This window comes from Jaculus jaculus, chromosome 5 (assembly GCF_020740685.1).
Source record: "Jaculus jaculus isolate mJacJac1 chromosome 5, mJacJac1.mat.Y.cur, whole genome shotgun sequence".
NCBI lineage: Eukaryota > Metazoa > Chordata > Mammalia > Rodentia > Dipodidae > Jaculus > Jaculus jaculus.
Genome location: NC_059106.1, coordinates 118,477,157 through 118,621,335, shown reverse-complemented (window position 1 = coordinate 118,621,335; position 144,179 = coordinate 118,477,157). Strand labels below are relative to the sequence as shown.

At 42.5% G+C, this 144,179-nt stretch overlaps 1 protein-coding gene across 6 annotated transcripts; it reads right to left on the bottom strand.

Moving 5' to 3' along the window:
- Positions 1–27,461: 27,461 nt before the first annotated feature.
- On the bottom strand, positions 27,462–138,941 carry Cyria (CYFIP related Rac1 interactor A). Of its 6 annotated transcripts, none has more exons than XM_045149844.1 (13): positions 138,850–138,941; positions 104,284–104,402; positions 94,488–94,629; positions 54,519–54,598; positions 43,112–43,233; positions 41,408–41,513; positions 39,480–39,616; positions 38,952–39,029; positions 38,658–38,774; positions 38,487–38,566; positions 36,695–36,821; positions 32,166–32,236; positions 27,462–30,089 (listed from the first exon to the last, which is right to left on the bottom strand). In XM_045149844.1, exons 4-13 carry the CDS (start codon positions 54,586–54,588, stop codon positions 30,026–30,028), a joined length of 972 nt encoding a protein of 323 aa, XP_045005779.1. In that variant the 5' UTR covers positions 54,589–54,598; positions 94,488–94,629; positions 104,284–104,402; positions 138,850–138,941; the 3' UTR covers positions 27,462–30,025. The 6 variants fall into 6 exon arrangements, with proteins under 6 accessions (XP_045005779.1, XP_045005780.1, XP_045005776.1 ...); XM_045149845.1 differs by having other exon boundaries at positions 104,284–104,399; positions 138,850–138,908; XM_045149841.1 differs by lacking the exons at positions 94,488–94,629; positions 138,850–138,941 and adding exons at positions 106,947–107,084; positions 126,200–126,216.
- Positions 138,942–144,179: the final 5,238 nt, after the last annotated feature.

Here is a 144,179-nt window from a genome sequence, read left to right as displayed (position 1 = left end):
TTGAGTTTTCCTATTGTCTCCTCTTTGCTTCTGACTTTCATTTACTCTCGAATATATTTCCATATATTACACAATATAGGTATGACATAATACAGGACCTTCCACATTACAGAATATAAATATGGACTGCAATTTACATACAGCTCAAATACTACCTCCTCTATGAAACTTTCTCTGATCCACCAGTCTGGATCCCTTTCTCTAAGTCACTTAAGATTCCTGTTTGTAGAAACAATGTAGCTGGAGGGGAAGCTTTATAGAAAACAGGTTTTGGCTTAAAATTTGATTAAGCTACCAGACAGTCATGTGCTCTTAAGGGAGCTAACATCTCAAGCCTCGGTATTTTAAAAACTTCTTTATTTACTTGTTTAGTTATGTGTGTGTGTGTGTGTGTGTGTGTGTGTGTGTGTGTGTGTGCGCGCGCGCGTGCGCATGCATGTGCCATGACACCTGTGTGGAAGTGAGAGACCAACCTCAAGGTATCTATTCTCTCCTTCCACCTTCTTTGAGTTCCTTGAGACAGGGTCTCTCTTGTATGGCAGACTAGCTGGCCTACAGGCTTTGGGATTCTCCTGCTCTTTCTTACATTGTGGTAGGCATGTTGGGATCACAGACATGGCATTACTTTGAATATGGCTTTAAGAGGGTGATGAAGGGGAATTGAACTCAGGTCAGCAGGCTTGCAAGCAAGCACCTTTAACCATGGAGCTCTTCAGCTCTTGAGCCTTAGTATTCTCTCTGTGAAATGGAGCATGATCACACTGCCTAAGTTTGCTCTGAAGATCAGAGATAATATGTGAGAAACTATTACACCGCACCATACACATACTAGATGCTTTGCATAGCGTTAGGATGGTTGTCATTAATAAATGTGCTAATTTATCATGACTATCTTTAAGTTGGTCGGGTATCAGCCAATGCTTCTGTCCTCTGAGACCTGAGTTTTCCTCACAGAGTGGTTGTCCAGAGCCGCCCCCTGGAGCTGATGGGTAGGCTGAATGTCCTGCCTATGGTGGTGGAGCACTTCTCTGGGAAAGCTATAGGCACAGAGCAGGACAGAGAACAGAGGCTCAAGGCCACCATCATCAAAGGCCTGCATCCACGCATGGATCAGCCCCATCCATTAAAACAAAGGAAGGGTTTCCTTGAAAACCATAGTCTTACCCCACCCCCATTTCCCTCAGGCTGCTTTTATGGGCACACATGTTTCCGATGAATCCACATTCGAATGAATTTCGACCGACAAATAACTCGATACAGCTCTTTGGTGGGAGAGAATTCCATCAGAATGAAGTCATGGTTTGGCTGGAGGAAAAGTAAAAAATAACCCAGAACCCCCCACCGCCCAGGCTGGCATCAAACCAGGGTCGTGCATTTGGGAACCATTATCGGGTTTATCGGGGTAACATATCGCAGAAAACCTGCTTCTGTTTATAGACCATTTTATTATTCCGTTTTGACATTTCCCTTTTTTCTTCAACCCGCCCCGCCCCCCTCCCCGCCTCCCCCGAGCAAATATCTATTAGACTAAGTTGAAATGTGATCCAACCGAATGTACTCTTTTTCAACTTCAGGCTAAAGCAGGTCTGACTAGAAGCAGAAATGCTTAAGTGAAAAGTTATGATTTACTTGCTTTCTAAAGGGAAACAGTGTCAGAAGGAGAATTTTATGTGACAAGGGAACTTATGCACGGGGCAGAGGCAGGCAGCTAACACAGCTTCCCTGGGAAATCTCTGGGCCTTGTGAAGCTGGGCCAGGGTGTGGAGCGCCCCCTATGGCCGACTAAGAACAATGCACCAGCAGGAGCAGAGCTCTGCCTTGATTGTTAAATTGGGAAGAGAATGTAGAGACACCTCATTATCTTACTGTCCGGCAACGTGAGCCGACACGGGTTGCAGTGACTTGTCCAATGTAACTGTACAAGAATATAGTGTACAAACAAGAGGGCACATTCTGGAGCTTAGAAGAGTCCAAAACTAGGAATCGACTGGCCAAAGAAAGCGACTTTATCTTATGGTGCCTTGAGGTATTGCCTACGAAATGGGAAAACAAATTTACCTAGGAACCCAATGAGGAAGCGGAGGACAAGGCACTTTCTCTGTAGAGTCTATGTGCTATCCACAGATCTAAGCCTCACCCCAGTCATCTGCTGCTTACAACAATCCTGCTAGTTAGGCAGGACATAGCACCCATGGTGAGGACAAGGATGCTGGGTAAGGGTCAGAGAAGCTGGGTGTCATGTCAGAAGCTATATATAGTAAGAGTAAACTAGGTCAAGTGAAGGGTTGATGTGAATCTGGGATGTCCCAGAGTTTGTGAGTTGTCTGGTCTCTGTAACTAATTAAAAAATAACCCAGATGCAAGGTAAAAGGTGAGATCCAGGACTGAGGTAGAGCGCAGACCCGTCTTCCCACGATGCTTCCGGGTCCTTTTCCAGGGTCCTAGTCTCTTCGAACTTTTGTGAAGGTTAGTGGGGGTGGGCCTGTCAGGTAGTCCTGCCTTTTCTGTCAGGCTTGAGGCCACAGATTATATTATGAAATGGAAAGATGGTTTAAATTCTCTTTGAATGCATCAAAGACCAGACCTGAAAGGAGTATATGTTGAAGAGGGGTTATACGCCTGAGAGGAAGTCCCTCGCCGGCAGGGTGACACACTTAACAGCATTTCACGCAGGCACGGCTGGAGGTGGGGCAGTCCATACCACTGGTCAGGCTTCAGTCTTTCATTTGTTCCCCTCCTTTTTCCCTCCTCCACTTTAACTTCTGATTGTTCCCAGGCATGGCTTCTTGTAGGCTGGCCTCTTTCCCAGAGCCTGAATGGACTGCCCCATCTCTTGTTCTTCAACAGCATGTATCCCCAGGACCCTCCAAGCTGCAGCTTCCCTGATGAGTGTATGTGCTACTGCCTCCTCCTGGAATGCATCACACAATTGCCTCCAGGTCGACTGCCTCTGCACAGAGCACTCCATCCATCACACTGTCCAGCTAACGCTTCACCCTTCAGGGCTTGGTATAAATGCCCTTCCTCTGACAGACTCTCAGATCCTCCATCTTAATTCATCTCTCTCTCCTGCATTTTGGTATGTGCCTTTTGTATGCTTTGTCCATATATATATTTGTCTATATCTATATCTATATCTATAACTATAGCTATATCTATCTATCATTATGTTTTTTCATGCCTACCTTTTTATCTAGGATAGGAGTCAACACACTATTGCTTCAATAAGCTGTGTATTATTGTCCATGCTGTCTAGAGTTAAAAATGGTGTCTACATTTGGAATCATAACATTTCACATACTTATATAAGCTCCTATAACAGCCTCAGGATGGAGACAACTCAGTTGGCAAAGCATTTGCCATGCGAATAGAAGGACTTGAGTTTGCATTCCTAGCAGCCATATAAAAGCTACATGTGGTACAGTGTGTGCCTAGAAACCCAGTGCGGGGGAGCTGAGACAGGCAGATCTCTGGGGCATGCTGGCTAGTTAATCTAGCCAAATCAGTGAGTGCCACATTCAATAAGACTCTGTCTCAGGGAAATAAGGAGGAAGAACAATAGAGTAGAACCACTGATGTTCTCTTCCAGCCTCCTCATGCATGCACATCTGTGCACACTTCTCACACATCTATGTATACCACATGTACATGTGCACGTACACACACACACACACACACACACACACACACACACACTACGTTTCCATGTGATTGAGGAAGATAACCAGTGTCAACCCTCTGTCCTCCACTGGCCCATGCACTCACACACATATGAATATGTGCATGCACACACACACACTCCCTCTCTCTCTCTCTCTCTCTCTCTCTCTCTCTCTCTCTCAGATGAATAGCCTCAATTTTGCTTCTTAGCTATGTGAAAACTAAAATATTAATATTTGACTTCCAAGATAAATTACTGACCATGCTGTAGTCAGTGCATAAGCTCTGTGAGAACAGATTCTGTGTCTCTCTTATTTATTCTCCTATCCAGGCTATTCTGTTTGTCAAGGTAAGCAGGATCTTGGTCAATGGATTCAACCATCCAAATATTTGGAAAAGTATTACATCCATACAAAAAATGCCCAGATATTTTTCCTTATTATTTTTACAAAATAATATTTACAATTCCTAAAGTGACTTAATGTATATAGGAAGATATGCATAAGTTATATGCAAATAAATGAGCCATTTTACATGACTTGATTGCCTGGGTTTTGAATGTTTAGTTTATGCAAAGAGTTCAGAAGAGACAAAGGACAAGATACCTGGCACAGTGCCTATCACATAGTGGTTAAAAAATGTCTTCTTAAATAATCAATGAATTCTCCATTTTTTTCTAGCCAGCCCCACTCCCTGAGAAAGGCAGTATGTTCATTATGGAGAATTCATGTTACACTAAAAATCTCATGTGAAATGTTCTACTATCTGTGAGAAGCTGAATAAGTCAACTTCCTCATACCTCAGTATTTTTATCTTTTAAATGAGGTTAATAGTTGGAGGAATAAATAAGTATACAGGGGACTGAACCAAAGTAAAGCTCAAATGAAATTATAATAAAATTTGATAGTATTGTTCATATGTGAATTTATTTCCCCTTAGCATGCAGTCCATTTTTTTTTTATTCATTCTGTGATAATGGGGCAGAAATTAGTCCCTTATAAGTAGGTTGCTGTGCCAGCTTTTGTAATGTTTAGCTGTTCCAGTAGAGGGCGTGGGTGGAAAGAGAAAGGGCTTCCCTTCTGGCTTCTAGTGAGCTGCTTTTTGCTCCAGGTGCTAAATTAGCATAACATTTATTCACTAGTTCTCACACCAGTCGAATTTAGTAACTTCCATGTGGACAATTTCATATTGATTTTCAGCAGTAACCTTTAACCTAGTGGCAAATTCCCAGTGGTTTCACAGGTATCTTAGGCATCTTACAGCCTTGCCTAAACCATAGTAGGTCTCCAGCTTGCCAAACATGCCTGGTTTTCTCTTCCTTCAAGCTTGGGCCCACAGGCACCTCAGAGGGCAGATTGCTGCTTGTAAGTCTGGGTCTGGCCCTTCTCCACCTGTCTTGGTCTACCTGTGCCTGTGCTATTTCCTACTTGCCATTTTCAACCACAGTTCCTTGCCCACCAGCCTCAGCTTGGAGTCTGTAGAACAGTTGTGACCTGGGAAAATCCAGTGGAAATCCCTACTATTCACTGGAGAGTTAGGAACACTTTTTCCAATAACATAAACCTATCTATCTAGAGTACCTTCTGCCTGTGAGCTTTATTCATCATTAGATGCTCCTCACTGGTCTTAGAAGATCCCCTAGATGATATTTACTCTTAGAAGAGTAACTAGAACTATTGTAAGACTTAATAATTCTTCATGTTTAATTTCCCTGTTCAAATAACTGTGTAGTTTCAGTCTCCTGATAGATGCTACATGCTTCTTAAGATGGTCTAGGGAGATGGAGACATAAAGATGCAATTTAAATATTAGCTTGGTTATTTTTTATTTTACCTTGGAAGTAGTGCTATGTTGTTCTCCAATACAAAGTGAGTACAGAAAATGAGATGCATGTAACCATGGCACACAATTGCATCATGATGAAATGAACTATTGCTGAGGTTGGATGAAATGAAATACCAGCTGAAGATGTGCCCTGGGAGCTTCTTGTCCACTGAATATGACCACTCAGATAGTGGTAGTGATTAGATGGCCTGAAGTGTGGGATAAATCCTTTTGTGTGCACTTGAGCAGTTACTGGAAGAAAATGTAAAGTTGTAGTTCTTCATGAGCTAAACTCACAAGTTAGGAAGCAAAGACATTCTAAGATAGCCCTAAAATAAAGTTATTTCTTACAGCTACAGGGCTAAAAATCAACAAATGTTTTTGTGTGTATATTGCTGAATTGTAATGACAATAACGTTAGAGTCTTCCAAATCTATCATGTAAAGTTAAGACATTTAATAAGAAAGACTAGGGTACTGAAAAATTGGGAGGAGAACATGTGGTTGGAGTTGATGAAACTGCCAACCTTGAACTTCCGTATCATTCCCCTACCATTGACACTAGATTGCCCTGAAGTATCTGAGATGACTAGTCTTCATTTACCTGAAGCCCTCATTCCAACCTTACCTGTTGTAGATGACTTAATAATGAATGGTCAATCTCTTCAAATCTCGTGACAAAAACTCTTGTTCTCACTAGAACCATTGTCATGGCCATACTTCAATATGCTCTGGGGATATAGCTACTAAGCATGAAATCCCAGGCAGAAATAGTTGCTACAAAATGATTGGATATATGCTAATATATGAACAGAAACTTGGGGGAAAAAATGAGTGACAAGGGTTTTCATGAGTATTTGATTCAGAAGGGTAGAATACAACAGGAACCTGGGTCCTTATTGGCGCTCCTATGTATTCCAGACTATGTTAGCCCATGTACCTAGAGGTGGACCTAACAGCTTACTTCATTGACTTGCTAAAATGGTATCTTAATAGTTGCCTACATTAGAAGTTGACAGGTTTGACTCTGTGGGACATCTGCCGGCTTCGTAAATTAAGATTTTATTTATTTATTTGAAAGAGTCAGACAGTGAAAGAGGCTGATAGAAAGAGAGAGAGAATGGGTGCACCAGGGCTTCCAGCCACTATAAACAAACTCCAGACATATGCACCCCCTTGTGCATCTGGCTAACGTGGGTCCTGGGGAATTGAGCCTTGAACTCGGGTCCTTAGGCTTCATTGGCAAGTGCTTAACCACTAAGCAATCTCTCTAGCCCATGTAGATTAACTTTTATTAGAACACAACCACACTTCATCATCTAAATGTGGCCTATATCTGTTTTCATGCAAGAGTAGAGTAGTTGTGACAGAGACCATATGTTCTGCAACCTGAAACATTTACTATGTGACTCTTAAGAAAAAGCTTGTTGACTTCTGGATTACATTGAAGGAGATGTCACAGTTTCCCTTCATGCTCATAAGATGATGTGTTGAACCTAATTCATCATGGGCATCTCACATACATATTTCCAATTATGTTTCATGATGAGATCCCAAATTCAATGCCTCTGTGAAGACACTGACAAATGCACTACTAATGGGAGCACTTCCATCTGCTTTTATGAGACAGAGAGAGAAAGAAAGAGAGAGGGAGAGGAAAGAATTGGCATGCCAGGGCCTCCAGCCACTGCAATCAACATGTGGCCACCTTGTGCAAATGCATGACATTGCACACGTGTTACCTCATGCACTGGACTTATGTGGGTTCTGGGGAGTTGAACATGGATCCTTAGGCTTTGTAGGCAAGCACCTTAACCATTAAGCCATCACTTCAACCCAGCACCCCATCGTTAAAAATTGTGGTTATTGTCATTTGTGGGACAGCTATGAGTGAAGTGGATTCAACCACTGAAGTGGACATGGTATAAAACTACCAACATAGGGCTGGGGATATGGCTCAGTGGAGAAAGCATCACAGCCTGATTAGGGGTGTCCCTCCTAGACTGTATTGAAGGAAATCTTCATAGTTGTCCAGCTGAGAGCAATGTACATGATTGCCCACTATATCAGCCCTGAGAATAACAGGCATTTATACACAGCTGTCAATGGTTTGGATGGAAGGGATAGGATTTAGAGTGGTGACAGGAAAGCCAGAGAGTAAGGTCTTTGTATGATCTTCTCTTTTCCAATACAGATTGTGAAGTTATGGTTTTCACATGAATGCCCAAGAAAGTCATCCACTGTAGAATAGCTTTTCATAATATGGCAGAAGTGAACAGCATATTGAAGGAAAAGTAATTGGTTCCCAGCTTTCAGAGAGTTCACTGACTGCTCTAGATGATCAAGAGGACCTTAAGAAGTCCTAGAAGGCATGTACCAGAGACAAAAATTTTGTAGATTATTTTATCCACTTCTGAATTTGAGTGGGCTAATGTTTACCATTCCAGTAGATACATTTGCATTATCAAGTACCTGCCTTGTACAGGGTCTCAGCCTGGGCACTGTGATCCGGATTGTAGTGCTGCTGGAGAGGAAACCTCTCAGATTCCTGTGCATAGCTAACCTAAAGTCCCTGAAGAAGGCAGTCAGCTTGGAGCCAGTGGAAAATCAGCAGTCAAAGTAGCTGTGGTGCTCAGAGGAGGGGAATGCTAAGGGCTGGAGGACTGAGGAGATGGTGAAGTTGACACATGCCCCAAAGAGGCCACAACCTTACATGGCACTGGCTTCCAATGTGTCAGACATGACCGCATCATTCCCAATGCTCTCTACACTACCTCTTTGCACTTTGCTTCCAAGTGTGAACACATCTGGATGTTTTCTCACATTGTTATTTAGAGTCAAGAAAATGAACATTCAAAAGACAAAAGCAGTTAGTGAAGTGCTTACTTTGCAAGCTTGAGGACTTGTTTAATCCCTAGAATCCATGTAAAATGACAGGTGCCATGGCTTGTGCTTATAATACCAGCACTGGGGAGGGTGGGCAGCCAGTCAAGCCTACTTGGTGAACTGTAGGCCAGTGAGAGACCCTGTCTCAAGAAAAGGTGAATGGCACCTGAGGAATAACACTCCAGGTTGTCCTGTGGCATCCATGTACATGTGCACCCATACCTGTACACACACATGCACCCACACTGATAAATACACACTGTGTGTGCACTCACATACATCCACGCACATAAGGAGGGATTTCCACAGCTGAACACTAAGCTCTTCCTTGTCAAGTCTCATGTCTTGTCTGAGGGCCACTTTTCTTGTGTGAAGAAATGGAAAAGTGGACCCTTTCAAGGGAGGTGCAGCTTTTAGCACAGACATATGATCAGCATACATGACAATAACTTAACGTTACCATGATAGTGTTCTGATAAGATATAATTGAGTTTTGGCTAGGGGTTCTTTTGAGAACATGGCTCAGCTTTAGGCTATCACTTCCCTCAGAAAGCCTTCCTCCGTCCTTTCCTCCCTCCCTTCCTTTTTTTCTTCCTTCTTTCTGGATCATGGACTTATACTGGGCAGCCTGTAATACCTTTAGGTCTAAGAGCTCAAGATTCTAGACCAATGTCCTTCAGAGCCATAAAATGTGTTCTCTGTGAGAAGCAGGGAGTGAGCAAGGACCACTCAGCTCTTCAAGAAAAGCTGACCACGTGTATCAGTTATTTTCTTCTTACTATGAACAAATGTGCGACCAGGAGCAGCTTATGGAAGGAAACAGGTTTAATTCAGCATTCAGTCATAGGGGAAGTTTTATCATGGCTGGGAGGCAGACTGGCAAGCTGGTGTCACATTATAGCACAGCAAACAGGAGAAGAACTTCCCATGGGGCCCATGGCTGTAATGCCTCAAGCCTGTCCCTAGTGATACACTTCCTCCAGGAAGGCTACACTTCCCAAAGGTTCCACAGTCTTTTCTGAAAAGCACCACCAGCTGGGGACTAAGTGTTCATATCCGTGAGCCTGTGTGGTCATTTTGCACTAAAACCACTGCACCATGGGATGGGAAATTGGAGCAAATTAATGTTTCATTGGATGAATGAAAGCATAAGAAAGGCAGATCTAGAATCAAACACATTTAAAGTAAAAGAAAGATGTATTTTGTTTGAATGTAAACATTACGGATCAATGCCAGTTAATTATCCAATGTCTCTTGAGAGAAAGAGTCTCCTGCCAACAAGGTGAGCAGATACCAGAATGATCTTCTAAGACAGTCATTAAAGTCACCTGCAATAATTGCCAAGTTGTCACTGTCTGGGTTTATGCTGACTGAACTCAGCTATATACATGCGTGGAAGCCACATGGGGTCCACTCCCTTTATGAGCCTACCTCTGAATTCCAAGGATATTACAATTCTGCTATATCAGTTCTTCAAGCTGTGTTCTTATGCAAAGTACAGATGGGTGAGAAGAAATAATAGAATACACAGAGAGCCTGGGTGACTGCCACAAGGCTAAATTGAATATGTCATGGGTGATAAAGATGAAATATTCCTTATTATTTGCAGCTTTAAAAAATCTATCAAATATTTAATTATAGCTATAAAAGTTGTCATCAAAATAGGCTACCATAATATGAACATAAAAAGATGAAGAAAACCATGAAGTCTTCATTAGTTAATTAAAGTTTATTTAATGATGTGTCACTCTGATAGATTAAGTAAATAGCATGTCTTATAGTTTACCAAAAAACCCCACAAAATAAAAGTGTTGTTAAAGAACAACATCTTGGGGCTAGGGAGATAGCTCAGCAGATAAAGCACTTGCTGTGCAGTCCTGAGTACCTGAGTTCAGCTCCCCAGAGCCAACACAGAAGCTAGAAACTGCGGGAGGTTTCTGTAATTCCAGTGTGCATATGGTGAGAAGGGAAATGAAGACAGGATAATTCCCCAGAAGTACGTGAATGGAGCAGTGATCAACAATGACAGTCCCTGCCTCAAAAGAAGTGGAAGACAAGGACTGGGCTGAAATTTGTCCTCTGACTCCCCCACACACACACACTGGCAAGTGGGTGCCTATACCACACACATGAACATATACATACACATACAAATTAATTAATTATTCACTTGATTCAACCGTTCACTCAATGCTCTCACTATAGTTCAATATAGCATGCATGTCATGGATAGCCAGAGTTTCAAAGAGCCAGGACAGTGAGTAGAGACTCAATCAACATTTTCGCCTATGTCAATGACTTATACCAATGCCCAGTCATGGCATACCCAGAGGAAGGAATGCTCTGTGCCCAAAGCACTTACATGTTATTAAAGATATGACATACTAGATATTATCTGACACATGTGAATGAATTGGCCTGGGCAGCTACCAATGACTGTGGAAGCTGAGCCTGGGATATAAGAATGAAGATGGTTTGATGCTTGTCTCCCCATCACTGTCATTTCTCATATATTGCGAAGTAAGTTTAGAAACATTAGTTCATCAGTAATGAAAGTCCAGCCTAGCGCTTGCTGTATGTGACTACAGAAATACTGGCTCTTAGGAAAGAGGGCCAACCCAAGAAATTAGCAACAGGCCTTATTTTTGACTTTGGGCAATGTGCCAGTGTATCCAGATATATTTAGCCAAATGTTGTCTTTCCTTTTCAACTGTCCTGAAAAATCTATGAGGCCATGCACTGCATGTGACCTTTTGGTCAACTTAGATTGTGTGTATGGTAGTGATTCACATGACCTAGGTGTATAATAGGCTACCACATGTAAGCTTATATAAGCACTTTCTGTTAGGTTTTTCCCAATGTCAAAATCATTCTATGGTGCATTCTCAGATGCATCCTTCCTCCAGTCATCATGGTCTTACCTCACCCGCTTTTCTGGTTGTATATGTGCTCTGCACATATACTGGATTATCCAAGAGTAGCGATTGACTAAGTCACCCTTTCTCAAGCGTCATTCATAGCTCCTCACCACCTTGGGAAGCTAGCTCCCCCTACTCTATACTGTTTCATAAATAAACCTAACGATCCACATTCAAAGTTACTTAGGGCCACAGCAACTGTCTCAAATTAGCCTGCTGAGAAGAGCAGGAGACAAATGAAGGGATCTTCTGCAGACCAGGAGATCTCATGAGGAGCAGTGGGACTTAATCACTTCTCATCAACTCCCTGATTGTTGTCACTGCAGCCTGCCATACTGCAGGGAATTTAAACTTCTATGCATACTAATTGTTCAGACATCTCTGCTATAAGCACTGCTCCTGGGCTCCATTTGTGGATCCTGGGATTGGAGGAGAGGACTCTGATTATTTCGTCTTCATGTCACTAGTCTTTACACTACTTAGGGGTCAGGACCTCAGAGTGAGTGGCCAGGCATCTTCATGAATCTCTGGAATAGGGGTTTGCACCAGGAGAAGTCTGGAATCTTTGCTCTTGAGTGTTCTGTGGGGGTTACAGTGCAAGTTAGGAACCCAAGCCCATCTTTCTACCACTTTAAATATGTTTTAAAAATATTTTTATTTATTTGCAAGTAGAGAGAGAAGGGAGGAAGAGAGAATGGGCACACCAGGGCCTCCAGCATCTGCAAACGAACTCCAAATGCATGTGCCACTTTGTGTATCTGGCTTTAAGTGGGTACTGGGGAATTGAATTGGATCATCAGCCTTTTCAGGCAAGCACCTTAACCATTAAGCAATCTCTCCAGCCCCAATTTAAATATTTTTATTTATTTATTTTCAAGTGTATATTTATGGAGAGAGAGAAAGAGAGAGAGAGAGAGAGAGAGAGAGAGAGAGAGAGAAGAAACAGAGAGAATGGGCAAGCCAGAGCCTCCAGCTACTGAAAATGAACTCCAGATGCAGACATCACTGTGTGCATCTGGCTCCACCACTTTAACCAATGCCACTTTTGTTTGTTTTGTCTGGTAGCGTTTCAGATACATTTTACTTGAACAAAGGAGTTTCTAGACAAAAACATTTGCTGCCAAAGTCTTAGATCAGCTTTTATAGAACAAATCATGTGAGCGAATATTACAATTACATACTACTTGGTTTCCTCTGAGGAAATTTATATTGGTAGCCCTGGAAAAGGACCTAGACATCTGTCTGGTAGGAAGCAGAAGCAGTTCAGGGGTTTTAACACACACGGTAAGGCCTGGAGTATATATGGCTTCTCTAACAGAGCTCTGTGCTGAGGCAGAAATGTGCTCACTGTTGGCCACTGGAGCAGCCATGCCATGCAGCTCTTGGACATTGAAATGTGGCTGGTGTGACAGAGAAGCTAAATTTAAAGCATAAGGTTTTATTGAGTGTAAATTTAGTCACATGTACATACTGGCTCCCATTCTGGATGGTACAAGATGACATTTTCTCTGGGAAAGAGTCTGTCCTGCAGCTGACATGCATCCTCATGTTCACAGTCCTCTCTGCATGAGCTGGGCCATTTCCCAGTTTAGAAGCATTATATAGTATGTTTATTTCACAGTAATCATATATCTGAGAATATGCTGACACACAATTCAGCATTCCTATCTTCAAAAAGCTCAGGGTCTACTGAGGAAGATTCTAGCTAGTTTAGGAAATGGGCAAGTCAGGTCCCATCAAAGGCAGAAAAGAGACTCTGTTTAAGGAAGACCCACTTTTACTCATTATAGATCCTTTTCTTTCCAGTCTCAACAATGGCCTTCTATGAGAGAAGTTTCTGATGCAGCATTTAGGACTATGGAATCACATCATTCATTTACAAATGGGGAGGACCACAGAATTATTAAACATACAGGTTCTGAGATGGGATAGCAAAAGTCTGAATTCTTGTCTGGCTTTTATTAGTATGTGCTTTCGGGAAATGCATAAAACCTCTCTGTGACTCATTTTCCTCATCTGTAAATGGGTTTAATACTACTGTTTACTGCTGCCAGGGTTCTGACTAGCAAATGAATTAAAGTATATCTAGTGTGTGACACAATCTAGAAATAACAATTGTCCATGACAATTCCTTGCCTTGGCAGAGTGATTGAGAACCCATCCACTAGAGCTATGCCTCCTTTAAAGTTGAAGAACTGTCACTCACAGCTCTGAGACTTTGGAGAATACAAACAACCTCCCCCAGGGTCCACTTCAATGGGACGTAGCAGAAGGGGAGAAAAATGGGGACCAAGTGAGTATATGGCATGAAATGGTGGGATTTTATAGTGAAGGAATAGAATGGGACTCAGATCTACAAAATGGTTTTGGTGATGGACGACCAGGATGAATTCCATGTTGATAATGGTCAGACATCAAAGATGGAGTTCTGCTTAAAGTGAGTTAGTAATATTACTGCTGAAATTGGAGAAAGCAGAGAACAATACAGTCATCCAAATGCAAAGCTTTCATCCGAGCAGAGTTCAGGAGCCTGAGCAGCATTTAATCAAGGGAATATGTCAGCTTTTCAGCCTTCTCTGTGCAAAGGGCATGGATTCTGTGATGGCTAATACTGGTTGTCAGTTTAACAGGATTTAAAATTACCTTGGAACCCCAAATTCTCTAAGCATGTCTGTGAGGAAGTTTTCTAGATTAGATAAATGAAGATGGGAATAGCCGCACTAATGTGGGTGATACTGTTCCATGGGCTGGGAGTTCTGGACTGCATAAAGGGGAAAAAGATAGCTAAGCACCAGCAATCATCTCCCTCTCTCTCTCCCACCCTCTCCTTCCTGATTGCACATGCAATGTGACCAGCTACTTTATTCTCCTGTCACCACAATGGACTGTAACGTGGGACTGTGAGACCAAATCAAACTCGCTTTCCTTAAGATGCTTTTGTCAGGTATTTTCTCACAGTAACAAGGAAAGTGACTTATATGGATCATCTTTTGGAAAAGATCATATATAGAGGCTGATACCTATAATTCCTAATTTTAGCATGTGCTATGAAACTATATTTACCTATGTCCTTATCATTAATTGCTGGATTCCTCTCTTCTACCCACATTTTTCATGCTATGCACTAAACCAGCAGCCAGAATAATCACAGGGAGGCATAAGTTTGATCATGTCACTTATTTGGGCTAAACATCTTTCCACATTCTGCTACCCTCCCCTCCTTTGACCTTTTTGTCCAGCTTCACTTCTCCCCCAGTCCTCATTACTTATTTTTTCCCTCATTCTTGAATAGAACCCAAACTAGATTCTTCAACTTTAGAATTTCCCTGGGAAGAACAGTCATGCTTGCCTGTCTGACAGTAGTCCCTTACCCTCTGTGTTGGCTGTCTTCCTCCAGTCTACACAGCCAGTCTCAACACCCATCACCAGAGCAAGTCCCTTGACTTTTCCCCAACATGACCTAAGGTAGGTTAGATCCTTCCCGTCATATGACTTTGTGTTTATCTCTTTAATAACAAATATCAACTTGATTCATATTTTATGCCTCCTAATGGCATGAAAATATTCTGAGTTTCATAACTTTATAATTGTCAATGCTTACAGAGCTTCACCATAAGCAAAGTGACTTGGTAATTTCACGATGAATGCACAGGTGGCAAAGTTCAAGAGGAGACAGGAAGGATGCCTCACTGGGAACTGAGAGCATCTTCCCTTTGTCATGGGTCAATTATCTTCACTTGTAACCACAGGAATTCAGAAATGTTAATTAGACAATCCTCTGGGAAATGGTACACAGGTAGAGTCTAGCTACCCTGAGGCTAAAAAATGTGTTAATAGCAGGTAGTTTAAGTAAACATGCCACACATGGCTGCTTCTCAAACCACTCACCTCTGTCTAAGGTTAAAGAAGGATATTTATTGAAAACACTGGTGAAGTCTGTCAGAGTGAGACATTTTATATCCATAATATCTACCATCTGTAACATCTTATGTTACATAAAATGCCCAATTACCAGTAGCAGTGTTAATCCATCATCTGTCTTAAATATTTTAGATGGTCCTTATATGCCCTACTTAGCTCCCTTTCTGTTTTTATAAGTACATGTTCTCTACTTGGCACAATCAATCTTATTCTACCTTTATCATGCTATGAAACTGTCCAAAGTTTCTGTGGAATGGATTTTCAGAAGTAGAATTGTATGAACAGCAATTTATATTGAAACCAAATAAAAAACCATGATAAGTCATTTAATTAAACAGTTCTCATTATACATTAAAATAGAACGTTCTTACAGGATTATTTCTACCTAGATATGAAGTTGCTTTGCCAGTTGGAATTGTTTTCAGTACTAATAAAGAAGACAGTATTTCCAGGAAGTTACAAATTTTACTTATTTTAAATATTTTATTTTATTTATTTATTTGAGCAAGAGAGGGAGAGAGAGAGAACCAAGGCCTATAGCCTCTGCAAGTGAACTGCAGATGCATGTACCACCTTGTGCATATGGCTTTACATGGGCCCTGGGGAACTGAACCTGGGTCCTTTGGCTTTATAGGCAAACACCTTATCCACTAGGCCATCTCTCCAGCCCAACTGTTATTTATTTTAGGATGCATCTACCCTACCTAGTCTTATTAATCATTAATGATCTAGTTTTGATACTAAAAAATTATTTGCTCTTCAAGTTCTATACATGAAGAAACTTAGTTAAATAAATAGAGAAACACTTATCATTTGTTAAATAAAATTTCTATGACTTTAGTTCTGATTTTATGAAAAGTAATAGTATTATATCTGCCTAAATATAATTGCCTACCTTGTAATACATTGAGCTTCTCAGTACAGATCAGAAGTAAAGACAAAAAAGTCACAAAGATTCTCAGAAAATAAATTATTATCACCAGCACACTTCAAAGTGGAGGTGATTTTATGTAACATATATATAAGATGGCCTTTGTGCTTCTGATGACATTAGCTGCACTGGCTGGCACTGGGTGGTACTCACTTGCAGTGTCAATGGCCAACTGGTACACACAGAATTGTGTAGCCTCTCAAGTCTGTAATTTGCAGTCTTACCCACCATGCGAGCTACTAGGAGGAGGACTTTTGGAGATGGTGGGGTAATGAGGTTGAAACCCTCAGAAGAATTCAAGCCTCTCTGCCATGTGAAATTAGAATTCAGGCCTCTCTGCCATGTGAAGTTAGAATTCAGGCCTCTCTGCCATGTGAAGTTAGAATTCAGGCCTCTCTGCCATGTGAAGTTAGGATTAGAAGGTGGTGTCAGTGGTAGGTCTTGCTACATACCAAGTATGCTGCTGCCTTCATGTTGCACTATTCAGCTTCTGGACCTTTCAGAAATAATCTGCTACGTATAAATCTCATTATGTTGTTTCAGCCTGAATGGAGTAAGATACCTACTCAGGTGCTAAACAATCACACTCCATTTTTCTGTTTCCTAGCTTTCTCTGAAACCATGGGGGTTGCTCTCTCACCAAGCACAAGGGCCAGTTCAGAATGACTGGGTGGATGTGCACTATAAGGATGAAGAAGGTCAGCTGCAGGGAGGGGGAATAGTGGACCACTTGTGACAGTGGACAAAAATACCTGTGGTTCCTCTTTTCCTGTCTGCCTCTGCTCCCTGTGTTCATCTCCTAAGCTCTCATGTCAGGATCTGCTATTGAAGGAACTCAACCCAGATACCTGGTTACACATAAAAACCTTGGCAATTTTCAAATTGTAACAATAGTGTAGATCATTTGTTCCATTACAATACCATACTACTAACACCAATGACAATGTTAGAACTCAAACTCAGCAAAATCCTTCACTATTGGCATATTTAAGATGAAAAATTAAGATTAAGCATAGAATATATAAATAAAGCAGATGAATAAAATTAATAATGATGTGTAGTCATTGGAGAATGTATACCTGAAAGACATTTCCTTGAACAGAAAAATGCTAATAAGCCCACCTAAAAAGTTATAAAAATAAGAACTAAGAATAAAATAAACAAATAAATAATATATAAATATAATACAAATATATACATACAAATATAATATAGATATAAATAAATAAAATAAAAATGAGAAGGTTTAAAAATAGAGGAAACAATAAAGATAAAAATGACTACAGTAGGCATATTAATGATTATCGATTGGTTTTTATCAGCAAGACTGGTATTGCATTTTTAAAATTTAAATCATTTTACAGATGACTAAACTGAGGCACAAAGCTTCACAAGATTATGCATTTAATCATCAGGAGACCTGTATCTGAACCCAGATTCTCTGGATATAGTGCTGCCTCCTCCTTCTTTTAAACTATAAACTGGAATGTAATAGCTATCCTTACAATACACACACACAGCTATGTGTGTATGCACACTCATACACATGCAAATACAGTCCTGTGTTTATATAATCAAAGTTAAAAACAAGAAACACAAGTTGAAAATAATCTAACCATAGTTATATAGAAAAGAATCTATTATTGCAGATAGAAATACTAAATAAAACTAAGCCAATGAAAAACCAGAAGTATATAGTGCAATGCTACCAAAAATTATGTAGTATGGCTATGTGGCATTCATCTCAGAAGATATGATGGTATGATATTGTTACTACATGATGGGAGACTTTAGACTTAGCAAAAAGATAAGGACTAGGTAGAAACACTCCACATGTCATTAGAGTGACAAGTCAAGAAAAATAAAAAAGTGATTGTGATAGTTAAGGTGTTGTCAACTTGATCTGTTTAGTAATCCACAGGTTGCTTCTAGGAAGGCTCAATTAAAGGAAGAAGTCTTTCCCCCATGATGAGCCCTTCCCCCAGAGTGGGTGGCCCACTCAGAGGGGGACTTAATATAAGGAAGCTCTGGGTAAAAAGAGTTCCTTCCTTCCTTCCTCCCTTCCACTTGGCTGCCGGAGCTGCTTGTTACCTTCCAGCGTGGATTGAAGACCAGTGCAGACTGAAGACCAGCATCAAATGAAGACCCATGTGGATCAAAACCCAGTGGCTCCTCAGGAAGCCACCAGGCTTCCCCACACCATCTGCAGTGCCGGGTCGGGACTGCTGAGGCTTATGGACATGAGGACTGAGCAGTTATCAGGTTCGGTGATTCTCAGGCCTGCAACTGCTATTGGACTACTGTAAGCTTATCCAATAAATCCCCTTTTTAAATAATTCATTCTAGCAGTTCTGTTCCTCTAGAGAACCCTGACTAATACAGTGATACATATTGGATAAAAATTAAAAATGCTATTGTTTACAAGTCTCCTGTGTTGACTATTTCATAAATTACAGAAGATGCAAACAAATAGAGGGCTTTACTAAATTCATGGATTAGGAGACTCAATATTGTTAATATGTGGACTCATTTTAAACTGATACATATTCAAAGCAATAAATGTCTTAGTAGAAATTGACTAGCTGATTTTAAAATTCATGTGAAAGTAGAAAGAATCAAACACAGCTAAAAGTAATTTGAGAAGGGAAAAAAAAGTAGAGAATATATATTACCTCAGTCTAAGATTATTATAATGCTATATTAATCAGTGTGGTGTTAGTTAAAAGTTTAAGAACAGACTTGAGGGATGGCTTAGTGGTTAAGGCATTTGCCTGTGAAGCCAAAGGACCCTGGTTCAATTCCCCAGGACCCACATAAGCCAGATGCACAAGGTGACACTTGTGTCTAGAATTCGTTTAGAGTGACTGAAGGCCCTGGTGTGCCCCTTCATTCTATGTCTCTCTCTCTTTCTCAAATAAATAAAATTAATATAAAAGTTTAAGACACAGATCAAGTGCCTTGAATATTATTTAGAATCAGAACCCCCATATGTGGTTATTGTAGTTACCATCTCATTGTGGGGAAAAGCACCCAGCTAAAAGCAGCTGTGGTAGTTTGGATGTATAACCCCACAGAGTCAGACATTTTACTAAAATTGAGTTTGCAACTTCAGCCCCTTGCAGGTTGATTCCTGCTAGAGGGTGCATAGCCCTGGGGGTAGATCTTGGAGTCCAGCCCTAAGGAGTGTCACTGAGTGGGAGTGGGGGATATGAATTACAGTCCAAAGGTTTGGAGAACAGTTTGAGCTCTGGTGGGTTCTTGCTTACTGTTTGTTGGTGTTTGCTTGCTGCAGTTGTTTTTCTCTGCTTAGATGTATAGAAGTAAGCAGCTTCTTCCAGCATTGATGGAATATCCCCTGTATCTACAAGCTTGAAACAAATCCCTTCCTCCCATAAACTGTGTCTGGTTCAGTATTTGTCTCAGTAACTTGGACTTGACTACAACAGCAGGTGATGGATGGAAAGTTTTCATTTTGGCTTTTGTCTTAGAGTGTCAAGGGGAACTTCATAATGGCAGAGGAAAGCATGGCATGAGCAAAGGCTGGGCATGACATCTGCCACAGCAGTTGGAAAGCAACAGCAAGAGACTGAGCCTGGCTCTAGCAAGACGAAGCTGGCTACAACTCCCTAAGCTTACGCAAACAGCACATTTCTTCCAGCAGGGCTCTACCTCCTAAATCGCCATCAGTTGGGGACCGAACATTCAAAACACATCGAGTTTAATGGGGGACATCTGATTCAAACCACCACAATGGTCACTTTACATTTGATGGAGGTGCAAAAACACTTCAGTGAAGAAAGCCTTCTCTTTAGCAATTATGGAAGAAACATCAGGATCTGTACATAAGTAAGGTAGCTCAAACCATACCCAGCACTAATTCAAACTGGTTAAAAATTGTAAAGCCCAAAGGGGAAAGTGGGGGGGGGTATTACCATGGGATATTTTTTATAATCATAGAAAATGTTAAGAAAAATTGTGAAAAGACAAAATATAAAATTAAATTAAATTAAAAAATAATAAAAATTTGTAAAGCCTAGTGGCTGGAGAGATGGCTCACTGGTTAAAGGATTTTGCTTGTGAAGCTTGATAGCCTTGGGTTAATTTCCTAGTTCCCATAAAAAGTCAGATGCACAAGAGGGCACATTCATCTGGAGTTCATTTTTGCAGTCATAAGAAGCCCTGGTGCATCCATACTCTCGCTACCTCCCTTTTTCTGTCTGCCACTTTCTCTTTGTCTCTCTCATACAAATAAACAAAATAATAAAAAATTACAAAACCTAAAATGTTAAACCTTTAGAAGAATATCAGAGACTATTGCACATAACTCTAAATCAGACAAAATGTCTTAGATATAACACCAGAAGTTCAATCCATAACAGAAAAAGGATTGGTCCACGACTTCACCAATATCAAGTTCTACTTTTCTAAAGCTACTATTGAGAGAATGGAAGAGAATCAGAGACTAGGAGAGGACATTAGAAAATCATAAATTGATAAATTCTCATGTCAATAACAATAAATAGCTCTCAAAACTCAATAAGAAAATGAATCAAGACAATACAGGAAAAGGCATGAACAAATCCTTCACCAAGAAAAGTACATAGCCTGGAAAATAAAAACACATGAAATAATACTCTTAATGATTTTTTTTAAGACAATACATACTGAAACCACAATGAGATTCTTCTGTGATGAGAGTGTTTACATTTGAAAAGACCAATGAACCAGTTGTTGGTAAAGAGTTGCAGGCATATAGAACAGTCACTTCTGTGACAATAGCTGAAACATTCTGGAAAGCAATTTGAGTGTGTCTTAGAAAACTGAAATATAAATTGGGCCAGGGAAATTTCTCAGTGGCTAAAAGTTCCTGCTTGTGTTCATTTCCCCATGCCTACAAAGTGTTACATGTGTCTGGACTTTGTAGTTGCAAGAGGCCCTGCTCTCGTCTCTTCCCTTCCCTTCCCTTCTCTCTCTGCCTCTTTCTCTTTTCTAGTAAATAAGCAAACAAATAAATGAGTAAATATATAAAAATATTTTAGAACAATGTTGAAATGTATGAGCCAATACTGCTCATAGGTCAATGAGTCATGTGACCATGTAAAAATCTGTGAATTTATCTTCATAACAGCTTTAGTTTTGATAGTCATGATATCCAAATGCTTAAAAAATAGATTACCAAACTGGGTTCTATGCCTATGACAGGTTTCTACTCAGTATAAAGGACCAAACTGCTGATACAAGAACAAATAGATGACTTTCAAGGTATTTATGATGAGTAAGCAAAGTCAGACAAAAAGGAATTCACAATGCATGGTTCCATTTATGAAAATTATAGGCAATACAAATGAATTCATAGAGACAGCAAGTAAAAATCCCTGTTGCTGAGGATGGCAGAGGTGAGTGCAGGGGAGGGTAGGATGACAAAAGAACCCAAGGGGATTTAGGGGTCATGAATACTGTTGGTGCATTGATTGTGATGATTGTTTCACAATATATGCATTCATAAGTGTCAAAAGTAACAATTACATAGTTTAAATATGAATAATTATACGGTACTTAGAATATCAACTCTCATATCAACTTCATGTTGCTGGTATGAACCTGCTAACCCAACACAGTTTATAGGAGGAATGGAATTTATTGAAGCTTACAGATCCAGGGGGAAGTTCTCTATTGGAAGAAAAAGCTGGTTCCCTTTCACAAGTCCATGCATAGAGAAATCACACCACCAGCACCATAAGCAAGCACACACCAGAAACTCCAGGCAGAGGTCAATCACTCTGTATATCTTATGCTGGAATTCAGATCCACATCCAGTAATACCTTAGGGCTGGACCCTAGGATCCGCGCACAGTAACACCTCTTCCAGCCAGGCACCTGGAAATCCAATAAGTTACAAGCTTTAATAAACTCTTGAATATATTGGGTGACATATGTTCAAACTGCCACATCAACTAAATCTCAATAATGCTGTTTAGGGAATAAAGTAAAATAATTTGGATTAGTAATATGGAAAGCACCCCAAACTTTATTCATTGTGTGTGTGTGTGTGTGTGTGTGTGTGTGTGTGCATTCTTCTGCATCCATATAATACACAAGCTTGTCCATAAAGATGCTTATTTTCATTTTATATAAAAAAATCAAGTTAAAATTGTTTGTAGTATAATCAAAATCTCCCTATCCCATGGAGCCATAAAATAGTGTATAGAAACATGTCAAAATACAGCAAGTAAAATTTAAAAGGGTATAATGGGAGGAAAAAGTTATTTTCAAAAGATATTTTCCCCATGTCATTTAAATAAAACCTGAAGCTATTTTTTACAGGACAGAGTCTTGAATGTGCCTTTAGTGACAGCTCCCTCTGGTTCTATGGCTGGCCCTCATTAATTTATTTGGTTCTCCACTCATTCATAGTGTTGACTCAAAAACTTTGTAGATGTTTGAGTTTCATATACAATACTGAAACAGTTCTCTAAATAAATGCACTTTCCATAATGAAAACATATGGCCTAAAGACCAGTACATTTACATTTCTCCCCCATTGTAGGAAATACCTTCTTAGGCCACCATTCTAAAAGCTATACTACCTAGTGAGTGTCTCCATGTCATATGATAATGATCACTTTTAACTGGGACCCTGTGATACATTAAAGTCTATCGAGGTGTATCAGTTCCAACCTTCTTAAGGCCTTACTATGGCCCACAGAGCTTTCAGCATTTAATGCTGCTCACAGTTGCTTCCATTTCCCCAATTTAGATTTGGGAAGTACCAAGGAATTCAACGATAAACATTGTGACTAGGCTCCTACTTCTTTTTTGTCCAAGCGTGTCTTCAGATAGTAAGATCTATTTTTACTTGAGCAACTTGGGTAAATGTTTGATCACCAGAGTTCGGAGACCAAGTTGAGAGCACTGATGAAGTTTGTGTGGTTCTAGCACTCCCCACAGGTGCCTGGTGCGCTATCCAAGGTGCTGAATGAATTTCTGTAGTTCCCAAGTCCTTGCTTCTGTTCTTTTGTTGCCCATCAATCTCTTCACTGTCAAACACAGCACTTAGCCAAGTGGCAGCCACATCCCACATCAAGCAAGAAACCATATGATGAGCATGTGGGCTGCCTGCCTACCGGGTCTATTTGGCTGACTTTTGATGAAGAGCAGCCTGGTTTCTCATCTGGACTTGTATCAGCCAAAGCTACAAGCTTTCTGTGCCCACCAAGGTAAAAATTACCCGGACAGGTAAGTAAATAGTTCTTCCAGAAACAAAAGTGACCACCCCATGTAGAAGATAATTTGTTACTGTGGATAGAAATTAATTCTCAAAGTTTCATTTCAGCACACCCAGGTTTTAGTACCCTGAAGGTTCACCTTTGAAGGAAGCCTCTAGTAGCCAATGGACTATATTTAATTCAGTTCTTTGAGAGGCCCATTCTCTCATCTCCAGGAACTGTAAATCTTATGGATAAGGAAAACAAATATTTCCACATACTGTGCATTGGTCTATATTTAGTAGAAAATAAATGAAATGCAGATGGTACACAGAAAACAGGGTTTCACCATGCTTTGTTGAGGATGTGGGGGCTAGTCAGCGAAAGCTCTATGGAGACAATGGAGAAAAATGACCTTGGCCTTGATAATTATACAGGTTTTAAATAGACAGAAAGATGGTGTGCCCATCAATAGCATCATGAATGTGAAATGCCCTTTGAAAATTTGAGAGATAGGAAATACCTGGTTCAGCAGAGGGTTTCCTTGTCTTACTGTGCCTGGTCTATTTCATCTTCATATTTATGTTCACATGTAACCCTTGGACCCTTTCCCACACTGGGTGTAGCACTTTTTTCAAACATTGGAACAATATTTTTACAATTATATTGGTATTTGGAAGAGAATACTTTCATGGCCTCCCATAAATGCTTCTGATATTTTATAAAATAACTTCTTCATAATATAAGGAGACTATTAAGACTTTTAGTTCCCAAACAACAGTACTGACAACTTCAGCTTTTTCTCAAAACATGAACATATGTGTGTGTGTGGCTGTAACATGTGTGTGGAGGCCTGAAGTTGATGCTGTATCTCTTCCTCAGTCAACATTAAGAGACAGGGGTCTGTTGCTGAATCTAGAGCTCACAAATTCAGGTAGACAAGCCAACCAGTGACCCCTGGGTATCCTTCTGTCTCTTTTACTAGTGTTGTGATTATAGGAATATACCACCACACATGGGTTTTATGTGATATTGAGGGCCCACACTTGGGTTCTCATGCTTGCACAGCAATTAGTTCATCACCAAGTCATCTCTATGGCCCACCTTTAGCTCTGAGTAGCACAGGAGTGGTTGATAAAATAAAGCCCCCACCTCCAAACACCAGCTGAAGGACATGGTGCAAACGAGGGACCTTTTTCAAATGGGTGGAAAATGTAGGGAGAGAGAAAGAGAGAGAGATATTGAAACACTCACAAGTGTGAGGTTTGACAGGGAAAACAGGAAGATTTCACAGAGAACATATCCTGAGCATTTACAAGAACTATCTACCTAAAAAGCCCATTTAAAACAGACTTCTCAGATTTCTTTTGACTCCTTATCACATTTTCAAAGGGCAGTCTGTGCAAGCATTTTGCAGAATTTATTTTCAGAATATCTGTTTCCAAGAGCTTCAGGATTTCTAGGCTTTTGTGCAAGAGAGTAGGAAAAACAGTCTCGGGAACTCAATGTGACCAGGAAAGTTTCTCTCTTCTGGGGCTTGGCTTAAGACCTTACTTTTCTTATCATGTATGACTTACTGTGTGGGGTGCTAGAATAGGTTTTTCCTGGAATTCAGTATCACAAAGATTTATGTGTCTAATGAAGATAGTTTAATACATTCTTTAACATTACTTACCATTAATTTCTTTTTGAGGCAAGCCCAATGATTGACTTTTATGCAAGAAAGCGAGAGTGAGAGTGAGAATGAGAGAGGGAGAGAGAGAGAGAGAGGGAGGGAGAATTGGTGTGACAGGGTCTCTAGCCACTGTAATAGAACTCCAGACACATGTGCCACCTGTGTGCATGTGCAACCTTGTGTTACTTTGTGAGTCTGATTTCTGTGGGATCTGAAGAGTTGAACATGGGTCTTTAGGCTTCTCAGGCAAGTGCCTTAACCACTAAGCCATCTCTCCAGCCCATTTCTTACCATTATTAAACAGCCACAAAAGTTATGATGGCTAGGAATAATATAGACCCTTTAAACAGCAAGCACTTAAAAATGCTATCTATTCATGGAAAAGCCAAAGGGTGAAATTCAGTGTCAGGGCTGATAGCCAATATTTACCAGGTTTCTTGGATGTGGCTGCTGAGTTTCACATGGCCTTCCTGCTCAGAGAGTGCTGAATTGGTACAATTGAGCATCTGAATCCCACACCTCTCCAATCCTCACTAACTGTATGGATCTTGACAACCACACATATACTTATTTTTTCATGTCTCTTAGCTCTCAGAGATCAATTAGGGACACACATACATGCAAACTCTAAAGGCCCCTTCCTTTTAGCTTTCTTTATGCATTTATATGTGTCTAGCATGTGTATATGTTATGGGTGCATGTGTGTGTGGGTGTGCATATGTATGCAGATATGCATAGAGGGTAGTTGCTGATGTCAGGTATCTTCTCAGTTGCTTTTTTCCTTATATTCTGAAATAAGATCTGTCCCTGAAACTGGGGTTCACTGATTCAGCTAGATTTGCTAACCAGCAAGCCCCAGGGATCCTCCTTTCTCCACCTCCCCAGCACTAAAGGGGATCACACTCAGAAGTGTAAGGAATAGAAGGGGTACTTTGGGAAAGCATCAGTGTTGAAGAGTAGCGAGAACTGTGTCAGTACTTCTACTCTTGAAAACTGTACTAAGATAGTATCAATTTTTTTCACCAAACTTGCCAAATCCATAAAAGTGCTATTAAGTTCATAAGAAGGAACACAATAGCTTATATATAGTGGGGTTACTTAGCATTCCTGGCCAACCAGCTCTCATGCATCTATAGTTGCAACCAAATCTTTGTTCCTTTTCTATCTGCTTTTTTTGAAATGAAGAGTTATTGTGTTAATGAATATAAGACAGATGGCTCCAAGAGCAGGAAATTTTGGGGATTTGAGGAGACTGCAGTATAAAGAGATGAAGGACAGCTGGTATGACTTCCGCAGAGCAGGCTGAGCAAACCTTTCATGGATGTTGCACATAGCTCACCCTGCACAACATAGAAAATCTAAGTGTGGGGCTGCAGGGATGGCTTAGCGATTGAGGTGCTTGCCTCCAAAGCCAAAGGACCCAGGTTCAATTCTGCAGGACCCACGTTAGCCAGATGCACAAGGGGGCACATGTGTCTGGAGTTTGTTTGCAGTGGCTGGAGACCCTGGTGTGCCTATTCTCTCTCTCTCTCTCTCTCTCTCTCTTTCTCTGTCAAATAAATAAAAATAAAATATTTTTTAAAAAGAAAATCTAACTGTTTCAAGTAGAGATATGTACAAATTTTAATCTTCATTTCACACTCAAAGCTTTGTACAAAAAGGGTCAACAGAGGCAAAAAGTTACAATGTCTTCAGCACACACCATATGGCAAAACAACACCTTTGAGGGTTGGAGAGATGGCTTAATGGTTACGGTGCTTGCCTGCAATGCCTAACAACCTGGGTTCAATGAAAAAAGTGGTATATGTATCTGGAGTTCGTTTGTGGCTAGAGGTTCTGTGCACCCATATTCATTCTCACTCTCCCTCCCTCTCTCCCTGAAAATAAATAAATAAATGAAAATTACAAAAAGATAAAAGCAATATATTTGAGTATGCAATAGCCTGTAACAGTTGAAATGGTACAATTGGGTTCTGAAGTTTGGGGCTGTTGAAGATAAAATTCCAATGTTAATTATTAACATCTAGAAAACTTGGTAGCTGTCTAGGACATAAGATTGAATGAAAAGTCTCTGAACTCTACTTCTGAACTTTATCTTAAGAATAAAATTATTTTTACTTGAGTGTTATGATGTATCAATAGCCCAAGTTTACCATTAATGCTTGAGATAGTAGTAATGACGAAGAGCATATGTCAATGAGGCATGATACTCAGTAAATGTTAAAATAACACTCAAGGCCTTTATTTCTTGCTGTCAACTAATAATTCAGCCCTAATATGTCATCACATCTCAGAGCATCCATCTCCATTTGATTTGTTTGCTACAGATTTCTAGGGGCACATGAAAGGTTTCTGAAAACAGAATTATAATGTCAAATTGGCAATGTATCTGAGAGACATCATTCTCACCTTGTTGCTTACCCAAAAATAAGTAATCTGAGCCATGGAAAACACTGTTTATTTGAAAACTGAGACATCAAATATGAAATATAGTTAACATGGACATTGTTGCTAGAACTTTCCCCTAATCCACCCGTGAATCTTGGACACATGTGCATACAGCACCAAAAAATAAGCAAAAGAAAATTGATTGTTCAAGGACTCCTGGTACCTATTGGGCAGTGTATTAAGAGTACTTGTCTCCCACAACAGCTCTGGACCCAAGGTCCATCTCCTGTTAGTGATCACAGACACTCAGCCTGTCCCTCTGATAACCAGAGGCAGTAATTCAGACCCCAGGCTTCTCAGAATCCACACCTTGTTGAATCCAAGCTTGGAGTCTGGTGGCTAAATTGAAGCAGTCCAGCAGCCCCATACATGTTTGGTCCCATTTGATAAAAAGTTTAATTAAAAATTATAAATGTGCTCAACTATTTATATATATATATATATGTATATATAATTTGACAGATAATCCTTAATGTTTTCATATGTAGCCGACTGAGAGGCAGCTGTGGTGTTGATGCATGGCTTGGGTTCGAGTTCTGTGACTGTGCCTCAAGAAAAGCTCACTGGGGACTGGGCAGCCCGTTCTTTTCTTTATATCTTCATCACCCAAACTGAGGAAGGAGTAAAAGGTTCCATGATAGTCAGACTATTCACATCTCCTAGGCTTGACAGCTGCCCAAGCAGTGTTGGGACTGTCTCATGAAGCCTGCTGAAAGCTGAAAGTTCCACAACGTTGCCTACCATACACTACCACACTTTCTGGCTGCTTCCACCAATTTGAGAATTCCTATATTTGCAAAGGTCTTGGACGCTATCTAGAACAACTCTGTTCTAAAGAGGAAACCTCCATCCAAACAGCTGTACTTGCTCTGCTTGAAAACTCTGGAAAAGGCCTTTCCTCTGTTCACTGATGCTGACATAGACTAAGGAATCTTTCCTGCCATGTAACTGTATTTCTTCTTTATACACAACAAGTATTTAGTTGCTTTTCTCAGATGATTCAAGGGAATGCCTGATGGCCACTAATGAATGGTTTCTCACAACTCCTTCCTTGTAATATTTCAAACAGTACCAACCCTGATGTTCCCACACCCTACTTCCAGAATTACTATTCACTCACTGTCTTGGAAATTGCTTCTAGCAGTGACAGAAAGTAATACAGGGTAGACTGAGGACTTCTCTCAAGGATCCATCTATCCTATCATATATGTTCCCAGGCCACATGGAGAAGAGCAAGAGTCAGGCAGAAAGCATCCAGATATCTAGTCTGACTTGGGAGCCATCCTGAGTATCCACATGCTCTGGGTCTCATTTTTCCATTGGAAGTCAAAATAGGTTCCCAAGAGCCCAGCCTAACATAGCTCTGAGCTACAGCAGAACGACTGCAGGCCTTGTCTTATCAATTATCAAGACAGGTGGGGCAATGTTCAATGGGATCTATGCATGAAGGGAACATGGCAGAGGTAGCCACTGTATGGACTCCTAGCCTTCCAGGGCTCTTGGAGATTGTAACACTATAATAAGCTAGCAGTGGAGAAAGAGAGAGATGACCTTTTAAAGTACCAGGTAATTAGAAAAATGTATATTTCCTCTCTCTAAATTCTGTTAACTAACAAAGTGCCTTAGGTCTCTGTTCTGATATTAATCATCCACATAAATAGAGTCAGAAGATTCCCCTAGCAGGAGGGGTTGGCTGTGTGCCCAGCACTCTGTAGACAACTCCGTAGGAGGTAAGCAAACTTCCCTATGACCTCAAAGCTAGAGCGCCGTTTTCCTATCCCTGCAGGCAGAGGGCAGGCAGAGGGTTCACGCAGAGAGATGACTGCCCTTTTGCCAGCTCTCTCTAAAACTCAAGACAACCACTTTCCTCAGTCCAGCTGTGAGAACTGGCTATCTATCCCCCTGCATGTTTACTAGCTATTAAAATACAAGTGATTTTCCTCTTGCAAAAAGTAAAAGGAATGCTAAAGGGATGCAAATCTAGACAGAAAAGAATGTGCAGATTAATAAAACACGTGCACACAGAAAAGCTGCACGTGGAGTTTGCAGGCGGAGGAAAGAGGGGGCGTGCTGAATTCAGAACACTTGGGCTCCATTCTCCACATGCATTTTTCTTTTCTTGGATTCCTTTATCCCTCTGTCAGGATAACAGTTGTGTTTCTTGTATCTGAGCTGACATAGGAAACCAAATACTTTGTGTTCCTATAAACTATACTTCCCAGAGAGATAATACATCTAGAATTAAAACACTACCACAAACTATTAGGAATTTCTGATTGTTACAGGTGTCATTAAAGGACTCCAGTAGCCAAGATCCACTTCCACATTGGCCTCTGGAGAAAGGAGTTTCATTTTAGACATCCAAGGTAAGGCTCTCAAGTCAATTTATGCTCTGCTGGGTTGAGTCAGTCAGGATACAAATTAAGGTCCACATATTTCAGTGACAAGGAGGAAATGGTTATGTAAATACACAAGTATTAACATCAATCTGCATTAAATTATGTAAACATATACATCTTCTGAGGTCAGCACATAGATCCTCCTCTCTGAGCAGAGCTCTACTGAAGCATTGCTCGAATCTGTTTGGAAGTCGACTCATCATTCAAGTGCTTTGTAGTGAACCTGAGTGGAAAGAGAGTGATAGAGGTCAGTGCACCAAGGGGATCCATAAAAACTCCCATAGTAGGCTACCTGCATGTCCTTACCTTTGGAAACATAATGGAAATTTACAAATCAAACAAAAAGAGTTTCTTGTATCCTAAAACAGATTTTTTTTGAGACAGGTTTCTCTATGTATTCAGGCTGACCTTGACCTCATTATATAGTCCAGGCTGGCCTTGAATTTCCAGTGATCCTTCTGCCTCAGCCTTGTTAATGCCAGAATTACAGGCATGTACCATTATATCAAAATTCTCAGACAGAGTTAATATTTATTCTTCCTTTCAAAAGAATTTTATGTGATGGTCATTAAACTAAGTCATTTTTTTAACCTCATCAAGTAATTACTTAGAGGAGATAATCAGTCTTGTTTCCCAGAGAGATAAAGTTCACAGGACTTAGTACAGAATTGTAACTATGGAGGCTATCCCTGCTGAGTCATAAAATTCAAAATATTGAATATTTAAAATTTAAACATTTTTGTTCTGCTTTTGTAAGGCTGTGCTTATTCACAGCACCACCACCAGGGGGCAGAATGCAGGTGAAGAAACAGAAGGTGTAATCTGTACCATCCACAGTAATCTGATATGTCAGCACAAATTGCCTGTGCAAAGCAAAGCATTGCAAAATACAGTCGACCGAGCTGTAATCAGACCTTGACCATGTGCTAGGCATTCCATGGAAGTTTTTATTTCAGTCACAACTTTTCAAGTGAGGTGACACTGTTCATTTTACAGATGAGAAAACAAGAGTCAGGGAGGTGAAATGACCCACTGCAGACAATAAAGCAGATGGTTGTGATTTATGAGCAGGCTGTGACTTTTGACTCAAGCCAATGTCTGGCTGCTTCAAAAGCCTGTACTCCTTTTACTTTATCATGTATCTCCAAGAGACACAAATTCCTATACTTAGATGGAGCTCGTAGTTTATATCAGCACAGTGCCCTGATCCGAAGGAGGTTTTGCCAGATTGAGAGAAACTGGAAGGCTCAAGAAATTCAGAAGTTAAAGTTTACTTACTGTGACAGAAAGTTAGCCTGGCATAAGATAGGCATCCATGGGGAAGATCTTGGATTGCTCATAGAATTTGGAACACTATGTTCACACTGTACACTTTATGCAAGATGATGACTGCTTATCTGTATCAACCTCAGGCTCTGGACTGTTTATTGCATGTCTCAGTTTCTTCATTTAATAAATGAGACTAATGGGTCACCCTTATGTCTTAGTCAGACTTAGTGAACACTTCTGCATGTACATTATTGCATGGAACTGAGGAATATAAAAGGATTAAGACAGCAGAGATTGGAAGTCTTCCAGACTGTAATCCAGCATTGGGGTAGTTAGACAGTAGTACAGTTTCACAAATTTCCTGTGCATGTGTCACAGCTTCAGATAAGACTCTTCTCCGTAAAGTAGATTAAACACATGTATTCATGGAAAGAGAGGAGATGAATAAGAAGTGGAAACAAGCCACAGCTGACTGAATACTTAGGCATCCAGCACTGTATAGCAGGGTTCTCAATTCTAACAGCTGCATGTGTAAGCCACCCAGGGATCTTAGAACAAGCAAACACAAAGTACAGATATATAAGCCTCTAACCAGAGATTTGATTCAAGTGGTCTGCATCCTCAATGTTATAAGAAACTTGCCCATCATCCTCATATGTGGCTGGGATTGGGCGCCACCAGTGAAGACAGAAGTGAGCACTCAGTCTTCTACTGGAAGCCTCCATTAACTACAGAGTAGCATGACCAAGGGTCAGACCAGTGACCTATATAGGGTCATCAGGCACAGGTCCTAGGTTGACCATAACTATATGACATTTGACTTTTCTAAATATCAATTCCTTCCATCTGTAACAAGGGAATAACAAAAATGATGCTGATGTCAAGTGATTGCTGGGAAGATGAACTGTGTGTTAAAACCAACCAAGAGATAAGCCTGGTGCTTTGACCCTTGGTCCCCTAAAGCATCCATATTTGTTATAGATCTAAGTGGTAGCTGTCATGTGTCAGTGTACCCCACAATGAGGCTTACCTGAGGGCATTAAGTAGCCCCTCCACACTATCTGGGGCTTGTTCCTTCAACACTTTTATGCAGCCTTTCATCTAGGAGAAGAAAGCACAGTTCTTAGTTAATCTTCTATTAATTCTGTCCACAGTCCACAGTAGTATCTGTCATTCTAATGGCTGTTCATAATAACAGTACCTAGAAGTCAAACAGAAATATCAACCTACTTCCCTATCCCCCAGGCTAGCAAATCATTCCTCTGGGACTCTAGAAGGTTCTGTATGTTTGCAATCAATATTGATTTTCATACAAATATAAATTTTACTTAAGTTTAGAGATAAAGACCTGAGATAGTCTTGTCTTGTATTCTACAGCCAAATACAGGGATCAAAATTCTTCTCCTCTGTGCTCAATTGAGATATAATAGATGATTTAAAACCCAATAATTTCATGTCTCCATGTCAACAATGCATTTCCTTCTCTAACTGTTTGACTCTTAAGTCCTGAATAGTCTTTTAAGATCTCAGTTCAAATTCAATTTCAGGAAGCCTCTTTTGACCTCACTTCCCTTACTAAGGAGAGAGTAAATATCACCTATCTGTGTTCCCAATACATCTCTGCATTTATTAGAGAGCTCTCAAGACGGTAGGCCCCAAATCAATTTGTCATTCTCACTAGACCAGGAGCTTCCAGAGTTACAGGTCTGTCCTAACCATCTTTGAGAAGGCTGGTAAAGGGATATTGTTGAGGATGTGAACCTTATGGAGGCAAAATGCCAGGATTTTATCTATGCTTGTTTAGGATGTGCATGAACTTAGACAAGTTTCTTAGCTTTTGGTGCCTTTGGAATAAAAGTTATATCTAATTTTTTCAGCACATGGAAACAAATTTATACATATAATATTATTGTATTCATATCCTACACTTTTTTTTTGCAAAGGAAGGATATTTCTACAAAGAAGGCAATCACTTATTTTAATTTAGGACATTCATGCAGTGCATGTGCAGCTAATGAATTTGTTTAAGCAAAGGCCACTTTCCATAGTGGTAACTTTAAAACATTTTCTATAGGTATCCTTCTATTATGTCAAATGTCTTATCATAAAGGCATGATACAGCCTATCATGTTGGCAGCATTCAGGTCACAGAGGGAAAATCATTTGGAGGTCACAAAGAGGCTCATCAAGAATGAATGTGGTGGTCAATTAGAAATATCTGTCATAGATACTGGACTGGAGAGATGTCAGAACCATGCCAGGTGTGCACCACAACAGACCTGAGATAGCACTAGGCTCATGGATGCACAGATTTGGCTCCTTTTCTATTAAAGCTAACGGTCTAGTGGGAAGAGAGAAACAGGTCACTCATTATCACAGTGTGAAATTGTTCTTGTACATCATCCCAAGGGGTAGTGAGAGCATATGTAAAGAAGGAGGTGGAAGAGCAGTGGGCAGTCCTGAGGAATATCTAGTTATATTTCAGGATGATTAGAACAATGAGTGCAAATAATGGGCTGCTGTCAGAGATTCAGTCGGGACCAGAACCAGTGTGGGATTAGCAACACACTACAAACTACTACCCTTGGCAGGTGTTAGTCATTCTAGAAATGTAGTGATTACAGAAATGGACAATAAAGAAGCAAAGATGGAAAGAGGAGAACCAGAGAGTGACCCTCAGGCTGTAAAGGTGGGGGTAGTCATGGCCTAGAGAATGGGGGTGGTAAAGGGTTAATTGCTGAGAAAAGATGAAGGCAAACAAGAGTGGTTCTCCCAAGGATGACAGTTCTGAGTTTCTGGATTAGATAGACACTAGATGGGAAAGGGGGAAATACCTGAGGCAGGGTTTATGATGATGGAAGGAAGACCTTTGATTTGGCAGTGGAAGTGTTTCACATGTACATAGGGAGGTGGGTCTGGAATTATCAGTATGGCCTGGCTGAGGACAGGAGTTAATGCATGGTTCCCTATGTAGTCACTTCATAAGTTTCTATTGAAATAGGGGTGAGGTGATGGATCAGTGAGTAAAGTGCTTGTTGCACAAGTATAAGAACCTGAGTTTGAATCCCTAATACTCATGTAAAAGCAAGGCATTATGATGCATGCTTGTAACTATACTGTTGGGGAAGTGGAGGCTGGAAGATCCCTAGGTCTTGCTGGCATTCCTCATATCAGCGAGCTCTCTGTTCAGTAAGAAACCTTATATCAAGAAAAATACTAAGAAGCAGAGGAGTTGTGGAAGACACTCAAAATTGATCTCTGACCTCTGCATTCATGCACACATGTACCCCATACCCATGTAACACCCACCCATATACAAACATGCATTCATATACATGCATGCCACACATATTCATATACATTTGAGGAAAGAAAAAGATACTATGGAAATCACTGGAAAATACCATCTCATTTCCTGGTACCCAGTATTAGCAACTGTTCCACAAGTGGCTTATCCCCTCTGTGTCTCTCTGATGATTCTCTCTGTCTAAAGTACTCTTGCTCCCTCTGTCCATCTGGGAAAATCCTGCAGCTTCCTGCAGAACCACCTCAAATATTACCCTCTGCCTCAGTCCTCCACACAGAATGTTTTCTACCCTAGAAATCTAAGTTTCTGGAGCTCTTGACACATTTGTTGTGCAAACCATGTGTTGTCTTTTGTGCTTATACATTTGGCATCTCTTTCAGGGCCTTAAAAATAAAGGCTTGGGTTCACAGTTAATACTGATGTCTTAAGGACTTATTAGTGGACTGTGATGTCTGGAAGAAAAACTCATCTCAGATATGTGCTGTTCTGGTTACACCTGTAGCTTTCTTAGAGGCCCATGTGGAGGTCAATATCTACCCCTTATTAACCTGCATTAACAAATGGTATTCATTAAGACTACCCATAAAGAGTAACAGTGTGACCTTCTTGACACATCAACAGACTCAGGGAATGATATGTAAAGCTAAACTTTTCAAAGGTTAGGGGCATAAGCTGTACCCAGCATATTTTTAATTGTTGACTCTGTGGCAAATTTAAAAAAAAAATGGATATGGTAAATTAGAATGCTTTATGAGTACCAGTTAATATACTCAGTTCATAGTCTCAAAATATTTATAGTTACTCATAGCTATTTATATTCAACCTACAGTACACAAATGGTAAAGTCTCACAAAGAATGCAATCAATCAATTTACTGCTATAAAAATTTACAGAATATACTATTATGCAAATGAAATATATTTTTAAAATATCACCTAAAGTGGGGGTCCTAATTTCCTAAGCATATACACATACCCATGCCTAATATATATGCTGGTATATTAAGAGTAGTCATCTGTTTTTCATAAGGTTAGTATAGATACACTTGATTTTCTATATTTTAATTTCCTATATTTATTTATTTATTTAATTGGCAAACAGACACAGTTATAACAAAAGTCATGAAAATTTAATGAAGAATCATGCCTAGTTATGCTAAGAATACAGAACCTCAGAATGAGGAATCCAAGTTAAAATTTTCATTGACAAATTTCCTTGTGTTCTTCAACTGCATGAGCCCGCTGATCTTTGGGCTTCCTCTTGACAGTGTGAGCACATCGAAGGTGCTGTTCTTTGTAAATAAGTGAATATACAGTGTGCTACCCAGGCTGAGCCATGCTAGAGCTAGGACTTCAAGGTTCTATTCTCACATGAAAGGCTTTGCATTGCTTATGCAATATATTGTTGGGATGACACTGCAGACAAATTCTGACCTAAGAGAAATTATATACCTTGCAATTAACAGACAGCACCTGCACACCCAGATCATGTGTTTCCCAGTGATCTCCACCCATACACTCATTCATTTAATAAAGGCTGTATAGAGTGTCTACTGAGCACCATGCACTACATGTCAGATACTGTGGCTAAGGAGTGGAAGACACATTAGATACATTGATCACTGTTCCCATCCTTGTTAGAAATTTGGAGTCTGTGGGAGTGTCAGAAGATTCAAAGTAGCAAGTGCTCTAAGGACTAAAAGAGAAGAATGGCTCCACCATGCAGGGCTTAGGAAATATGTTCCTGGATAAAGGCGCTGTTTAAAGAGTGTCTGAAAGGGAAGGCAGGGCCCCCAGGGTGGGAGAAGGAAAGCCTTATGCACACTGAAATGACAAGGCCGGGCAAGAGAATTGGTGATGTGGAAGTAGAGCACAGCAGGAGAAGTGGGAAGGTCATTTGTCATGGTGCTTTCTACACAGAATCTCCCAATTCTGTGCACATCTCGACACACAGAAGGTAAAGATGGACCGACAGGGCAGTTGGTGTGAGGCGAGGCAGCAGCAGGGCACCTGCTCCGCTGAGGCCGAGGAGACCAGAGCCCAGCACTCTGGCTGTGCTTCTGAGGCTGGGTGTCTCCTCCTAAGCAAGTGAGAAAGAGTGGACTACTTGCTGTGAGGAAAGTGGCCAGGAGGGAAAATACATCTTGAAGAGGTCAGTCTCAGTGATGAACAAAGGCCAAAGAAGGGAAACAGGTCTACATGATGACATTTTTTGAGTTTAACATGGAAAGAATATTGCAAGGCTGTTCTTACATCAATCTTCGATGTCTTGCAGAAAGCTCCCACAGGGTGCACGTGGTCATAGAGGATGATGACCCCCACCATGACCCTCATGCAGAACATCAGTGTTTCTTCACTTGTAAACCTGCTCCTGTACTCCCTGGAACAGAAGACACACAGCAGTGTCATCTCCTAGTTGTAGTCTGTGCATTTGGGGATGCATAGCTAACCACTTTCCTCATACATTCTGGTGAACACACCCAGGGCCTGCAATGTCTGAGTTAATATGCTCTTGAGCAGTCCCACGATGGTAATTTTCTATGAATCTATCCAACTAGCAATTTAGTGCGAAAATTCGGTAAATTAGAGGGCAGTAACCTCCCTTCTCTGCTGCCCATCAGCGGCCAGCTCATCCTGTACTTCACCACTCTGCCCATCAATCTTGAACATTTTATAGCAGGCCCCTCTGGCTGTCCAAGATTATAGAGAATAATGGCTTCATTACAGAGCAAGAGAATCAGGATCATTTCTACAGAACAGCAACCATGTTTCCAGTCAGAGTAACTTCCTTTGTTAAGATGTAGGCTGTAGATGGAATTGGACTGGCAGATATCTCTCTAGGAAATGATGGACCTGTGAATGATTATTGGATCTTGAATCTTGTTCACTGAGGGTCCTGATGATTCACATAACTGAGTCCAATACTACAAGCTTTTTTTTTTTTAGCATAAATTTCATTATGAGTTGGTTCCACAATGAAGATGAATATTATTTCTGTCTTGAAATAAGTCTTAACTTTGGTATAAGTGAAATGTTTAAAGTTAATACAGTTTATCTTTGAACAGCATATAAAATTTTATCAGGCATTTTGATACCTTTGTATTCCCAATGCTTGGCAAAGTAGATGATACCACAGAAACCTCACTGGAGGAAGAAGCTAAGAAAAGTCCAGTTATCTCATTCACAGGCATGGGAGGGAGCACAGAAATATGCCCCTCAGCTGTGTGTGTGTGTGTGGGGGGGGGTGGTTTCTGTATATGTGGCTGTGGAATGTGCATGTGGAAGCCAGAGGTCAATTGTCAGGTGTCTTCCTCAACTGCTCTCAACCTTATTCTGTGAGACAAGGTCTCCTGCTGAATGTAGAGTTCACTGATTTGACTAGACTAGCAAGCCATTGAGCCCTAGGAAATTCCTGTCTCTGCCTCCTCAGTGGTGTCACTGATCAAGTGTCACCACTCCCCAGCTTTTATGTGGCTGTTGGTAATCTGAATTTAGGTTTTCATGCTTGTGACCCACTGAATCATCTTGCTCACAGGCCTTTGAATCTCACCCATCTTTTAAATCAACCTAGTACCTGGAACTAGTTTAGGCACAAAGAATCTGGAGGATTAGAGGGAGGGAGGGAAGGGGAGAGAGAGAGAGAGAGAGAGAGAGAATCTATTATCACTCTTGTAGCAGACTTACCATCACTCCTCTTACTTCTCTTAGTTTAAATCTCTCAACTCTTTTCTACAATATGTTCATAATAATAATCAACCAACTAACCTATTTTTCTAGCTGGTCCTTACACATCTTCTATAAATTACAGCATCTAATAAGCTATGCAAACTTTGTATATTCAGTCAAAAATCTGGGCTTCACTGGTTTCAGCTATAAAATGAACATGACACAGATCCACTCCCACCCAGCTCCTTATGAAATTAAAGCAGCTAATGTACATGTAAACTTTAATATATGGACTCAAATATATTCCACATTATCACTATCTTAACAGGGCCCCAAAGGGTGAACTCTTAGGTAGGACTACACCTTTAATTTTACTTACGGAGTTTCCAGCATGACTTTACAGACACTTGTCATCGTGCTGAGGCAGTCTGTGGTATTCTCTATTGGCAGGGTTTTGTTCTAAGTGGGAGACACAAACACACATTGGCCTCGCTAGCAGGTTTTATGCATAATGAAGATCAAAGGCACTTTGTTTCTCAATTTCACTTACTTCAGAGACAAAGTGCATTGTGGCATTGCTAAGAGTTTTCAGCATTGGTGTGGCTTCTGCATAGAAGAGGGACATTCGATTGGCCATCTCATTATTAACTTCATTCTCAATGTCTAGCTGATGAAAATAAGATGAAAAGACACAATTATAAAGAGAAAGTCACAACCCCCAAACACTCTCTTCTGGAAATTGAATTATAGACAAAGATGTCTTCTTTTTGTAATCTTTCTAATGTAGAAATCAAAGGAGCCATGGTGGAGAAGGCTTTCTGTCCAGGAACACACAGGGACTCACATGCATGTTGTTGATGCGGTTACGACTTATTGTTCTTCTGTAGTAGCTGAAATCATTCTGAATAGCTGGGTTTCTCATCTGCAATTCAGGAGATAAGAAAAAAGGTCACCTCTCAGCAACAGGAGCCCAGACCCCAGATTTTGTAACTATGACAGGACTTCTTTTTGCCACTGAAGAGTCAAAGCAACTTCTGGTTAAAAATAAGATCCTATAACTTTGTTATCCTAAAATATGCCATGTTTTTACTGTGCGCTGTATTTCAGAGACAGTATATTTGCTCTCAGAGAGTAACAGACACTTGAAAAGGTTTTCTTTTATTTCACTTGGCAGAATTTGGATTTCCACATATAAATCATCATCTTAAATTACTTCTAGCACATGGAATGCAAATACTCACCACATTATATACCTCTCTGGGGAAGGAGTTACATGTTACTCTATCCCCCATCCCACTGCCCTATCTGAAGAGCTGGAAGCTGTGTTACTCAGTATAAGTTTGTGAAACTCTGACAGCAAATTTGGCCTGACCTTCAGCTCATCAAATCGAAGCGTAAAATGTAAAATTTCTGCAAATTCCTTTGCCAGGGCCTGCTCCCGTTCGAGGTGCTGGGTTGGTGTATACGGCGGACAAGTCAGAGATTCCAATAAACTCTGAAGAGCTTTTTCTGAAAGTCAAAGGGACAAAGTGCATGTTCTTCAGGTGATCTGTGGAGGACTTACAAAAGCACAGTGCTCAGCTATCCCTCCAAACATTCCCTAAATTCAGGTCACACAGTTAATAGTCCTCATTCCTGACACTGTTAGAAAACCACAGAGATGTGTATGGAGCTCTCTTGCATGGAACCCATTCATGAGTCAGAAGGAGATGAGGTAGCAGCTTTGAACACGTGGGTTAGATTATCTGCTCCACAGGACAGAAGTCTGGTCCTATTCTAGTTTTTCTCTGCATCTACTCCAGTCTCATCCCAGGGATATTTTTCTACAAAATTATCATCATATTAAATCTCCTTTATTTAAAAAAAATTATTTATTTATTTTAGAGGGAAGGGACACAGAGAGAGAGAATGCATATGGGCACACCAGGGCCTTTGGCCACCACAAATGGACTCCAGGTGCATGCGTTGCCTTGTGGTTTATGTGTCTGGTTTATGTAGGTCCTGGGCAATTAAACCTGGGCTCTTTGGCTTTGCAGGCAAGCACCTTATCTGCTAAACCGTTGCTCCAGCCCAAATCTCCTTTATTCTTACAGCAATCTTTTTCCTCCTACTTGCCTATTGCTAAACATTCTCTGCAATGTTTCCTTCCACATATTTTGACAGCACAGAGTTCCATTAAACCAACCCACTAAAACAAAATTTAATAAACTATGGTCCATAGGCCAAATCCAGCCCACTGCTTGATTTTGAAAATAAAATTTTACTAAAATGCAAGTATGCTTTTCCTGTATTGACTACAGCTCTTTTGGTCCTAGAGTGTAGTCTGAATAGTTTCAGAAAAGAAAGAAACATTACAAGATGCAAGCATTAGCTGTCTGACACTTTGTAGAAAAGTTTGATATAATTGCTTTATGTCATCCTCACATGCCTTCAGCAACTTCCCAAGGGAAGCCTCTAGCTGTTAGGCTCACACTGTCTTCTGAGGCAGCAGGTTTTACCAAGGCTACTCTGATGAGTGGACCCTTCTTCTTCTGTTGAGCTGAAACTGGACTGCTTGGGATTTTAGCTCAGAGGATCTCTGTATGCTTTGAGGACACATAAAATTTGATCTCTGTTCTGTTTGGAAGTTTAAGATGACTTTTTTTATTTCTTTGTGTAATCTGTTTCAAGTACATCATTCAAGTACTCCCTTAGCTGGTTGTAAGAGTTTAGCTTTCTTAGCATTGTGGTTTTCATTTTCCCAGAGTATTTTAAGTTCTTAAAATGTGGCTTTCATTTTATGGCAAAATTAAGGGTATGACAACTATTTTTCTTGTATTCTAGATGTTCTTTCTTAATGAATGAGACTCTGCATCACATTTCTGCTGGGGATTATACCATGTTGCAATCACTTGTCAACCATAGCTGGTTTTACTTCTGCTTCTGCAGAGCCAGCCTGTGCACATCATTATATTTTTTTGTTTTTAAAGTTCCTGGGAAAATGCTATATTTATTGCATTTTGCTAAATTGAATTTATCATATGTGTTCAGCCATTCAAGTTTTTCTTTAGGCTGTGAGGTAAGCTTCATCTTCCAACTTCAGCCTAGAGTAAACCTTTGAGAGCTTCTAATCTGCCAATAACTTCAGGGGAAGTAGTGCTGGAGTAGATTAAACATGAGTAATAAGCTTTGTTTGTGACTGTCTCATACGTCAGTGTGGGTAGTGGAGGCACATTTCCCAAGATGCAAAGCTATCCCCTCTACCTTCTCAATAGCAAAGCAGAACATAACATGTGGGATACAAAAACTACAAGTGCATACCTAGGCGTATGGAAAACTCATAAAATCTCTTTAGCCTCACAACCAGGGGACACACTGCATTCCAAGCCTTTTCTTGAAGTTGAATGTCATTGGGATTTTGAATTGCCTACAGAAAAAAAATGTAGCATTATATGTTTGTAAAGAGTAATAATCTTACATCAAAGTGCCCTATAATGAAGAAAGGGATTGTTTAAAAAACATAAGCCCTGGTGGCCTTTGAAGACGTGTACTACTTCAGTTGAGCAGAGTGCACTGGATTGTCCCCTAGGCTCATGTTGAAAAGCAATTCTAGCACCCAAGCATAAACCCAGTGGTTCTCAAGTAGATCTTGCTCCATCTTACTTGCTGCTCTGATCTTGAATTAAAAAAAAATGCATTTATCCAAATTGGAAGAAACTTCACTTTCCCCATTAGCAATTGATTCACCCAAAGTAGATTTTGTGCTCATTATAAACTGTGAATTCTGTAGATAATGTCTACCTTCTGTAATGTGTATTATATTCTTGTCAGTGTATGATATCCCCTAGATTATTTATATAAGTGCTGATCCTTAAGTAGAAAAAAAAATCTGTTTTTTTTTCAAGGTAGAGTCTCACTCTATCCCAGACTGACCTGGAATTCACTGCATAGTTCCAGGGTGACCATGAATTCACACAGCAGTCCATCTACCTCTGCCTCCTGAGTGCTGAGACTAAAGGTGTGTACCACAATGCCTGGCCAAAAACAAAAATCCACCTTTTTTTTATAGACTTGTTTTTTAAGGAACACAGTCTTGTCTAGGGCTCAGTAGCTTAAGAGTAATGAAAATATTGTGTTCTTAGTAGTGTTTGCATGCAAACATATGTATATGTATTGAAAGTTCCATAGAACTAATGTAATATTGTATACCTATAGGCCAAGTTACTTAGTACACTGAAGTAGAAGAACCACTTGAGCTTAGGAGTTCACCTGGGCAATGTAGTGAGACTATTTCAAAAGAAAACCAAACAAAACCTAATACTTTAGGAGAGCATGATATGAAGATTTGGCTTTAAAAGTATTATGAAGTCTGAAAAAAACTTGATTTTCTTTTTTTTTGCTTCTGCTACTATTTTGTTTTGCATTTTTAAAACCTCATACAACATGAAAAAAAAAAAAAAAGGTAAATCCTTAGTCTCCTTAGAACAAGGTGGTTTTTGGTTGTCATATATGACACTGATGGAATCTACCAAAGTCAGCATAAAATGTTGACATCATATTATCTTGGATTGAACTCAGAGTTCAGTGCTGTCCATAGACTCTGTTTAAATATGATCCTGCAGTTTCAAGTGTAGGTTTGAAAAGAAGATGGCAAATATCTTAACGGTCTATGGCACTATGTGCTCATATTAGTATACAAAATAAAAGGGAATATTCATGCATTTTTTACATGCAAAAATTGATTTTATTACTTTACTTATGAGTTACTTATGCTCACATTATTGTGGACCTACTTCACATAAGTCTTGTAAGAATGAAAATATAACATGAATAAAATAATTTAGCTGTCCTTGATAAGTTTACATCCTAGTAGGCAAAGATAGTTGCATTTTTTAAAGAACACATTATATACTTTAGTCTTCATAGTGCTCTAGCAAATACTGTTACTTAATCTTACTTAATGTGTGTGTGCGTGTGTGTGGTTCCTATTTCCAGGATGTTAACTTCATATTAGCGTTGACTTACATCTCGGATCTCGGGGCCTGCGCCTTTGTAAGCCTGCAGGTCTGCAAGGATGCTTTCAGAATCTTGGAGAACAGCACTGATCTGGTTCCATATTTCTCTCTCTCCTTCTGTGGGCTGGGCATCTAAATGTCATAGAAACCAAGAGAAATGGAAACTAATCAGTCCTACCTGCTAAATAGTCCTGTCTCAGGGCTGGAGAGATGGCTTAGCAGTTAAGGCACTTGCCTGCAAAGCTAAAGGACCCAGGCTCAACTTCCCAGAACCCACGTAAGTCACATATACAAAATGGCACAGCATTTGGAATTCATTCCCAGTGGCTGGAGGCCCTGGAATATCCATTCTTTCTCTCTCTCTCTCCCTCTTTCAAAGGATTTTTTTTTTTTTAAAGTTCTCTCTCATTCCTGCATGTTTGTTATTCACTCCTTAACCTAACAAGCTGCCAGGAAAGGAAAATGAATACACATAATGCTCACAACTTAGTTCAACATATCCAACAAAATATCTATACACTTAAACCTAGTACTTTTGAATTACTCTAGTGCTCATTTGTTAATTTATTTATATAGAATATATTTCATTGCACACCTGCTATGTGCACTGAATGATAGAAGGAATAAGCATTGCTTTTAGGAATCAATTTTCTTTTGATTCCCTTTTACATCAAAAATCATGATTTTTATTATGGTAAATACATGTAACTTAAAACATGGCATCTTAAACATTTTTTAACTTTTTATCTTATTTATTTGACAGACAGAGAGAGAGAGAGAGAGAGAGAGAGAATGGGTACACCAGGGCCTTCATCCACTGTACAAACTCCAGGCACACATATCACCTTGTGCATCTGGTTTACATGGGCCCTATGGAATTGAACCTGAGTCTTTTGGCTTCGCAAGCAAGTGTCTTAACTGCAAAGCAATATCTGCAGCCCATCGTAAACATTTTTAAATGTAGAGAATGGTGTTATGACCCATCACTGCCATGCAGCTCCATGGCTCCTTATATCTTATAAATGAAACAGTGTATTAGGCCTGAGTTTAACAGGAGAAGCTACTGAATGTTTCTGTTAAAGCTGAAAAAACTATGGATTTGAGTCTAGATGGAAGAAGTCATCTCCTTCAAATTTTCATATAAAAATCAGCTTGCAAACAGAGATAAGCCATCAGGGAATGGCATCAGCACCACATTCTGGAACACACTGACATGTACAGAGCACCCAGTCTTCCCACTGTCTATGACTACGTCACTACAAGTGTTTTGTCAAAGACACGCAGGGATCTCATTTCCAGGACACCTGTTCTGTTATCTTTGGTCTCATCCATGTATAACACCCACAAAAATAAGCGACACATTCAGGCTTACATAAAGAAAGGGAGAATTCTAACTCTGAACTCTTCAGTAAATTTTCACCTGGTGACATTTCTGGAGTCTGTAGGTTCTTATTCTCAGAAGCATTCATGGGGAGATTAAGGGACAGGAAATAATGGAATTTGTTTCTCTTACAGTTGCAATGAAATAGGTTATCTGCCTGGCCTGGTAAGAAAATCAGTTTCTTTTTTTTTTAACTTCTTAACTTTTATTTATTTATTTGAGAGAGAGAGAAAGTGTCAGAAAGAGGGAGAGAGAGAATTGGTGTGCCAGGGCCTCCAGCCACTACAAATGAACTCCAGAGGCATGTGCCCCCTTTTGCATATGGCTTATGTGGGTCCTGGGGGGATCAAACCAAAGTTTTTTTGGCTTTGCAGGCAAATACCTTAATTGCTAAGCCATCTCTCCAGCCTGAAAATTAGTTTCTTTATGTAAACCAAAGACACTGCTCAGAGAAATGGGCAGCCATCAGGCCACAAAACTGTTTTCAGGTATCCAAATCTGAGACAAGAAATGCCATCTATTCACTACTGGAATTCAAGCATTGTCCCACTTTGGAAACTTGTCAGATCCAAGTCAGTTTTCAAATCTTTGTGTAAGTACAAAGAACTGGTCATGCACAAACGTGTGTGCACCAGATACTCATGTTACTCTGGAGTATAACATAAATATTTCCAAGACAGGAGACAGTAACACAGACACTGCCTTGCTGTTAGAATGCATAGACAGGCTGAGCTCCAGAGGAGGGCTGATAGTCAGGATGGCCGTTCCTGCTTGGTTGATATCTGCTACACGCATAAGTTCTAGTCAGACCCTGGCACAGTGATCTCCATGGCAGTCATACCAGATACTCATCAGGTTCTCCCCACGACCTAAGAAAGTGGTAGATTCTATTGGGAAATGAAGGTGACTTTCATCAGTGATGCATCTGAAAAGTAAAGAGAAAAAGAAAGGAAGAAAAGAAAATCATAGACTCTCATAGAATATCCAGAGCCTGCAAACTATGCCTTCCAGAAATGAAGCAATTTCAACCAGGGTATAAGAAAGTACTAAAGTTTATTCAACTCAGGGTTTTATAGACAGAAATGATTAATATAGATAAGCTGGAGAAGTCAAGTTTAGAGGATGCTACTAGAGAGAGACACTGGAACAAAGCTTACCCATGAGGATGATATAGGGCTGTTAGATTATCTGGGCCAGAAGAGGAAATCAATATGAGGATAGAAATCAAAGACTACTTCAGGAAACTGAAGTGGAGAAAGAAGTGTGTTATCAATCTATCTTTTTATCTTTCATTTGTTTCCCATATTGTTGGGTAAGTTTTCTCTGGTATATGTAACTCATAATATGAATCACTTCACAGTTTATCCTTTTTGTTTTGTTTTGTTTTCTCAAAGTGTTATGGATGCCTTAAGAAGAACCCCAAGCCCTATAGCAGAATGTATTTCAATGAAACAGACTCCCAGGAAATGTAGAAACTGTTAGGGCAGAAAACACAAAAAGAAAGAGCCAAACAAAGAGCCCAGAGAAGAAATAAAAATCCACCACCGGTTGATCACCTGTGATGAATGCATAAGAAAATCACAAGGTAAAGAAAGACCACTTCCCAACGACATATTTGAGAATAGAAGCAGAGCAGATTTACAACCAAGATTCTGAAAGTTCAGACTACTAACCAAAAGCTGCACTGGGAGGCCAGGCTAGGAAACATCTTATCTTGCCTGACAGGTGGCTTCACCCTAACAAGTCTCCAGTGGAAAAGATACATATGAAACACATTTCAAACTAAATGGGCTCATAGAGGGCTGGCAACACAATAAACATCTTGTTGCTGATTTGAAACACAAAGGGAGAGAGCTTTCACTTTTTTTGTTGTTGTTGTTTGTTTTTTGTTTTTTTGGTTTTTTGAGGTATGGTCTTGCTCTAGCCCAGGCTAACCTGGAATTCACTATGAAGTCTCAGGGTGGCCTTGAATTCACGGCGATCCTCCTACCTCTGCCTCCCAAGTGCTGGGATTAAAGGTATGTGCCACCACACCCGGCTGTTTCATATTTTTTTAATGGCAGATTTTCTTGAGTTTTTTAAAAATAAATTTTCTAATAGAATGGCCTCAAAGTGGTACTGTGTCTGGAGACACATTAGAAACAGGTATATTTTGTGTAGTCCTGTTTAGCAGTGGTACAGTGGGTGCAGAAACCCAATCCTTTTTCACCTGGGCTTAGAAATGTGTTGGTTCATTTTTTTTCTATAATTGGTTAGTCATCCCCCTTCCCTGTCAAAGAACTGAAGTCATCCCCTCTTCCAACCAATAATTTAGACCCTTTGTGCCAATAACACAGTCAGTCCTGCCTTGTGGGTCAGAGCACAAAAGATTCTCAGGGGACTCACCAGTGGTGTCAGTTAAGCAGGTGAAGAGTGATAGCTGGGCGAAGCTCTAGTGTCTGTCTGTCTTGCTTGCTTGCTTGCTTTGAAAAAGACTGTATGATACTAAGTGTCATTTAGCATTGGCCCAAATAACCACAGAAGACAAGAATTCATGGGCCACCTACATAATCAGATAGTTAGAACTAATTAGCAAGATTTTTACCCACTTGATAGAGGAGTTTGACCACATTTGCTTCACTTGATAGCATATTACCAGTGCCTGGTACATAGTGTTTGCTGAATAGTTGAAAGGATAATTAAAAATTGTAGACAGCGTCATGTTGCTGGGATGAATATTCCACTAGACAGTGTTTATGGGAGAAAGGGATTTATTTCAAGCTTACAGATCCAGGGGAACTTCCATCAATAATAGCAGGAGTTGCTTTCATACATCCAAGCAGAAAGAAACAACCAGTTGGCAAAAAACCAAAAGCAGCAAGCAGCAGGGACCCAAGCCAGAGCTCAGACTCCTCTGTGTATCTTTGGGTTAGAATTCAGGTCTGCCTCCAAACACACCTCAGGGCTGGACTTTAGGATCTGTCCCCAGTGACACCTCCTCCAGCTAGGCGAATAGAGATCCAAGTTACAAGTTTAATTTTAACACCTGAGTCAATGAGGGATATACATTCATGCCACCACAAACATCTATTTCACACATGTTTTGTGATGGGTTTTCTGCTTGTCTTGAGATCGTTGGAGACAGAGTCTAAATTCTTATCTTCATGATCATATGATGTTGCATTCAGTGAAAACACTTAATAAACACATGGTGCTTCAGTAAGTCAATGAGGAAACCAGCCAGGCGGCAGAGAAAGCAGTGAAATAATAAAGATTCTGTCAGTTCCCAATTCTTTCCTCTCTCCTCCCCAAATGGCTTTGTTTTTTTTGCATATGTTTGTTTGTGTGACATATATATTCATATGGCCGCATGTGTATGTGGACACCCGTGTGTGTGTGTGTGTGTGTGTGTAGGCAAAGGTTGAAGTTGGATGTTTCCTCAATCATGCTCTTCTTTATTTTACAGAGGCAGTATTTCTTACTTGGAGCACACATGTTCAGCTAGTCTAGGTAGGCAGCCTCTCATGCTCTTGGATTCCAGGAAGCCAGCATTCCACACTGGTCCTTATTTGGGCTCTCAGAATCTGAACTCTGGAACTTTACCTACTGAGCCATCTCCCCACTGGCACCCCGCCATAGCGTTTATGCTGTTATACCTCTCATGGTTGTTATTAATTTCTACAAATACACCTATAATCAAATTGGCGATCACAGCTTTTGTTTAAGTCACCCATTACTCATGACCTCAGTCTCCTCATGTGGCTGTCACACTACTTGGGCATTTGTTCTGTCTGGGCGAGTGAAAACTGTACATGGCTTACTCTTCCAATCCTATAACTGTCCCCATTTTACTTTCTGGAACATCCTTTTGAGACGCTTTGGAGTCTATACTTTTAGCAGTCTCCATATTCAGATTCAATTGTTCACCACATTTTAAATTTTATTGTTTTTAAATGCCAAGGAATGATATCTTGAAAGGGACCCTGAAGAATTAGTGGTGGGAAAGGTTACTATATATTCAATCTTCCAGAAACCTTGGGAAACATTTGCTGAGTGAAAAGGAACTCTGAAATATGGACTCAGCTTTTCTATTTTTAATGCAAAGTTTGAACTTTTGCCACAGAAAGGTGTGCTTATGTGCATGTATGTGTGCGCATGCATGTACACACATGCACACACACACACACACACACACACACGCACCCCTCTTATGATGAGAGTGGTCTTATTTCCAGTTGTAGGCAGTGAATGCTCTGGCAATAGTTTCTTTACAACCCACACTGTAAACTTATAATCATTATCAATGATTTCATCATAATTGAGAATGGTTACATAGAGCTGGCTTCCTCCTGTCTCAAAATGGAGCTGTTAAAATCCCTGTGATTTATACAGGCAATTTCAGAAACCAATACTTTTAGGATCCCTGGAAGACATGCATCCTGGCTATTATGTGGCTGATGATTTAAAGGCTGTTTTGGACTTGCTATTGTGGGAAGTGTGAAAATGTACCATGTGCACCGTGGCCTTATATATGCACTAAATTTCAAATGTCTACAATTATTATTTGGTAAAATAAGTAAGCAAACAAACAAACACCCTGTTATCAATTAAGATGAAGGGTATTGTTTTCAGGGAATATATATCTCTCTCCTTTAGCTCAAATTGTTGGTGATGATGCATATCTTGGTGTCACCAGAGGCTAGATGGAAATTTTCATTGTAGAAGACTCTGATATATCTATTCAAAGCAGAATTCTTGGCATTCCTCTGCATTAATGAGAGCAAAGCAGGTGGCTTTGCTTGTGAAAAGATCCTGGTAAAGCCACCACAGGGAACAGCAGCAGCCTCAAGCTGGAGAAAGGCTATCAAATGAAGAGGTTCTTTAACTTTATAAATCAGCCAAGGACTTGCCTTGCCTTCAAAGGCCACAGGAACACATATACTTTCTTCCAACAGCCTACTTAGGAGAATTATAAGGAGAATCCATCAGAGAACCAAATTAGCCTAAAATAAATCCGACAAGACACAATTTATGAGATGTCTTTGGTTTTGAAGGAAGCCTGGCATTTCATCAACAGGATATACAGCTATCTCTGTATCCCCATGACTGCTGGGAAAACATTGGAGAAAGGTACAGCAGAAATAATTTGCCAAAGCCTTGACTTAAATCTAAAGCCTTTTTCTCACCCACTTCCTCACTCCACCTGTTTTCCCCTTTGGGACAAACTAGAAACATAAATAATTGCCCATTATTTATATTTTGTGTTGTAAAATGACAATGACTTGTAGAAGAATGCTACTGCTTACAGAAAAAGTGTGAAATTGTGACAGTCCATTGGGAAAATATAAATGGGATTGTGATGACATTTATTTTTCTAGAGGACATTAGTCACTACACACCAGAATCCAAAACCATTCCCATTGAACAAGCATCCAGGGACTGAAAAGGGCTGGAAGTGAAGGTTTTTGAAGGATTATCTATTCACTTGCTACCCAGGAATACCTAGCTGGAAGCAGTACTCTAAGGATGGAGTTCTGAGACAAAATTCTAATGCTGGCTTGCTTCTCACTGAATACAAACCCTCAGGACCAAGCAGCCAATCTCTCTGGGCTCCAGATTAAGTATTGGTCCAAGAGAAGAAAGCTAGCAATGGCTCCCTGTTTATGGTCTCAGTAGGTAATTGCACTTGCTGTGCAAGCCTGAGGAACTGAGTTTGATCTTCAGCATCTGCATAAAAGCCAGGGTCCTGCTAAGTAACTCGAACTTCTACAACAATGGAGACCTTCATTCTAAGCTCTGGGCAGCGGACTCCGGGAGTTACTTGGTCTAGCTTCCCTCTCCTACGTACCACAGTAAGCTTCTGTGTCACTTGACGGAAACATCAGGAAAACAAACTCTTGTGGGACTAGATTCCTTAGTCAGAATTTTAGGGTGAGGATGAGCAAATTAAATAAAAAGAAGGGTCACCAGATGCTAATATTTTCAGTAGTGGAGTCATGAACTACTTGTGTAGAATGCTGATGACCGCTGCCCAGCTTGAAGGTCACTACGCAGGCTCTACTCGAACAGCCCTGGCACAGCTTTGGCCATACTTATACACTTCTTCCTACACAGGCTCCTTTAAACCATCACTCACTGAAATAATAGTGATGCACTCATCTTTCTTTCCCTGCCCAGTCTCTCAGCTTTCAAGGAGGAAATGGAGACATAGTGAAGAGATAGAGAAAAGACAAAAGAAAACCTAGATGGATGAAAAAAATCAATGAAAAAAGATGTTAAATGGAGGTGGAGAAAGGTGAGCAAAAAGTGTAGAACTCACTACAAAGGTCACCCAGAATCTGAATCAGATCTTTGTAACTAGAAAACCTGACAGATGTATCTAATTTTGTATTATGTTTTGACCCAGCTTAATTATATCTATTTGACCCAGTTCAATTATATCCCATCATCAACTTCAAAAAGCATATTCAACTCTGAAAGTAGAAGTGCCAAATTCATTTAAGCTGTGACGACATGCTCTTCAGCCTCTTTCTCCCTCTCCTCACTCCTTAACTCTTCAGCACCCAGCCTCTGTACACAAAGAAATAAATCTTGAATGTGCTTTTTTTCAGGGGTGAATAGTGGCACCTCACTGCTTAACTGATCACCCCTATTTCAAGCTTCTTCTTTCCTGACCACTGGATGGAGTCTGAGTAACTTTCTCTGCATCTGGGCTGTCCCTGCTGCCTGGATTTAGTCTGCTTGGCTCATATGGTCTCAAAGCTCTCTGTTTCACATGGGGCTGAGTGCTGGGTCACCATACTAAGCAGGGCTCAGACTCTACCCTCAGGAACCTCAATTTAGCAAGACGTCCTCTTCTCTCTCTGTCACATGGTCTCTTTCCATGAACCTTTACCTATTTGACCTCCTTTTAGCATAGACATGCAGAAAGTTCCCATCTGCTCTGCTTATGTTGGCTCTCTTTATCCCCATAGGAATTTTTGCTCTTCTGTATGGAGATGACCCACAATTACTGGCCTCCAGCCCTCAGTTCCTAGGTTTGGTAACTCTACCTGCTATGGTATAACCAAGTCAGCCCACATTTTTTTTCCTCCGAAGGCATTTAATGCTCTGTATAAATTGGCCTTCTTGTTGTTCTTCAAACATGCCCTTCCTATCCACTTTCTATGCCTCTAATCACACTGTTTCCATCTGTTGGAAAACTCCTTCCTCCATTTGTGCCTGTAGGAAAACTTTCATTCCTTAAAGCCCATTCCAAATACCACCTGTTGCAAGGAAGTTTCTCCAATTCCTTTAGTAGCCATCCATTTTCAGAAACTAGATCTTTTTTACTTTTTTCATTGTTGTTTTTTGTTTTTTCAAGGTAGAGTTTTGCTCTAGCCCAGGCTGACCTGCAATTTCACTTTGTAGTCTCAGGATGGCTTTGAACTCACAGAAATCCTCCTACCTCTATCTTCTGAATGCAGGAATTAAAGGTATGTGCCACCATCTCCGGCTAAAAACCAGGTCATTTTTGCCTTCTTTCCTCCTGTGCTACACTATACCCCTATGAAGTACCTTTTTTATTTTATTTTTAACTGAATGCTGACATTGTTCTCTACCAGGTGTGGGAATCCAGTCTACTATCTGCCTCATAAAGACATTAAAATCTACAAATAGAGCTCTTTACCATGGACATCAGCTTTCATAACTTCTCAATGTTCTATGTAGTAGTCATTGTTTTCTGTCCTTAGACATTAAGAAAATATCCAAAGTACATGACTGAAAAAGGCAGACTGCTGTGACAATGGGCAAAGGAGCTGAGACCTGTCCAAGCTCACCCTGCACATTTTACTAATATCACTTTAAGGTTTTTGAATATTAGTCTTGACCAGGAACTCAACACTTTTCCATAGCAGCATGAAAGGTCAAGAAATCAATAACAGCTAGATTGGTAGTGGGGGGTTCACTGAATTCTGGGAGGTAGCTATGAGTCTCAGTTGGTAGATGTGTTATTTATAGCTCTCAATGAAAAATGGGTATGAAATGCCTCTAGGTACATGGATGCCCTAAAATTGTGAATGAAAGGGGTACTTTGTCACTGTTTATGACCTTTACACATATTTATGCAATAATGCAAATACATATAATTAAAAAAGGATAAGAGCAATTAGAAATGTAAGTAGTAAGATAGAGTGGCACAATCATAGGCAATTCTTTATGTAAAGGTCATTAGTGTTTTTAATAACTCTTAATATATAGTAATATATGTATGTATGTGTACACATACACATATATAGTTTCAGAAAGCTATAAAATCAAGAACGGTCTTGTGAACTCCTTACTATACCAAACCATATAAAACCAAGGCATAGGAAACCAAGCCAAGCCAAACAACCACACTGCAATTAGGCACTGGTTAGATCAGAAGTGATTATAGTCTAGATGTCTCTTCAGGACATGTGAGCTCTGCATACTTTGCCTTTTCAAGTAGCTATTTTAAACACACACACCAAAGACATTTCCTCTGTACACACAGGGAGTGTCTGCAGCTTACTGCTATGTCCCTTGGAAAGGTCTTCTGGCATTTAGCTGGTAAATCTCTATTTTGGAGGTTTAATCTTTATGCAAGGACATTCCTTATTTCTTTAATATAGACAAAATTCATAAGAAATTAAAGCTTAAAGCAAATTAAAGCAAGTAGCAGGTGTGAATGCTTAAACAAAGCTATCCAGCTTTTCTTGCTATTGTAGAATTGTAAATTAAAAAGGAGCACTTAAACGAGCAATGGTAGGAGTAGGAGCTTATTTTGAGTAAACACGGATGTATCAGTGAAATGAACCAAGTTAGAATCTCTGGGCTTTTGTTAGTTGTTACTTTTAGGCTATTTTCCTCAGAAAACATGAGTATAAAATTTCAGCATAGGAGATACAACTTTTTAAGATAACAGGTATCTCAAAATCTTGAAATAGTCTTGTATAATAAAATAGTACCTGCAAACAGAAGAAGATTACTAAAAAATATATAAGTTCACTTCTGGTATTTGTTACATTTTCCCTCTCATATATAGTAATGTTTCATGCTAACCTGCTTAAATCAATGTGTTTGTGTTTGGAATGTGAAATGGTAATAATAAAAACGTTTACAAAAGATACATGAAGATTATGCTAATCCCACAAAAGCCAATCACTTCTAAAATCAGAGAAAACCACAGACTCAAGAAAATGATTTTCCCATTCAGTTTCTAGAAAACACAGGAAAGCATAAAGGAAATGATGTTAATGTTTTTATTTACTTTTAAAATATTTTATTTAGTCTCATGGAGAGAGAGAGAGAGAGAGAGAGAGAGAGAGAGAGAGAGAGAATAGGGAACAGCCATGCCAGGCCTCTTGCCACTGTAAGGAAACTTGAGATGCATGTGCCACTTTGTGCATCTGGCTTTACATGGGTACTGGGGAATTGAACCAAGGCTTTTAGGTTTTGCAAACAAACACCATTAACCACTGAGACATATCTCCAGCCCCAGAAAAGTGATTTTTTAGAAATGAAGTTTGGAATACATTCAAACCTAAGAACTCAAAGGACATAACAACAAGCTGACATATTATCAAAGAAAGAGGCAAATGATTTTGAAATTATAGCAGAAAATTTTCCAAACCTAGAGAAAGAAGTTGACATCCAAACATACAAGAAGCATTCGGAACCACAAACACAGGGGACCAGAGAAGAACATCTCCATGATACATCACAGTCAGGGTGTCAAAACCACCAAGAAGCCGGGTGTGATGGTGCATGCCTTTAATCCCAGCACTGGGGAGGCAGAGTTAGGTGGATCACTGTGAGTTCAAGGCCAATCTGAGATGAGACTACATAGTTAATCCCAGGTCAGCCTGGGCCAGAGTGAGAACCTACCTCAGAAAAACAAAAAACAAAAAACTAAAAAACAACAACAACAAAAAGGAATGCATGATCACATTTGGATTTGGCTTGCATATCATATAAATTCTGTATCATTTCTTTATGAACAGGCTAGAAAGGGAAATGTGCCTATTAGTATGTTATAATGATTGTAACTTACTTTCAAAATCCAGGAAAAAATGTGGATAGTTTTCAATTTCCCTGGTCAGGACTTTAAGCAGGTTTCCCATGCCAGCAAACCTAGGAAAGGCAACACAAAACCCAATACCGTTAGGGATGTAAGGAGCACACTCATGGAAACGGCACAGCACTGCAGCTCCCTCTAAAGAGCAGGAGAAAAGGAGCTTTATCCTTGGAGCTCAGTCACCACCTGGCAACTCTTTCCTGAACTACTGGGAGGGAAGCATTTCTCAAGGGGGTGGGGTGCTAAAACTTAGGGCCACTGGCCTAAGTATGACAATTATGAAGATGTCACAGGTCTCCCTGCAGAATGCTCTTGAACACTTTTTCTGTCATTCACACAGAAAATTACCAGTGAATACACCATGACCCCACTGAATAGGACCCCTAGGGAAACGAGAGCTGTTGTGAGGGGATAAAATGAAACTTTAAAACATCAAGTATTTTAGTTATGGAAATTCTTTTTAAAATATTTTTTATTAATTAGTTTTGTATTCAGCAAATACAGTCAGTTTGGTACCATTATTAGGCTCATCCATGACCTACCCCCCCCCCTTTGGCCCTTCCTTGTTGAGGTATATGGGTCGTGCATTGTGGAAATTTTGGTATATTGCACAAAGCACTTCTTTTTCCCCTTGACTAAACCTCTGAATCCTTTACAGCTAATGTTTTTGCTTTTTGTTTCCTTCTGGTGAGGAATCCTATCAATGGACAAGCACAGCATAGAGGACATTATTAACACATTGGCTGGAAGATTCTCTGTTCTTTTTTCTTCCCTTCATTCTTTTCTTTCTCTCCTTCCTTCCTTCTCTCTCTCTCCATCCCTTCCTTCCTTTCTTTCTTTCTTTCTTTCTTTCTTTCTTTCTTTCTTTCTTTCTTTCTTTCTTTCTTTCTTTCTTTCTTTCCCTTTCTCTCCAATCTTCCATCTCTTCTTCCTTCTCTTTCCCTCTCCAATTTTTCCTTTCTTTTTTTCTTTATGGAGGATGGATGTGATAGACTGTATGTAGCCACAAGGAAAGAAGTAAGATCAATGGAGAAATAATAAGGAATGCCATGAGAAAAAAACAAAACAAAACAAAACAAAACTAACCATTAGAGTTGCCTGAGCAGTAAATGGTTTCCCTTGTGAAGTAAGTGTGTGAGGAATCATCCTTTAGTGATGTAAAAATGACTAACATGCTGTGCAGAATTTAGAATAGATACTTCTTCAACCTCTCCCAAGTTGAGGTGTGTGGCAATTTGGAAATGTACGCATGTGAGCCCATGCATGGATGGACAGACACATACACACACACACCATAAGCACTATTTCTCTTTTCAAAAACAAATTTCAACATGCTGTTATTTTCATCCCCTGCCTTTACACACATTTCTTGTGAGGACATTTCTGAGCAAAGCTCTGTGTGTGGTACTCTGCCAGATTTAAAGCTAGGAAATTGTATAGTCCATCTCACACCAGACAACACTTGTAAGGCCACCCGGGTCTCATTTTAATGAGCAATTCCAGTTAGAATTGCCAGAATAGCTTCTTATAGAAAGATGATTCTAACATTTGGTAGAAGCCCAGCTTTCCTATTTGCCTCAATAAGAGTTAAATATTTTTAATTTCCCTGGTATTAGTTATATGTCACAGATTGAGCTTCCTTCTAAACTTGTGTGTGATTTCACTCTCAGAGTACCTAAAGTGGGAAATTTGCCAAGCCTTTAAAATTTGTAACAGACTGAAACAAACAAACATAGAAATATCTCCAAATGTTAGTTGCAGAATTTTATCTCTTCAAAAGGTTATGTGAGATGGTTGGCTGATATGGTTAGATATTTTGGAACATGATTCTAACATTAACCATGGTCAATTATGTGGAACTCCTGGGTTTCTAAATGTGTTAGCTCTCAAACAGGAACATCTGGAACAGGGCTGTGGGGAATTATGTATCATTAGGGGGTAAGCCTGGTCCTGTGGAACCTATAAGGCATGTGTTTCAAACCCACTGTGAGATTCCTGAATTTGTGCAGGATATTTCAGCTCCTCTTCTGCATGAGGAAAAAACAATGCTTATTGCTCTTCTCTAAGGTGAATAAAAATTCATGAAACTTTCTTCTTATTTTGGGATGTCTACAAAGTGCGTCAGTGTTGCAGTCACTTTTCATTGCGGGGGCAAACACCTGAGCAGAAGCAGGCAATAGGAGGAAAGGGTTTAATCCAGGATCATAGACCCCAGGGGGAGCTTCAACATTGCAGAAGAAGCTGAGTCATTTCTGCCTCCATAGGAGGGAGTGGGAGAAAAAGAGAGAGGGAGAGAAAGAGAGAAACCAACACCAACAGACACCAACAACCAGGATTCAAATTGACTCTTTATACATCTAAGGGATGGACTATAAATTATCTGCCCCCAGTAACACCTCCTCCAGCAGGCTTCTGGAGACTAAAGTAGAAAGCTTAGCCTTAATCAAAAAATCCCAGAAGCTATAGGGGACATAGATTCACATTCGAATCACCACAGTAGATAATCACAAAAATTGACAAATAAAGGCCTTACTAATTTTATTTTTTATTTTGTTTTATTTATTTATGTGTGGGGGGGGAATGGGTGTTCCAGGACCTCTAGCCATTATAGACAAAGGAACTCCAGACACATGGACAGACATGTGCGTCTAGTTTACATGGGTTCTGGAGGATCCAATGTGGGTCCTTAGGCTTTGCAGGCAAGGAAGTGCCTTAACCATTCAGCCATTTCTCCAGCTTTTATTTTATTTTTTTTTATTGCTATTACTTAGAATATCAGGATCCAATGAAGGGCCTTCTACAGGCTAGGCAAGCATCATTCATCCTCTGAGTTACACCCTGGGCTCACTATGGAATCCAGACATCTACTTGGAAAGACTTCTCACCAAAATTCTTCATGGCATAGCCTTTCCAATCTCTTAAAATAACTCCTACAAGAACACACTACTATGTGTGCACCAAATTTCTAGTGAGCTATCTTATTAAAATAGTAGTTATTTATAACAAGGAGGGTCCCTGTGGAAAGGGGAAGGACAGGGAGGGAGCTAATGGTGGTACCAGCATGGCAGTATACACACTGTGTGCATAACTAATAAAAAAACTATTTCACATCATTCAATAAAAGAATAACTTAAACCTTATTGGGGTGTGATAATATGAATACTAATATGATACAAATGAGGGAAAGAGAATGATAAAAGCTGGCCAGGAACATGAAGTATAGGCAAGCAGTACTTCCACAAAGTATAGGCCATCAAGATATTTGCTAGAGAAACCTTTTCAATTTGTTTATTTTTAATTATTTGAGAGTAACAGACAGAGAGAGAAAGAGGGAGGGAGGGAGGGAGGGAGGGAGGGAGGGAGAGAGAGAGAGAGAGAGAGAGAGAGAGAGAGAGAGAGAGAGAGAGAGAGAGAGAGAGAATGGGCACACCGGGGCCCCAGTCACTGCAAACAAACTCCAAATGCATGCGCCACCTTGTGCATCTGGTTTAAGTGAGTCCTGGGGAATTGAGCCTTGAACTGGGGTCCTTAGGCTTCACAGGCAAGTGCTTAACCATTAAGCCATCTCTCCAGCCCCCAACCTTTTCTATTTGGATTTAAGATTCTGAAGAACCAAAGTGCAGGAGCAAAAAACAGTCCCTCTCAAGATCCAGTTTTCAGAAAGTAAAACTAAAAAGATCATGGTAGGCCCGTGTAAGGACCATAGCTGTGGGATGATGAAGACAAGGAAACATCTGTGCTGAGAGCACAGGCTGCCTCACAAGGCATAGCACCAATGAGCCCAGTCCCAGCTCCATGGCAGAGCAGAGGCTTCCCACCACACAGGTGGCAGAGCAGTCTGATTCTGCAGTGCAGGAGTATACCTGCAAAGCTAGGAGGACTGGACTGCAGTTCAATGCAATTATTTCATGGCAACCCTCCTACTATGACCTGCTGCTGTTCTGTTTCAAGAGCATCAGCTGCATGACACTCCTCTCTCACAGTGGAAGCTTGTATCACAGAATACAGCAATCCCACAAAAGCTCTGAGCCCCCAAGAGGACCTGAGCTAGAGGACCTTCAAATAAAGACAATTTTTGGTAGTTTCTAAAGATAAATAATTTACAGGATGGAAAAGTTCCCTTAACAACAAAGAGGGGCAGAAGAACTATTTGGAAGAAGAAACATGACCAAAAGCATAGCTCCAAAAGTGCTAAAATGTTATCCATGGAGTCCAGAAAGCAAGATGTCCAAAGGTGTCCTGGGTATAAAATAGTAAGTATAAAATAGTAAGTTTGCAATCAGTAATTTTCAGAATATGTTTATTGATTATAATTAGTGTGCTTTTCATACTATAAAGGTTATATTTGCTTTAGCCAAGCACGTGCATCCACACACATGTGCAATAACTCTGATGACATTTTCCAAAACCATTCCTGAAGTGCACTCCTCCCTTAGACACCATATGTAGCCACTTTGGTGCACATGATAGTTCCAAGATCTGAATTAATTCTTTGGATAGTATAGGAGTGGGGAGCAAGGACAGAGAAGATAAGAACTTCATTACTGGATGTCGAGACAGGAAGGTATATATTAGGTAAATAAGAACTCATGAAACAGTGGGGCACTGAAAACAAGACTCTTGAATCCTCTTGCTTGGTACATGCTCTGCTTTGTAGAATGGCATTCAAAGGTTACCCTCCTCTGTCTGTAACCACTCTTGATGGGCTTTGATTTCTACAGCCTAGTGGTCCTTTGTGCTTTAGACTTTCTGGTATTTACTTGTTCATTCATTCATTCATTTCACCAAAATAGGGCTGGAGGGATGGCAAACTAAGGTGTGTGGACATCTGGGTTGTTTTTGGCATGACAGCTTCAGCTACCAGTTGGTTTGAATGTGGAATGTGGCCCCCAGGCTCTTGTATTTTACCACATGGTCCCCAGATGGTGGTATTGTTTGGGGAGGTCAGAAGCTCTGGGACATGGACCCGAACTGGCAGAGATGGGTCAGTGGGAGTAAAGCCGTGAGGTTTACAACCCAGCTCCACTGCTGATCTTGTTCTCTGCTTCCTAGTCAGCTGCCACAGTGTGGCCACTTCTCTCATACTTTCTCCTGCATGAACTGAGCTACTCTTGCTGGTGTGCCTTACCTGCCACAATACTCTAAAATCCATATTAGAGCTGGAGGGATGGCTTAGCAGCTAAGCCAGCAAAGTCAAAGGACCCAGGTTTGATTCCCCAGGGCCCATGGTAGTCAGATGCACAAGGTGGCACATGTGTTTGGAATTTGTTTGCAGTGGTCTGAGGCCTTGGAGTGCCCATTCCCTTTCTCTCTCTCTCTCTCTCTCTGTCAAATAAATAGCTAAATAAAAATAAAGTATTTTAAATCCATATTAATGTTCCTTCTGTCATGTACTTTGTCACAATGATGAGAAAAGTAATACACTGACCTCTTTTCCCATGGGGTTGCAAGCTGGAGTTTCTTACAAAGTTTAAGGCACAGTCCACAGTCCTAAGGCACAATGACAATATGGCTAATGATGTTGTCAAGAGATGTAGTATTGGGGCTGGAAAGAATGCTTAGTGCTTAAGGTACTTGCCTGATAAAGCCCAAGGTCCCAGGTTCAATTTCTTAGGACCCATGTAAATTCAGATGCACAAAGTGGTGCATGCATCTGGAATTCAATTGCACTGGCTAGAGGCCTTGGTGCAACCATTTTCTCTTCTCTCTTTCCCTCTCTGCTTGCAAATAAATAAAAACTTACAAAAGAGATATAGTGTCAGCAGTAGGGTAGGTAAGATCATAGAACAGTGTTTGGAAAATTGTCAAAACATGAGGCATAGTTGGGCATGGTAGCACACACCTTTAACCCCAGCATTTGGGAGACAGAGGTAGGAGGTTTACTGTGAATTTGAGGCCACCCTGAGACTATATAGTGAAACCCAAGTCAGTCTGGAACAAAGTGAGACACTATCTCAGGAAAAAAAAACAAAAACAAAAACAAAAACAAAAACAAAAAACAAAATATGAGGCACAATCTACCTGGCTCACTGCTGTGAAGCCGGCCATCTTAGCTGGGCATCCTGGGTTCTTCATCCATACACTAGTGACCTAACATTACCTTCTACATGGAACCCTTGTGAGGACTGCATAAAATAGTATGGAAGCACTGTATATAGCGCTAATATTAGCTTTAATTATTCAACATTTTTGCTCATTTTGCTTAAGATATTCAGGGAATCAGAGAAATACACATAACTTTCCAAGAATCATAGATTTACATGTCTTGAAAATTGCTGAGGCTGGTTCTCCCTAAATCCACAACCATTATAACTATTTTCCTCTAAACTATAATGATGGAAGTAATTATGGGTATTAATACCTGAAATAGATTTTTCTAATACATTTTATTTTATCTTAAACATAGACCTAGAATGAAGATATTATTTTATTGATTAGAATACTTACTGGGATGGTTTATATTTATTGTCAACTTGAGATGACCTAGAATCTCACTTGTGAAGTAATTAGGTTAGCCCCTGGGCCTGCCTCTGAGAAATTACCGTAATTTAATTAAGGTGGTAAGGCCAACTTAACTGTGGGCAGAACCATTTCCTGGGCCAGGGTCTTGGGCTGTATAACAAGATGAGAGGGTGCTGGCTGAGCAGCAGCATCCATCACTCTCTGCTTCCTTGCTGGAGGCTGAATGTGAGCAGCTGCCTCGAGCTCCTGCTGCCATGCCTTCCCTCCGTGATGGGCAGGGACCTGAAACTGTCAGCTGAAATAAAACCTCATCCCCTAAATTTATTGTCAGGTATTTTGTCCCAACAATGAAAAGTTGACTAATTCACTATACTTATTAAAACTAATTATAGAGGTTGAAAAAATTAATTCTTATGAAAGGAAATTATATCTTCAATATTAAAGTATTTACTTAAGTTTGTGATAAAGACCAAGTTCTTCAGACAAGCCTGTAGAGAGTATTCTTATTTTGATTCAAAATCCCAAGTTTGAGGGCTGGAGAGATGGCTTAGCGGTTAAGCACTTGCCTGTGAAGCCTAAGGACCCTGGTTCGAGGCTCAGTTCCCCAGGTCCCACGTTAGCCAGATGCACAAGGGGGCGCACGCATCTGGAGTTCGTTTGCAGAGGCTGGAAGCCCTGGCGTGCCCATTCTCTCTCTCTCCCTCTACCTGTCTTTCTGTGTCTGTCTCTCCCAAATAAATAAATAAAAAATAAATAAATAAAAATCCCAAGTTTAAAATATTAGTAGAGGTGATTCTTCTAAAATGCCTAAATAATCAACCAAACATCTGTGTCTCTCTTTATGTGATTTCATAAGTATAGCATAAAATCTAGGAAAAGCACCAATATTGAATGGAGAAACCAAACCAAGTGGCTCATGAAACATGCCTGCTAAAGGAAATCCAATCCCCAAGGACAGAAGTCTCACATTGGAGTTCTCAGTATCTAAAGTGAAGCTTGGAGGTTCTGCCCACTGTGGTCCAGTTTGCCTTGCTGACTCTTGGTGACTGGGACCTACCCAAAGCAAACAGAAACTCCTATCTCAAGAAAGGTTCATCTAAGGACAATCAGTGACAACTTTCTTCTTGCTCCTTTGGTTTTCTAGTGAACAGGCCACCACCCACAACTGTCCTTTGAGAACTCATCAGTCTTTATTTATTTAGTCCTCTCACACACAGGACACATGCAGGTGTGATGGGCAGTAAGGAACCATGGCCTCAGAGAAAGGAGATGCAAATTCTATGTAGGGGGCTAACACCACATTCGTATGGGATGTGTTCTACGTGAAAAAAAAAAAAAAAAACCCCACATCCCAAACACATAGGAAACACTCAAAGAACTCAACATGTGGAACAGCAGTATGTACCTGTTACATATGAGGTACCAGTCAGAGTAAATATATCTCTTGTTGCTAATATATATATGAAAGAGCTGTGAACCATATATTTTATTCAAATCTTATAGCAGCTTGCAAGGAGTTATATTTATCTTCTCATTGTTTGAAATAACAGAGAAAATGTTAAAAATGGTAAACACTTTACTTTGAAAGATCTCAAAATCCAAAGCTTATGCTCTTTTTCTGTGTCTTAGCATTCCAGATTCCATAGGAGTCTGCTATTTGGGGACATCTGGGAGTCCATGATCACTCCAAGTGCATGTGTCCAGGATGAGGAAGGCATAGGGCTACTTTTCTGGAGAGAGACTTCACCCTCCATGAATCCAAAGGGGTGTGTGCCACACCACTACTACCCAATGGCAAGTACTGGAAATTTACACTCTTTGAAAACTCAGAGAAGAACCAAATGGGGGTGACCTCTGTGCAAGTCAGCTTGTCACTAAAAGGAAGCTGCACACACAAAGGGTCCAGAGGAAGCAGGACAGCTGAGAGCGGTCCTACCTGGCATAGATTAGGAGTGTGAAAAATAAACATAAGATGTACAAAGTCAAGGTCTTCCAACATAGATGGTTTACCACTCCCGATCGCCATGCTATGGCCTTTACTTTTTTTTTTTCCAAATAGTGGAGACAAATGGCATATCTCTAGTCACTACAGTACCTGTAAAGATCACCTGCATGCCCTTGCCCTGGAGGCACCCATTCTCAAGGAATGACAATTTTGGATATATACTTGATATTTTCTATGACTACTCTCTTGGTACTTAGTTGAAAAGTACTTTTATAGGGTTGGCTGTACCACCTACTCGGTGGAAAAATAAGACTGTCAAAAAGAAAGCATTCTCTGCTACCATTTCTAATTTCAAAAAAGTAAAGAATTAATAGGGAGAGAGGGAGAGAGACAGAGAGAGAGAGATAAGGAGACAGAGAGAAAGGGAGAAAAAGAGGGAAAGAGAGAAAGGAGAATTTGGAACTTTCTTTTTATTTGGAAGAAAGTAATGTGACAGCTTAGTTGCCATCTCAAATATAAAACCAAATGTAATAAACTGGGGGCTTGCTTTAGAAAGCTATGACCAGACTTTAGGGGAAATTTTACTTGATTTGTATAAACAACACATAATAGGATGTGGGGCAATGTGAATCATGAGCGTTGCCATGTACATGGAAATTTCAGTGCTCAATTTTCATGAGATAAAATGTTATAAAAGTACTTAATTTTAATTTTTAGTTATGACTTTGTAAAAAAGAAAATCTAAACTAATATCATTTGTCATTTGGCTTCCACCCACATGCACACACACATGCATTAAAAAAAAAAAAGTCATTCTGGTTGATACAACTTTTTCTGGTGACCTAGTCCTAAAACTACAAACATGACACTTATTACATAACACCACAGCATTTCCAAGGACAATTTGCTCACATTCATCCTTGATATAATCATATGTTAAAAGTAGCAACATCTGAGTTCTCAGGCTTGTTTTTCAGATACAAACACCATGATGTGGTGCATAGTAAGTGTCTCTTTCTCAGGCACTTCAAATAGGTCTGGAGCTTCCTGATCTCTCATCCCAATGCATCCTCAAATGCCATCACTGTGAGCTCCATATTAGAACGTGATCATCTAGGAACTGGCAAGATGGTTCAGCAGGCAAGAGATCTTGTGCCAACATAAGGACCTTAGTTCAATCCCCAGCACACACTTAAAAAGCCATGCACACCTGTAACCCCAATGCTTAAGGGGGTAGAAACATGAACATTACTGGGGCTCACGGATCAGCAAGTGTGACCAAACAAATGGAGAGACTCCATCTCAAGGAAATAAGGTGTAAATGGAACAGAGGAAGACCCCCATGTCTGTGCACACATGTGCATATGCCACATTCATATATGCACAGCAAATGAAGGACTGGGACTTTGGATTACTGTTCTTTATTCACAGAGAAAAAATACCAGCCTTGTGCTTGAACACTCAGTTCATGAGTCAAGGGGACCAGAATAGAGATGGTATGGCTCCCAATCTCATAATATATCCCTGGCCACAAAAGGAATGTCCACTTGTTAATGCACAGCAATGTAAGGTGCTGGGCACTGATGTCACTCTCGTTAGGAGTGTTTCTCTGAAGCACACTACCTCTGAGCAGGCTCACTGCTCTCTAACCAGGAATCCTCAGTGGGTGTTCAGAGCCCATTTGCATACTACTTTCCTTGCCCACTGCGGTGGTTACTGCAGAGCTTGCCCGTGTCTGCAAATGGCTTCCAGCCCGACCTTTCAGAGCTCTGTCCTGTTTCTCTCTGATGCATTTCCCCACTGCTGGCTACACAGAAAACTGATTAGGTTCTGTGTTTCCCCTGTAAGATTCCATGGATCCACAGCTCCCGCATGTCTCTACATGTGTGCTCTGGACAAAGAAAGCTGTACTTTGCTCACCTGCTCTGTCCCCTCTTTCTTTTCATCTGCTCCCTACACTCCAGCCACACCCTGATCTTCCTTTATGGCCTCTATTGCCACATGGCCCTGCATGTATGGTTCCTTCCATTTAACATCTATGATCACCTACAGGCCCTAGAGGTAGCAGCATTTCATGTCTTATGATATTTTAATTTTCACAACCACTATATGACATAGAAAACACTGTTATCCCAATTTTCAAGTTACAGACACCATTTTAGAGATGTAGAAACTTGATGAAGTTCTTAGGTGATAAAGCACATCTCACCTATAAAACACAGCTCTTGTCAACTAGGTTTCTCCCATTCCCTTTCCAGAGTATGTATGGGGGTGCTGAGGTGATAGGACAGTGCTAGTGATGAAAGCATCAAAACCTTTATTAAAACAAAATCAAAAGGCAAAGGAACCATGTATGGAGGTATATACTTGTAACAATCACTGGGGAAGTAGAGATGGGCAGATCCCTGGATCTCACTGGCTGGCTAGTCTACCCTAACTGGTGTGATTCTGGCCAATAAGAGATCCTGTTTTAAAGCATGTGTATGGCACCTAGGAACAACACTGAGGTTGCCCTGTGCTCCACACACACACACACATACACACACACAAACACACAGACAGACACAAACATAGAGGAGGGGGGGAGGGAGGAAGAGAGGGAGAGAAGAAGCATGGGAATCCAGGCCCTTAGAAAGAATTCTTGAATCCTCTCTCTCTTCTCCCACAGTGTTTAGCATGTGCTAGAACTCATCAGAGCACACCATAATTATGTGTTTTCTCCTAGGTCTCTCTGAATGTGAGATCTTCTTGGGCAGGACTGCTGTTTTCACACCTCATTGCATTCCTAGCACTTAGAGCAGGGCCTGGCAGATGTTAGTGCTAGAAAAGGAATGCTTCAGGCTGTTCTATCCAGTGGTTCCTAAGTATCAGTCACCCCAAAGCAAATGGGAAAAACAAAGGCTTCATTAGGAGCCTTTAAGGAAGCTAAAGAAGTTCTCCATACCTGTGTGTTAGTGTTCTGAATCTTCCTTCATAGTGATGGTGATAGTTGTAGCCTGCCTCTCCAAAGTTCATGTTGGAATTTTGCTGACTTAATAAATCCAGACATCAAGATCTATTCATGCAGTGACTTACTTGCCCAGGACAGGAGGCAGATCTGCAAGTGGGACCTGACAGCTTTTCTCTCAGGCCAGGGCCTCTGGGTGCTACCTGATCATGTAGCTATAAGGACATCTGACCTTCTAATTATACTGGTGACCAAGACTGATGGGATCCAGAAGTCAGTATCTCCAAGTATGAGATTTTGCTTTGAACAAAAAGATTATTATGGTCTCTCTGACCTTCTCCCCATCCCCTCCATCCCCTTTTTCCCTCCTAAAGAACAGGAAGGAATTTCTCTAAAGGTCCCCTCTCTACCTCAGGCCAGGTCCCCATAGGATCAACTTGAAGGAAAGAAGACCAGAATTGACTGCACACTGGGCGCCCAGGCACATGTTGTCTCAGTCATTGTCTACCCTGTGCAACATTCATCTCCCCAAGAAATCACTCCTCTGCCAAAGAGAGCGAGAGTTCCCTTCCCACTTTCCTCTCCCCATCTCTCCCATACGAAGAGAGAATGCGTTGTAGTTTAAACCTATGTTCCCCAGTGGACTTAGGTGTTATTAAAATTGAGTTTACTGTTATACGGGGTGGGGGGTGTCACTGGGAGCAGATCTAACTTTCAGCCTAAGGTATGCAGAGTGTGCTCTGCCAGGGCCCCTGCAAGGTGCTGCTTGTTTGTGGTGTTGGTGGTGGGTTTTCTGTGTGGATCTATGAAAGGGGACAAACTTTTTCTGCTATTAAAGCCTAAAATGAATCCCATTCCTTCCATAAACTATGTCTGATTTGGAGGTTTATCCCAGCAGCATGAAGCTGACTAAAGTGTGTGTGTTTCACATACCTGTGTTTCATGTGCATGCCTTGGTGTTCACATGCATGTCAGAGAACAACGTCCAGGTCAGTCTTTTCCTTCCACCACATTTGAGGCAGAGTTTCTCTCTGGAACTCACTGTACTGTTGAGATTTTGGCCTACTGTTTCTCTTTGTTGCACTGGCCAGCCCAGCTTCTTCTGTCTCTACCTCCCATCTTGCTGTTAGTGTGCTGTACTGCACAATCCCACCATGGCCTCCAGCGTTTTACATGGGATCTGGGGAGAATCAAACTCTGGTACGTAGGGTTGAACAGTGAGCTCTTGATCCACTGAGCTATCTCCCCAGCCCCAAAGAGGGCATTTACATTTCAACCACCTTTGAGTTTCATGGTTGGTGTGAGCAGTTTATTTCAACATCAGCATGCATATGCCTTTTCTCCTGCAAATCTGTCTATTGACAGCTTGTTTCAGCAGAGTCCACCACTGAATCTTCAATGACTGAAGAAAACAAAACTTTCCAGATAGGATAGAGAAAAGCAGTCCAGTTTTGGCTGGAGGAGTCTTGGGACTGAATGCGATTTTTGGAGAGTGGTGGAGATCACATAGTTTTCAAGCACACTGCCCAGGTTCAAAGTTGCAGCAGTCCTGGGGGATCCCAGGCAGGCAGGAGCTATTAGTAACAAGGAAGCCTGCAGACTGCCTACACTGTCCAATAAGTCCAGGACACATCTGTCTCCTCCCTGAACCTTCAGCTGGCATCCCAGGACCTGCCCCTAAATAAAGAGATCCCATGCTAATAAGTGTTACTAAACACTTTTATTCTGGTAATTGTAGAGGCTCCTTATACGTTTCATTTTTACTGCCTGACTGTTTAAAATTACAAGCCAAACAAGCAGCTTCCATTTATCCATCATCCTATGCCATTTAGGATACAAAAGAGATGGCTTAAAAATATTTCTCCTTTAATCCCAGCACTCAAAAGGCAGAGGTAGGAAGACTGCAGTTTGAGGCCAGCCTAGAACTACAGAGTGAGTTCCAGGTCAGCCTGGGCTATAGTAAGACCCTTCGTTGAAAACAAACAAACAAACAAACAAACAAACAAACCATAATTTCTCAGGGGCTGGGGAGATAGCTCAGTTGGTAAATTGAAAGCATGGGGAGCTAAATTCAATCCCAAGAACTCACTTAAAAAAATAAATAAAAGCAAAACAGAACAACAAAGACAAAAGCCTGAGCATGGTGATGCATGCTTATAATCCCAGCATTGGAAAGAAGGAAACAGGCAGATCCTACTTGGTCAGTTTCAGGCCAGCGACAAACCCAGTCTCAAAATAGTTGGAAAGCACCTGAGGTTGTCCACTGTCCCTCCCCCCATGCTAATAATATACTTCTCAAAGAAAAGAAAGTTACATTTCTTAAATGACATAAAAAGCTGCTTTTCTGGAGAAAACTGTACAAATGGGATGAAGTAGCTCATCTCATAAATTCCAGGATGTGGAATTTGCTAAGCAGATTAGTGGCATTAGATAGTTGGGCTGGGCTACAAAGTCCTTTACCCATCTGCCATTTTGGGATGAAGTCATGAGGATTTTTCTGTTCTGCTGTTGAATGGGTTGCCAAGAATCCAACAGATGATTCCATTCCAAGATGAAGGAGGAATACTGAAGTGGAGTGAGTCTATTAAGCACTTTCATCTGACAATAAAAATGAGTTAATGGCTAAAATGTGTTTTCAAAACGTTTTAACACTACACATAATGACACTCAAATGGGAAAATGCCTTGAATATTCTCATAGATCATTAGTACCATGGTGTCCCTCAGAAGGAGTTGGTGTTCCCTGGAGAATACAAGCTACTAGAGTCCAGTTGTAAGGCAATCCGTGAAGATTCTCAAAACAGAAAATAAAAAAGCACCCCCACCAGAAACCACTATTGAATTGAACAATTAAGTGCAGGTTAAAATAGCTCTTTCAATATCTGAGTTCAGTTTTCTAAAATAGACCATTACTTCATCACTAATTTTCCCATAAACACCAATATTACAGCAGCAAAAATTCTCCAAGAAATGAGAGTAAAACTAGATTCATTTTTAGGGAGTGAAAGTCAATGTGTCCCTCGAGTTCAAAATGCGGGTGAATATGGAAGCAATCAAGCCAGGGCTCACCTCGGCTACAGTAACTGCTGAGAAATTGTTAGTGACATTGTCCACTTTCTGTTATGACTCAAGAACGTGGTTGCTAGAAAATGGGAAGGTTGGCTTATTACCTAGGAAAGCTGACAGTGTCAGCTCACTCAGGCCACAGGTACTGAGCTTCAAAGAGAAAAGCACGTGACCGCCAGAGCAAGGAGACCTGGAAGCCTGAGCACAGGGCTTGGGAGATCCTTTCACTTACTATAGGATGTTGGGCAAATCATTCCCAATTTCTTCAGTGGCTTCAATTTCAGTCTGGAAAATGAAAGGACCACCTGGAAGTTACTTGACATTCAGGCTGCACTGTCAGCAAAGGAGGTTGCACCGTCTGCCAGACCTTTGGGATTACAAAGTGTGAACACACAGATGGGACCCCCTTCCTGGGACAGGGGATCTGCATGGTAGGGAAGAGGGCAACTTGCCCTGTGTACTGCGGGCCATGCCACATCCCAAGATGCTCAGGCATCTGCCTCCAGCTTCCTCAGTCAGCTCCATGAAGCTCTGTTCTGCAAGTTGTACCTGACCTTCAGTGTTGGTCTCTCTCTTTCTTCACACTTTTCTTTCCCTCCCTGGTGAGACCTTCCTGATTTCATTTTATATCCATATGTGGAATTCTTTTAAATCCCACTCTTCAGTCACAGGGTGACATATTGGGTGGGTGGGTGGGGGCTTCTCACAGGACAGCAACTCTAATGTGGTCACAACACCCTCACCTTTCACCTTCTTTCCTGTATCAGTTGCTTTCTCATTGCTGGGAAGAAATATCCAGCCAGAAGCAACTTATGGAAGGAAAGGGGTTTAATTAGTTCCAGAGGATAGAGTCCCTCTATGGACGGGAAGCCATAGAAAAGAGAGAGAGAGAGAGAGAGAGAGAGAGAGAGAGAGAGAGGCAAAAACAGAAAGTGGAGCCAAGCTGGATCACCTCAAGACCCGTCCACAGTGACACTTCCTCCATTCAGCCTCCACCTCCTAAAGGTTCCACAATCTTCCCAAACAACATCACCAACTGAGAATTAAGTATTCAAACACATGAACCTATGGGGACCAATTCACACTCAAACAGCCATAATCCCTTACTCTCTTCTGTATTAAAACACCAACATCTATCTGATTATGTCAGCCAATAGTAACCTGCCTCAGCTGAGCTCTCCACACTGCCTGGCCCTCTGGGCCTTTTCTCTCAAACCCGCTCCTCTGTGCGTTGTTCCAGTCACTATGATCACCATTCCTATCCTTCTACACTGGGCACTCCATTCCACAGTTTCTGAACAAATCACAGGAAATAACAGGTACAAAATAAATGCCAGTGAATGAAATCTCTTCCATTTCTGTGCTCCGAGACTTTCCTTCTAGTAACCACTGTATCAGACATCTGTTCTTGAGGTTTCATTGCCTCCATTCATAGTTGTCTGTCAGGTGGTGAAATCTGATCTGTCAGGTCAAGGTGCAGGGCAAGGAAGCACTGCTGGAGAGAGCCCAGGAAGCAGTGCCCCCTTGAGAATCCACAGACTGACTTGGGTTCTAAGTCTGTAAGATCTAGGTTTTCATACATAGTGGCTACCTAAGTATTAAATATGGCCTTGGAATGGACGTACAAAAACATTAAGGGAGGGCTGGAGAAGAGCAGCTTAATGGTTAAGGCACATGCCTGCAAAGCCAAAGTACCCAGGTTCAATTCCCCAGGACCCACATGAGCCAGATATATAAGATGGCACATATATTTGGAGTTTGTTTGCAGTGGCTAGAGGCTCTGGTGTGCCCATTCTCTCTGTCTCTCTCTTTCAAATAAATAAATAACAATATAAAAAAAAAGAACAAAAAAAATTAAGGGAGCCAGGTGTGGTGGTGTACACCTTTAATCCCAGTACCCAGGAGACAGAGGTAGGAGGACTGTTGTGAGTTCTTGCCAGCATAAGACTCCATAGTGAATTCCAGAATCCCAGGTCAACCTGAGCTATAGTGAGACCCTTCCTTGAAAAAACAAAACACAACATAACAAAACAAAAATTGAGGGGAATAGTTCTTGGTCAGCTGTATTGCCTCCTATGGTTATGGTCTTGTGGTTTTTCATGTGAAAGGTCCCGGATAGGTTCAGGTATTTGGACACTTGGTCCCCAAGTGGTGCTGCTGTTTGGGAAGGTTGTGCAACCTTTAGGAAGAGGAGCCTGGCTGGACAAAGTAGGTCATTGGGATGGACCGTGAGGTTTTATAGGCCCGTCCCACTTCCTGTTCACCCTCTGAAGGCTTGCTGTGGTGTGTCCAACTAGCCTCCTGTTCCTGCTGCCGTGACTTCCCACCATGACAGAATAGATCTTGTAACTGGATGCCAGAATAAGCTTTCCTTTCTCAAGGTGCATTTAGTCTTAGTCACAGCAAAGTGTACAGTAACAAGAAGTTCTCACAAACGTGAGGACTAATGATTGGAGTACCCACACCCACATAAATGCATAGTGGGCATGTGATATCAGCTACTGGAAGACAGAGACAGAGAGTCCCTGAGGCAAGCTGCCTAGACTAATGAGTTGGCAAGCTCTGGGTTCATGTGAGAGACTCTGCCCCCCACCCACCCCACATACACATGATGTAAAAAAAAAAAAAAAACCAAACAACAACAAACAACAAAACAAAACAAAACAAAAAACAACCTCCAGCAATCAGAATGTCCAAAACATGAAAATATCACTTGAAATAATGTCTGAGTCAGGTATGGCTCTGCTTCTGTTCTGGTTCCTGAAAGGAAGATCATGTGGATTTCAAACCACTCTTCACTGCAAACCAAGCTATGGTCTAGCTCTGGGTTGAGCTAAGCAAGCTGGGCAAAGAGCACTGACTTAAGCCTGGGATGGGAAGGAGATGAGGGAGAGAGTGTACCTTTGCAGGGAGGTGGAACTGTACCTGGGGCTTCCAGAGTCAGAGAGCATGCAGTTGGCAGGAGCAGGAATTAGGAAAGCAGGAAGAAGGCATGTTTTAGCATAAATTCTTCCAAGCTTCTTGGCCCAAAGTTCCCTTCTAAATTTTAGGCCCCTCTGGAGAAGTATAGCCCTGGCTGGGGGCTCTGCTGAATTCTAGCTTCTGTCTTTCTGCTTCTTGTTTCCTTTTCAAGGGACACCATTCCCCTGCCTGCCTAGAAACATCCAATATTTCAACCAAATCAAAAGGCATTTCCTCTTGGGAAACTCCCCCTCCATACCCCTCAAGAACTAACAATCTTTCTGGCTGTGTATTCATTCAGGAGCTAGTTCTTCTTCATTTGCAAAACATTCCCCATTTCAACCATGCCTGTCCACACCTATCCCTGCAAGCACCGAGTGTGGGCCCTCACACCTCTTTGTTGGTGTTCTCTGAAATAGACTAGAAATATTGGCTAGGGAGCAGCCGAATAAAACCACATAGTGTCAACTGCAGAGAACAGTCACTGTTAAGAGCAGGTAGAAGAAGCATGTCCCAAAATGCAGACATTTTTTAGGTATCTGACTTTAGGTACTTTTGTTTCAAGATTCTGGGCTACCTTGAAAATCTAATGAAAACTTATCTTCTACTAAAAACGCACACATGCAAAGAAGGATGTGTTTCCAGGTGGTACAATAAATATACTTAAAGCCCAGGAATGGACAGCCCTCATTGATTTTAGCACCATGAATTTCGTTTACAGATGGCCAAGTGGAATGAGGAAGACACTCCCTGTGTGGACTCGTCTACTCTAAGTAAGAAAGAGGGGATCAATTAGTGGAAACACTATGCTCTTTGGAGAGCAGCAGGGCCATTTTGAGGTGTGTGTGCATGCCTGTTCATGCATGCAGGTGCATGTTTCATGTGTGCATGTGGAGGCCGGGGATAACCTTGGGTGTAATTCCGCTCAGGTGCTGTCCATCTATGCTTAATTATTTATTTTATTTTTGAGACAGGTTTTCTTATTGGTCTGGAGCTCACCAAGTAGGCTGGACTAGCTGGCCCATGAGCCCCAGGGAATCTGCTTGCCCCTGCCTCCCAGGGCTGGGATTACAAACTACCACCACCAATCCTACCTTTCTCCACATGGGTTCTGCTGGTCCAGCCCAGGCTTGCCCAGCAAGCACTTTACTGACTGAGCCGTCTACCCAACCCCTCCTTCTGCTCGTCGGGATCTTGAGTCTTCCTTGTCTGCAAAATGCAAATCATGATTCTTCCTTCTCGGTTGTTACATAAAGAAGGCTGGTCAAGTGCTGGCTTGCCGCAGGACCCCTACTCTCCTTCAGAACAAATGCTAGTTACCCGCGCCCCCTGCCTTGCATTTAAAAAACTGCAACCACAAAGGAAGGAGTCGGTTTCCTTTCAGTAATAAATTCTGCACGGCTGCTTTCCAGGAAGGGAAGACCACCGCCTGCGGGGCCGAGAGGGGAGCCGGGCGCTGCGCGGCTACTCGCTCGGTCGTTCGCACGGCTGTTAATCACACAAGAGCCCGTTTATGACAAACAGCTCACTCCCATTGCATGACAGGGCGGAGGGGTCCACAGAGCCCCATTATCCAGAAAACCCAGAGCATTGTGGGCGACATGGGAGAGGCCGAGTGCTCACACACAAGCGGACATTGTAAGGCTGTTTGCACAACCCCGTCGTGCTCCTCGCGGATTTCCTGCCAAGGAGACATTTGGATCTCACTGAGTCCGCTGCAGACATTGGCTCATTCAACATGGCTTCGGGCAGTGCTCCGTAGAAACCCGGTGCGTGGTTCCCTCTACTGGCCACATCTAGAACTGCATGCCAAAGAGCCGGGGGCTAAAGTACCAGGGGATGCTCAACCCCCTTCTTGCCCTTCATTTTCTTAAGATTGAGGTAGCCGATAGCTTTAGGGCCTAGAAATCTTGAGAGTAAATGAACGCCTGTAACTATAACCTTCATTACCTACAGTTTCTTGGACAAGCCATTTCACTGGTCAGGTTGTACTTCCTAGCTGAGTTTACGCCACTCACTTGCCTGGACTGAAATCACATACAAGAGAGTTGTGCCTGCATGTCTGTCCACCACTTCTCTGCTTGCCTCCAGTAGGGTGGTCACTGTCACATCGTTCCTGTGGATCCAGTAAAGGAAAACCATAGTGTCTATTGGTAAGGCCTGTCACGACTGCCTCACCAGCAAGGAGGACGCCACAATCAGGATTCTTCTGAACACACTTTATTGAGGACTGCCAAGCTGCTAGATGCAAAGACCCAGAACCACGAAAGGCAACTATTTATATAGGGTTTTAGGCTGCCTACCCACAAATGATTGGTCAACTGAGGATATGTGGCCACCAGTGATTGGTTACTTTCTGGATGCCTCATTAGCATCGGCCCACGAAGGGTTGGAGCATGCGCACTGTGCTTGATTTACACCAGCTGTGACCAAGAAGAGGCCGGAAACCGGCGCCAACTTGTAATGGCGTCTGCACGGCTCCTAACAAAGGCCTTCATTCAAATTTCAGTCAGTGTTTTAATCAGACTCTTTGTCTTCCCAATGCCCTGTATCTCTATTGTTTAAGTGATTTAAGACGTCTCACCACTGTCATGTGTTGGCATGATTGGCACTGTATGTTCCTGCGCACACAGTTTCACCAGGGCATCTATAATATCACCCCCTTGGAATACACTCTAACGTTATGTTGAGCATTAGCTGGCAGGTTGTATTTTGCAAAATTGGAAGACAAATCACTTCACTGAACTTGAACTGAGCTACAATCAGGCATAATCAAGAGCATGAACCTTGGAGTGAAGAAGACATGGGGTGAAACCTCAGACCAGCTATTTACTAGTGTGGTAGTAGCCAGATGTTAGTGGTAGTGACCACAATCACCATCACCATGAAGACCTGCCGCTCACAGTTCTGTCTCTCTGGCTCTGGACGGGCCTTGTGTTAGGGCACTAAATGAGGTCTTAATGTACATGTGTGATGACACAGTAGTTTATAGCTCTTAGTGCATCCCTACCCTCTGAAGATCATATGGTGGGGTGCTGGAAATGTCCTACTTATTTCTAACTAAGGGTTAGTTTTCCCCTCAAAAGCAACCCCTCCCCCAGTTTAGCTCAATAAATATCAACCTTAGATAAACTTCCATTCAGTCCAAAGTGTTACTGTTACCCTGTTATATTTTTCATAGTTCTTACCCAAGCTAATAAATTCTGTAGCTCCACTTTTTAAAGATATCTCTTAAATTCAGTCCTTTCTTACATTCCCCATCACCAGTTTCCCAGACCAAATCATTACCATGTCTTGCAACAGCACCACAGTTACTCTAGACTGTGGTGGTTTTAATCAGATGTCCTTTACAAACTCATGTGTTATGAATGCTTGGTCACTAAATGATGGCAATTTAGGGGATGGAGGCTTGCTGGAGGAAGTGTGTAGCTAGGAGTGGGCCTTGGGCTATTATGCTCCTCACTGTCAGAGACTGGCTCTCTCTCTCCTGCTGCTGTTTTCTACCTGCAGTAGCAGAGATGATGTGCAGCCTCTGCTCATGCCATGCTTTCCCTTGCCACTATGAAGCTTCCCCCTGAGTTTGTAAAACAAAACAAAACAAAATAATAATAATCATAATAAAAATAAAAACTTTCCTCCCATCAGGTGCTTTACCCAGCAATGAGAAGCTAACTGCATCAGAAAATGGGAAGCAGGAGTGAGGTCATTACTACTAGAAACCTGACTGTGTGGCTTTTGGTCTTTTGGAACTGATTTGTGGGAGGAACACAGAAGGATTTAAAACCTTGGCCTAAGAGATGCCTTGCAGTGCTTTAAGTAGAACTTGATAGACCAGTCTGGTCAGAGAGTTCAAAAGACCTAGAGGCAAAGAACTATATGGGCTGTGCATGCTTGACTAGTGAGGGGGAAAAAAAGAGCTTCCAAACTGGGCTAGAAGCAGTTTATGTGAAAGGCTTGCAGCATTCTACCTGTGTCATGAGAACATGAGCAGGGCCGAGTTTAGGAGAAATGGACTGGTGTGAGCAGAAGAATACAACAGAGAAATAAATGAAAGTTTCATTAATATGGCTCTGCTCTTACTCACTCTAAACTACTCAGTTAGTTGTCCATCCAGCAGCTACAGACATGCTTTCAAGGTTACATGCCCCACTTCACTTAAAGTACAGTTCTTTTATCACAGTCAGTGATATCCTGAGTCGTGTACATCACTATGGTTCATCTGTAACTCTGGCTTCCTTCACTCTGCTTCAACCACCCTGTCCTCTTTACTTTTCTAAGTTTTTTTTTTTCTCTATGCCATCTATGTATTCCTTGTACCTTAAATGCTTTTCTTTAATATTGTAAACAGGACATGCCTCTGAGTACCTGTTTAGGTTGATTTTTCAGTGTAGTCCAACCTATTTTATTGAGAATAGTATTTCACCTCATGAGAACCCCAGATATTCTTTTTGCTTTAGAATACCCATCACTTCTAACTTATGTACCTCCCAAGTTCTAGAGTAGGGATTGACACATAGCAGGAACCCGATGCACACATGTGTATGCACAGCTATAACATGGAATGAATAAAGATACCCCTGTGTTCCTGCTGTAGCCTCATCTGAAATAAAGTGACACACAGCAGGAAGTCTATGCACACATGTGCATGTGCACTTATAACAAGGAATGTTTCTGCTATAGCCTCCTCTGAAACAAAGTGGGCTTCTACCTGCATATCACAGGGAAGAGGAAATTCTCAAATCTTCCAGAGATTCATGTTCTCATTCCTGCCCTCCCCCTCTCTCTAATGAAAGCAGGATTCTACTACTGTGCAGTATCCAGGACAGTCTCCAGGCCTCCAAGATGTAGTAACAAGCCTCCATCTTTCTTCCATCTGGACCCTCCATCTCCACTGATGCAGCCAGAATTGTACTGGGAAGTTTTGGCAGACATGGCACATTGTTCATATGTATTGGGTCACAGCCAAGAAAATATGAAACTGAATACATATTTTTTGCATAGGGAACTAATTAATAATACTAATCCCACGAAGACTGTGCGTATTCTCTGACAGGCATTTTGCTAAATACTTTTGCAATCTTGTCCACTGTAATCTATTGTGGCATGACCCTTCTCGCTTTCAGTCTTCAAGTAAAAAGACTAAGGCAAGATGACTAGCTTCTCATTTACTCAGCTAGCAACCAACAGCCCAGATCTGAATACAGGCCTGAAAACTCACATTCGAAGTCACTGTGTTTATCCACTTGTCTGATGTTCCAGAATTCATTACTCGATGTTTTGAGAGATGGACAAAGGCTTAACATAAGGCAGGAGATGGGCTCACACAGCAAATCTGTGTAATGGTCGCCAAGGAAGTTTCCTAGGTGAGCTAAACCAGGGAAAGAGCTTTCACAAAAGCAACAGAAGGGCTGGAGAGATGGATTAGTGGTCAAGGCGCTTTCCTGTAAAGCCTAAGGACCCATGTCCAGCTTTCTAGGTCCTGCATAAGCCAAGCACACAATGTGACACAAGCATGCAAGGTCGCACATGCACACAGGTTGTACATGCATCTGGAGTTCGATTACAGAGGCTGGAGGCCCTGGTGTGTCAATTCTCTTGCTCTCACACTCTGATAAAAAAATAATAATTTTAAAAAGCATCAGCTGGGCATAGTGGCACATGCCTTAAATCCCAGCATTTGGGAGGCAGAGGTAAGAGGACTGCTGTGAGCTTGAGGCTACCCTGAGACTACATAGTGAATTCCAGGTCAGACTGGGCTAGCGCAAGACTCTACCTCGAAAAACAAAAACAAAATAAACAAAGAAAAATAAAGCATCAGAAGACACATCTGGAAGACAGAGAAGCAGCCATTCTTGGGGAATGCAAGGAAATGCAGGGCCAGAGAGCCTGACACATAAAGCCATAAGGTGAAGGTGTGTAATGGGGCAGCAACATGAGAGAGGCTTGGAGAACCAGCTGAGATTACACTCTAGAGGAACTCTGTATCCAAGGAGCAAAGCATAAATGTTCCTTAGACCTTTGGGCAGGTCAGAGGGACACTGAAGACCTCAATGGCTGCAGTGCTACCACACATAGACAGTCCAAAGCTTTGTATCCAAAGCTCATTTCAGCCACTTGTTGGGCCTGTGACCTTGAGGAAAATTGTTCCTCTGGGGTGAGTCTCATCCTTATCATCTGTAACCCAAAAAGCGTAGGCAAGGTGGTCACTGAAGTGCCTCCCTGAAACAGCATCCCCAAATATGCATTGAGGCAAAATAATACCAAGCCATATGCTATGTGAGTCAGAAACAGGGCATGGCTTGGGTGGCAAACAAACAAACAAAACACAGAACTGTGTGCCAATGGTGCCTTTGCAGAGGACCAGTGCTCTTGTTCCCTGCAGCCCTATGTGTTTCAATTCTTTAAAAATGGCAGCAATGAAGGAATAACAGTGCTTCTAAGGGTACCCTGCTACACCCCAAGTGGCCACACCAAAATCCCAGAGCACAAAGGGCTTACCTCTGGCGAAAGGAATGTGGAAATCACATGGGACAGATACTAAAGAAAAGTTGCTCTCGAGCCATTTTATACACTTATGTTACCAGGTGTCACAAAAGGTATCAATATGCTATGACAAACCATTTTAATTTTTTTTTTTATTTATTTGAGAGCAACAGACAGAGAGAGAAGAGGGAAATAGAGAGAATGGGCGCGGCAGGGCCTCCAGCCACTGCAAACGAACTCCAGGCGCGTGCACCCCCTTGTGCATCTGGCTAACGTGGGTCCTGGGGAATCGAGCCTTGAACCCGGGTCCTTAGGCTTCACAGGCAAGCGCTTAACCGCTAAGCCATCTCTTCAGCCCGACAAACCATTTTTATATATTCAATATGTCAGGCCCCACCACCTGGACAGCCTGGCTTAATCTAGGACCTAGAGGTCGAAAGTGATGATTCTCTCGTGCTCATTCCCTGTGGAATTCTAGAAGCTGTTGAGAACCTGCCATATTCCTGTGTTGAAACTCAAATTATATCTCCCTTCAGTTATAGTAACAGTAAATTATAACATATGGCACTCACTTTAGAATATTTTACAAATATTAAAGCTATATCCATTGGCACTCAAAATAATTCCATGAGGTGATTAAGTGTTATTTATTTCTTAGACTGTCCAGTGAATGGCAGTATCTATTTGGGATAAATTAGACTCTCTGTCAGAATTTCTAGGAGCCAAAATTGACCTACCCACATTTCACCTCACATTTTATTCAACCCAGTAGATCCCTCACCTCCACTCTGACTCAACACCCTTACTCATTCCTGCCACTTGTCCCTACAGTAGGATGGATCTCTTCCTTTTATAGCCCTAACATATATATTCTGATTTCCTGGTCAAATTTCAAAAATATAAATTTGCACATGTCCAGTGAGCTCCTGGAGGTGGGCATAGTCGTCCCCAGCCTCCATTCCTTGAAAGTGCATGAAGATCAGGGGGTGAAAACATGCCTGTTGCAGCAGGAAATACTAGTTAGAGCAAGAGTTGGACTTGAGAGATGACTGTAGCAGGGGAGACTCTCTTGGGAACTGTTTCCTGGGCAAAGGCAAAGTATTTGAGGAAAAGAGTGCAAAAATGAGTGACACATTTGGGTGGGAATAAGCTAGAAGGGTTTCTTCAAAGGGTGGGTGTGGAGGATCGAGACAGACATATTCTCAGTGAACATCTGTGGCCTGTCTGGGAAGCTAGTGACATGCTGAAGGGAGTCCTGGCCCTTCGCTTGAAGCATCACCTGGATGTGGTGGCATGGGTGTAGGGACTTCCATGCAGGTCTTTTGGAATAATAGCTGTCATAGGCTCTACAGTAAGACGTGTTAGCAGATCTGGTTGGGATAAAGTGGCTGGACCAATTTTCTCAGGTAGCTTTAAATCTGTTCCGAAGGCAGTTTCCTGCTAGGCCAAGATGCCTTCCTCAGACCTGCTCACTGTTTTCTCCCCAGCCCCAGTACACTCATGCCTTCCTGCCTGCCTAGAAGGTGAGCACCCAGGACAGGGACTGGGGCACAGTTACACTTCCCTAACTTCAGGTCACCCAGGACAGCAGATTTACTGGACCAGTGGAGAGATTAGAAACAAGTCATGGTGTGCTTGTCACAATGGAATATAAGGACCTAATGTCTGAGATCCTTCAGCTGTCACTCAAGAGAGGAATGGGAAGGATGGTGGGAAGGGCAGGTGGGAGAGGACAAGAAGTAAAGAAGGAATGAGAAAAGTAAAGGAGAAAAGAATAAAGGAATGGGGGCAAAAGTGGGTAGAACACAGAAAAAGCAAGATGGAGGAGTCTTGTATTCTGCATCTCCTATAATAAAAGTGTAGCACCAAGCATGAGAAGGGCAGCTGGACATTCCACGCTAAAAGAAAGAAAACCTGAGTCATGAGAAATATGCAATACATTCTCAAGGATGCACAAACCAATTTCTGAGGATAGACAGAGCAAGATTTGAGGGAGCTGGCCTCTTGGCACTAGCGTGAAGCCGCCATGGAGGAGCTAGCCAAGGAAAGAAATTTAGAAGATCATCTCAGAGTCTCAGACCTGAAGGCCAGGCAGCTTTGGGATACTAAGCTGGGGAAAATATGATGTAGCAATCCCTGCATTAGAATAGCAATGTCCCCTTGCCAAATGAAAGTGGGGACAAAGTTAGCTGATGACTGAAATCAACACTTGGGCACAGTGAGGATAAGTATGGCTGAACCCCCAGTGCATTCTCAGTAGTGGTACTTCCGCCTCCTACCCCAGGGCATTTGGGCAGTGCTCAGTGTTCTGCTCCAGGTGAGGACATGTACTCGTCACCCCCTTTCTAAATGCATGTTCCAGCTCATACTGATGGCTCTGCCACTGCTGCTGACTCAAAGACCAGTTCTGTCATTCCCCTATATCCACCCAGTCCCCTACCAAAGTCAGGTTCTCCTGATCAGATGACGGGCTGACAACCCTGGTGCCCTGCACATGAACACCACGTTTAACTCTTCCTGTGACTCCACCAAGCAGGCAGGTTTTGTCTTCAGTTACTATGCCATCCATTGCTGCTGAAATGGGACAGATAGAAGGAAAAGCTTGCAGCTAAGGACTTCATCCACTAAGGGGCGTCATCACCTCATATGGAAACTGCCAGATTAGTCAGGTAGACTTTAGTACAAAAGTGGAATGCACAAGAGCACAGAGTGCTCCAAGGGACTCGCTTCCACATTTGGAACATTCTTCTAAATCCTACTTCTTTCAATACTAGAAAATGGCTTGGACTCAGAACAGCAGTAACCAACACTTAATGCACACACTCAGTTCCTGCTGGGGTGTCATTCATTACAGAAACAGCAGTCTTGGGCTGGAGAGATGCTTTAGTGGTTTAGGTGCTTGCCTGCAAAGCCTAAAGACCCAGGTTCGATTCCTCAGAACCCACTTGGGCCAAATGCACATGGTGGTCATGCATCTGGAGTTTGTTTGCAGTGGCTCGAGGTCCTGGCTCACCCATTCTGTTGTCTGACTGTCTGTCTTTCTCTTTCTGTATCTCTCATAAATAATAATACTAATACAAACTAACCAGTGACCTGTTTACCTGAGATAGGGTCATGACTTTTGAGAAGGGAAAATTAATATATTCAGCCATTTAATTTAGCCATTACACTCCACTAACCCTGTTTAATTTCTTAAATTATATTTCAATGAAGAAAGCATCTGCCTTGTGGCTGAGTCCAACAGACTTCAGTTGCAAAGTGTAAAGAAGTAAAAAAAGGAGTTGAAATTCTATCTCAAGCTTTTGCAAAATGACTTTGTGTAGTTCACTTGAGAAATTCTGGGATCAGAAAAACACTCTGAAAACACCAATCAGGAGAGGAGAAGACCCTTCAGTTGTCTGCACTTACAGACAGATGGGTAGACAGCAGCAGCCCTGTTCATACCCCGGAGCATGGCCCTGCCCATGCCATTCCCACGCAGGAAACTTGGAATACACAAGAAAAGCCTGAAGTCCCCAAGGAACTTCCCTGTTTAGATGAAGAGTCCAAGACTATGTCTGAACCAGACAAACAAACTCCCAAAGTTTATCTCCAGATTTCTGATTAGACCCAGCCCTGAGGACGCTGTGCCCCATCTTGACAAACCTCCCAGCCACTAGCCTCCTGGCCTGCTGTGTGCAGACACGCTGGATTCTCAGTTTCAATGTTCTGCCCTTCATCTTCCGTAGAGCCAGCAGGCTGCCCCGGATAGAAGGGGCACTGCCTGGGTTAGTTCTTAAGTCTATTGGTAGACAGCAAGTTGTTATTTAAATGCAGGGTGTAAAGCAGCTCCGGAGTCCATTTCTTCTGAGTACAGCTCTATAAAGCCTTGTAAACAGAGCTTTAGTGGCACAGGCCACTCCAGCAGCCTCCAGGTCACGTTCAGCCACCCACCCCAATATGGCAATTAAACAGACAAGGAATAGTAAAGAGCAGAGAAAGGAGAGTGCACCCTGAGAAGATCACAGAGTCCAGAGATGCCCACTTCCTCTTCAGGGCACTGTTATGTGGAGGAACTGGAGGGGCCAGGGGAAGAGGTACACATAATTAAGCCATCCTGGTTCAGCTCCCATCCTGTCAGGCAGTCTGGGGCTAGTAATTCCTTAATCACTGCCATTGCCTGGAGGGGTGAATCTGCGTCCTACCATTCCATCTGCTCCAGCACAATCTCTGTACTAGGTAACTGCTCTCATCTTGGGGTGGTCTGTCGTGTTTAGATTATCTTGTTTCTTGTGAGCCCAATTGAGGAGTCAGTGCTTATCAGTGATGGTTTCTAAGTATTGGTTACAACCTCAGGCCTCTTGGTGCTTGGTGGTTGGAGGGAAACCCACAGAGGGCAGATCAGAGGCCCAGGTCATTTGATACTTACATAGCCTTGGCCAGGGGCCACATGCTTCCTTTTAGACACTTTTACTTGAGAGTCACTTGCATGCAGGGGTGTTTACTGGCCTTTCCTAATCCTCTAAGCCTCAGTGCAAAGTAGTTTTTCCAGTTTAGAAACAGGCCCAGTGGAGTACCAAAGAACCCTGGGATCTGCCCTTCCCCATGTGAGTCTGTGGCACATTGATGACCTTGTGTTCCCTCTACAGGCTCCAGTCCTTCTTATCCATAAAGGAGCCTAGGCAAGGAATTCTGATTGCCAGTTATGAAACATAAAATGGCTTTTTTTGCTAGAGTATTCTTGGTTCTTGTTAACAGACACATGGAGTGGGAGCCTCTGCGTGCACTCCCAGACTCACTGCAAGTGTGGGTCCACAGCCTGGCTAACTGAGTCTGGGTGCCTCTGTGTTTAACAGGGCCCAGGTGCTTCAAGTTTGGGGACTAATGTACCCTACTAAAGTCCCAACTCCAATTCTCCTTTTCACTCTTATCTCCCAAGTCTAAGGGTGCTGTAGGACTGGCCACTACAGTAGGAGCTCCTCTCACACTGTTTTTATTTTTTCCCTTTTTCTTTTTTGCATGTGTATGTGGTATGCATACATGCATGTATGCATGGGCACATATATGTAATGTGTAACTGCACATGCATGTATGTGTGCATGCATGTGGAGGCCAGAGGTTGATGTTGGGTGTTTTCCTCAGTTCTCCATCTTATTTTTTAAAGACAGAGTCTCTCACTGAATCTGGGGCTCACTGATTTAACTAGATTAGCCAGCCAGTGAGTCCTGTCTCCCCAGAGCTGGGACTACAAGACCGTGATACCATGCCCAGGTTTTTTTCTGTGCATGCTGGAGATCCAAAGTCAGGTCCTCATACTTTCTTAGCAAGGACTTTACCCCAGACTCTCATGTGGCTTAACACACATTCTGTTTCATAAATGTGGTCTCCGATTGACCTTCCTACAAGTGAAAGTAAGCAGGTAGTGGAATTGAGTCCTGACCGTAGGCAGAGCCTGGAGCTGAGGCTATCCACACAGTGTCTTCTTGCCAGAGTCCAGGGGCGCGTGGCTGTCATCATCTTCAGGAAGGAAGGCATCAGGCAGATGTGAGCCCAGATGATAGAGGAGATCAGTAGTGCTCTCAGCACCTTTGTGACATTTTCAAGGTCAAACTTTCCATATAAATCTTTGTTATCATAGAAAATCCAGCCAGGCATAAGGGCCTATACCTATAATCTCAGTCCTGGAGAAGCAAAAACTAGAAGATCAAGTTTGAGGCCAGCTATCCAAGGTCACATAGACACAACCTGTCTCACCAAACCAAGCTAGCCAACAAAAATCCAGGTGTTGGGCTGACAAGATGGCTTAGTGGTTAAGGCACTTGCCTGAAAAGCCAAAGGGCTCAGGTTTAATTCCCTAGGACTCACGTAAACCAGATGCAGAAGTACATACATCTGGAGTTCATTTGCAGTGGTTGGAGACCCTGTTCTCTCTTTTTCTGCTGTTTCTCTGTCAAATAAATAAAAAAAAATAAGAATATCTTTTTTAAAGATCCAGGTTGTTAAATGCAATATTTGATGCTTAAAACAAAAATAAAGCAGAAAAATTCAACTCATTGTATGCAACAATTAGCTTGACCCTAATATTTTGTGCTTAGTGACTAAGCAACTAGTGACAATCTGAACCAAGACCAGGAGACCAGCCCCAGGAGCCTGGACCCCACAGGCACCATCTTCCTCCCTCTATAGGCCCAGCATGTTGGCATGGTGATGCCTGAGACAATCTTCTCTTGATTCAACTCCTCATTCATTCTATTATCATGGTGTGAGATCTTGCCCCAGAAGGACAGGGAAATCCTGAGGGTGAGGTCTGATGTCAGAGGAAAACAAGGAGGTCTTTGTGGGCCTTTCAAGGGGACCGGGCACAGAAAAGGCCTGTGCCTGCTTGGCTGGGAGCAGTGTGTCTAGCCTGGTGCATCCTAGTGGGGACTTTCCACTTTCACATCCTAAATTTTTCTCCTCTAATGGGGAGAAATTTATGTCCGTCTGGGTGGTGGGGGAGGGGAGGCAAGCATTTGCTCTGCGAAAGCTTCACGAAGTACCCCCACCAGTGCAAAACAGCAACCACTGAACAAGTCCTCTTCCAGGCTCTTCTCCAACTTCAGTTCACAGTGGTGCCCATGCCCACGTCTTCCTTGTCCCACTCCACCACTCCTCTAGCCTCCTGATACCCACTCTGGCTCTCAGCCTCCTCACCTCATCTAAAGCACTCCTCATTCGAGAATATCTCTTCCATCGGTCACCTGACATCCTTCCTTGGCTGTTCCAGTGGAACAAGGTGTCATTGACTAGTGACATCTGACAGCGCTCATCACGTTGCTGACTCCCACTTAGCAAGCCCATCATCGAGGATGTCACTGTTCTACACCCAGGAGGAACTTCTGAATAAATCTGTATTCACTGTTCAAACTGCACCATACTCTAGAAGCCTAACTTCTTTTTAAAAAATCACGTGAATGAGCTGGATAGATGGCTTAGCAGTTTAGGTATCTGCCTGCAAAGCCAAAGGACCCAGGTTCAATTCCCCAGGACCTACGTACACCAGATTCACATGGTGGTCCATGCATCTGGAGTTCGTTTGCAGTGGCTGGAAGCCCTGGCTCTCTCTCTCTCTCTCTCTCTCTCATAAATAATAAAATATTTAAAAAATCATATGTATATGTGTGTGTGATGATGCCATGTGTATATGGATGTACATGTACTATGGCATGGAGGTCTGAGGACAACCTGAGGGTATTTGCTCTCCTTCCACATTGTTTGAGACAGAGTAACTTGTTTTCATAGGAAGGCAAGACTATCTGGCCCCATGAGCTTCAGGATTCTTCTGACTCTTCCCACTGACATAGGTGCATTGGGATTATAGACATATGTGCCACTTTTGCATCCGGCTTCATGTAGGTGCCAAGGATCTGATCTCCAGTTTTCAGGTTTGTGGTACAAATAGCTTTAACCTCTGACCCATCTCCTCAGGTTCCAGGAAGCTATTCTAAAAGAAAATTCCACTGAGATTTTATGTCAAGATGAGAACAGCTAACACTAGTCGAGTGTTTGCTATGCCCCAGACACCACTGTAAGCATCCTCTGAAGCTGCTACTGTTTTCTCATTTTACCTAGGCAGAAGTGATGAGTTGGAGAGCTTGGAGAGTGTATCTATGAGCCACCAGCTTGTAAGAGGCAGAGAAAGATTCAAAGCCAGGCCCAAGTTTGCATTCCTCACAGTATTGTGTTAATGACCACCATAAAACCAATTTCACCCGATTTGCTAAGAATCACACTTGTCAAATCACACTTATCAATATGTGGGATTCCTGTGGACTTGACGTACATGACTGTTAACATCATCAAGTCTCCAGACACCTTGCGCCCTGTGTGACTGCACCTGCATACAGGTGACAGACAGGCTGCCACTGCCCTGCTTCCTTGACGAGCAGCATACCAGGCTAGGAGAAAATGGCTGACAGGCTCAGATGGGGCTCCTGTGAGGCACCCCGAGGGCTAGGCAGGAGTTCTAAGTAGAATCAGATGTATGATGCCACTATGCCAGCTTGTATGCAGTTCCAACCCCAGGTTTCCTACTTTCAAGGTTAGAGGAAGTCTCCATCCCAGGGCCTGAAGATTGGCAGCTTAGGTGAACCAACAGAGAGGCCAGCTCACCCTCAGGACTCAGTCAAACACCCTGATCAGCTTCTCTTGGCTCCCAACCCCAAGGAGAAGCAAAGACAGAACCTCAGTGTGGCCAGGGGCCTGAAAGACCAGAGCTGAACAGGGACTGCAGCCATCTGGGCTCCCAGCAGAGTATACTTTTCTCCCTCCCTCCCTTTCTTGCTCCAGTGTCTTGCCATACTGAGAACTGCCACAGGGAGGCAGCACTGTGGGATTTGGGAGACAAAGGAGCTTTACCAGCTGGGCTATAGAAACAGGCTTCTGTATGATGGTGCCCTTTGGGGTGGATTCTGAGGACTGAAGGACCTTAGCAAGGCAGAGCAGAAGATACATGAGAGGGAACTAGGCTGAGTAATGGGACTGGAGCCTGGAGTGCTGCCTTGGGGAGAATGCAGATCCATGTCTTTTCTCTGCCTCTCCGTCTTCCTAGCACCTTCTCTTTCTCTTTGTGAAGATCTTTTTGAACTTTGCCTTTAGTGAAAGGAAATGCTTTTTCAGAAGGGACAGAGAAAGAAACCTCTGGTTTCCTTTAAGGAGAGAAGAGAAGAAACCAGATGTAGCAGACAGCTTCAGGTTTGCTGAGGTAAACTTCCAGACCAGGCACAGTTAAGGAAGAAGGAATTTATTGAAGCCTACAGATCCAGGGAAAGTTCCATAAATGGCAGAAGAAGCTGGCCTGCCTTCACAGGACCAAGCAGAGACAGAAGTACAAGCCAAAAGCCAAAAAGTCACACAGCACACTTCAGGAACTCCAGCTAGGTATACTTTGCATATCTTTAGATTGAAATCTGAAACCCACCACCACACCTGAAGATCCACCCAGTGACACTGCCTCCAGCCAGGTGGCTGCAGAATGCAAACTACAAACAAATAAACAACTGAATATATTGGGGGCCATCTATTCTACTCAAACCACCACACCAGACTATATGTCTGTCCATAAGTCAGGCCCACCAGGAGAGACTGTCACAGAGCAACAGACCAGATGACCCTGGCTATGTTAAGAGTATCTGCCCTTCAAGATGAGAAGGAAAAGGAAGGCAGATCTTAGAGCTTCCTTTGTCTCCAGGAAGCTCCATTGTAACAGTGAAGAGGACAGCCTTTAGCTCTTTGCTATTGGGATGTAGATGGCCATGAAAAATCATGGACCTGGCTGGGCTCAGACACAACTCTGTACAGACGGAAAATTGCATAGCACCTTCAACAAGTGCCAGCTTCCTTGTAGACATCAGTTCCTGTCCCTGAAAGCACAAAGGCAGACGATGCTTTCAGAGGCCCCAGACACAAGCCTCGGTCCACACTGAATGCCACTATCCTGCCTAGTTCTGTGTTGAGAGCTGTTGGTGAGGCAATCTCCAGAGACAAGACCACCACAGTCTACCAGAAACCACTCCCTATGTATACAGAAGATGACATACAATATGCACATTGGAAAGGAGGTTGACTAGGTTTGGATACTGACCCCCTAATAGCTATGGGCTTTGCACAAGCCAGTTCACCTCACTGAGCTTCAATTTCATCTCCCTACCTGCCCTGGCATTTCCTCTTGGTGTGCCTGTGAACATCCAGTACCAAGAATTAAGACTTTGGCATATTCAGAAAAGTGTGCGGGTGGGAAGGCTGGTTGTAACCCACTCATTCATCTTCCAGCCAGCAAGCTCAATGGAAAGTTGATTACACCAGGCTCTGTGTCAGGTTCTAGACTAATTTTATGTAATAAACACATACATATGTATATACTCATGCATACATGAGCAGATGTACAGACATATACATGCACACACATACACACTTGCATATGTGTGTGTGTGTGTAAGTGCACACTCACCACTGGCCCAGGGAAAGGAATAATCTACAGGGACCATCACAAGGAAGCAGCAGAAAGTAGTTTGCCACCAGGGGGCCATGATGTGAAATGTACTGTGGACCAGTGTTTCTGGGAAGCTGATGTGGATGCTCCCTCTTCCCTCCTCGTCCCTCTCTCTTCTATGATGCTTCTTGGTGCTCCTTATCTGACTTTACTCACTAACACCTCCACAGGGCAGAGACGAGATCAATTGAAATTAGCCAATTCACTTCTTGTTAGTGATCTGGGAATGGAGGTGGGAGGACAAGAAGATAGCTACTAATGGATTTTTAAAAAATAAACTGACGCATGATCCATACATGACAACTCTTTCCTGTTTCTTCACTACCACCATAACAGAAAATTCAGTGCCAGCCCTTATTTATATACAATGGCTCTGTGCCAGGAATATTTCTCTCCCAGCACCCAACTCCTACTTATCCTTCAATGCCCAGCTCCTGTGATCCTCTTAGAATCTTCCCTGACATACGTAGGTAGAGGCAGCATGCTTCTGCTCTCTCCATGTCACTCAGTCCACCTCAGGACTCTTATCTACTGTCTGTTCCTCTGCCATGTGATTGTGAACTTCTTGCTTCCCTTTTTGGTAGTCACCATCTCAGTGCAAAGTATGGCTAATGTAGGAACTCAGAGATTATCTTTTAAATATGTGACTACTTTCTAAAGGGGAAGCTTCTAATTTAATATTCAGAGGAGAAAAGGTTAAGAAACAGAAATGTCCTATTGTTTCCTAACTAGGAAATATATATAAAGGATCTGTCCTCTATCCTTTCTAGCAGAACAATGTCAGCTTTGGCTAGACATCCCTGCATTCAGAAACAAGGCTGAGGTTCTAATCATTTTACAGCAATCTGTACATGGAGCCAGGAAGCAAGACCTTATTGTAGCTTCTATCACTCACTGGTAGTTAAAGGGGATTGTTGCAGCTAGCCTTGCATTGCTGTCAGAAGAAAATCCAACCAAAAGCAGCTTGTGGGAAAAAAGGGTTTATTTTGACTTACCAGCTCAGAAAGCTCCATAATGGCAGAGGAAAACAATGGCATGAACAGAGGGTGGACATCACCTCCTGGTCAGAATCAGGTGGACAATAGCAGCAGGAAAGTGTGCCAAACACTAGCAAGTCGAAGCTGGTTATAACACCCATAAGTCTGCTCCCAACAATACACTGCCTCCGAGAGGCTCCAATTCCCAAATTACCACCAGCTGGGGACCTAGCATTCAGAACAACATAAGTTTATGGAAGGCACCTGAATCAAACTACCACAGAGCTGTTTTATCCATTGTAATCATCCATTGTGATCAACCTTCTTGTTGGGCTGATATGTGCGAATCTTTTTTAGAGCTGAGGGCCTTATAGTAATGCGAGGAAGAGGGGGAAAGGTCAGCTTTGAAGGAGCTGAGTGTCAAATTATATCAAGCCTTTTCTTTTCTAAAGCTATATCCTATCCAGCCACCCATCTTTGCTTCAAAACTGTTAACAACACAGGCTAGGGGCATGGCTCAGTTGATACAGTGCTGGGTACGAAAACATGAAGACATGAGTTAGGATCCCAAGCACTCATTAACAACCTGGACATGGTAGCACCTGCCTAAAATGTCAGTGCTAGAGAAGTGAAGGTAAATCCTTTGTACCTGCTGGCTAGCTAGTCTAGTCAAACTGGTGAGCTCTAGGTTCAGTGAGAGACCTTGTCTCAATAAGTTTGTAGAGCTATTGAGGAAGACATTTGATATCTACCTCTAGCTTCCACATGCATGTGGCCACACATGTATGAACATGTGTATGCACATGCATATATACCATACACATATACACATGCAAAAACCCACGTGGCTCTATACCACCCTCAGTATAGGTTCAAACTACAAGGTCTTGCATTGCTATCTCAGCCTCCCTTGGAGAGCATCTGGGTTCTGAAGCCACTGCGAGGACAGCAACTGAGCAGAGTCCCCAGCCACAGTCACAGCACTGTTCGTACTGCTTCTTGCTCTGACATTCCTAACACCTGCCTTGAGGTTTTATTTGTACCTGTAGGCCACCTGTCATTTCTAGAAGTGAGAAGAGACATGCCTCCTGGGACCCTCCCCACTTTGCTCTTAGGTCTGGGTTAGCAGCCCCTCCTTGGGCTCAGATACCTATTCTTACCTCAGCACTGGTAAGTGTGTGCTGGTTCATACATGACTCAGTAAAACAATACATAGCCTCAGGGCAGATTCTGACCCTAGTCATTAGTTGTGCCCCGGGCTGAGTGTGGAAGCTGACATTTAAGAACACCCAAATATTTGCTTAATGAATTGATCTTCCCCCTATCCTGAAGGCAACACTGGAAAGTGTCTGTTATAAAAATGAATTCCAAAATCACTGGTGGAAATGACCTATGGGTGGTTTTCTAGTCGAAAATTTCTACTTTAGAAAACTGACTCTACCCTGATCAAATTAGGGCAGCTATTCACTTCAACCTTACTTATTGATGAACTTCTCCAAGAAGCCTTGAATAAGTGCCAGGGTGGCTCCTAAGGTCAGAGCCAAGACTCATTCCTCTTGTGTCTTAGAAGCCAGGGCCCGGAGAAGGTTTCTAGAAGAATGATTAATACTCGCCTAGGTAGAATCACCCATGGTTGTTTCTACTTAGGGATGTGTCAGTGATGGGCCTTTAAGGTGTACTGGGAAGGACTGGTGGGGGAAGAAGGATCTCAGGAAAAGTCAGCAGGACATAACTACCGATGTCACTCCAGTGGCCTGCAAAGATCCTCATCATCAGCCCCCTCCCTGTTTGTTTCACCTCCTTCCGCCACCCCTGCATTTCTCCTGCTCCATTGCCTATTTTCAGCTCCATAAAGGCAAAACACAGTTCCCAAGAGCCTTTATCCCAGTGATTCCTTCTTGACTCATTCCCTCACTTCTTTTGGTTCCTGCTGGGATAATGTCTTATCTTGGAAGCCTTCTATACCACACAGCAATGCCTGTTTACTATACTAATGTCCTGGCTCTGTGTCTTGGCCTTATTTAGTTACTTTTGCCTCCCTTATTTTTCCCATTGCACAGAAAGTGCCTGCTATAATACTTGCATGCTTGCTACTTGTTCCTGATCCCTGACCCTCCATGGATGCTATCTGCCTGCGAACAGGAACTTTGTTCTGTTCTGTGCTATATCTCTAACACTAAGCAGCACCTGCCACAAAACACATGTGCTGCAAATATTTGCTGGATGAGTAGATGACCAGATGGATGAATGCCCCTGAGAGCTAACAGCCAAGGGAGAAGAAGAAAACTTGGAGGAAAATATGGTTGGAACTGAACTGTCTGGCTGAGTGTCAACACCAGGATAAACTGACCCAAATCATGTGGTCCCAGCCTCCAGGCCTTGGACATAGGCTAGGCTAAGGGAAGAAGCTTGTGGAAGGGAGGCAGAATGTATCTGGTAGGTCAGAGCCCTAGGGATGGAGTCAAAGGGCTAGGGGAGGGGGAGTAGGATATGACAAAGCACAGTGTAAACCTTCCAAATGACTGAGCTGTGGCGGGTGACCCAGCCAAAGCCCAAATGCAAGAAGAGATGCTCTGAAGTACAAAGCCCAATGACAGCTTAGTCTTTAACTGTTGGGACTTGATGTTGAGGACATTGCCTGTCCGTAGATTATAGGCACACAGTTCATGGAATCCACTTTGTAGTGCTACAAAAGTTGGGTGGGGAAAAGAAATAACCTTTTTATAGTCTTTTAGAAGCAACAAACTAAGCAAGCACATTATGTCTTTTACTTCCTCAGCACCAGCCTCTAGTACAAAGGCACTATTCCCATATTACAGGTGGGGACATAGAGGCTCAGTAATTTAACATGATCCAAGCAAGGCCACTAAGCCAATCAATGCAGCCCAGTTGCAAAGTGAGGTCTGTCTTAATTTCCAAGGCCCTTCCTCTGGATGATCCATAGCTCAGGCACCACTTTAAAGGAAGAAGCCCAAGGCCAGGCTGTTCATCAAAGAATGAATAAGAGCAGGTCCAGTGCTCAGATCCTGGGAAGTCAGCTTTGGGAAAAGCATTAGCAGTCACTTTGTTTTACCGTCTGTCCTCTGCTGGACTTCATGACATGCTTCTGGTTTTAGCTTTGAAGGAAATTTGGGATTGTCTAATTGAAACAGTTTCAGGATTATGGAGATGGCTCATTCAGTAAACTGCTTGTCATGCAAATACAAAGATGTGGATTTGGATCCCCAGAACCCATGTAAAAGCTGGGCATAGTGGCACAGACCTATAATCCCAACACTGAGGAGGCAGAGGCAGCAGGATACCCTGGGATTGGTGGCTAGCTTGTCTAGCTGAATTAGTCAGCTCTGGGTTCAACGAGAGATCCTATGTCAAAAAAAACCTCCTCTGCCCTCCATACTCACACACACATATGTGCACATGCAATCCTGTACATGCATATGTATATCACATACACACAAGAAAAAGAAAGAAAGAAAAAGTGCTTCAGGACAGAGGTTAGAAACAGGTAACTCCAGCAAGCAATAACAGAATGAAGTGTGTGGTGATTTCAGTGCCTGGACATTGTCACGCTTCCTGGTCTTGTCATGGTGCATCATGACCACTTAAGGGAGATGTGTTAATATGCCCCTGTACAGACAGCTGAATCCCCACAGATCTTTAATTAATTGAGAGGCATATCAGGCCATATCAGATAAGAATCTAATCAAAAATTTCAAGTAGATGTGGCCATGACCTTCGTCACAGGAAAAAATGTTCACGACTGATGGGGGAAGTAAAGGAGAGCCTTGTGGGAGAAGCAACTGCTCTTGGTCAGGAAGAGGGTGCTAGAAGGATATACTGAAGCCTGTGTGCTGCAAGTGCTCTTGTAACACAACCTCCTGAATTGCATCTGCTCCTGAAAATCTTATAGTGGGTCTGGGGAGATGGCTCAATGGATATAGCACTTGCCATCCAAGCACAAGTACCTGAGTTTGGTTTCCAACATCCACATAAATACCATGTGGTGGGGTGGCTTGCCTTCATCCCAGAATTCATGAGGTGGAGACCCTTAGACAAGGTGACTAGATAGACTAGGGTTCAAGTGAGAGATTGTTTCAATCAAGTGGAGAGTGATCATGAAAGACACCTAATGTCAACCTCTTACACATGCACACACATGCAACTATACACACAAGTGTGCCCACACACACGTGAACATACACTGTGATGGTTTACATTGATTGCCAATTTAATAGGATCTAGAATCACCTGTGAGGGCTTATCTCACCTAGGTTAGTTTCTGGGTTTATTTTTATCACATTAATTAGGTGGGAAGGCCCACCTTAACTGTGGATGGCACCTTTCCTTGGGTGGGGGTTCTGGGCTGAATGAAAAAGAGAGAGCTGGTGAAGGATGGAGATTCATCACTCTGTCACTGTGGACTGAATGTGAGCAACTGCCATAAATTTCTGCTGCCATGCCTTCCCTGTCATAGTGGACTGTAATCTGGAACTGCAAGAGTAAATAAGTTCTTCCTGTCTTAAACTGACTTTTGTCAGGTATTTTGGCCCAAGAAGTAGAGTGCTAGCACAAGCATACACACACACACACACACACACACACACACACACACACAAAGTTATAGCAAATGGGGTGCCAATGGAGTCTCTAAGAGGACACCTAAATCGACTTTGGCTGTCCACAAGGACTTCCCTTCTGCTTGTCTAGATTTGCTTAGCCAACAGGGGCAGAAAGGAACTCATCTGGGCTTCACCTTAAAAGGATAATGCAAGGAAAAAGTGACTAAAACACCAACTCTGTTGCACAGTTTAACATCTCAAAGACCCAGAATGGCCCAGATTCTCTGAGAGTGAATGCAGCTCAGGAGCACAGAGGCCTTGACTGCTTGAAAATCACACTTTCCTTGAAGGGCATGGCAATTCTTATCCATATCCTCTTTATTTGTTTTTCTTTAAATGTGATCTAGAAGGCAAAGCTTCTATTCAAGACGACCAATATGAACAGCTGATCAAGCTTAGGACTTTCAAACATTTTACAGTCAGGCACGTTAGGTACAGTTAGTTACAGTTGGGCTATCTGTTTTAGCAGCGCATTACCTGGGAATGGTTCTAGAGGTTCTGTGTGTGTCACCAATCCAGGCAAGGGAACAAACCAGTGGAACAGCTGTGAGGACACGGCCAATGGCTCCCCAAGTCACGACTGTGGCCCCTGAGAGTCTGTCCTTGAGGGAGTAATATCCTGTTGAAAGTGAATGTAAGTCAGTTACTACGAGAGGCAATTTCCTGTCTTCCTCTGGTCACAATATACTTCTAAACAGAGCACAGCAAGCCACAGGATCAAAGATGACCATGGCTGGAAGACGTCCATGAGACAACCATTCATTCATTCTATAGTTGGGGAAACTGAGGTTTGAAAAAGAAAGTAACCTCCTGGTTCAGCAAATTGGAGTAGAATCCAGATGAAACTCTAACCTTCTGGCTTTGGAGCTTTTAAAGAGCAGCCAGAGTGGGAAGTTTTTACTTTTATTTTATTTACTGATTCAATTTATTTGACAGAGGGAGATAGAGAGGCAGATAGAAAGAAAATGAGTACACCAGGGCCTTCAGCCACTGCAAATGAATGAACTCCAGATGCATGTGCCACTTTGTGCATCTGGCTTACATTGATCCTGGAGACTCAAACTTGAGACCTTTGGCTTTTCAGGCAAGCACCTTAACTGCTAATCTAGCTCTCTGGCCCTTATTTTTATTTTTTAAAACAGATTTTCAAAAAGGGATGTGGCATTTTTTCCCCCAAACTGCTGTTTTTATGGCTTTACAACAGAGAAACTAGATTACAAAAACAGTCTACCTCAAGTGGATGGGATAAGCTTATTTTTCATCAGACAAATATTATCATGGAATATTGTGAACTAGGGACATATCAGTGGGGGGGGGGGGCTCTGTGTTTTTGTGACATCAAGTAAAACTCTCTCTCTTTTTCTCACTAACAGATATGGAGTCCCTTCCCAGGCATTCCATTTCTGAATGATTTTTCTAGCTGATGTATATCCGAATAGCCCTTCTTCTGTTTTAATCTGCAAATCCAAGAAGAAAAGCAGGGAGCTTATACTTACTAAAATAGACATATCTGCCAAACATTCCATGAGGGTGCTATATTTTCTCAATTTGGTCTCAGAATTTTTTGTTAGGTATTATTAACTCCATTTTCCCAAAGAACTAGGACACTGAGTTTCCCACAGCTAGAATAGTTTATACAACCGTAAAGAAAGTAAGTGCAGGGGCTGAAGAGATGGCTTAGCGGTTAAACGCTTGCCTGTGAAGCCTGAGGACCCCAGTTTGAGGCTCAATTCCCCAGGACCCACGTTAGCCAGATGCGCAAGGGGCGCACGGGTCTGGAGTTCCTTTGCAGTAGCTGGAGGCCCTGTTGCACCCATCTCTCTGCCTCTCTTCTCTATCTCTATCTATCTGCCTCTTTCTCTCTGTCACTCTTAAATAAATAAATAAAAATGAACAAAACAAAATTTTAAAAAAACAAAAAAATTAAGTGCAAAGCAATAAAGGGTTTATATCTAATCTACTTTTTGTCCAATATCAGGAGTTGTTATTCTCCTGCATAAATGCATAAGAATGTTCTTTGAAAGTTGTAAATGTTTTAAAGACATGGATAATTATAAATTCTGTTTTTATTAATTCTTGGAGGGGGTGCTTTGAAAGGCAAGATGCTGCCCAGCTCCCATGGGACTTGGGTGTCCTGGGAGACAAGGCTAGCCCCAACTCTGAGCAACCACAGCCAGAGGGCACTGTAGGAAGTCATAATTATCAACCCTTTGGGCTTTGTTCCTGTTCTCATCAGGGACTTGCCAGGAGAGATGGGGTGTGGGTGGAGAAAGAGGAAGAAAAAAACAGGAAGTGAAGGGGGGAGGGAAGGAAATGATAGAGAAAACAAAGCCACTTTGAAAATGTCCCTGGCCTCATGAGAAAGTGATTTCTGAGCAGTCATGTGGAGCTGGGACCTATGTTTTGGGAAAATAGGGTGTGGTAGAAAGAGGTCCTGTGCACTACTTGTTGGTATCCCATTAATTTCATTTCCTGCCTCTGAGTACAGTCAGGACACATGGATGGGTGAAGACACCCAAGACAGTGAATTTCTGATGGGTCAGAGACTGAGATCATCTACTTCACTTTTTGGAGTAGGCTGAGAGGCCAGATAAATCACAAAAGATCTGGAATAAAGGAGAACTCCCAAAGTGATCACCCATCAGAGAGAGCTTACTCCTGCCCCTTCCTTCCTCTCTCAAACATTTACAAATTGTAGCCTATTTCAGGAGGCATAAGTGGGATTAAGGCTCCTGACTGGATCCACAAAACTCAAAGGGTCAGAACTCTGACTCTCCTCAATGCCACAGCTAAGCTTCAGCTCCAGTATTTTCTATCTGTTGTGTCCATTCTGCATACTTACAGATACCAATGGATGTCCCCTGACTCCAAATACACATCACATAAGATGGCCATCACCTGCTAAGTGGAAACATCACCCAGAAATAGGCCTAATAATTTTTATTTTATTTTATTTGCAAGCAGAGAGAGACAGAGAAGCAGAGAGAGAAAGAGACAGAGAGGAAAGAATGGGCACACCAGGCCCTCTAGCCACTGCAAATGAATTCCAGATGCATATGCAACTTTATGCATATGGCTTTACAGGGGTAATGGGGAATTGAACCTGGGTTGTTAGGCTTTGCAGACAATTGCCTTAACCAATGAGCAATCTCTTCAGGCCAACCCTAATGATACTTTAAAACTAATTCTACTTTATAGTTTTCTGGTGGGCATCAGGAAGGTGCAGAGAATACGGAGCCCCTAACCAGCAAACGCTCAAGTTCTCCCAAGCCAGCTGTCCATTTGGGAATCTAATAAAATGTATAACCTTAACCCAGAGAAAGAACCAGGAAACTTGCATCTCTGATGATTTTGCTGTCCTCGATTTGGCTCTGGTCCAGGGGCTAAGTATTTGGATAACAGGGACAGTGACTCAGCTCTCACCACAGCCTCATCTCCTCTTCTGAACATGATCACACGAGTCTGGTAAGGGCAGGCACAAGGTCCCTCAGCAAATAGATTTCCGGCAATCTGCCCCAGCTTCTGTAAATTATTTCCCCAATGTCCAAACAAACACAGCAACACAGAATAAGTGAATCTCTGAGAAGGATCCAAGCTCTTTGAAGTGGTGGCTGACGGTTCACTGAACAACCCCAGCCCAAATGCCCACTAGGGGTGGGGCTAGGGGACCAAAGTAGGGAAAGAAACTTCAGATGCTCCTTTTGGCAGAGAGAAGAACCCACAGAATATGGCGACCCCTCCACCCTGACTCGCTTTTGTTACTGTGAATGTGGATGCCAGGATGGCCTTCTCTGGTTCTCCTCCATGCCTAGAGGAAATGGACCCTACTAGTGACAAGCAGCAGGGCTGCCTTCCCCTAGCAACTGATGACCAGCAATGTGCACTCCAATATCAGCTCCTTTCCTCAGCCTGAAAGAGATATAAGCACGGGGCAGCTGAGGGGTGGGGAGATGACTCAGTGGTAAAATGCTTACCCTACAAGTATGAGAACCTGAGTCTGACCACCAGTACCCACATAAAGTGCTGGGTGTGGTGGTATGAAATGCTGGGTGTGGTGGCATGCCTCTGAAATACCAACACTGGGGCAGTAAAGATAAATATATCCCCTGGGCTCCCTGGCCAGCTAAAAGATGAGCTTCAGACTCTTAGCTTAAAAAGAGTTAACTGGGGCTGGAGAGATGGCTTAGCGGTTAAGCGCTTGCCTGTGAAGCCTAAGGACCCCGGTTCGAGGCTCGGTTCCCCAGGTCCCACGTTAGCCAGATGCACAAGGGGGCGCACGCGTCTGGAGTTCGTTTGCAGAGGCTGGAAGCCCTGTCGCACCCATTCTCTCTCTCCCTCTATCTGTCTTTCTCTCTGTGTCTGTCGCTCTCAAATAAATAAATTAAAAATTAAAAAAAAAGAGTTAACTGGTTCCTGAGGATAACTCCTGAGGTTATCCTCTGACCTCTACTTGCACACACATGTGCACCCACACACATATGAACATACATACATATATATATATATATATATATATATATATATATATATATGCATGAAGATACATGTAACAAAAAAGGGGGAAAGCTGAATCCAGAGATAAGAAATGACTTACTCAGGGCCACAGAACCAAGATTGGAATAGGCACCACCTGAGGGCTTCAAGGCCAGTTATTCTCTCAGTGCTTCATTATCACCCCATCCCATCTAGAGGAGGGACCAAGGACAGCTGCCTATAGCTGAATGTCTTCCCTCTGAGGGGCTGTAGTGGCACAAGGGAAGGGCAGTGCAAGGGAAACAGAAGCAAAGGGAAGCTAGATGATGAGAGGGCCAAAGGCCCAAGAAAGCACATTCCTGCCCCAAGGATCTGAGGTCCAATGTGGGAGTGGCTTCTTTGTAGTGTCCCATTCCCCAGAGCACTGTGAGGTTTCCAGTGTAAGTGCTCCCCAAGGAATCTTTACAATACACCGAATAGCAACCAAGATGGCCAAGTATGAAGGGGCCAAGCAAACAAAATAGTAGCTGCAATGTATTATGGACCTACTGTGCATTAAGCTTTGAGTACCCATTTGACACTCCCTAAAACCTCCCAGCTCTGGGCTGGCATTATATTTATTTTATAAATAAGTGATCTAGGGAAGAGACTGTCTAAGTCTCTTGTCCAAGAGAGTCAGCATTTAAGTGGTAGGGTCAGCTTGTGAACATGGGCACTCTGGCTGAAATGTTTATTCTTAACCACTCTCTAAAACTCCCTTTCTTACAGCTATGGCTAAAAGGCAAAAGAGTGGAAAGAAATAGAATAAAGCAGAGGCATTAGGAACAGGGGATGCTTTACTCAGAAAGGAAGGAGGAGAAGAGACGTACTCAAAACAGAATGGGGAAATTAGCCCCTGGTCTTTCTTGGACCACAGCCCACTGGTGTCAGCCAGCACCAGTAAATGGCATCCTAGTCTTGGTGTTTACACAGCCTTACTAATGAGAGAAGGAAGTGGATGGGCTCTGGAGGTCTGCAATGGGAGGTTCATCAGGGTGGGTGGAAAGGATGATGCCTTGAGAAGGCAGTTCCTGTGTCCCAAAGGACAGAGCAGCTGGCTGGCAGGCATGCCTTTCTCTGCCCACAGCTAACTCACAACCCTTCCAGTGATTTCAGGCTGGCTAACTTCAGTCTTTGATGGGATAGGACACAGCACAGGACAGGAATTATCTCTTACCATTTCATAGATGCTAAGAATAAAGGTCGAACAGTAACAATCTTGGAATAATTAATGATGATACCAGCAGCTGGTATTGGTTGGCAGTTAATCATGTGTCAGAAAGAAAGAAAAGATGCTTTATGGTAATCACTAAGTATGAAGCCCATAGGATTATTCCTAGTTTATAGTTGAGATAAGATAATCATTTCATAAAAGGTCAAAAGTAGTAGGCTAAGCGGGGCATGGTGGCACACGTCTTTAATCCCAGCACTTGGGAGGCATGAGTAGGAGGATAGCTGTGAGTTCGAGGCCAGCTTTGACAGAGTGAGTTCCAGGTCAGCCTGGGCTAGAGTGAGACCCTACTCTGAAAAACCAACAAACCAAATAAATGAACAAAAAAATAAACAAACAAAAAGCCCCACCAAAAGTAGTAGGCTATGTGAAAGGATGTGAACCACTGCTTACTTGACATTTGGCCCAAGATCTCACCTTGAAGCCCACTACTGTGAAATAGTGGAGTGACTTGTCCATGTGCTAACGCACAGCCAGCTTCTGAGTTATTAGAGTATCAAACATAAGACATTACTGAAATATACCACACCACTCGCCATGTATATCTATACTCAGAGCTATTAACTAATTCCAAGTACATGGTCGTATGTAATCACAATGCCCTTATCATTCAAACATAGATATCGCAGATGAAGCCTTACTCATAATGTAGTCAGGATAAGAGACGCAACCCAGGATTGACCCAGACACACCAGGCCAGATGTAATCCTGTGGGGTAGTCATTCTCATGTCAAGTTATGTTGGAACTCTCCTGGACATTTCCCCAGTTTCTTATCCATACAAACACTCCTTTGCGGCAATTCATTCTCCTTTTGTTCCTTATACTCTCTAACATTTTTGAGCTTGTCATATACAGCTCATGAGCTTTGAGTACCAAGTAGTCATGTGTTTGGATGGGTAGGGTGGGACTAGGGTTAGTTTGAGAAGTACTGGTAGGTTCTTTTGATTGGTGGCAACTCAGATTAAAATTCTGGTTGCTCTGATGATCAACTAGTCCTTCAGTGGTAAAGACTTTGTTGTTCTCCTGTGTTAAATAGCTAAAGATTACTGGATGGGCCAGCAGTGTGGGAAATAGTGTCTGTTTAATTCTCAGGAGAGAGGGAGAGATGAATCTCCTGCAGAGATCTGAATCCCAGTGTCCTCTGGGGCCAGCACATAGTTCTGCACTGGAGCAGACACCAGCCCCACCTGGAGGGTGGACAGTGTAGCACTTAAGCACCTCCCCTGGGTTCAGTGAGACAGGAGGTAGCATTTAAGACTCATGTCTGTTCTACTTCATCCCAAGAACCCATCTTCTTAAGTACCTCAAGTCAAGAGGAAGCATCTACTTTTATTCTGAAACCAGGAAGTCAGTATTGAATCCAACACCAATACAGGTGAAACAAAATACTAACAAGAAAGTGATGGCCATGCAACCATTCTCTCAAGGGACCATTTCTGGAATGCATCCTAATCATGGGACATGACTTGGCTTGTGGACTGGGGTTGGGCTGAGGCAGGGCTGGGCAGCCACAGTCCTTTGGTAAGGCATAAGCTAATACCTGGTGGTACTTTTTATCTGCTTGTGATTCTGATCTGAAGAAAATGTCTCTACTGGTCATCAACAGTCCTCTCTTTCAGCTGCTGGTCTGAACTGGGCACCTTGCACATGCTTCCTGGATGTTTCCTTCTGAGATCCCATATACAGATGACAGCAGCTCAGAGAGGCTGAGACTGGCCACTCTGTACTAATGGTGAATAGGGAAGCTTGAATTTAGACACTTGAATTTGGCTTCTGGGCTCTGCTACATGGAGGAGGGTTTCGGCCTTCCTGACAGTGACAGCCCCAGGTTTCGCATGGGGAAAGAGGTACAAGTGGTTGGTGGTTCCAGAGCTAGGTAACAGTAGCCTCTCTGCTCTAAGGCTCCCCAGGTGGTTCATGACCATTGTTCCCCCTAAGTAGCCATTAAGGTTGCTGGAACCTTCCACTAACTCCACTCATCTCTCTCCCTAAACAAATTGCCAGGTGGAATCCTTCCCCGGCCCCATCAACTTCACTTAAAGTGCTCCTGGGGGAGTCGGGAAAGACATGTATTTGAAACCCAAGGAAGTTGGCTTCCTCTTGACAGCTCTGAGTAACATGGCAATTAAATGGCATGCACTAGACATTTTCATCTTTTCTCTTGTCTCCCTAGGGAAGAAGAGACAGGAGTGTCAGCTTTGTGAAGTGGTAAGGGGCACAACTCCAACAAGTTAGAAATGTCTGCATGTGACACCCTACCTTGTCTCCATAGGGAAGGCAACAGTAAGGCAGAGAAATAGTCTAGACTGTGGATTCTGTGCCTAACCATCCCCAGGAGAGGCAAGTTATGAGGATGGCTTGACATAATGCAAATGCTTTATTCACAGGAGTGGCAAGAGCTTTGTTGTAATCCTTAGCCAGTATTTTCTGATATTCAGATGAAACTCTGGTTAAATGCAGATAACCTGGAGATACAAACCAGCAAGCCTCTTTGGGCTACTTTGAAAATCAAATGAGATTTCTCTTCCAAAGAACCATAGCATTGTCTTCATGCTTTATGTCTACCACTAGATGGGCAATTCTTTAAGAGGAGGGAATTGGATCTTACTCATTTTCATGGGTTATTGAAACTGGCCAGAGCTCTGTCCAAAGGTGAAGAATGGATGGCTTAATTTGTTAAATTTGGCTCTTTAAGGACAATGAACAGTTCAGTGCTGTTGGGAAGGATTTGAGGGTACCCCATACATAGTGCATCAAGTTTTTATCAGTGGTTAAGGGGTGGGGTAGGGTGTGGCAGTGGCAAGAGCCTGGGGTCTTGAGTGTTTCTCAGCTGCATGAAAATTAACATTCCTTGAGCTTTGGTAGTCCGATCTCCATAGTAGGAATAGCAGCTCTACTTCAGTGTCGTTAGGCTGCCTACCACTTAAAGTGTTTGAACTTCTGCAAATAGGATTGTCCTAAATTAGTAGGACAAAATTTCTTAGACCATCTGGTGTAAATAATGTTTTCAGAGGTTTGAGGCCAATATTGCCCCACAGTAAGGAAGCAGGGAATGTCACATGGGTGCACAATTCTGAGCAAAATCTGAGATGGAGAGAGAGAGAGACAGAGAGAGAGAGATCTGTTGCTTAAGTTCCAGTAACTCACTGCAGGCTGCTCAAGCACCCCTTGCAGAGGGCTGCAGCACCTACAAACAAACTCCACGAGCCCCACAATCACCTCAGAGTTCCTCACATCTATCTGCCTCAAGACGGCTGGCATGGGACACTATCTGGGAGCTTAAGTACAGTGTTCATTTAAACCCAGGTTATGGCACAGGGCTGAGCCAAGATTGAGGCACAGCAGGTTGAGATGCAGATCTGAGAGCTTCTTTCTTTTCTAATTAATTTATTAATGTGGTATATGTGCAGTGTGTCTGTGTGTCTGTGTGTCTGTGTGTGTGTGTGTGTGTGTGTGTGTGTGTGTGGTGTATAAACATCTGTGTGCAGATGTGCATGCCCCATGAGCATCACTGGAGGTCACTGGAGGATGTTGGGTGTCCTCTATTGCTCATCTGCCTTATTTCCTTGAGACAGAGCCTCTCACTGAACCTGGAGCATGGCCAACTTCTGATTAGATGAGCTGACCAATGAGCTCCAGGGATACTTGTGTCTCTGGGGTTACAGGTATGAATGACCACACTTCACTTTCTTTGTGGAAATTGAACTTTTCTTTTTCTTTTTTTTTTTTTTTTTTTTTTTTTTTTTGGTTTTTCGAGATAGGGTCTCTCTTTGGCTGAGGCTGACCTGGAATTCACTATGTAGTCTCAGGGTGGCCTCCAGCGAGGCAGCATGCGTCACCATGGCCAGCTTTGAACATTTTATTATTATATAAGTCCTTGGAATTGAACTGCTTACTGGGGATTGAACTCAGGTCTTGATGTTTGTGCAGAGATGCTCTTATCCACTGAGCCATCTACCCAGTGCCCCTCCTGTTCTTACCCTACACCTATGTAAGACATGTTGGTTAAGGAACTCACTACCCTCTGCATATTGAAGGGGCTTGGGCTGACCTTTGTTTGGACCTTGGGACAGGCCACAGCAAGAACAGCCTTTCAGTGGTGAAGTGTTACCTTTCATATATGCAGCCACCTGAGAGGCGAATCTTCTCTCAAGGCTGACCTCTGCAAGAAGCATGCCCAGTGTCCAGCCAAGAGGAGCATGCTGACATCCCAGGGTGACCCACTTAAGTTTTCAAGGGCCAGTTCCTATCTGTGCTGCTTCATGCCCATCACATTACACTCTGAACCTCAGTTTCCTCAAGGCAAGGGTATTTAACTCACCCCATTTCCCAGAAAAATCCTCTCTGACTTTCCACAGGAAACTCAAATCTCACTTTACTTCAACACTCCAGTGATGGTGATCTTTACCTCCATGAACAACATGAACCGCAGAGACAAATACACTGTCACAAAACAGGCTCTGGGGAAACAGGACACTCCCCTCCCACCACCTTTGATAAGAAGAGAATGTGAGAAGTCTCAATGGTACCTGCGACAGCTGGGAACCGGCTGGTCGGCAGTGCTGACAAAGTCACCTCTGGCCTCCCAGAGAAACGCTTGATTCTGCTCCAGATAATGGCACAGCTGCTGTGGGTCCTGGGCTTCCTGCTGAGAAGCAAATCAGGAGTCACATGATCAACATTAAGGGATTCATTCATTCTCAGATGAAGGGATTCTGTGGAGCCCAGAAACCTAGGGAACAAGACCGCTTCACAACAAGACCCCAGGCACTGCACACTTTGTCATGGGGAGAAAGGAAGAAAGAGCAGATAGATAATATGAAAAGGGATAAGGATAAGGTCCCCCGAGAGAGCAACAAGAGCCAAATGCACTTTCCATGTGCGACTCACTACCTTCTAACAAAATCCATGCTCTTAAACCAGATGTTCACATCTCTCCATAAATGAGTCCATGCTGATGAGATCCTTTCGGTGCATAAACTCTCAGCTGAAGCCCAAAGATGACTGACTACAGTTTCATGTTCTCTAGAATACAAATGGCCTACATGTTCCCTTTGCCCTTTCTGCCTTGAATGACCACAGCAGTTACTTCCTCTAATAAGTCTATCTGAAACCCAGTACTACAGCACACACTGACCTCTCTCCTTTCTGCACTTTCCTCACACTTGTTAAACTGTCACTCAGCACCTAGCACCCCTGTGCTGCTTCACCAATTTTTGACTGGACTTCTGCACCAAGCTCGCACCCAGTTTAATTGTGCTTGGGCCACAGCCCTAACCTCTGAACAAAGAAAGAATTTTCCAAGGCATACATCTAATGATGTGTCTTCCCTACGTAGATCCCTTTAAATACCTTCAGGATAAAATCCATTTGCCCATAATTTCTATGCCTTCTCTGGAGCTACCTATGGTCTAGTCATACTAACGTGTACTACCAAACATTATATAATGGGGTGACACCAGAGAGAGGAGGAGACCATAAACCTGTGGATGACTAGCTATGAGTCTTCTTCAGTCCCAGACTTTCCCAGGACAAACACAGAGAGAAGATTACCAGGAACATGTGGTCCTGAACCATACATAGTCAAGGTAAAGCAGCTAAGAAAGCCAGGCATGGTGGCTCATGCCTTTAATCCTAGCACTTGAGGTAGGGGGATCATTGTGAGTTTGAGGCTAGCCTGAGACTAATTCCAGGTCAGCCTGGGCTGGAGCAAGACCCTACCTCAAAAAACTAATAACAAAATTAACAACAACAAAAAGAACAACTAAGGGCTGACTAGGTACTCAGGGTCATAAGTGTATGCTGTCATGAAAACAAGCCAGATCATCAAGGAGCAATTGGCAATAAGTATGCATCTGACACTCAGGCTGGACAATCCTTTTGTTCCACCACCACAATGGAAGTGGTTACCATCTCTCCTCTCCCAGGTGGGAAACAAGGATTACAGACATCACAGCCCATATCTGAACCATAACTCTAGCCAAAACCATCTTCTAGGCTCCAGAGTGATATATCAAACAGTTCCATGATCATCTCCATATGGTGCTTCCCAATCCTGGCACTCATCATATGGAGCCTGAGCAATGGCACCCACTCCCTACCCGTATGTTCATTCTGCCCAAGAGATTCTTCATTATGATGAAGACTTTGAGGCTTCTACTCTACGGCCACAGCTGCCCCCACCGCTTCTACAACATCCTAAGTGGAAAGACTGGAAAGAAATTGTCACTTGAGATGCAAAGGAGAACATTCCACTCTAGCTAGTGCAACTTGCAATAGGCTGGGAAGATGGTTCCGTAGTTAAAAGCAGTTGTTTAAGAAGCCAGCCAGCCTGGGTTTAAACCCTAACCTGCTCACCTAAACTGGATGCAAAAAGTGGTGCAAGCACCTGATGTTCATTTCTAGGAGGCTCTGGTGCATGTATGCATGGGTGTGCACGCACACATGCACATGCACAAATAAACAAAACAAAACAAAAAAACCCTTACCAGGCTAACGCTTCCTCCATACTGTGTTACAGTACAGGGTAGCTAGTTACCTTTGGAACAGAAGAATGAGGCCCAGAAGAGAACCCGAGGACAGTGATGGTCATTGTGTAAACAATGGCCACAGGCACTCTGAAACCCTACACCAGTACACCAGAGTCAACAGTGTGTATGTCTTCCCAACTTCACATTCAATGAGGTCAGGCATGAAACCCGCCATGATGGGAAGGCGTACACTATGGAAATTGGCATATGCCCCAATCAATTTTATTTTATCACAGAGAATCAATTACTAAGCATTTACAACCACACCCCTGAATGGATCCATGAGAAGGTGGGAGATTTAAATTGCAGTTGTAACTGTTTCCAGCTCACTGTTTTAACTGGGTAAATTTCCTCTTACCAGAACATCAGTATCCTTTTTTCTGAAAAAGACAGGAGGGCACTTTGGTAACAATAAACATTGATGAGACATTTGGCAATGTGTGCAGATGTTTTTGTGCCTCACAACTGAGCTGTGTATGATGGTACTGGCTACTGTTCAATATTCCACAATGCCCAGGAGAACATTCTACAACAAAGAGGATGTATTTTGCCCTAAATGTCAGCAGTGCTGAGCAATGAGATTTCCTGATGTGACAACTTCAGGCTCACAAGCTCAGTCAAGTTCCTTGCACACATGAGCTCCCGGAAGGAAAAGAAAGGACCTGAGGTCTCTCGGCAGGAGCACTGCAAGTTTGGAATGGGGCAGAACTCTGTGGTCTAGGAGACGGCTGGCAGTAGCAGTATGAGACGAGCTGGTGTCCTAACACAGATCTGCGAGCAACACAGGTTCTGACAGAGGCCTGTGGGAAAAGCAAATGGGTCTAGTTAAGTCATGGTGCAGATTCTCCAACTTGATGACATTTCAGAGTGCACACACCTTTCACAGTGACACCAGGTGGAAGACTGATGAGCATGGTCACCTCCTCTAGAAGGTAGCATGAACGAATGGTACAAAGTTTCAACCCCCAAGACTCAGCTCAGATAAATAAACACTACTGGGTGACCCTGGCAGCAGTGGTCAGAAAAGTAATTTTATTTAAGTCCCTTTCTAACATGAGTTGAAATATCGTGAAAGGTGAGGTATTCTAGCTCTCCTCTGGGAAAGTAGCTGTTACAGACACGCCGCAGGCAGACTTGCTTTCGACACTTTCAAAACCACTTTCTTTCTTTTTTTTTTTTTTTCTTTTAGACAATTCTTTCATTCCCTGTACCATTGAGGATTGGAAAATGCATTTAGCACAAACCACCCAAAGTGGAAACAGCATTGGTTAAGAAACACTAACAAGCTGTGGCGAGAACCAAGAACCGCAAAAGAATCCCACAGGGCTGGCCGAACTCAGGCCCTTTCGTGGAAAAGAGCCATTGCAGGAGGCCTACCTACTGACTCAGAGCTTCCAGGCCTGTGTGCAGAGCTGGAGGGAAGCTTGGCTACAAGCCTTTGCAGGATGACCCCAGGAGACTCCCGATCCACCTTCTCACACTGGGAGAGGCAGCGGATTTCTAAAGGGATAGATGACAGAACAGGGACCTCCCTCTGTGTTTCCCGAAGATGTGAGGCCAACTAAAAACCTTCTGACTCACAAAGCCTTTTAATTAAAAGCCCAAGGGCTCAGAACTAATTCTATATGTGGCAGATCCAGTGGCTTTGTAGGCACCAGAACTGCAAACAGAGTAATGAGGATAATTTCGCCCTTCCTGGTCTGTGAAAGACAGCATGCCCAGCTATAAATTAGATTTCCTGAATGCCAGACCTGGAAGCCACCTGAGCAAGATCTGCTGGCCATCTTTCATTTGTAGATGAGACCCCATGGCTGGTGCATGTATATGGGGCTGGAGGGGGTTCGATCCTCAGGCCTGATGATGTCTTTCTCACACCCTATCAAGGAGAATGGCTTTTGAGTTCTCTCTACTCCCTTCCCATGGCTTGCCTGAGGCTCAGAACAATATATCTGGATATAATCCAGATATGACCCAAGGCCACAGTGGGGAGTTACATAGCTCCAGGGAAAGACGTTCCCAGACATCATAGCTAAAGCTGCCTGTCCTCAGGCTGAGTGTTGCTCCACCCATCCCTTGGTTTCTCATTCATACCTCAAGTATGGTGGCTCTGATGATATCCAGGCTAAGAGAAGACATGTTTGGCCAGACAACAAATGGATTTCTTGATCCTTATAACTCAGGCCTAAATATCTCTTTTCAGTTTAGTCTAAGGTTGTCATATCTAAAGCAACAGTAAAACAATTGCTAGGGACTGAATGTTTGTACACACTCAGAACTGTATGTTGAAGCCCAAATCCCTATTTTGATGGTTTATAGAGGTGAGGCCTTAGAAAGAACTAGGACAGAGCTCTGTGATTGGGAACTGACACTTACGAGGCGAGACTCCAGAGGGATGCTTCCCCACTGCTTCCACCTAAGCACATAATTAGGAAACAAACATTGGCACACCAGGAAGTAGACCCTCTCCAGACATGAGACCCACTGGCACCTTGATCTTAGGCTTTCTAGCTCCAGAACTGTGAGAAACCCATTTCTGTTGCATAAGCCACTGGGCTATGCACTCTGTTATAGCATCCTGAACTGACTGGCACGGTGGGTTAGGGGAGTCACTCAGATGTGTCATTGATAATCCCTCACGCACTGAACTGCAAGCTTGAACTTTTACCCTAATGATGGAAGATATTTATACATAACTTTTATGTACCAACACCTTTGCTCAGAGAAGTTGGGCAAATGTGAATTCATGGAGCCAGTCAATGGTACAGAGCATCTGAGTGTGAATTCTGTGTTCAATCTCCCAGAGTGACCTGCTTGCTCATCAAGAAGTATGTCAACTCAGGTCAGATCAAAAACTATAGGCTCTGAAAGTCACCTCCTTCAGGACATTAGCTGAGTATGGTGGTGAGGGCCAGAGTTGTGAGGGTGATGAAGGGGGTGTCAGCTACGACCTCACCTTAGGGTCTGGGTGTGGCCATTCACATGAACTTCACACAGGACAGTCATGGCTGGGTGTGTGGAGTCCTTGCCTGGAATATATCTGGACAGAAGGGCAAGGATAGGGAGGACAAATGTCACTGAGACCCATCTGTGGTTTCTCTCTAGCTTCCTGTATTTCTTTGTAGACAGTTCTGAGAACAAAGTGAGGTAGCTCATCCTTGGTTGTTTTTTTTTTTTTTTAGGGGTGTGTATGTGTTCATGTGTGTGGACACATTGGACACATGTTTGTGTGAGTGTATGTGTACACATTTGTACACGTAGAGGGCAGAGGTCAAGGTCTTCCACTATTGCTTACCACCCTATTTTTGGGACAGGGTCTCGCAAACCCAGAGCTCACCAATTCAGCTAGTCTAGCCAGCCAGCTTGCTCTGGGAATTAACCCGTCTGTCTCTCAAAGGCTGGGATTACAGAACCACACCACAGTGCTCAGCATTTACCTGGGTGATGGGGATCTGAACTTGTGCTTTAGTGAATGAACCATCTCCCAGCCCCTCATCCTTGTTTGGGAACACCTCACAAGCTGCTACAAAATGATCCAACAGTTACAGTGTTGCACCTGCCTGAATGGGAAACAGAGCTAATATGAAATATACAGTGTTGGGCACATGACCCTAACTACACATTGGGATTCTGGCTGGTAAAGGCTTCTTGGAAGGACTAGTGTTTGACCTGAGACTTAAATATGCATGACACTTAGCCAGGCTGATGGAGGACTTAAGGCCAGGAATGGGAGAAAGATGTTCAGACAGAAGGCACACACATTAAAACAGACAGAAGGGGTGGAACTTCTCCTGCGAGGAACTACATATCACTGGGTGTGGCAGGAGAATAAGAAAATGATGGGGGTAGAGTGTGAGAGTGGCCTGGACTATGACATGGAGCATGTGTTGAGAAGACCACAAGGAGCTTGAAAGATTCTTCTAAGGGGTTTACACTGTAAACACAGGGGTTTACCTGTTATTACATGGGAAAAAGTGATGTTTCATCTTTAGAATGGGGAAAACATCATGAACCCTCTGTATCACAAGACTGTTAACAAGAATAAAGTGAGACTATTGATAAAATTTTATCAAAGATTTGTTTTAAAAGAGCAGCCCACATAGGGAACTATGCCTGGCTCTTCTCAAGACAAAAGAACTGGGAACTCAGAACTTCACAAAATAAAGAAAAGTGCATAGGAAGGAGACTCTGGTGACTAAAGAAGGCCATTTCATCAGCTGTGGCACCTCCAGTTTAGAATAGATCTTCCTAAACTTTCCCATTCATATCCTCTTTTAGCCCAAGGAAGTTTTACACAACCCTGGGAAATAGTTATGTAAAGCTAGTATTCAAATCAAACATTTACTGATAACAAATCATGAGATGTCATTAAAGCAATTCCTTACTTACATAGAATTTTTACTATTTATTACTGACAATAGCAAAACTGCATACTGAGATTGATGTTTTTATTTATCTAATGATTCAATCAAATATGTGTTGATTTCATACTCACATCCTGAGAAATATAGTAAGAAGACACTAAAAGAATCTTTGTTTTCCCTAATTAAACCATTGTATTTCTAGAACAGACAACTTTGCATGCGCAGGAAAACACCACAATTCATAACATCCAACAATCTTGAATCTGAGCCAAGGTGTTGGGGTTGTGTGACATGACGGTGAGCGAGTGCCGAGTGCATGTGTGTGTGTTCAGAATCAAGACTGCAGTGAGGTTGAACAATATAACACATGCTAGTGCTGTGAGAAACACCTTGGATTCATTACACGTTTGATATTAAATTAATCTTTGGTTGTCACATGTTCAGAAACCTGTTGCCAAATTTCTCAGGACTCTATGTTCAGTTATGCTACCCCATATGTGACCCACTGTTTAAGAAGCTTTGGATTACAACTGCTATGTCATGTGACCACTACTTGTGCTTCTGGAAGTTCTGTTTTAATTTTCAGATGTATACACAGTGTTAAGAATGCAAAATACCAGGACCCCCATATCCTCCTTTCTAATTTACTCACGAGTGTTTCCACTTTCAGATGAAAGGAGAACTTTCACAAAGCCCCCCTTTAAAAAAAATCTTAGTGAATACCTAGGTGGGAGAAGCACATTTGATATTCAAATGAAATGACAAGGTCTTTCCCATAGAGGATGGCATAGAATGTTCGGGTGATCTCAGCTTCCTTCTTCCATCATTCCTCATTCTGGATGTATTTGACTCCTGCGGAAATAAGACAAGACCAGCACAGCACCCAGCCTCAGTACCTGAAGTGCAGGCAGTGAGTGGGGGATAAAAGCTTTCTTTCAGAATGGCTCCCAACCATTGCACAATCATCTTTATTAGCATACCGCTCATTGTGCATTTTGTAAAACACTTTCCCAATCCATCTCAGGGTGAATGTGATGGCAAAACTTGCTGCCACTGAAGGAAAAAAATAAAAAACCTGTAAAATTTAAACCATGGGGCATTTGTTCAAGACTACTGGTAATGATGTCCCTTGATATATAATTCATGATTGCCTTCAAGCCTGGCCTACTTCTGACAAGAGATCATATATTTTGGAGAAGTCTGGGAGGGGGAGGAGAAAATCCACTGGCAATGGTTCTGCTGCGTTTTGCCATTCAAGCAATGCCAGACTGAGAATTTGGACCATTCTTTTGTAGCATAAGGACTTCCCTTGAAGAGCTTCTTTATTTTATTTTTTTCTGCCTTAAATTGAAGAGGCAGCATGTCACCCAGTTTCAGTTTTATCTTCTGTAACACCAGATAAAAAGATGAGGCTGGATCCATCTGTTAGCACATACAGACTTCAAACTGTGTGAAAGCGGGCATGCCTGCACACACACGCACACACATCCTTGCAAAAAAGTAAAAAAAAAAAAAAAAAAATCCACACTTAAATTATTATCAGCCATCCTACCCAATGCCGACCAGATAGCAGCTCTTTTATCCTTTTATGGGAAGATTCAAGAGGAAGCTAGTCTCGCCTCCCTGCCCTGCCTGCTTGCCACTGGGGCACTTCCCTGGAGCTGCCACAAGAATAGAGATGCTGGGGCTGGCTACAGGCCAGACCCTTCCCCCACTATGCTGAGGCTCCAACCTCTAGAAACATGTGACGATCCCCTTATGGGCCATCACTGTGTCCCAGGACATCCGGCCAGCTGGGAACTGAGAGAATCCAGGACACCATACTTTTGGGGCAGGTTTTCTAGGGAAATTGAGCAGGCAGGCATTCTGGGTTAAGCTTTATGGAGGCAGAGTGGAAAGCTCCATCTGCTCAGATGGGCTTCCTACAGCCCTGCTGGTGTGGTGTGGTGCTGGGAGGGGGGCACCCTGTGAGTTGCCTTCTCTGGATGTGGAAAGCAGCTTTGCCCAACAGTTCCTAAAGATGCTGTGCATCCCAGCAGACTAGAGAGTGCAGGATGGGAAGAAGCTAGCTCTCCAGCTCCACCTTTGCCTCATTAACCTGGGCAGGGTCAGGTGGAGAGTCTGCAATGATGCACAGTGTTCTTTTGTTTCTTTACTGCAGAAATGGTGTTAATCAAAGAGCTCCTAAAATAACTAGGCTTCATGTCATTAATGAAGTGAGGCTTGATCACACATGCTAGGAAAAGGTGGGGAAGGGGTGAGGGTGACAAGAACATAATGGTAGTGGTCAAGGATGCTGCACATGATTGTGTATTTTCAGGTGGGCTCAGAGATCCAGCCCCATACCACAACCCTACACTCTTGAGTTCTATGCCACTGTGCCTACAGTGTCCCTCATCTGTCCCCTTTTCTAACTCTCACTGCCCCTGTCCTGATTAAAACTATCATTATCTCTTGGCTGGATGGTTCTGCACACACAGCCAAGAGATTCTTCTTGAAGCAGCTCACCTTTTACTGTATCTCTTCATGGCTCAAACCCCTCCATGACTAGTATCAGAACACAGCTTCACATTTCCAAGGCTCACCACATTGGGTCACTGGCCAAAATTCTACCCTTATCCACCACTGCTTTCTTTCCCCCTTAGGACCTACCTCTGGCTCGGTGCTACTGTTCTGGCCTCCCACCTGCATGCCTTGGCTCCCATGCTCTCTCTAAGTCAAACACTCTGTTCCACCCTACCTCCATGATTCCAAATCCCATTCCTCCTTCACGAGAAAACTCAAAAGCCACAACAGCCATGGACTTTGACCTCCAGGGACAAGAATTTTTGTCCTCTGAATTCTCGTAATTTTGTCCAATCATTTTCATTTTTTGCTGTAACAGAGTATATTCATCTTTTCTCCCTGGAAAGTAGGAAGGGTTATACAGTCTATCTTTGCATACTCATTCTATTGCATTTTATAAACAATGCTTATCTGTTTTATAATCATTGTTCCTGTTATGCAGGTGTTCACTCATGCACATCAGCCTATGAGCTAGTGTGTCTACAGGACTGTAGGAGATGCAATGATTTAAGCACCTCATGTCAGCTAAGCAGGTAAAGGAGGCAAGCAGAGTGCATCTATGGGGCGGGTCATAAAGAAGGATTTGACCTCTACAGTGCTACAACCAAAGGTCTGTTCTAGCTTTTCATCTCTACTAAATCCATGGTACTATATGTGCTTCATACAAGTGAGTCACCATTCCTTCTAGAAAATATTCATTTCCTTGACACTAGAGACCCAGTCTCTTATACTCCTTGCAGCTGCTTAGTCTTTTGGGCTGGTTCCTTCTCAATTTCCAAGTTATATGATACATGAAGACACTCTCTTGATGGTCTTTCTTTAACTTTATGCTATTCATTTCTGTATTCTGGAAAAGTTAAAATTTAGATTTTTCAGCTTGGACCTCTAATTATCTAATTCCAATACTATGGCTTAAATTCATCAACTTTCTTACCATTTCTCCTTCACCCATGGACATCATAGCAGCTGAAGACAATTCCATGCATCCAACTTTTCGTAGGACAAACACCGAGTCATCTTAGCCTCCTTATTTCATAATCCACATCTAATCCTTCTGGAAATTGCTTTGGTTTACCCTTAATGAACATGTATCCAGAATCCCTCCATACCTATCAGTCCTCATCTAGCTAGGATCTCCTCACACAAGGCTTGACAGTTCCACCCTGCCCTCTGCTTGTCTGCCTCTCCAGCCAGAACAACATCACTAATGCCCAAGTGTCATTATGATCCTCCTCTGGTCCAAGCTTTCCAATAGGCCCCCTTTCAGTCATTAAGAGTCCATGTCTTCTCTTCCCTATGGCCTCTCTGATGTCATCCTATGCTCCCCGTTTGGTCTCTGGGTTCCTTCATACTGGCCTCCCTGCTGGTTCTCACAAACATAAGTTACACTGACCCCTCTATGCTGAAACACATCACCCTTGGGCAAGAATAGACTCGCACCATCTTCTTCAGTGATTCTTACTTAAATACCACCTTTTTGGATGAGAATCATTCAGACAACTCTAAATTTCATTTTTTCTCATTGGCCTTCTGACTTTTGAGCGTGCTAGAAGACAACAAAAATTATCTTATTACTTTTGTCCTAAAGTTATTCTTATTTACATATTGTTATATAGTAAGCATTACTAAGTTATTTTATCACTGTTATTGCTATATTATTAATGCTACTATAACATTGTTAAAGTTATTTATTACCTACATTTCTTTACTGATGTATCATATTTCCAATACCTACACCTGTGCCTGCATGAAGTAAGAATTCAGTAACTTTGCCAAATGCATGAATGAATGACTGCAGTCCACAATATCTAATATGTGCCCATGTTGCAAGTACTTGTCTGAATTATTTGATACCACTAAAAAAAACCCAGCTGAACAGTCTCAGACTTGCCCAGACCAGCTAAGCAAAGTTTCAAGGGCCTTCAATCTACAGCTTTGCTTTTAAAAAACAAACACAAAAACCCACAAAAAACAAATGTGGCCGGGCATGGTGGTGCACACCTTTAATCCCAGCACTCAGGAGGCAGAGGTAGGAGGATTGCTGTGAGCTCAAGGCCACCCTGAGACTGTATAGTGAATTCCTGGGCTAGTGTGAGACCGTACCTCAAAAAAACCAAACAAAAAACAATAACAAATATTCAATATGATGTAAGTAGAACTCAGTAATGTTGATAAATAATGTGCATAAACATTTCCTCTACAATTCTGTTTAAATCATGCATTTTTACACAGTTCTCTACACAATACCACAGCTCTAATACTCTTGTTTCCTTCTCTATATTCCCATAGTTGGATTGTCTGTGAGCCTGCTGGCAGCCTGTGTGGGTCTTTCTCACCGGTGCTCTCAGCACCCATCCAAACACCTTGCTCTCAGAAGTTCCGGCCTTGTCAGGGAATAATGGACAATTCCTTCCAAAGCTCTCCTGCCTAGACCAGATCCATGGTGTCCCAGTGTGTTCCAAGAAGCCATTCTCCACCATGCTGGTCCTCCAAGACATAAGGCATGACTTCTTTACCTCATGCCCCTAGTCCCTGGTGCAATGCCTGGATACCAACAGATATTTGACCAGAACTTAGTGTTTGAATGTCAAGTCCAGCATAACCTTCAGGCCTCGACATGGTAAAGGGAACACCTTAGCTTTCAGGGACTGGCTTCTTGGGACCCTCTGCTCTGCCGGCGCAGCTTAACTACTGCTGGAGAGTGGATGTGGGGTAGATTCAACACCTTACTCATTGCAGTGTCCATCTGTCACACATGGGGGTTACAATGCTAATCAGAAAGTCCCTAGTTGAATGCCTGTCTATGCATTGAATAGGCTGACTCACAGAAAACAGTGTTTTCACTGACAGATGGGGATCAGTGTACTAGGATTTTAAGGCCTTCTGAAACTGATCCCATGTCCTGGCCTCATATGACCATTTCCCCTACAAACTGTCCCTGCTATGTCCTCCTGTGAGCTGGAGTACATCATGTTCCAGAGGCTTCTGTCCAAGGGCTGCTGGGCTTAACTACTGTTGTCCATCAAGCACTTCCCCTAACTATGCTTTCTTACCAGATGTTTGTGAAAAGACTTGCCATTACCAAGTGCAGAAGCATGATTAGGGGCTTTCGGGCTCTGATTAAAGTCAGAAATTAACAGAACTCCAGAAGTAACTTCCTTGGAGGCCACACATAGATAATCACATGGAAGATGACTCCAGCATTGCTGTGTATGCTTTCTTCTACCTTTGGGGGGTCTTTAATATGGAAGAGGGTCAATTACTGCTATGGGAAATAAGAAGAAAGTAGAGCAGAAAAATAAAGCACAATGAACATGGCACACATGTGCATGCATGCATGCACATACGCAGCAACACCACTTAGCCTCTTAAAGACCAGCAGCTGACTGAAATTACCTCATAAATATAAGACTTATCACCTGATTAACATCAAAATGAAAAAATATAATTTCCTATTTCTTCTGGGATAGAAATCAGAGAGAAAGACTTGGAGAATGATAGTATTCTTTAATTTTTCATCTGAAAATAATATTTCAATTGTACTTACAGACATGCCAGGGGAACTGGCAGGCAAGCAGAACCAAGCCATGAGAACTAACATTCTTTCCATTTTTGCCAGTAGTTTCACAACCACAGACAAAAATTACAAATGACTTAGGTTTGGCATTTGTAAGTCTCTGGATGAATGAACTCGCCTACTCTTGGCTTTTTATTGATTCCATGAACATTTGCTTAGGTAAGTAAAGAAGTGGCCTAGGCTCGTGCAAAAACATGGCCTCTGGAACCAGAGGTCTTGACTACAGCTTCAGTCTTGCCCTGAAAATGAACATGCTCAAATAGGACTAGTGAAGAATCTTAGGAATCTAGAGAAGCCAGTTAATACAAGGAGTTGATGGGGCCACAGAGCAAGATAGCCCAGGCATCCCTGCAAAGTTCTGGACCTTCTTTTGGCAGCTTTCTGCTTTTTAGTTCCATTTTACTTATTAAAATATTCCCTATAATGGTTAATTTTATTCAACAACTTGCTTGGGGCATGAGTAAGGCCACATATTGACTAAACATCATTGTGTATGTGTGTGTGTGTGTGTGTGGGTGTGTGTGTGTGTGTGTGTGTGTGTGTGAGAGAGAGAGAGAGAGAGAGAGAGAGAGAGAGAGAGAGAGAGAGAGAGAGGATGAGATGAATATGTGATTTGATCATGGACTGAGTAAAGTACATTGCCCTCTCCAAAGTGAGTGGGCCACACCCAACATGTTGAAGTCTTGAATGGAACAGCACATTGTGGGTTCTTCCTCTGGCGTGTGTCTTTGAGCTACGGCAAGGCTTCCATGTATTTGCTCTTGTACTAGGACTGCTATTGGCACTACAGTCTCTCCTGGGGATCTACCCTTCAGATTTAGGCTCCAGCTTGCCAAGTGAAGACCTTGGAACTTCTAACCTTCTATAATATGTGAGTTAATTCTTTACATTAATCAATAAAGAAATATATCTTTCAAGCCAGGCATGGCGTTGCACGCCTTTAATCCCAGCACTTAGGAGGCAGAGATATGAGGATCTTCATGAGTTTGAGACCACATTGAGATTACATAGTGAATTCCAGGTCAGCCTGGGCCAGAGTGAGACCATACCTCATAAAAAAACAAAAAGAAAGAAAGAAAGAAAGAAAGAAAGAAAGAAAGAAAGAAAGAAAGAAATCTATCTTTCATGTAACTACCTTCTCCCCTGCCTATCTTTCTCATCTATATTTACATCTACATCCATATCTATATCATTTATATTTATGTACACAACCAGGTGACAATCAATACTACTATATTTATACCTATACTAGATCAATCAATCACCTCTCTCTCTACCTACCTACTAATTTACCATGTAATATAGTATGTGCGTATTTTTTTTTCAAGCAATGAAGCCACTTTGGTTACAGTCTTTCTTCTAAAAATGTCCCATAGCCATTAGTTGTTGTAATGCAAATTAGCCAGTAGAAATTTCATTTTATGTATAGTAATAGTTGAATCAAAGGAAATGAACAAGTACATCTAAATGCTACCTAAAAGATGTGTAAGTGTAAAGAACATCTAGAGTGTTCTCTGAAGTCCAAGATTCAGCCTCATCCTGGCTCTACCATTGGTGACTTATCTGACTGCAGACAAGTATGCCTACTCTGCTTCCTCATCTGTCTCATGTACCAGATACTCTTGGAAGATTATTAAAATGGTTAAACCCAGCACAGAGCTTGGTATCCAGTGTGTCCTTTGTGTTAATTTTCTTTCTTCCTGTTCAGTACCCATCCTTTATAGGTTGGGTCCAACCTTGTCTATTACCTCTGGATGTTGCACTTTTTTAGCCCAGATACACTGTCTACTTCTTTGAATTAGCAAACAGCATGCATCCTTGGCATCTCCTCACTTTTCTCCCCTTCTGTCTAATACAATCCACATTTTTTCTTGATATATTCATATGGCTCAACCTGGAAACATCCTGTCTTATCATCAGACTTGCTTCTACCACTTGCATCAAAGCCAGTGCCTTCCACTTTTTTTCCCATTGCCCATTGTTTGTCTTTCCATTGGATCATCATTGTCTAACACAATATAAATATTTGCATAGGTAGGTAGATTGTTAGGTATGTATGTATGTAGGTAGGTAGGTAAGTAGGCAAATAGATAGTGAGATAGAAGCAGGGACTTCCTTTTACTCAGTGTCAACAGCACAGTAGATACTCAATAAATATCAACTCAAGGAGAAAATGAATGGCTGACTGAACTAGGCCCAGGCATCACATCCCTTATGCTACTACACTTGTTCAGAAGCCTCAATGGTTAGACATTCAGTCCTGGATGGAAGCTGACAGCATGGTGTACATGAGATGAGCTCATTCATTGGGAAGGCAAGCTAAAGAAGCCATGGATTGTCTCACTAATACTAATACATGGTTGGAACATGGGAGGGATGTTCAAATAATCTCTCAGCTTTTCCAAACATTTTGTATGTAAGTTCTCACAGCTCCTCAGGAGAAAATGCTATTATGGCTGAGTCCATTCCACAGATATGAACAAGGTGACAGAGTCGGACTCAGGAATGTGCTCAATGTCATGCAGTGAATGAGTAGAGGAGCAGTGGTCCAGGTTGCCTTACATGTCTGGCAGAAAGCCACCTGGAAGGAAAGCTGTGATAATGGATTGCACAGCCTTTGCTCCTGCCTGAAATCATAGGGCACTGGTTGTGCTTTCTCTTCTCTAAATTAAAGAAGTCATCATTATTCTCCAGGAAGGCAAGGTAGAAACAACCACAATAAAAAAAGATAAGAAGAAGCAAGCATGGTTTGGACAGCCCCTAAGAAAGACTCAACAGTGGCTGAAAACATTATATGATTCCTGTACCTATCGAGGATGCTGCTCATGAACAATGCTGAGGACTTTGTGAGAGATTAGTCTACAACATTGGAATCCTTTGATATTATGATGAATTCTAGCATAGGCAGAAAAAGCTTGAGAGATGTGATTAAACTTAAATTTAAGGAATATATTGATGATCCTGTACATCTATCACATAGTTGGCTCACACACTTTGTCAAATGTTCTACATTTAAGTAGACTACAAAGATCTTAATTATATAGTCATTCTTCAACACCAAAATCCACAGATGTCCAGGGTCCTCTATAAAATGGTTTAGTATTTGTGTATCACCTATGCATATATTCCCTATTGTTGCAAATCACCTCTAGATTACTTATAATATTATAATATGCAATAAAGTCTAAATACCCTGCAAATTGCTGTAACAATGTATTAGTACATTAATTTAGGGGAAATAACCAAGAAAAGTGTCTGTACAATTTCAGTACAGATACAACTATCATAAGCCTAATTTAGGCCAGACATCAGCAGCAGTATATATTTTCAAATATTTTCCATCTGTGGTCAGTTGGAGCTATAGGTATAGAACCCATGTATATGTAAGAAGGACCAACTCCATCTGATTTTTTCTAGAGTTGTCTGAAACCAGAGAGGCTAAGATCTCTACTTATTCAAAATAGCATTTATGGATTAAATGTCTACTATGTGACAGATAGAACCATGGTTTAGCCCAACAATCTAATGACACAAAGTTTCATCCAGGCTCTAGAATGATATTTCTTACAAAACAGTGACATCAGAGGTAAGCTCAATTCCCTGTATGCCATCAAATACTATTTACTTAGAAAATAAGATTCAGATCTTATATAATAGGTTTTCAGTGTGGGGCTTAGACTACATCATTTTCCCAACTCATAAAGATGACACAGACTTGCTGGTTGTCACGAACATGCATGTACCACTTCCTCTTCCATGTGAGGAGGGTATACCTGGTAGAATATTTGGACATTTGTCCTATTGTGCAAATACCACATCCAAGTAGAAGCCACAAGAGCTGTCTCACATTCGTACCACTTTGTTTGCCCTCTTCTCCCTGCCATGAGCACGACACAGCCTATCCCAAGCAGCATGTTCCCATTCAGCCTGGCTCCCAGAGTAAGAAATGGAGAGCAAAAGCAGAGAAGCCCACCTTCAGCACAGAAAACCTGTCAGAAGGGAGACATTTGTGGCTAGCAGTGTTAAGATGAATGGTTTACTTCTTATTGTGGCAAAACTGAATGAGACAATACATTTTCCATGATAATTTTATATTCTCAAGTATCATACTGAAGCCAGCTAAGAAGGAACTATGTTCATCTTATGGTGAGGTCCCTAAGACCCAAGAGTGAGTAGGTAATGGCCCAGAGTCAAATAGCAAGGAAGATGAAGGCAAGATGATCAAGCCTGCATAAATTATCATAGCTAAGTACAATGAAAAATGAGACTGCCCTACCATCATAGAAAAAAAAAATTCTGCCTGTGCATACTGTAAATTATAAAGGCTCCTTTGGTCTTTGGCTAGTTCATGATATCAGGGATGATCAAGCAAGAGAACAAGAGGCACACAATCAATGCAACCCAGAACCAAGAAGCAGAGCTTCTAATCTCGCTAAATGTAACAGGCCGGCGGCCTCAGCTCACCCCCACAAGACTGAGTGGCTCCATGTGGTCCCAGTGAAATGGCCGAAATATCTTGGGGAAGGATCCCTGAGCTTAGGAGAAGTACTCTCCAGCACTCCATGACAAATATTCCCAGAATGCCTGTCACATGTCTGGGATCAGCATCTGGAATAGCAACAGTCAGAGGGTGTGTGACTTCACCAGGATAGGCACATGAACAGATGGAGTCATTTAGGACAAGCTCACGGACTCTGATTCTAGTGATTAATACAATCTCCTTGTTCCTATTGTTTTCAAGTCAAACCTTACTGTTCTGTTTCTTTGCTATATTTCCATTCCCTTTATTTTCACTAAAAATAAAAAATAAAAAAAAATCTATTCAACAGAGATGAATGAGTCACCTTGATCATCAATTTATTCACACTTCAAGCTGACCCTGTGACCCTGTCCCAGTCCTGCCGGCAGATACAGAAGGCATTCTGCAGCAGCTCAGCTCCCTGCTAGCAAGCTCAGTTTTCAACAACTATTTCTGGGGGACCCTGGGAGTGCTGGCACACTGCATGTGGCTTCTATGCAAATTTTGGTGTGAATCACAATTCATATCACTGGTTTTCTATGCTGACACCTCCCTCCCCCTGCTGACCACAGAGCTACTTCCATACGGCCCTGGGCCTCCTCTGAGCACCAGTGAGAGCAGCAATCCTGACCTTTTCCTTCCTTCCTTAATAGCAGCTAAATGAAACGACCTAGCAATCAGTTAAACATACCTGTGCATATGTTGTTAAAGCACTGTACTGACTAAAGAAATCAAATACTAACATAAATGAGAAAAAGTAATTCTGAAAACTGGAAGAAAGCCCAAACAGACAGTTGGGGACATACCCAGAGGAACCAAGTTGATACAAATTGAATTCTAAACAAATGTTAGACTTCATCCCTAACTAGGTATCACATAGTGAATAGAGAGACCTCACAGGCATGCTATTTATACAGAGGTCTTATGTCAAAGCTTGTTAGTTTAAAATACCTGGGAGATGGAGGGAGGCAGGGCAGAAATGAGATGAGGAAGGCTCATGGTGGGTTCTAAGTGGATACAACATGCATGTTCTTTTAATATCAGATGTCTAAAGTTATTTTTTAATTTTTGCTTTTTAATATATTGATTAAAAAAAAAAAACAACTTGAAACATAGTGGTACATGTATTTAATCCCAGCACTCTGGAGGCAGAGGTAGGAGGATCATCATGAGTTCAAGGCCATCCTGAGACTACACAGTGAACTCCAGGTGAGCCCAGGCTAGAGTAGAACTCTACCTCAAAAAACCCAAACCTTGAAACGTGCATTTGGGGCAGAAAATCCAAATGATCTTATCACAAGTGCTTTGGGCCTAGAAGAATATAGGCTCCCTGAGGCCAGGGCTTGACTCACCCACTTTTTTAACAGTTCCTGTGTTTGAGAGAGTTAATGTCTCCAGAACAGAGGTTAAATTAAAAATACAGACAAATCTTTGCTGTTTCCCTTTTTATTATATTTAAACAAACATATCACCTGACCCACCAGCTAAAAAGGAATGGCTTTCCTCCCCAATAAGTGTGATACTCCCATTTTACAACGATGACATGCATACTATTATGGCTTGAATATGAAGTGTCCTGCGTAGTATATTTTCAATCTTTGGTCCCCAACTGGTAGCTCTATGTTAAAAGGTTATCAAAACTTTGGGAGGTACAGATGTCTGTGGAAGAGGTAGATAATAGGATATACGATTTTGGGAGCGTGTTATTCTTATACTTCTTGTCTTGCTACCTGCATTCTGGTCTTCTGTAATGTGAACAGCCTCTGTCACATGCTGCCATGTCACTGTGAACAAAGCTGTCTGCTATGCCTTTCCCATGTGATGGACTGAAGCCCTCTGAAACCATGAACCAAAATAAACTCTTCCTCATTTAAGTTGCCTGTATTAGTTATCTTGGTCACAACACTGTAGTAACTAACATACACAGCTGGACACACATTTGTGTGTATGCACATATAATTTTGGTTGGAAATCCAATATCATTACTTTTGTGAAAATGCCCTAATGATCTTCCCCCAGGCTTTAGGATGTCCTCTGGCCTCAATTTTCAATAGTCACTACCTCTCTTGTAACCATATTGGCAGGAATGAAGATATTCTTCTAAAGATGCACTTGTGTCACTCCTTTAGATCACCACACCCAGCTAGAATTTCCCCAGGAATCTCATGCTAGGGGAAGAACAAGGCAGGGACCCTGATGCCAGCCAGGAGAAAACAGCTTGTCTAGGAGAAAAGACTTACATAGCGATAACAACTTGTCAGATGATCTTTCAGGAGAGACTGGAGCAGAGACAATGATGGGTCAGGCCAAACCTTGCCAATCAGGACTGCTTTGCTTCTATTTAAACCTAACTCTCATGCTTGGATCACAAAGCTGACTCTAGACTACACAGAACCTCTCCATCACAATAAACAAACGATCTTTCCTGCTCTTTCTTTCACTGGCCTATTGAGGGAGTCCTGGTTTGTTAGGATAGCCAGGCTCCAGGATACTGTATTGTTGGCACATCGCCAGGCTCCTCCTTTTGTTCTAAACATACAGGTTCAGATTGTGAGGGACAGGAAGACAGAGTGGGCAGCCTGGAGAGGCTCCTGACCTGGGTGGTCACTAAAAGCCAGGTGCTCTCTGTAACCTGAATTTCCTAAGGATGCCCTCTGCCTGGGAAGAAACTCAAGCCAATCAGACACCAATGTTCTGCTCAGGGACAAGAATGGTCTCCTGGGGTGGTGAGGGCTGGGGGAGGCCCCTTTCTTTCTGAAAAGACATGCTTCCCCCTGCCCCGCCCCCTAGATACACACACACACACACACACACACACACACACACACACACACACACACCACTACTACTCTGAGTCAGCACAGTGTTGAGTGGAAAGTCCTGGCTAAAGTCCCAATATGCCTTAGGACTTCTGGAGTGCCTTCTTGTTCCAGCCCTGTGGTCACACTTTATAAACACCAGACCCCAGTAGGGAGTTCCTTGCTGTTAATCCCTGAGGGCTCTGTGGAGATCCCCTCTTCCTCTTACTTGGGACTTCAATTAACATTCTCCTCTACACAACGTTTACTTCCAGATTTTTTTGTCACTTCAGCCTTTCTTTAGCAACTCTGCATGTTTGTGTGGTATGGAACCAGCATGCTGCCAAAATTCCCATGGTCCAACTAATTTCTAACTAGGATTCTTGGTCTTACGGAAAGAAAGAAAAGGGGCAGAAATATTCATAAAAGCTGAACTCTCCCTCCACCCCTGGCTTTGAGCTATGTGTATGTGCTGGAAATGCAAAGATTAAAGACAAGCCCAGGCCTGCCTGCCAGGTATACCAGCTCATGTCAGATATACTGGTGAACTGGAGACAATAACCACAAAGTGAATGTTTTCAGTAAGGGGGAAATACCATAAGCTGAAATCACAGGCTGGCCGATGACCTCACCACCTTTAACCTGTTCCATGTTCACTCAGCTGTGACCACCAGTCTCTTTGCTATCCTTCCATCAGGTCCGGCTCATGCTGCACCTGCTGAAGCTCTACCTGGAACCTGATTTTCCTTGGTTGACCACATTGTTCTCTCACTTCTTTCAGGTCTTCACACAGTTCCCACCATTGGGTGAGACCTTCCTGGACCATCCTGCCTAAAATAGCAATTCTGCCCACACTTTCTCCCAGCCATGCCACACCCTCCATTGCCATCTAAGGCTTCACCCTTCATGGTGACCATGGTGTTACTTGTCTGTGAGCCATGATTCATCTTTTCCTTATAGATGATAAGCGCCCTGAGGGCAGAAAGTTTTGTCTGTTTGGCTCACTGCTGCATCCCCAGAAACAAGTTCATGACTCATGATGGGTACTAAACAAATATTTGTTGAACAAGTGGATGGAAGAATGGCTGGGTAAGTTTGATAAGGAATAGGGGAGGGTTTCCAAGAATAGGTTCTGTCTGTTTAGGTAAACAAAGCATTTTGGAAGGAGGACTAACCTCATGTGTAATTTTGTTTTGTGGGGTTGTTTGTTTTTCAAAGTAGGGTCCCACTGTAGCTCAGGCTGACCTGGAAGTCACTATGTGGTCTCAGGGTGGCCTCAAACTCACGGTGTTCCTACTACCTTTGCCTCCCAGGTGCTGGGCTTAAAGATGTGCACCACCACGCCTGGCTTCATGTGTACTTTTGGATAAATGACATGGCCATCTTCTCTTCTGTAAAATGGAGTAATTGCATAATATATACAAATCTATAAAAAGCCACAGGACTAAAAGAAGGGGTGTGGGGCAGTTAAAAAAACTGTGACAACCACAGTGCAGGCTGATGCAACATGGGAAAAAGCCCGAGAAAAGCATGCCTTTCTCTACAACCACAGGCTGGAATTTTGACCACAGACAGAAGCTGGGGAAGCCCGGCACAGCGAGGGTGGAAGCAGAAGGGGCTGAAGGACTTGATCGGTAGGTCAACAGGGACCTTCCCCTCCAGGCCGAGGCACAACCCTAAGTCCTCTGTGGAACTCTGCTTTGTAAAAGGCTCATTCGTAGAGCAAGCCACGGTGTTTCCTACGCTCTCTGCCTTTGAGAAGAGAGATGCAGCATTCCGCATCTAAGGTTTTATCTTATTTTATTTTATTTATTAATTATTTAAGAGACAGAGAGGCAGAGAGAGAGAGAGAGAGAGAGAGAGAGAGAGAGAGAGAGAGAGTGATTATGGGCATGCCAGGGCCTCCAGCCACTGAAAACGGACTCCAGATGTATATGCCACCTTGTGCATCTGGCTTATGTGGGTCCTGGGGGCTCGAACTGAGGTCCTTTGATTTTGCAGGCAAGCGCTTTAACTACTAAGCCATCTCTCCAGCCACCCCCCGCAACTTAAGTTTTGCTCCCTGAATAATGAGCACCACATCTTCTCCCATTACCTGATGCATGTGAAAGTTTCCAGAACCATGTCCAGCACTTCAGAAGAACATACAAATATAAGATACTATTTGCATAAAATTTACATACATCCAGATAGAAGGTTATGCAGCTCCATTCTGGAAAAGACAAAGAAATGAAGCTGAGATTATATTTTCCAAGGCTTAAGAGAGACATGGTTCATGGCCAGAAAAGGATTTTCTTTTCCTAAAACAATAAAACCGTGGCCTTGGCATAGTATGAGCTGTGTGGTACACAATTGTAGAAGATTTTTGCAGACTTCACCCAAGTCCTGTTGCTCAGTTTTAGTGTTAGGTCTTAAGGCACTTTCAACATTTCTTAGCTTCAGTGTCTTGATCCTTAAAAGAGGATAGAAACTATGTGCTTTGCACAGCTGTCTGTCTTGTGAGAAGTGTATACAAAAGAATGGCAAAACGGCATTAATGAATAGCTAAATGCATGTGAGAAAACATAATTCATTTTTATTAATATAATTGAAAAAAATCTGTGTATGATGTATGTGTGTGGGGGAGCACGAGCCACAGCAGGCATGTGGAGGTCCCAGGACAACTTCTGAGTGTTGATTCTCACTTTCCATCTCATTTGAGGGAGGGTCTCTGTTGTTTGCTGCTGTGTCTGTCAGGCTAGCTCATCCAACTTCTGATTCTACTTCTCCCATCTTGGGCTCCCATATCACTGCAGGCCAGCTGGGATTACAGATATGTGCTGGGTATCCAAATTCTGGTCCATGTGCTTATACACCAAGGGCTTTATCCACTGATTCATCACCACTGTACAGTAGCATTTAAGAATTTTTTGGGGGCTGGGGAGATGTTGCAGCAGCTAAAGGTGCTTGCTTTACAAGGCTTGAGGGTGATTCCCCGGGATTCACGTATAGCCTGATACACAGAGGGGTGCATGCCTCTGGAGTTCCTTTGCAGTGGCATGAGAATCTGGCAGCCCATTCCCTTTCACTCATTCTCTCCTTTCTCTCTCTCCCTGCTTTCAAATAAATAAATATTTAAAAATAATTCGTTGGAAAATTATAGGACACCTTGGATGAGGGTAACCTGAAAGTAACTGGGTAGAAAAAAAAATAAACTAACTAATCCACACACACCTGTCACACAATAGCAAGTACATGAAAGCTAGTTTAGTATATATGAGGTACTTAAACTATTTCCTACATTTGAAGTTTAACAGATACATTTATATAATATGAGAAGCATAGGGAAGCAGTGGGCCCAGCCACAAAGGTGGCTTAAAGCGGGGAGCAAGTGGGAGAAACACACATAATGTCACATTCATGACCTTCACACTTATCCCTAGCCATTCAGAGTAAACCCCAATTACCACTCTTCAAAAAGATGCTCTTGGCAATATTAACTACACGTAAGAGACAAATCTGCACCTCTGCGACTGTGTTCAGGGCCAGGTCTGTGTCCCAAACTGGCTTTAAAAAACATCTCACCAAACTCACCCACTGGACACAGAGGAACTGACACTCAGAGAAGGAAGTGGGCTTCACAAGGCTGGGTGAGATCAGTGGAAGAGCCACACTCAGTACCCAGGGGACTCCCTGGCCAGTGTTCCCTCTACCCACAGTATCTTCAAAATTTTCAACAGCTCAATATGCAAACTGTGCAGCTATGGCTAACCCATAATTCAGTGCTTTCTCCTCCTTCACAAGCAGTCCTCAGACTCTGTTAAGCTTCACACTAACTTGTGTGAACATGAAGGAGGTATAAGCACAGAGCGTGTAGCAGCTCTCCACGGGGCACAGGCAACTCACCTTCTGGGTGCCTTTTTCTCCTTATCTTTCTGTCCTCTCTGTTAATCTTTTCCTGCTTCCTACCAACTGACTATATAAAATACAATGAAATAAATTCTGAGTCTCTTATTCTTATAAAATGTGTATGAGATTTTTCTTTATTTTAAAGTTAGTCTGCCCTAATGGTTTGAAATTCTTTAAAAATATATTTACAATGAGTTTTTAGAGGGTTCCATGTTTCTGAAGCAGGAGGACTTTTAGAAACTTGTAAGAAACACAATTTCATTGCTTTCTGACACTTAGCTTCAGCATTGCCTAATGTGGTCATTGGTCCTTAAAAGTTCCAGAGGCCCCCTGCTCAGCTGCAGGAGCACTTGAGAAACTAGCTCCACTCATGAGACATACAGTACATGCCCATGCACACGCATGTACACGCACACGCACACACACACACACACACACACACAAAACACATTTACATGTTTATGCTCAGAACACACCAAATACATGTGTATGCACAAGTCATACCCATCCAGTGTATCCATTTGCTTTCACCACTCATATGCATTCACACACCTATTCACACACCATATGTGCTCATAACATATATATTTAGACATATGCGTGAAGCATAGCAACAGTCACATACACACTCACAAACCACATACACTCATCTCCACCCACACAGTACATCTGTATAATCTCACATGCATACAATCATACACATTGGACCCAATTTTAAATACCCATTCATCATACATATTCAAATCATACAGTCAGCCACATCCCACACATATCATATGAGTACATACACACACACACACACACAGTCCAGTCCTCTCTAATGGCTTAAAGTCAGCATCCCAGTGCTACCCTCAGCTCCACGTGCTTGTATACAGACTATAGTTATGGTTTCCCAGTGGCTCTAACATTTTGCACCAATGAAAGGTGTTGAGGATTCCAGATTCCACTGTCACTTCTCTGCTATGGAACCACCTGGACAGTGAGACCCTCTGTGCTGTCATGGACACTGCTGGAGGGGAAGCTCCTCTTCATGATTGAAACAGGTCCTCAAAGAAAGGAAAAACCACAGCTTTATCACACAAACTTCATCCAATTCTGGAAGAAGTTTTAGCTTTCAACATCAAGTATAAAATCAGAAAGTAAAGAAACAAAGAGAGAGAATGAGATGAAGAAGAGTTGGTTGAGTATTATTGATTCCCCAAGTCCTTTACCTAAACATACCCTATTTCAATAACTGTTCCACACAGATGAAGACCATAATGGAGGACTCTGCACTCTTTTACTTTCCTAGCCTTGGGCTTGTGTTTCCCCAAAATGAACTGTCCCTCACCTTTCTGACACCTCTTAGCAATGCTTAGCCATGCCCTTAGTTTGTTGCCTCAGAGTGCAAGGTAACCACTGGTGATGGCCATTCCCTTCAGGGCTGTGATCATCTGTGTGCTGGGTCCAAGTCCTTGCTGGCATCTGCCCTATAAATGGCAGTGGGGGTGCTGGAGCTAAACTGTGTCAGACACACAGCAGCTAAGGAGTCATGGAAAGATCTGTGTTATGAGAAAAATGAAGGCAGGGTCTTATGCAAATCAAGACATCATACAAGATGTCTTCTTGTGCCCTTCTAAGTGTGCCTGATGCTGGATATAGGCCATTGGAGGCAACCAGTAGGCAGTTAGGGCATTCCCTTCTCACTCTCATCCCTGTCTTTTGGGGTACTGGTCTCACAGTCATATAGTTAGACAAAGAAAGAGATCATTTGCTAAGCTTAGTTTTGTTTCTGGGGGACAGGGTAGAATAGGGTAACAAGGGCAAGGTCACTCAACAAGTTCAAAAGCAGACCCAAACTGAGAGCAAACATCTTCTCACACTCCCCTAGGACTTTTCACTTCCTCAGGCTCTCTCTTCAAGCTTTGCTTCCTCCTCACAAGGCTAAAATGATGAGTCAGATAAAGTCCCTTCTACCTTCCCCCACTGCTAGTGTGAAACTTGATTATATGCCAAGCTTGATAAAGGCAAAATAAAAAGCTTCACTGCTTATTTTTATTTCTAAGAAATTTCTCTTTATAAAATATTTCTTTGTCTCCATGAAATTTTTGGAATCTATGATTTAACATTTTTTATAATCTTTTCTATGCGCACGTGTGTGTGTGTGTGTGTGTGTGTTTATTTATTTATTTTAGTTTTAGAAGGTAGGGTGTCACTCTAGTCCAACTGTCCTGGAATTCACTATGTAGTCTCAGGCTAACCTTGAACTCACGTTGATCCTCCTACCTCTGCCTCGAGTACTGGATTAAAGGTATGTGCCATTATGCCCAACTTTCTACCAGTATTTTTATTTAATTAATTTCCTGTTACTGAAATTGACAAAAATAAAAGTGGCCATCAATGCTTTTGATCAGCACAAAATGAAGAACCATGTCACTACACCCTTGAATCTCTAAAGGTGGAAGAATTATAAGGTTTCCTAGCTATGGAAACCCTGTGAACACCTTTAGCCCTTATGCAATAGAAATTCAGAAGCCTATGTTTGAAACCCTTTGCTCAGATGTTCTTTCAAATTCAGAATTTTCTAGATGTTAAAAAGGTAACAGAGAGAACAAACCACCTATAATGTGTAATCCCTGGAGAGCCTGGGGCACTCTTCTCTCTTTCTTTCTTTTTCTTTCTCTCTTTCTTACTTTCTTTCCCTCCCTCCCTTCTTCTTCCTCTTTCTCCTCTTCCTTCTTCTTCTTTTTGACTTTAAGACAAGGTGTCTTGTAGCCTAGGATGGCCTGGAATTTGCTATGCAGCTGAGTCTGGCCTTGAACTACAGATCCCTCTGTATCTACCTCTGGAATGCTGGTTTGAGAGGTGTGCACCACCACATTAGCTTTATGCTACTGAAAGCCAAACCCAAAATCTCATGTGTGCTAGATAAACACTTTTAACAATTGAGCTATATCCCAAGCTCTGGGTTACTCATCTTTCTGCTGAAAAATTAATTCATCCTACATGGATAAATAAGAGCTATAAATAGTCTCATGTAAAATTAGACTAGCTTTTGGTTCTGAATGAGTGATGAAAAATATTTCTATTTTCAGAGTTTTTTAGAATTTGGACTTAATAAGGGAATATATCAGAAAATGGCTTATAACTCTATTACATGTGAAGGTATTCAAGGGTCCAACTTTGAAAACTCATTGCTCCAGAAAGAAAAGACACTTATGTAAGAAAAAAGTTTGGGCGTGGTGGTGCACACCTTCAATCCCAGCACTCAGGAGGCTAAAGCAGGAGGAACTCTGTGAATTAGAGGATAGCCTGAGACTACATAATGAATTCTAGGTCAGCCTGGGCTAAGGTGAGACCCTACCTCGAATATTTTTAAAAAATTAAGTAAGAAAAGAGTAAGAAGACTGATAACCTAGTATTCACAAAAACTAATTCTTGATTACCATTTTTATGGTGTGATAAATTATGCGATCTTGTCCATTATGAGTATATGCAGAATGAAGATTTGTAAGCTAAAGGCAGGAGCTTGGAGGGAGGGACTTTTAGGGGTTTTGTTGGGGAGATTCAGGAATGGGTTGTCAGAGGAAGGTGAAGTTCATGTTGTTTCCCATCCAGAACAGATAAATGAAGAGGAGCCTAGAGGATGTAGCCAAAAGCTTTCAAACACATCTTATTCAAATACCAAGCAAAAAGGGAGGCTGAAAAATATTTCACTTGCTTATCCCTTACAATATCCAGGAGACACAAACATTATTAATCTCAGTTCACAAACTCGATAACTTCACATACAGACTTAAGGAATTTGACCAAGGGAAGAGTCAAGATTCCAGCTCAGGTCTATTGGCTTCAAAACAGCTCAAGAACCTATAGGCTAATATCCTTTGTCTGTGTTTCAGAATTGTAATAATGTGTTCTTGCCCCAACTCTGGAATAGTCTCCCTCTCTGTCATACATACTCTCTATATCTCTCTTCTCTCCTGGATTTCTTCTTCTCATCTCTCACGTTCTATTTTTTCTCATCCTTTCTATCAGTCCATCCATCAATTCATCCATCCATCCAATCTCCATCAATTTAGGTATTATATAGAAATGACATCAGACGTGTTCACCCATTGCAACTGTGCCATTATTGAAGCTGAGAACATAGTTCTTTTGTGTTCAAGGATCACCAGCTATTCCAAAGAAGACTCTGAAGTTGTATAGCACCTGCCTCAACTGTGAGGAATCTGCCACTCGGCAAAGCCATATGCTGCACACATTTCAGCCTCAGCTCATTAGTGCTGGATGATCCTTCAACAAAGTGGACTGAAAAGAGTCAGCCAATCACAGACAAATGCTTTCTTCTTTTTGATATTACTATTTAAAGTATGGTGGTACCTCTGACAAACATATACTTGCTCCCTTTCTGTGATGAATATTTTCTCAAGATGCATGCTCCTTGCATGCACATGGCTCTAGCTATTTACAGTGTGAGTGGGAGGGAGATTTGACAGTAAAAGGTACCTACACATGGGTACTAATGCCAGCTGTGCTACCTTCACAGAGAGGTACCATTATGCAAGCTCCTAAATATTAAATACCTCTGGACATCCACTTCCCATCCATACAACAGAGTTAATATCTGATTCACATGTTTTTCAGAACATTGCCCAAAGCTGTTATCAATTGTTTTTTATTACCCTCCCAACAAGATGCTATACTACTCTGTAGATGTTGCTGCCCACATTGTACCAAAGAGAACACAAGACAAAAACATCAGACAATTTGACAAAGCTCAGGTTGACTAAAACATATGGACATAAGATCCCAGGACTTTGATGCCTCCCCACTTAGGCCCTTGTTCACAGCATGCTGCCTCTTTACTTTGGGTGCCTGGGATCCAGTCTTATTATGCTCCTGCAAAGGCCAATACCTGGATGCCAGTGGGCTTGAGAGAAGTGGAAGGGTGCTAGGGAAGGCGTGTTAGTCATTGCTTTCCATAAGAATTTTAATTTATTTAAAAAAGATGAGAATTATAAAAGCAAAAGAATGTTAAAGGACAGTCACAGTACCGGAAGATGGCTCAGTAGGTAAAGTGCTTGCTGTGCAAGCATGAGGACCTGAGTTTAGATCACTAGCATTCATGTATAATACCAGGCACTGTGGTCTGTGCCTATAATTCAAGCACATGAAAGGCAGAAACAAGGACTCTGGGGCTCAGTGGCTAGTCAGTCTAACCTAATCAGTAAACTAAAGGCTCAGTGAGACATCCTGTCTCTAAGAATGAGTGGAAAGTGAACACCCAATGTTTACCTCTGCCTTTCATACTCATGACACATACATGAGGACACACACACACACACACACACACACACACACACACACACAGCTGACATTCATTAACTTAAAATACAAGAGTACATTGAGGTAAGGTACCTGGGAAGCCAACCCCCTTCTTCATTCACATTAGGGAGGCTGCTCTGGACCATGAGAGTAGTTTAGGGCCTCTGTGGTACTCTTGTGTCCTCCCTTGACTCTTCCTGTGGTCATCAGCCCTAACTTTCAGTCAGTGTGGAGATGTTCAATTAGAAAGTAGTTCCTTGCCTAGGAGGCAGGTTTTCCCCAGCTCTTTGAGAGGATTCTGTGACATTTGACTTTCCCAAGCCCAGTTCTCTCTTAACAAGCTTGCTCACTAAGGCTGCAAGGTTTCCCTTTTTCACCTGTTGCTCAGGGAAATGAGCCCAGGGGCTTATTGGAATCATCAGACCAGAAGCACCAACAGACCTTTCAAGTCATCAAATCCAACCTTCCACTTTTATAGACTAGGCTATGGAAGCATGCTTCCCCTTTACCCAGGAAGTGGAGCTGGACACTGAGAACTGGCTCAGGTGGCTAGCCTTCCCTGACAGGTGCTTTTGCTTCTGTTCATGCTCACCCTCTGCAAAACATTCTAGGGGGGAACTAAAGAGCCCCCAGATAGCACCCATGTAGAGAATGGGCTCTGTTGCAATCTAGATGAAGCAATGGCATTTCCCTCTTCCTCAAGCTTTCTGCTGTGTGACCCTAACCAGTTCCTCTACTTCTTCCATGGAATGAGAGTGACCTGAAGGCAGGGATGATGGCACATTGACCACCATATGTTTAGCAGGAGGCAAAAATCCACCATTGTGTGCAATTGCTCTTTGAAAGAACGGTCCATCATAAAGCTGCAATTAAACTCTCTGGGGCACTCTATTTCTCAGTTTCATTTGAAAAACCTAATTATCTATGTCATACAGAATTTTTTATTAGAAAGTGAAGTCATTAAATAAATACACAGTACACTCAGGCCCTGAGCTAAGTGCAAACAGAAACATATCTGTCTGCAGTGCTAAGCCTGACTTGATAAAGTGCTGGGGAACATAGCACTTGTTTTCAACACTTGGGTAGTTGGGGCAAGAGAGGTCAGAAGCCAAGGAAACTGGGCCTCTCATTATGTAGTAAAGGCTAGGGAGCAATTCCATCATTGATTTTTAATACTTCCATCTTCCTAGATGTGAGTTGTACTGACAGACTAAATCCACATAATCCTCATATTTGAAGAGCCACCTGCCTCTTCTCTCCTTTCTTTACATCCCAGGGAATCACCTGTCATATGTTTCATTCATAGGTTCAATGATAGAATCTTGGCCTTTCCAAAGACTCAGGTTATTGTAATGACAAACCAGCAATCCATTGTTGTGCTAAAGCAATCCCTTCTAGAATCATCAAGTGTTTTCTTTAAACTCAGCCTCATCAAGCTCCTTTTCTGTTCATCACTTTAAATCCTCAGCCAGCTACAGAAAGCCTCGTTAATGCTGTACTGAGAGCAAAACCCTAATAAAATCTCTAAATATTTACTGTGAGACTGAATTATAGCACTGACCAGTTCCGCCCCTATTAAAATCGGCTGCATTCTCCAAACACAATTATTTTAGGTCACTGACACACCAGCCAAGGAAATGACAAGACTGTGTACCATGGCACAAAGAGCAAGCAGGATCTAGTTCTAAATTCTGAACCTGCCACTTACTAGCTAGCAGACACTATCCAAGTGGTTTTACCTTGCTTCCCAATGTCCTTCACTGCAAAATGGAGATAATAACAGTAATATCATAGAGTTTTAGCAGTGACTAGGGAAAATGTATATACATATATAAGCTCACTTGAAAAAGGTGGTGGTAGTGGGGGAGAGCAGCTAAGCATGCCCAGAATAAAAACCATGAAGCACTCACTTTATGGAATTTTCACATGAGAAAACATTTCAGATACTCAGAATGTTCACGTCCATTTCAAATTTATTTTCCTTGGAGAAAGCAAAAGTGTTGGAGATTGGTGTACTGTCTTGGTAGTGGAGAACACAACTTATTTTGTGAGAGATAATAGGAAGGTTAACCAGCAGGGCCAGGAGTCTGAGCCTGAGCAATTTTTAACCTTTCAGATAATAAATGGATCTCTAAAGGCCAGAATTCATCCAAAGAACTCTCTTCTGGGGATTGTAAGAGGACCCAGTGGCCCAGTAGCTGAGAATTCTTTTCCAATCAATATAACTAAAGTCTACTGTGAGATGGGCATCATGCCAGACTATAAATACACAAGACTATTTAATTCTTAGAAGCCAAGCTTAATTACTGATATTTTATGATACAAGAATTGAGGCTCAGAGAGGTTCATTATGCCTTCAGACTCTACAGCAGGAACATATCAGTCGTTGTATTTGAACTCATATCTAACTCCAAAACCTTTTTTCTTTCCAGTTACCATAAAACCTTGACAGAGAATTCAAGAAGCTCCAAAGACAGGATTTCTTTCTGATATGAGGTAGGAACCAGAGGCTACTATGAATGGATGAGTCAGAACTCATGGAGGTGGACTGGCCTGGCTCCCTGCAATGTGTTTCTCTCCAGCCCTGCTCACCAGAACTAAAAGAGGGGTGCTTGGCAATCACTCCACTCTGTACAGACTGGATAAGGGCCTCCAGTATGAGCACTAATAGGCTATCTGTACTTTAGGCACAATCTCTGGCCACCTAATTCAATCCTTACCATACCACTCCTCTGACTGAGGATCTCTTTCCAGGTCTACATTGTCCACCAGACCACATTATTTGGAAATAGTAGTCTCCCAGTTCCCCGTACAGTATTTGGTACATTAACACAAAGTAAATACAAGCATTCCCCATTAACGCTGGAAGAGATAACTTTGTAGAATGTCTCTAAACCTGAGGCATTATGACTTGATTATCCTAAATCAGTTTTCAACCTGTAGACAATGGCTCAAACATATCTTTATCTTGAAATCTTCCAAAAGTACCAGGACATTAAGGGTCTTTCAGCCTTCAACCATTGAAATCACATCTTGTAGGCTACTCTCATCCTAACAGAAGAAGCAAACAAAGACAGTAAACTGGAAAGATTCAGATACTGCCTACTCCACCGTAAAGACAGAAACCAAAGTCCATGGCAATGAACTGACTTCCTCGGGGTCAACAGCTGACAAGGGGGCTGTTGATTCCCTTGTCTTTTTATGATGTCCTAGTATGCTTCAGCTTGTAACCAACAAGCCTGAAGCTTAGTGATGCCAAGGGGAAGGCAGGAAAGACTCAATGAAGAGAAAAATAATCAGGAAGAGAGGGCCAACTTCACTGCAGAGTGTCACTGACAGGGCACAGTGTGTGACCCTATGGCCTTGGTGAGCACTCTGGGAACTGCTCACCCAGGGCTGGCTCTGTGTCCCTGACTCATCCGGTTGCATCTAGGCTCTGGGAGTACAAGCAAACTGAATTCTTCTCAGTGCTGAGCAAAAACAGGAAGTCACAAGTGGCTTCATTCTGCTTTCAACTTGGGTCCCCACAAGTTGGGGTTCAGGATGCACAAAGGGCATGTCAGGCAGTTTGCCTTCACAGGGGTGCAATGGTTCACTCAGGGGTGGAACTGGGACTACTTTCCAAATGTGGTCCTTCCCTCTGGGAGGAGGGCCAGGAAGTCCAGCAGGGTGGCAGGTAGGGAGATCCACACATCAGCTCCATTTTAGTAAATGATGACTTCCTCGTTACTGAAGTATCTGAAGTCTTACTGTATGCTCCTATCAGTGTGCCCTCAAAGAACAAGCTCTGTGCTTTATTTCCTCATGTGCAAAATGGGGGAACACCCTTCTTCCCCCACAGCCCTATTCTGAAGACAAAAGCCCCTCAGTGAGCTACTCCAAAGCAGTGGGTACCCACCTGGGATGCCACTGCGCCCTCCCACGGCTGAGAGCAGGAGGGAGCATGGGTAGGCGCACCCATCAGATCCCACTCCCTCTTCTCCCCTCACAGGAGCCTGGGGCCTGCAAGAGGTGAAGTTTTGCCAACCCCCAGCCTGGGCCCAGTGCCCATGTTTATGACTGTTTATTTCAGAGCAAGTAGAAAGGAGAAATTAGAGCCATAAAAGACAGGACAACAGACCAATAAAAACCAGCTCCCAGAAGAGTCAGGGAGAGGAAGAGAGGCAAAACTGTCACCATAGCAACACAAGACCAGCAGAAACACGCAGGAAAAACAGCCCCTGCTCTGCCCCTCTCTTCACTGAGAGGAAGCTCACAAACCCCCTTTGGAGCTTTGTGCAATCCAACACTGACCAACCCCCAGACCCTGACCCCCAAGCCTGGCTAGGGCCAACTCTCCTCTTGCTGTCCAGCTCAGGTCCCAGCCCAGCTTTCCGTGCCCTAGGGGCTCCACATTGCGCAGATGGCCTGGGCCAATAGAGGAGGTGACGACTGGTGACAGCAGGGAAAGTTTCCAACAGGGAAAATAAGGAGGGCTCTGGAGGACACTGCCTTGGATTCTCTTCCCAGAAGGTAGGCAAACATGGGAGAGGAGGCCAGGCTCGGGCCCCAGAATGGTGGTCTCATTCATACTGAATGCTTCCTCCCCCACAGAGGCTGCAGGAATTCTGGGGATCTCAGGATGAGTGGGCAAGTGGTTTTGGCCTTAAATCAACAAGCCCCTGGCCTTCATCTCTGGGTACAGTGGTCAGCAAGTTTAGCCACTTGGAGAAGGAAACAGGGACCCAGTGGCACATTTTGACAGAGGTGTTTTTGATCCTTCAGCTGGCAAACAAGACAGGTGTCTCAAAAAAAAAAAAAAAAAAAAGGCTGGCCTCAAGCCAGCGCCCTAGGAAGTGGGTCAAATTGTTCCTGAAGCTCCCGGATCGAATCGGAAAAGTCTCTGGCCAGACTCTGGTTAGGAGTTCTGGTTGGGGAGGGAGAGTGCGGGTGCCAAGGAAGAGGGGGTCCTGGGCACAATAGTTTGAAGGCTGTCTGTGGCAGGTGGCAGCAGAGGGGTCCTGGTGTGCAGGAGCTGGGGAGGGGTTCACCCAAGCCTTTGGGGGCTGCAGAGGTTTAGGGAGCACAGCAGAAGCGGGGCCCTGGCGATGAGAATCAGGCGCGATAAGGTTGAGGTCTCCTAGAAGAATGGCTCTGGATCTGAAGGTATCTGGGGGTGGGATTGGTGGGAGTGAAGGAGGCAGTCTGGAACAGGAATGAAAAAAGGAGACAGTCCAAGAGAGCGAGAACGAGAGCAAGAGCGACAGCGAGAGCGAGAGAGAGAGAGAGAGAGAGAGAGAGAGAGAGAGAGAGAGAGAGAGAGAGAGAGGTGGACGCAGACTGACCGCTGGCTAATGACCCATGCAGAAGGACTTAAGGACCTGATCCCAGCGTTCTCAGCCTCCCTCCCCGGCTCTGGGCTGCGTGGAGCCGCGAGCCAGGCAAGGATGGATGGCCGAGGTGGCCGGAGCCCGCCCCGCCCGAGCGGAGGCCCGGCGCCCCGGAGCCTCTGTCCCCGCGGACCTCAGCCCGCGCTGCCCGCCGCGCCCCGGGCGGGCTCCACGCCGCGCTCACCAGTCTCCGCCGCGCTGCTCGGCCGCCGGCTCCGGGTGCTGTGGACGCCTCTTCCCTAAGCCGCCGCAGCCTGCGAGACCGCTCGGAGCCCCGCCCAGCCCCGCCCCCAGCCCGGCCCGCCGGGGGGCCGTCCCGCCCGGACCCAAGATCCCACCCCTGCTGTCAAGCGAAACAGCGTCCCGGACTCGCCGGGCTACCCTTCTCCTCCTGGCCACTCAGCCTGGGCCACTTGGCCGGCTCAAGCTCTATTTCCACTCGGAATTCCTGCATACCTACCATCCCCCTCCCCCTAGACAAAAATCCCACCAGCCAGGGACCCACTCTCAATCGCGCCCGAGACTGACCACCATATCCCGCTTTCAATCAAATTACTTTGGGCTGCTAGTTCCAGACCTTCCCTATCATTCTGGTAACTGACACCCAGCTTTGAGGGCCACGGCTTATGAATAGGCTCACCTAGTCAGTCTTCCCAAAGGCTTAGTTCACAAAATAGAACGATTCCAAAGAGGGAGCCTGCAAAATCGCTTTGAAAATTCTGTGATGCAAGGAGAAAGTAGCGGATTGCAACATCGTGGTCTTGATCATTGTTTTTAAACATCTGCCACGGAAGCTTTTTGCATTAGAGAGAGGACAATTCAGGAAGCAGGAGAGGGATGAGTGGTGCCAAAGAGGTTGTGAGTCAGAACTCTTTGTGGGGAGGGGCTGCCTTGCAGACCCTGGCTTGGCTGCTGGTTCTTCCAGTCTACCGGAACAGAGTATTAAACCTTCACAGCGTGCAAGGGCATGGCGCCTGCCAGTAGCTGTTTATTGGGGAGTGTGTGGGCTGTGGTTCAAAGCTGGGCCCCAGTGCAGGAAGGACCAGGAGAGTGAGGCCGGGCGTGTCTCCTTCCTAAAGGACAGTGTGGGTCCCCCAGGAGAAACTGTGCTGCTCAAGCCTCCCCTGGACTCTGAAAATCTCTGTGTGACAGGCTTCCAGAACTGCTTAGTGGACCTTTGGGTGTGGTTTGGCAAGGATTCCCACAAGGGCAAGAGGGCAGGGGCACGTCTATTTAGAATAATAAACTCTCTCACTTGGAAGGGGACCTGGGGATGGGACTGTGGACTTTTCCTTCTTCATTTGAGTCTCTGAAGGTCCTTGCCCACTCTCTGTTATCAATTACTCTGCAGACAACTTATTTTATGTTTTTTTTTGGGGGGGCGGTTCATTAGAAATTGTTTTCCTTGCCACAAGGTTAGCCTTGATAGACACACACGTGCGCGCACACACACATACACACACACAACTTTCCAGTCTAGCCTCTGTCTCATTCTTTCTTTGACTCATTCTGTCCACCTAAAATTGACTAGGCTTTTGGAAGGGCAAGAATGGAATCAGCCTGAGATACCATACGCCCTTGTAAAACAGTATCATTCCATGGCCTGAGAGGATGTTTTATTTTATACTCTGCCTCTAGTAACACAGCTTAGGTTGGTGGGTAGATACTACTGGATGTATGAGATTTCTCTTCCACACACTTACAACAGCTTCTAGTTCAGTAGCTGAGAGATAGCTCCATGGTATTGCCTAGCCCATTATGAAATAATAGGGTTTTTAATTATCAGTGTGGAATTTAATAATTAAGTGTTTCCTAAGACACAATAATCAGATGAAGTAGTCTTTCAACTTCGTCAGAGATGTTAATAACAAGTTCAGAACTTATCATAGTAAATACTACAGTGGAATTAAACTATCACTTAGGGGCAGTTAAGTTGCGATTGAGTTTCAGATGGCTTTCCTTCACAGTATAAGTTTCTTTACATGACCCTTGATATCTTAGTTAAGTTCAAAGACATGCTGTTTGGGTATTTATATTTTTTAAGAGGCTGAACATTGACCATGAGCCAGGCACTGTGCTAAATGATGGAATGAGGACACTTGTCCCTAGCCTTGATGTCACAGACAGGTGGAAAGCACAGGCTATGACAAGGCAGTTTTAGGAACGAGGCTGGGGTGGAGACGTTTGTTGTGTGGACTCAGGACAAAAGGAATTTGATTTTGAAGTGGTCATAGAAATTGGGAGAGGTTCTACTTGTAAACTAAACCCCATGGGATGAGCTACACTTCAGCAGGCAGAAAATGAGACTAGGGCACTCCAAGCAGAGGGATAATATAGATGTCATAGTACCAGAGGACTGTGCAAATTAAGGCAGACAATGGAGACTCAGAAGGTCAGGTCTAGAAGGGAGCAAGTAAGGAGACTGGTGATAGCTTAGGGGTTCTTAGGACCAGAGGGTAGAGAAGAACGAAGAGGTATCAATGAGCAGTGTAACCCAAGACCTACAATCATTGCACAGAGGCTGCAGGAAAACACATTGTCTGAAACATTTTCAGTGACAAGAACCAAACTCGCTACAATCCCGTGTCCAGCAGTGTGACTGAATGATAGAGTTATAAAATATGAGAACCCTCTCACCAGACACAGCCACAAGAACTGATCCCATCTAGAGCTCATCTCTGTCCACTGAGACCCACTCCAGAGGAAGGAAACATTCTATCATTACCCCTTAACAAATCCAATTCCTTCCCTAACAGTATGAGTGCTGTTGTTCATGAAAAGAAATTTTCTGGTTTTGGACAGTATTTTTTTATGTGTATGTGTATGGTATGTGTTTGTGCACATATACAGTTGTTATGGGCACAATGTGTAATGAAGTGCACATGGGTACACATACATTTGGAGGCCGTGCATTTATTGAGCCAGGGTCTCTCAAGAACCAGAGGTCATGGATTCAGCTAGTAAGCTTAGCCAGTTTGCCCCAGGGATTCACTTGTCTCTACTTCCTGAGGGCTAGGTTTATAGACACATCCTGCCATGACCAGCATTTAGGTAGGTTCTGGGGATCTGACCTCAGGCCCTCACACTTGTGTGTTAAGCACTTTACAGACTGAGCTATCTTGCCAGCCCCTGTTCTTAGAATTTTGTGTGCATCCCCACCTGGGATGACTGCCTTTATCATTGCCATCTATCAAGTATCATCTCTTACCTTGGGGACGGCTTTACACTGTGGATTTACTTTTTCCCCTCTGAATATTCCTTGAAAAACGACAGTCCAAATTACTACTTTAACATGTCACATGTCACTATCAGTTGGTACTGGCACTGGGGACTTTGCATATGTGTCAGTTTCTTGATGTTGGAGACCTTTTCTGAAACACTGACACCCACCCTCCTCTGGGTTTAGAGTCAAAACTGAGCAAAAATATTGATTCTGCCAATCACTAGTTGTGTGAACTTAAAAAAAAAAAAACACTCTGTTTTTTGGAAACTGAATTTTCTCTTCCATAAAATGGAAATACTAAAAATGTATCATTAGGTTGATGTGAGGTCTGTTAAACTGCTTTGTGGCTATGAAAGAAATGCTGTATGCAATGTTACAGTCTTGAATGCATTTCCTTCCACATTGTCTTGTTCTGTCCTGGATATATAACAAGTACTCAGTTTGGCTACTGGTTAACAAGTTTGTTCATAGAATGGGTACATGACGGGGAAACTTAGGGATCTTGTATCCTGAAGCCCGAGAGTACTCTCTGTCTGCTATGCTACAAGAAAATAAATTCTCTTGCCCTCTCTGATTGTTGCTCTTCAGCAAGAATCATGTAGCGTTTTCCTCCTGACGTTATTATAGTGGCTTCCAGGGATGGTGGGTTTTGTGCTAATTGCTGGCTAGTGTCCCTTTGTGTAACTAGGGGTTTCTACAGAAACATGGGTCAGGCTTCAGAGGGAACATAATGGATTTGATTATGAATATTGAGCCAATTATCACAGCTTACATGCTGCACACTTCCTTGTTATAAAAACCATAGCCCAAACTATGCAGATAAACTTTGTAATGGCTAAAAGTCCTTGCCTGTGGCTGAGTTGATACATACAATTACAGCATTTTGCCTTTCCCGCTCTCTTAACTGCTCAGTAACTCAGGGTCTTTCACATTTCTCTTTCTTTGCACAAAGTACCCATCTGCCTTTGATCCTTGTATCATCTTCTATTCACTGAATTTCTACTCAGTTTTTGAAACCTGGCTCAGAACTGGCCCCACTGTAATGACTCCTCTAGTTCTCAAGGCCAAGTCTTTTCTCTTTCCTACCCCAACATTGCTTTAACACCTTCACAGCTGATCTCACTAAGCTGCATTGGGTGGATTAATGGATATATACTTGATTTGGCATATTTGTAGTAACTATGTTCTATCAAGTTATGACAAGACTGAATTAACAAAGACTGATCCATAGCTTCTAGGGGAAACACAGGGTTTGGTTTCTGTGAGCTTCTGGTCATATTTTATCAGCTAATCAATATACATTATATATATATTTTTCTGTTTGGAGACCCCTCACTTGACCTGTTATGTTGACTCACTCACATTGAACTTACAGCACTATCTCTTGTAACCAAGAAAGCTGATTTAATGTGTATGTTTGCTATGTAAGAAGCATCATAGCCTTTTTGTATTTAGGAACTTTATATAACACTTAAGCATTGTGTTTCAGGGTCATTGGTCAATAAACTGACATTTATTGGATGCCTATTATGGGCTGAATAAAAGTATGAATTGGAGAATAAAGTTACAGATCATTAGTGAATTCTAAGTATTATGCTTGATGCAATTCAGCTACCAAATTTGAAAGATAATTATAATTGTTTCACCCCTAAATCACTAACAACAGTCACAGAAATGAGAAAAATGAAATACTAAATAACCACAAAAAAGGAAGTATCAGAACTGAAATAAAGATGACCATCACCCCGCTCAATGTGGCTAGAGACATATACATTAAGGTAACTTATATTAGTAATTCAGGAGAATAAGTCTGATTATTTTGTATGAAGGTAAAATTCTGCTTTTGTTCCTATCAGTCATTTGACAAGATACCAAATTACAAATGTCGGGAGCACACTGGAGTAGTTCCTTCACCTGTGACATACCTGTGAGGTGCAGAAGTAGACTCCCAAGTTGGGTAACATTGTAAATGATAATACCATCCATCTATCCATCCATCTCTCCTGGAAAAAGAAGTGGGACCAATGAAACATAAGTCTGTAGAGAAACAAGTAAAATGGTGGTCAGTGATGTAAAAAAAAATCATACACTATAGGGCCTGACAGAAATGCTGGTGGTAGAGAGCTAGTAGGGAGGGAGGGTAGATACTCAGAGGCACTGAAGTCAGGGGGATACTTCAAGAACTTTGCCAGTAAGTCAAGGTACAGACCTGGGCCCTCTCCCCGACATACAACAGTAGGAACGATTTGTCAAACCTCGCCTCTTCCCATAGCATTATTCTTCATATGAGA

Bases quoted from the DNA above. Each gene is read 5' to 3' on its own strand.
- Cyria (XM_045149841.1), bottom strand. The intron at 38,567-38,657 runs GTAAGTGAAATT...TCTCCCACTTAG, and splicing joins CAATGCACTTTGTCTCTGAA to AACAAAACCCTGCCAATAGA. The intron at 30,090-32,165 runs GTAAGCCTCATT...CTTTCCACTCAG, and splicing joins GGGCTACTTAATGCCCTCAG to GTTCACTACAAAGCACTTGA.